Source organism: Globicephala melas, chromosome 1, assembly GCF_963455315.2.
Source record: "Globicephala melas chromosome 1, mGloMel1.2, whole genome shotgun sequence".
Classification (NCBI taxonomy): Eukaryota; Metazoa; Chordata; class Mammalia; order Artiodactyla; family Delphinidae; genus Globicephala; species Globicephala melas.
In genome coordinates, this window is record NC_083314.1 from 168,669,870 (window position 1) to 168,814,048 (window position 144,179).

At 41.5% G+C, this 144,179-nt stretch overlaps 1 protein-coding gene across 1 annotated transcript; it reads right to left on the reverse strand.

Moving 5' to 3' along the window:
- Positions 1-24,637: 24,637 nt before the first annotated feature.
- Positions 24,638-107,888, reverse strand: CLIC4 (chloride intracellular channel 4). The gene is made up of 6 exons (XM_030874250.3): positions 107,539-107,888; positions 64,915-65,024; positions 47,862-47,987; positions 40,403-40,509; positions 26,889-27,070; positions 24,638-26,190 (listed from the first exon to the last, which is right to left on the reverse strand). The coding sequence occupies exons 1-6, from the start codon at positions 107,608-107,610 to the stop codon at positions 26,026-26,028; spliced, it is 762 nt and encodes a 253-aa protein (XP_030730110.1). The 5' UTR covers positions 107,611-107,888; the 3' UTR covers positions 24,638-26,025.
- Between the last annotated feature and the right edge of the window lie 36,291 nt (positions 107,889-144,179).

Consider the following 144,179-nt stretch of genomic DNA (forward strand, 5'->3'; position numbering starts at 1 on the left):
CTCCCACCTTCTACCTTGAACTTCACAGGCCTGTGATGGGAGCTGGGCAGGCAATATCCCCATTATGCAGGTGAAAAAACTGAAGTTCCAAAAAGTAAATGACAATTGCCCCAGGTCACACAGGAGGAAGGAGTGGGGCCACATCCCAAAGCAGGAAGGCTGAACAGGTGCCTCCTGAGATGAACCACCCAGGCGGGGACAGACTGCTCAGCACATCTTCATTCACTCATTCGTTCACTCATTCATTCATTCAGCCTTTACCAAGGGCCTGTCACAAGCCAGGCCTCCCGCTGGGGTAGGGATTCCAACAGGGGCCTCGAGCAATTTCCACTCCAAATGAGGGGTGAGAAATCCATAGCCGCTCCGGAGACAGTGCAGGCGATTCAGACAAGCAGAGGCGAGGACCTTCGTGTCTGTGCCGTTTACAGTCTTAAAGACAAACACACATTTCTTTCGTTACTTGAAAAAAAAAAGCAAGCACAAAGTGGGCGGAAGTCGTGACAGAGGTTCAGCAGGTAAAGCCGGGTGAGAAATGGGTGACTGGAGGACTCCGCGAGGCGCCCCAGAGCTCCGGGCTCCCAGCAAAGCCTTAGGTGCTGAGCAGGTAAAGCCGGGAAGCGTGGAGCTGTCAGCGGGAGCTCAGGCCCCATTAAAAAGGCCCCCAGACCCGAAGGTCATTTCCTCCTGTGCAGTAGATGTATTTATTTTATGGAGCTGGCCAAACGCAGGGGAGAAACCGGGCTGCCGAGCGGAGGGGCTGAGAGAGAGTCAGGGGGGGAAAGAAAACATCGTGTTTTACAAGCGGCATTAAATCCCCTCACACGATGAAGCACGCAGCCGCTAAGAAGACGACTCCGGAAAGTCTAGGGGACGGAGTCGGGGGAGATGCAGGGAGTCGGGGGAGATGCAGGAAATCGGATCACGGTGAATACAAATGCACATGTGCCACACACACGTATCTGCTCCGAGAAAAAAGGGGTTGGGGAGACAACACACCTGCAAGGTTAGAACTCTGGAACCATCCCAGCAGAGTCCCTTTGTTAGAACCCTCCAGGGTCATGGTCACCTGCGTGGAGCACCGGGTCTTACTTTATCGTCCTCCTGCCCCTCCCATAGGGCGTAGGTGTTGGGCCTGGCTGAAGACACATCTCTCCTTCACACTTGCACACTCATTTACACACACACCACTTTCATTTCTTTTCCTCTTGGGGGAAACATCTTGACCAACCATCAAAACCATCAAAAGGTCCTCCATGGGGGTGGGAGTGGGGCAAAATCGCCAGCGCGTCCCTCCCTCCCCCTCCCCCTCCCCCTCCCCCCTCCCCCCCACCGCTGCAGGAAGAGACAGTTTTTCCCCACGTGGGGTTGGATGAGGGCCCGATGAGGCTTGGAAGAGCTTACCACAGGGCTACGTACAGTCTTGGTAAATGGGAGGTATTATTTTTCATGTCATGTTATTATCATTAGCAGGGACCTTGGGAGAGCCTGTGTCGGGGGTCGGGAGTAAGGGGGAGAGAAGCAGAGGACCAAGGAAGCTGGAGCAGGCATGGTCGGGGAGGGACTGCCGAGCAGTGTCCCGCCAGAGAACAGGCCTGTCCCGAGGGCCCGAGCTAGGGTCTGCAGTAGGGTTAGGGAGCTGGTGTGAGGCCAGAGTCACCGAAGGTCACCCAGACTGGCAGTCAGAAAGGAAAACTGGATGTGAATGAGAGCAGGGACAAAGCGGGTCCCCTGAGGATGGGGTCTGAGCATCTACCACTGAGCGTGGGCGGGGGGAGGGGGGAATATGGGCTCTGTCACCAGGAGGAGGGACAGGGGGTGTCCTGGAAAGATGCCTGGTGTCCACTCAGTTGTACATAGAAGCTTTGCCTCAAACTGTGTGACCCTGGGCTCACCCCTGACCATTCTGAGCCTCAGTTTCCTCTCTGGGAATCTCAGGATCCCGCCTCCCCACAGATTTATGGCTCAGTCTGACGCTGCCCACTGGCCCCACCAAGAGTGTTCCCTGCACCCCCTGCCTCGCCCTGAGCCTCCGTAGCTCAGGCAGCGGCCAGGAAGTTCTACTAACTGTCTCTCCCTCCAAAACAAACCAGAAGGAGTCACGATCCAAGCGCGCTTTGGGTCTGCTGCTGGTCTTCCTGAAGCCCTGCCCGATTTCCTTGAGGCCCAGTTATACAAAATGCTACTTTATCTGACGATTGAGAAAGAGAACCGGGTTCTGATGTTTGTTGCAGACAGCAGGTAATCTGGCAAGTCGTAGACTGGTGAGTGCAGAATTGAAATTATTCAAGGCCGCACCCCAGCCCTAAGCACATACCCAGACTGTGGAGGGCCCGTAGTGAATGCGTCAAAGTTAACAACGGGTTCTGCCAGGAGGGAGTGCCCGTCAGAGCCCGAAGCCCCGGGGCCAGCTTCTGGGCAGGTGGGCGGTAAATTGTCCATTGTCTGAAGGACGGCTTGGGGATGGTACCAGGGCCGGAGACCTCCGCACCAGCCCCGCCTCTATGCTCTCCTGCTCCTTTAAGTGTTGTGAGCTGGAGGCTTCAGGAAGCCCTCCCATCGGCCCCCACAGCTCCACCAGGGCTCCCCAGACCCCAGCTGTGGTCACGGCCAGGGTTAGGGAAGCCAGCAACATCACCCCGTTTCTGGGGGAGCCCAGGGCAAGTCATGTTCCCCAGTCCATTGTTATCGACCAGGGTTCTTGGCCTCCTTAATCAATAGAAATTGATCAGAAGCCAGACAAGAAATTCCTGCAAGGCTTTACTGGGGCCTCTGCAGCAGCGGCCGGGAGAGAGAACAAACAACAGTTTCCCTTGGTTGCTGGCTCCCCGATGCGGGGGCGGGGGGGGGGGGCAAGCTTGTTCCTTATATGGGGTGAGGGTAGGGGTGTGTCCAGGGGTCTGGCCGGAGGGGTGGCTTAGGGGGTTTGCCCACCTGTTTAGTGGTGGTGTGTGCAGGGGGCATGCGCAGTACCCTGCTTTTGCTCCCGACCCCCTGCTTTTGCTCCAGGCTCTTCAAAAGTTGCAGTTGGGTTTTTTGGTCTCTTTGTATGTTTTGTCCAGAATTTGCCCCAACTGCGCATGCACACAGTTATTTTTAGTCCCATGCAGTTTCTTTGTATTTTGCTGCTGGAGGAGAGGTGCGTTCAGGTGCAAGCGCTGAAGCAAAGGGTTCCAGGTTCCAGCTTGTCTCACCATCAGGGGCTGCTCAGCTGGCAGGGTCGCCAGGACAGCTGGGTGCCTTTGTGGGTCACACCCAACCTTGCCTCCTTCCTGCCAATGCTGCCCCATGTCTGATGCCCCAGGGAGGGGGAGTGACAAGACTGGGGCCCTTGGTGGCTGCAGTCACAGAATTCCCAATGCCTCCTGATGCTCTTTGCACCTCCAGGTGACGGGACTTCTGCCTTGGGAACCTACAGGTCAGCAAACAGCCATCAACAGTGGCCAAGAGAGGGCTGGGGCCCTGGATTTCCGGATGCTCTTGCCACCCAGTGGTTACTAACGGGTGTGCGGTGAGTGACACATCAGGAACCAGGATCCCCCCAGGGTGGCTGGGGGGACTCATTTGAAATTTGACTGCTCAGACCCCACTGCAGATCTACTAAACGAAACCCCTGATGCCCTGGCCCTGAATGGGGCTCCTAGGCCCCCTGACAATGCCATGTGGGGCACAGTTCTTAAGGTACAGTCCCAAGAACCAACAGACTCAGGGCAGAGCCCTGATTCAGCCCCTTATGAGCAGTGCAGCCTTGAGCAAATAACTGAACCTCTCCGAGCCTGTGTTCTCATCCCTAAAGTGAGGATGCTACTGGCACCAATCTCACCTCGTCGTGAATAAAACACAAGAGGATTCAAGACAGCACTCAGTGCAGGACTCAGCACAGAGTGATGCTCACTGAATGCCACCATTGTCATTGCTGTTGCTGGGTGACAGGGAGCCCACTGTGAACCACTACCTTGCTCGCTTTCAGGCTGGAATCTCTCTCTGCCCTGCCTTGCTGACCAAACTGCCCCTCCCAGTCAGGGCTGCCACATGTGGTTGCCTAGTCTGTGTACTGCACAAAGTGCTGTCATTGGCATTGGGGTTGAAATCCAACCTGACTCCACTAAGCCACATGCACTGGCATGTGAGCTGTGCCCACAAGGGGCACGTTTTCTAATCTGCCCAGAAGTACCACACAGGCAGTGAGGAGTTTTACAGAGCCCTGGCCACTTCCCGTCAACGGACCAGGATCAACGTTTGTCAAGGACTGTCATCCAGCCCCAGCTCACTGGAGCCTGGTTTGTAAAAACTATATATATATATGGAGGACAACTTGGGAAATTTGAAAATCCATTTATTATCAGATGATATTAGGAAATGTGTGTTAATTTTCTTAGGTGTTGAGCCTAAGAAATTATTGAATTATTTATGAGGGATATGTCATGAAGTTTACAACTTACTTTGAAATGTTCTAGCCAAAATATAGGGCTAGAGATAGAGAGATAGAGATATCATATAAATGGGTAAAACACACGTGGCCAAGTGTCAACAGCCATTACATCTAATGGTAGGTATATACCTATACGTTGGACTAGTCTTGCATCTTTTCATTGAAATTTTTTATAATAAAAATATTTAATAACAATATCTTTTAAAAGGCAATGGTGAGAAAGGGGCTTCAGGGTCATCTGAGTCCCCATTTTCCTGTCTCCAAGGTGCACTGCTATCTTCACCTCCAGGAGGGAACCTCCTGGGCAGACCCCTGCCTCCTTCGGGGCTATCTAGGGGGTCCTCCCAGGGTGACACGGTAGAGCCACTCAGAACCCTCACCATCTCTGACTCGACCCTCCCAGGGTAGCGACAATACTCCTTGCTGTATTTGCATAATCAAAAAAAATGGAAATAGCCTAACTGTCCCTCACAGAGAGTTGGAGGTATACATTTAACAGTCATATATCTGCACCTTGTGACATGAAAGTATGTCCATGATATTCTGAGTGAAAAAGCAAGTTGCAGAGCAATATGCAAGGTATCGTGCTTTTAAGAGAAAACACTCCCTATATATGCTCATCATGTACTTCCAGAGAAAGATCTGGAAGGTGGCCCACTGAACTGTTCTCAGTGGTTACTTCTGGAGTGTGAGAATAGGTGACAGAGGAGTAGCTCACTTTTCATGTCAATCACATTTGCATTTTTGGAAACTGCTTACAATTCGACATAGCGCACATCTCAGAGCACTTACTACCTTCTGGACGGTGTAATAATACCACTACCCACATAGCCCTTACCACGTGCCAAGGACGTCATGCAGCTTAACTCAGTTAATCCACATACAATTTAGTCCACACATTATCATCTTCATCTTTCCCAGTTTAGAGGTGAGTGAGGCACAGAGCTTTAAGGAAGTTGCCCAAGGTCACACAGCCAGTTAGTGGCAGAGCTGGGATTTGAACCCGTGCAGTCCCTTTTCACCGGTGGTGCCATAACAACTCGATTATATCCGCACAGAGGCCTGTACACGTGTTGTTTCATTTCCTCCTCATGAAGCTCTCAGAGGGGCTCCTTGCCCGACTCGAGACTCCCAAGGAGCATGACCCGAGATGGCCCGGGTACTACCACGATCCGAAGCTGTGGGAGGCTCATCCCATCCTAAGAAGGAGAACGTGAGGGCACCTGAGAAATAAAGAAGACGTGGGTGTATACAGGCTACACAGACATCTCTGGGGCCGCACAGTGTTAATCCTGCAAATCGAAGCCCAGATGCTCATTTGACAGATGAGGAAACTGAGGTCCAGAGACAGAAAGTGCCCAAGCCTGGATGAGTTTGGTCAGGGCCTTGCAAGGGAAAGGGGAAGAATGAAGACAGTCCTTCCCACTGCAGGGTTCCTGGTCTTGCTCTCCATAGTCAGTGAGGACAAGTCTTGAAATTCTATCTGCTTCCCACGTGCAGCAAAAGGTGCGGCCGCCTGGGGACCCCATCACAGCTGGGACCCGATGGCTCCAGCACGCACCCTATCCAAGACATCACTGGGGCCTGGACAGAGGCGTCCACTGGCCTGGAACCACACCTTAGAATTCTGAAAATAAAAAGTGGCCCAGATATAGCCTCATCCACCAGAGGGCAGACAGCAGAAGCAAGAATAACTACAATCCTGCAGTCTGTGGAACAAAAACCACATTCACAGAAAGATAGACAACATGAAAAGTCAGAGCGCTATGTACCAGATGAAGGAACAAGATAAAACCCGAGAAAAACAACTAAATGAAGTGGAGATAGGCAACCTTCCAGAAAAAGAATTCAGAATAATGATAGTGAAGATGATCCAGGACCTCGGAAAAAGAATGGAGGCAAAGATCAAGAAGATGCAAGAAATGTTTAACAAAGACCTAGAAGAATTAAAGAACAAACAAACAGAGATGAACAATACAATAACTGAAATGAAAAGTACACTAGAAGAAATAAATAGCAGAAGAACAGATAAGTGACCTGGAAGACAGAATGGTGGAATTCACTGCTATGGAACAGAATAAAGAAAAAAGAGTGAAGACAGCCTAAGAGACCTCTGGGACAATATTAAATGCAATAACATTTGCATTATAGGGGTCCCAGAAGGAGAAGAAAAAGAGAAAGGACCTGAGAAAATGTTTGAAGAGATTATAGTCAAAAACTTCCCTAACATGGGAAAGGAAATAGCCACCCAAGTCCAGGAGGCACAGCGAGTCCCATACAGGATAAACCCAAGGAGAAACACACAGAGACACATAGTAATCAAGCTGGCAAAAATTAAAGACAAAGAGAAATTATTGAAAGCAGCAATGGAAAAATGACAAGTAACATACAAAGGAACTCCCATAAGGTTAACAGCTGCTTTCTCAGCAGAAACTCTACAAGCCAGAAAGGAGTGACATGACGTATTTAAAGTGATGAAAGGGAAGAACCTACAACCGAATTTACTCTACCTGGCAAGGATCTCATTCACATTCGATGGAGAAATCAAAAGCTTTACAGACAAGCAAAAGCTAAGAGAATTCAGCACCACCAAACCAGCTCTACAACAAATGCTAAAGGAACTTCTCTAAGTGGGAAACACAAGAGAAGTAAAGGACCTACAAAAACAAACCCATAACAATTAAGAAAATGGTAATAGGAGCATACATATCAATAGTTACCTTAAACGTGAATGGATTAAATGCTCCAACCAAAAGATACAGACTCGCTGAATGGATACAAAAATAAGACCCATATATATGCTGTCTACCAGAGACCCATTTCAGACCTAGGGACACATACAGACTGAAAGTGAGGGGATGGAAAAAGATATTCCATGCAAATGGAAATCAAAAAAAAGCTGGAGTAGCAATACTCATATCAGATAAAATAGACTTTAAAATAAAGAATGTTACAGGAGACAAGGAAGGACACTACATAATTATTAAAGGATCAATCCAAGAAGAAGATATAACAATTATAAATATATATGCACCCAACATAGGAGCACCTCAATACATAAGGCAACTGCTAACAGCTATAAAAGAGGAAATTGACAGTAACACAATAATAGTGGGGGACTTTAACACCTCACTTACACCAATGGACAGATCATCCAAACAGAAAATTAATAAGGAAACACGAGCTTTAAATGACACAATAGACCAGATAGATTTAATTGATATTGTGAAAATTGTGAAATAACATTGTGAAAATAACTCTACTACCCAAAGCAATCTACATATTCAATGCAATCCCTATCAAACTACCAATGGCATTTTTTACAGAACAAGAACAAAAAATCTTAAAATTTGTATGGAGACACAAAAGACCCCGAATAGCCAAAGCAGTCTTGAGGGAAAAAAAACAGAGCTGGAGGAATCAGGTTCCCTGACTTCAGACTATACTACAAAACTACAGTAATCAAGACAATATGGTACTGGCACAAAAACAGAAGTATAGATCAGTGGAACAGGATAGAAAGCCCAGAGATAAACCCACGCACCTATGGTCAACTAATCTATGACAAAGGAGGCAAGGATATACAATGGAGAAAAGACAGTCTCTTCAATAAGTGGTGCTGGGAAAACTGGACAGCTACATGTAAAAGAATGAAATTAGAACACTCCCTAACACCATACACAAAAATAAGCTCAAAATGGATTAGAGACCTAAATGTAAAACCGGACACCATAAAACTCTTAGAGGAAAACATAGGAAGAACACTCCTTGACATAAATCACAGCAAGATCTTTTTTGATCCACCTCCTAGAGTAATGGAAATAAAACCAAAAATAAACAAATGGGACCTAATGAAACTTAAAAGCTTTTGCAAAGCAAAGGAAACTACAAACAAGACAAAAAGACAACCCTCAGAATGGGAGAAAATATTTGCAAACAAATTAACAGACAAAGGATTAATCTCCAAAATATATAAACAGCTCATGGAACTCAATATTAAAGAAACAAGCAACCCAATCAAAAAGTGGGCAGAAGACCTAAAGAGACATTTCTCCAAAGAAGACATACAGATGGCCAAGAAGCACATGAAAACCTGCTAAACATCACTAATTATTAGAGAAATGAAAATCAAAACTACAATGAGGTATCACCTCACACCAGTTAGAATGGGCATCATCAGAAAACCTACAAACAGCAAATGCTGGAGAGGGTGTGGAGAAAAGGAACGCTCTTGCACTGTTGGTGGGAATGTAAATTGATACAGCCACTATGGAGAACAGTATGGAGATTCCTTAAAAAACTAAAAATAGGATTACAATATGATCCAGCAATCCCACTACTGGGCATATACCCAGAGAAAACCATAATTCAAAAAGACACATGCACCCCAATGTTCATTGCAGCACTATTTACAACAGCCAGGTCATGGAAGCAACCTAAATGCCCATCAACAGATGAATGGATACAGAAGATGTGGTACAGATATACAATGGAATATTACTCAGCCATAAAAAGGAACGAAATTGGCTCATTTGTAGAGACATGGATGAATCTAGAGACTGTCGTACAGAGTGAAGTAAGTCAGAAAGAGAAAAACAAATATCGTATATTAACACATATATGTGGAACCTAGAAAAATGGTACAGATGAACTGGTTTGCAGGGCAGAAATTGAGACACAGATGTAGAGAACGAACTTATGGACACCAAGGTGGGAAAGCGGTGGGGTGGTGGTGGTGGTGGTGGTGTGATGAATTGGGAGATTGGGATTGACATGTATACATGAATATGTATAAAATGGATAACTAATAAGAACCTGCTGTATAAAAAAATAAATAAAATAATTGGCATCGGAAAAAATGTTATAATAAAAATGCATAATAAATTAATGCCAAAATTAACTTACTCCACCTGTAATACAGGCTAATTTAGTACTATGTATTTCCATGTTGGCACTTTTATCTTTATATATTAATTTCAAAAAGTGGCTTTATATACTTGAAATAGTCACTTTCTAGTATTATTACTATTATTTAGACAAGAATGAAGATTCTTGCCTTCCTAAAATAAGGCCAGTAGAAAAGATTTTGTGAAAATAAATAAATAAAATTAAATAATAAAAAAAAAAGTGGCCCAACACCCCTGAGGACACACCCAGATGTTAGCAGTGGCAGATGTGGGGCGTGAAATTGCAGGTAATTTTTATTTCCTTCTTTGTACTTTCCCACAGTTTCCAAATTTTTATTCGATGAACACACATCACTGTTATAATTAGAAAAGAATTACCATGTTTCTTTTTTTCCCTCCAGGAGAAACCAAGGACATATCACACGAAGTATTTCAGCCAGTGAGGGTAACACATCCTTGTTAAACCAAGAAGAGGAAATAGGAGCAGGAGAGAGGGGGCGACCAATGTCTGTTGGGTGCCTAGCATGTTGCAAGCATGGTGCTAGGAACATCTCCTCTATTATCTCTTCAATCCTCACACCGACCCTGGCAGTTTGGTGCCATGATCCCCATTTTACAGATGGGGACGCTGAGAGTGAAAGCAACTGCTCTTTCCACTCACCATGCTGCCTCTCCACGAGGTGGCAGAAAATGCAATTTCAAAACCAGTTTGATTTACAGACATTCAGAGTACCTATTATCTGGGGCTTCTTAGAAAAGAGTCACCAGTTCTTCACGATACAGCTGCCCCTCCAGGCATCACAGTATTGTATCCCAGAACAGTGACCGGTGTCTATTGTTTGCCATTTTCTTGATGACAGAGTGTCTTTTTATGTTCCATGTACAATGTTTTGTCTGGTGGTGTTAATGCCTAATGTAGATAAAGCTGCAGTGGACTCCGTCTACCATTTGGTTGCCGGTAGCACTGAAAATCGGAACAATCCTTTTGGAAGCTGTAAGTGACAGTAAAGCAAGAGTCATAAACAGGTTGAGATCTTTTGACTCAGGAATTCCATTCCCAGGGATGTATTTCTAAGAACTACTTCAGCAGAAAAAATAGAAAGCGAGTGACATGCATAAATATGTTCGTGTCGATATTAACTACAACAGCAAATAACTTATAATACAACAATGTGATGGGAGATGCTATGAAAAGTGACCTTTTACAATGGATAGTTTATCCGTGTGTAGTAGCCAGCTTCCAAGGAGCCCTTCATGATCCTCACTTCCTGGTAGTCATGCCTTGGTGAAATTTCCCTCTCAATGCTAAATAGAGCTGACTTGGTAACCTGTAGGGTCGGGTGGAAGTGATCATGTATGACTTCCAAGGAGACGGCCTAGAAGATGTTGTAGCTTCTGCCTTGGTCTCTTGATCATTCACTCTGGGGGAAGGCAGCCACCACGTCATAAAGAAGCCCAAGCCCCAGAGAGGCACTGAGGCCTCTGGCTAACAGCCATGCAAGTGCACAATCTTGGGAACAGATGTCCAGCCCTGGTCAAGGGTTCAGATGACTGCCGCCCTACCCAATGTCTCAAGGGCAACCCCATGCAAGTGCACCATCTTGGGAACAGATGTCCAGCCCTGGTCAAGGGTTCAGATGACTGCAGCCCTACCCAATGTCTCAAGGACAATTCCATGCAATTGCACCATCTTGGGAACGGATGTCCAGCCCTGGTCAAGGGTTCAGATGACTGCAGCCCTACCCAATGTCTCAAGGGCAACCTCACGACAGATCCTGAGCCTGTACTACCCAGCTAAGCTGCCCCTGATATTCTTAACCCATAGAAACTATGAGAGATAATAAATGTCATTGTTTTAAGTCACTAGGTTTTGGAGTAGTTTGTTCCAAAGCAATAGACAACCAACGCCGCCCACGATGGAATACCATGCAGCAGTGGAAGTGAAAAGTGAATGAACTACTGCTACACACACAGTATGGGTGAATTTCACAAACATGATGGTAAGCAAAAGAAGCCAGATACCAAAGAGGATATTCTCTGTGATTTTATTGGCACAGAGATCCAAAACACTCAAGGTTAATCTATGCTATCCGAATAGAGTTCTCTTTGGGAGGCGGTTGGCGATGGTGACCAGTCAGGAGGGGGCCTCCGGGTGCTGGTAATGTTCTACTCCTCGATCTGGGAGCTGTAGAGTTTAGATCAAGGGTGTGTTTTGTTTGCAAAACTTCATCAAGCTGTACGTTTATGATTTGTGCTCGAGTCTGTATGCACACTCTATTTCAATACGAAATGTCTTAAATGATCATTTTATGGGCACTGTTTGAAATCTAGACACCTATGATCAGGCTCTGGTCCACAAAAAGAGCAGAACCTCAGGAGAGCCTGTACAATGATTTGCAGCCCTGTAAAATGCACACACGCGGAAGACAGGATGGGAAAAAACCCGAAATGTTTGTGTTGGGAGGCAGGGATTCTGGGTAACTTAAACATCTTCTAAGTATTTCATTTAGGAATGGGTTATACTGTCTTGCTGAAGAGAATGAATAAAGGGCCGAGAGGTATCATACATTTTCACAGGGTGTCTAACCAGAAACCAAAACATGGTCTTCTAAGGAGTAAGCTTTCTATTCACCAAAAATTTGGCCACCCAGAATAACTCCTTCCCAGAAATTTTACAAATTGTTCAAGTGCGGTTTCTCGAGCAGAATCGGGTTATTGAAACTGCCGTTTTCATTAAGCAGAAGAGTGGAGGCCTGCTCTCGAGGTTCGTGGTCCAGCCGGGCTGGGAGGGAAGCCACGTCAAGCAGAGAGGGCATGTCAGCGACGTGCAAACAGAGCGGTAAGTATTAACTTGCTGGGAAGTAAGGAAGTGTGCGGGCCTGGAAGGGCCCTCTCAATGCTGATAGTATCAGAGCAGAAACATCACCCTCAAATCCCCAAACAGCTGCAGATTCAGAAGACAGTGGAGAAAATTCTCAAGTTTCACTGAGCTATAAACTTCGGATTTCCCATAACAGCTTTCCAGAATAGGTTCCACATTGTTCTCGGTAGAAATCACACATTCCAATATTCAGGTAGCATCTTGAAGACACAGACTCTGTTTGGCAAACTACTTCCATATGCCATCTCCCAGCTCAAAAACGGTCAGTGGATCGATCCCCCACCTGTAACCACAAGCCCAGCCTTAAAAGGTGTCCCTGATCTGGCCTCAAGTGACAAAGACAACCCATGCACCCCAGACTGTGTCACCTCTTGCCACCTGGCCAAGGGCCCGCTGTATCCATCACCTGGGAACTCCCTTCACCAACTGATCTTTACATGGGGAAGGGCTTTCTAAGCTTCAAAGCTGTGGAAGAAACCACAAAGGAAATGCTTGACAGTCCCGCACTACATTAAAACAAAAAATTCTGGTGTGATTAAAAAATTCAAGCAAAATTAAAAGACAAACAACTGGGGGGAAATGTTTGCGGCAAATACCACAGACAGATGGTTAGAACCCTTACTTTATAAAGAACCAACATAAATCAATATAAAAAAATACAAAGATGCTCACAGATAAAAGGGCAAAGGATGTAATAAAAAGCAAATATAAGTGGCCAATAAACATTTTGGGGGAAAAAAGAACGCTCAATCTCTCTAAAGGTCAAAGAAATGAAAATAGAAATAAGATAGATTAAGTTATCAAAGACACTGCTCCCTGCTAGCTGAAGCACAGAGGGATGGCATTCGTGCACAGGCGCTGGCGGCGTGTAAATTCATGAGATATTTCTGGCAAGCCACTTGGTGATTATCAAAAGCCTGGAAAATGTTCCTACTTTTGGTTCACATTTTTTTTTTACCATTTCTTTAGAAACTTTTCAGCAAATAATTTGGTGATATTTATCAATCTTCTTAAGATGTTTGTACTTTTGACTCACATTTCTGATTATTTTCTCCAAAACCTAAAAGTTGAAATTCAGCCGAAGATGTATGTACGTAAAGAGATGTTTTCTGCAATGCGAACGTGTAATAATGAAAAGCTGGAAAGAACCTAAATGCCCTACAGTCCAGGAGCTGTTGAGTCAATTACCGTGTGTCCATATGACTGAAAGCATTGGGTAAAGAGCCATGTAACAGTCAAGGGTTCCAGATGACGTAGGTAAATGCTTATGATGTAATCGGTTTGCAATGGGAAGCAAGCTCTAAACTTCCTAAAGAAACAAATTTTAGCCAATAGACTGGAAAACACACTGCCTCGGTGGTGAATTTGGGGGAAATTTGTGTACGTGCTTCTTTACCCTTTTCTGTACTTTCCAAAATTTCTACAATGTGCAGAATTACTTTGACAATCACTTAAGCAGTTAAAAACCTGTAAAAAAAAATTATTCTTGATACACTCTCAATTTTCCTAGTGAAAAGCAATTGTTCCCTTTATGAATCGGCACGAGGTAGGCTCAATAAAGTGAATGAATGAATAGTGCTTTTAAGTCTCTTGTGAATTGTTTCTCACCTTCTGCTTTTATTGCCTGGTTATTTGTGTTTATGTCTTTCTCCCTTGTGATCCTGGAAGTTCCCAGAAGGTAGAAATCACGTGTCTCCATTCATTCACATCCAGCCAGTGCCTTGCATCCAGGAGGAGCTCAAAGTGTTATTTTTTAATGAATGGAGCATCTCATAAGTTAAATGTGTTTTAACATGAGATAAAGATTCTGGATGCCAAGGACTATGTTAAACCCATGTCTTATGAAGTAAGGGGACTCCCTGAAAGCCATGGACAAGGGGATCAAGAAGGGGTTTTAGTGGCAACCCTGCCCCTATCTGGTAGCCATCATGTGTTTATGCCAAATCTGCTGTCTAGTCCTGAGAGCACTGTCCTAGGAGTCCCCATGCCGCAATTCACTACCTATGGGGTCTTGGGCAAGTCACTCATCCTTAGTTCATTCAGTGATGAACCAAAGGTGCTGGAGTATTTCTAGCACTGCTGTCACCATGATTTCTAAAATGCATCTGATAATGAAAGTTGGTTTGGAATAGCAAGGTGAAAGGTATCTTCAGAACATGGCAGAATTCTTCTTAAAAAGAAACCAATAACCCTCTGTTGATAATCAAGTCAGTAATGTGCATCTGTGAGCTGGGCTCCGCTTCACTTACATTTTGTCTTTATCTTCAATTTTTAAAATAATTCAATTAGGCAACCTTAAGGTTCTGGTAAGGTCCATGGGATTCCTGGAGCATCTGTGGAGATGAGGAACAATTCCTCTACAGTAAACGATTTCAGAGAATGAGATCACATCGCTGAAGTGCCAGTGAAGGCAGGGAATGGAGAGGGTCCTGGGCTCTTCTTCTCCAGCCCCTTCCTTGGTGGGGAAACCTCCCGTTCATCCACAGCAGGGTGACCTCTGTAAGGGTGACCTTACAGTGACCTCTGCAGACAGCAGGGAGTTGCTGCACATCTGTCTCTGAGCCAAGGAGGTGGAGAGCCCCTTCTGCTCTCCCTGGCTTCCCAGAGTCCCCCTCTCACCAAGCAGGACCCTCCTTATTACACAGAAATGGAGCGCCGGTCCCTGCACTTGGTACGTGGTATTAGAGCCCTTAGCTCTGCTTGCCTCGTCCCGACTTCCCTGTGCGCTTGGGAGGCTGGAGTGGGCATGGTGCAGCCTTCCTACTGGAAAAGTCTGCTTGGGGAGCTCCGGGCTGCTTCCACCGCTGGACCAAGAAACCAGCCTTCCTGAGTCCCCAACTTGAGCCCCTCCCAGCACAGGAGAGGTGACAGCACGGAATCCAGCGCCCTGATGGTTAAGCTCTGGAGCCAGACGGCCTCCATGCATTCCTGGCTGCGTGAGCTTGAGCAAATTACTGAACCTCTGGACGCTTAAAGTTCCTTATTTTTAAAATGGGGGTAATAATCATCCCTACCCCAAGATACAATTGACAAGATTAAAAGGCTTGAAACAGTTATATATTTTTAAAACATATTTATACCTATATGTATATAAACTCAGTACGATAACTGGCGCATAGTGTTTAAGGAAAATCATTTATTTTTACTTGATTGAGGAAATCAGAGAACGAGGGAAAAACGGAAGCATGTTCATTTCTTATAAGAAATGGGATCAGAAACGAGTCACTGGCTTTCCCTTTTTTGTCCCCCAACGACAGCTCGCCTCCCGTGAGGCCACTCCTCCCTCCAGGACCGTCTGCAGAGGGGAACCCCCTCCTAGCTGTCACGTTCAGCTCACTGCGCAGGGCCCCTCTCGGGGAGGCGTGCGGGCGGTTCTCTTCCACGCCGGTGGCGGTCAGCTGGGCGCCGCACGGGGCGCCTTCGGGAGCTCGGCCCCGCGGCCCCGCACCTGGCGCGGTGGCGGCACGCGGCCGGCTGTGGCGCGGGCGAGGCGGGGAGGAGCCCCGGGACTAACCGCGGCAGCACCTCTTCCCCCCTTGTGCCAACTGCCACCAGACCTGTTAGTTTTGCTTCGGAGGCGCTTTCTCCAGCCGCCTCGCGGGCCAGCGAGAGCCGAGCGCGTGCACAAGTGCGAAAGGGCTGCGAAAAACGGGCGCGCGCGGCCCTGGCCAGTTAGGGGGGAAGCCGGAGCCCCCGGCGATCTGACCTCAAAGCAGGGTCCCGCCCCCGAAAAAGGTGCGAGGGGGGCCGGCCCGGCCTCCGGCGGGCTGCAGTCGCCGGGGTGTAGATTAGCGGCTTCGGGGGGAGCGTCCGTTCGCCACAGGAAGGAGGGAAGAGGCCGGAGGTGCCTTCACAGCGCAGCAGCCCTGACAGATCTGATAAAGAGGAAGGAAGCCCTCGAAGTGGCTGAACCGAGCTGCCGGCTCCCCAAACGGACGAGGTCCTGCAGCTGTCACAGCCCTGCTTGCACCCGCGGGGCAGAAAGGAGGGGAGCCTGCGCCTCCTGCCGGTCGTTTTAGAACGACCATCCCGGGCAAGGAAAGCCGGCAGGGCTTGGGGACGCGGCGCGGCCACTGCCTCCTGGGCAGGAGGTGGTAACGCCCTTGGGATGGTAAGTCCCCAGGGGAAGGCGGGGCTTGTCTGGGCCTGGATCCTCTACCTTCGCAAGAAACCTGCCCCACAGAAGAAACACAAGAATAGGTTTGCTCCAGATGGGCTCCGCTTACCTGGCAACCCAAGTCCACCCTAATGAGAAAAGTATCAATAAAAGCACGTCTCAAGATTGCAGAGCACGATCTGCACAGTGCTATATTTCTTGGCCTCTAATTTTGCTGTCACTCACTAGCTTTGTGACCTTGAGCAAGTTTCTTAACCTCCCTATGCCTCAGTTTCCTCATTCATAAAGTGGGAATCATAGTCTAGATCTCACAGGATTGTTAGGAAGACTGAGTTAATATATGTAAAGTGCTTAGAATCGTTCCTGGCTTACCGAACACATGTCTGTTAAATTAAAATGTTTAAATTTCACTGTAGGGTGTAGGCTTGTTGCACATGCTGTAACTGATTCCTTATTCTGGGGATTTTCTTGCTGTCTTTCAATCATACTGATTTCTAGTTCAATTCCACTGCAGTCAGAGAACATACTTTGTATGATGTCACTCCTTTGAAATTTGTCGAGACTTGCTTTATGGGCCAGCGAATGGACTACTTTGCTAAAAGCTCCATGTGCACTTGAAAAGAATGTGCATTCTACAGTTATTGGATGTAGTGTTGCAATGTCAATTAAGTCAAATTACTTAATTGAGTTATTCCTTACTGTGTGGGGGGGTGGGGGGTGGGTCTGGTTTATTTCCTGCTCATTCTGTCAGTAAGAGAGCTATGTTAAAAATCTCCAGTTATGGGCTTCCCTGGTGGTGCAGTGGTTGAGAGTCCGCCTGCCGATGCAGGGGACACGGGTTCGTGCCCCAGTCCGGGAGGATTCCACATGCCGCAGAGCGGCTGGGCCCGTGAGCCATGGGCCCTGAGCCTGCGCCTCCGGAGCCTGTGTTCCGCAACTGGAGAGGCCACAATAGTGAGAGGCCCGCGTACAGCAAAAAAAGAAAAAGAAAAAAAAACTCCAGTTATGATGGTGTATTTGTCTATTCCTCCTTTCAGCGTCATTAACTTTTGCTGTATGTATCCAAGGCTGTGTTATCAGGTGCATATAAATTTAGGACTGTTATATCTTCCTAATGAATAAAACTTTCATCATTATAAAAGTACATTATACATGGCTGTATTATAAAATGTCCTTTGTCTCTAGTAATACTTCTTGCCTCAAAGCCTGCATTTTATGATAAAGTTACATCTGCTCTCTTGTGCTGTGTCAATGAATTAAATCCTTTAATTTCAACCTTTCTATGTCCTTATAAAGTTTGTTTCTTGTGAATGTCATATATTAGGCTTTGATTATTTTAAATAGTTTCATACTCCCTTTTAACTGGATTGTTTTGCACCCTTATGTTGAATATAATTAATGGTGTAGGGTTTATAGCTAAACTTTTGCTGTTTTTCCAAGTTGTCCTGTCCTTTGTTCCTTTAGTCCTTTTGTCCTTTCTTTCGTTTTTTAAATTTTATTTATTTATTTTTGGCTGCATTGGGTCTTCGTTGCTGCGTGCGGGCTTTCTCTAGTTGCATCAAGCGGGGGCTACTCTTCGTTTCTGTGCATGGGCTTCTCATTGCGGTGGCTTCTCTTGTTGCGGAGCACAGGCTCTAGGCATGTGGGCTTCAGTAGTTGTGGCTCGCAGGCTCTAGAGCGCAGGCTCAGTAGTTGTGGCGCACGGGCTTAGTTGCTCTGCAGCATGTGGGATCTTCCCAGACCGGGGCTCGAACCCATACCCTCTGCATTGGCAGGTGGATTCTTAACCACTGCGCCAGTAGGGAAGTCCCTGTCCTTTCTTCTGGATTCATTGTTGGTTTTGTTTTAATTCCATTTTCCCCTTGAATCTTAGATTTTTAAGTTATTCTCATAATTATCTTAATATTACCTGTTTCCCTAGAGATTACAGTATTTATCTACAATTTATTCGTTTTCTTGAATTAGTACTTTTACCGCTTGCCAAATAATGAAAGGATCATACAAGTACATACACTTAAACCTTTCTTCCACCCTTCCATGGTGTTATATACGTATAATATATAGCCACAGTTATGTATTCCACATTATATATTTTTTAACAGTATATATCTTCAAGACATTACTGCTGCTTAAGTAGTCAATACTCTTTCATATTTGCCCATATATTTACCCTTTCCATTGCTCTTCATTCTTCCTTCTGGTTCTATACTACCATCTGGGGTCATTTTCCTTTGGGCTGAAGTACTTCCTTAAGTATTTTTGTAGCACAGGTCTGCTGGTGCTTAATTCTTTCAGCTTTTGTCCGTCTGAAAATGGCTTTATTTTTCCTTCCCTTTTGAGAATATTTTCACTAAGTTGGCAGATCTTTTTCAGTGCTTTAAAGATTCTGGCTTCCAAAGTTTCTGCTGAAAAGTCAGCCATCGCTCCTTCAAAGGTTACATGATATTTCTCTCTGGCCGTCTTTAGAATTTTCTGTCTTTGGTTTCCAGCCGTTTGACTATGATATTCTTAGGTGTGTTGTGTTTTGTTTTGTTCTGTTATTCCATAATGAGTTTGCTGAGTTTTATGAATCTGTGGGTTGATGTTTGTCAACGGTTTTGGAAAATTCTCAGCCATTATTTCATCAAATATTGCTTCTGCTCCATTCCCTTTTATGTCTGGGACCTCAATTACATGTTTCTTATGCTCTTTTGTTTGTTTTGTTTGTGCATTCTTTTTACTCTCTGCTTGGATTTTTTCTATTGGCCTATCTTCAAGCACTAATCCTGTCTTCTGCTGTGTGCACTCTGCTGTTAGACCCACATGATGAATTCTTAATTTCAGATTTGAGCTTTTCTTTTTTTTCTCAAACAGCTTTACTGAGGTATAATTTACAAACTGTAGAATTCACCCATTTTAGATGAACAAAATTAAATGATTTTTAGTAAATTTATAAAGTTGAGCAGCCATTAGCACAATTTTTTTTTTCCTCTTTCCTCTTTAAGAAAATATTTTGGAAAACATTTAAATTGAACTTTAATTCAAATACAAGGGAAATCGACATCACTAACTTTGCTAATCAACCTGTGTATACACTGATTATCCAAAAGTTTTAAGCAGGCAGAATTGCCCCCGTTGTAATTTTTTTTAAATTGAGATATAATTTATATATCATAAAGTTTACCCTTTTAAAGTATACAATTCAGTGGGTTTTAGTATATTCACAAAGTTGTGCAATCATCACTATTGGCTAATTCCAGAACATTTTCATCAGTCCAAAAAGAAACCTGTACTCACTAGCAGTCACTCCCCATTCTCTCCTCCTCCAGCTCTTGGCAACCACTAATCTACTGTCTGTCGCTATAGATTTGTCTATGCTGGGCATTTCATATAAGTGGAACCATAAAATATGTAGCCTTTTGTGTCTGGCTTCACTAAGCATAATGTTTTCAAGGTTCATGTTGTAGCTTGTATCAGTACTTTTTTAATGGTCATGATATGGGTATGTTTATCCAGTCACTGGTTGATGGACATTTAGGTAGGTTATTTCCATTTGGGGCTACTATGAAGAATGATGCCATGAACATCTATGTACAATGATGTAGTTTTCAACTCTCCTGGTTATAAACCTAGGAGTGGAATTGCTGGATCATAGGGTAGCTCTATCCTTAACTTTTTGAGGAACTGCCGCACTGTTTTCCAAAGTGGCTGCACAATTTTACTTTCCCGCTAGCAATGTATGAGAGTTCTAATTTCTCCACATCACTGCACTTATCTGTCTTCTTAATTATAGCCATCCTAGAGGGTGTTTTTGATTTACACTTCCCCAATGACTAATAATGTTAAGCTTCTATGTATTTATTGGTCATCTGTATATCTTATTTGGAGGCATGTATATTTAAATCCTTCCTTATTTTTTAATTGGGTTGTCTTTCTATTATTGAGTTGTAAGAATTCTTTATATGTTCTGGATACTAGACCCTTATCTACAATCCATGTTTAAAACAGATCACTCACGTCCATTTGTGGTCAATTCCCTCTCCCACCCCTAGTGACTGGCAACCACTAAGCTGCAGCTGCTTTCGGTGTGTTTCAGGTAAGCCCTCCCTCTAATGAAATTCTGTCTCCCAAGTATTGTGTCATCGTGGGAGATTTCACTATGCCTCTTGGAGGCCCTGGGCTTAGCTTCTAGCATGGCATGTAGAGCTCCGGAATTCAGCAAATGTCCTGTGAGCAAACCAGTCACGTATTTAAGATGTCTCCGGTTTCCAGTATGCCCTATCACCAAGAGCCTTATGATTTTCTTTTACCCAGTAAAGCCCTCTCCATGGGCCAAACCCAATCCTCACTTCAGGGCCCAGAATCAGGAAATGCCCCCAAAGGAAAAAATGGCCAGACCATCAGTTCACCTCAGAAAGGCTTTCTCCTCTGAAATCCAATTCATTTAGTCCTTATTGCTTCCAGTTTTCTGATGTTTAAGAATAGTATTATAGTGTTTTAAACCAGTTTTTTCTGGTAGTTGCAGCAGGAGTGCTGTGTTTGTGTGACTTACTATATCCTACCCAGCAATTACTATAAGCTTTTAAGACTTTATATCTTGTCAAGCAAGTTTCCTTTCTTTCCCTCCCCCCTCCAGATATATGTTGGCTATTTGGGGGCCACACTTCTTCCATATGAATGTTTTAAATCCATTTATCTGTGTTCCCAAAAAGTCCTCTTGGGATTTTGTTGGGAAAATATATTGCATTTATAAATTACTTAAGACAAAATTGAAATTCTTATACTTTTACATTCTCCATCCATGAACATGGTACACCGGTCCACTGAGCAGGTTTCTATTAGGTCCTTTGATAATATTTTGTACTTTCCTCCATAAAGGAATTGCACATTCTTTATTAGACTTGATCCTAAATATATTAGATTATCTTTTAAAACACTTCCAATTTTTTAGAATAGGTAATATATTTATGGTACAAATTTCTAAAAGCTCAAAAAAGTATACATTGACAATTTCCCATTTTTCTCAGTCACCCAGTTTTCTTCCAGAAGAAACCAACGTTACTAGTTTATTTATTTTTTTAATAAATTTATTGATTTATTTATTGGCTGTGTTTGGTCTTCCTTGCTGCGCACGGGCTTTCTCTAGTTGCAGCGAGCAGGGGCTACTCTTCGTTGTGGTGCATGGGCTTCTCATTGCGGTGGCTTCTCTTGTTGCAGAGCATGGGGTCTAGCCATGCAGGCTTCAGTAGTTGTGGCTCACGGGCTCCAGAGCACAGGCTCAGTAGCTGTGGCGCACAGGCCCAGTTGCTCCGCACATGTGGGATCTCCCCGGACCAGGGCTTGAACCCGTGTCCCCTGCATTGGCAGGCAGGTTCCTAACTACTGCGCCACCAGGGAAGCCCTAGTTTATTTTTAATGTAGTTAATATTAGTATATAGAAATTACATTGATTTTTGTTCCTAAATCTTTTATCTAGTAAGCATCTGAATTTTATTATTATTTTTTTGGCTGCACTGGGTCTTCGTTGCTGCGTGCGGGCTTTCTCTAGCTGCGGCAAGCAAGGGCTACTCTTCGTTGTGGTGCGCGGGCTTCTCATTGCAGTGGCTTCTCTTGTTGCGGAGCATGGGTTCTAGGCACACGGGCCTCAGTAGTTGCAGCCCACAGGCCCTAGAGCATGCGGGCTTCAGTAGTTGTGGCACACGGGCTCAGTAGTTGTGGCTTGTGGGCTCTAGAGCACAGGCTCAGTAGTCGTGGCGCACAGGCTTAGCTGCTCTGCGGCATGTGGGATCTTCCCGGATCAGGGATCGAACCCATGTCCCCTGCATTGGCAGGCGGATTCTTAACCACTGTGCCACTAGGGAAGCCCCTGAATTTTATTATTTCTAATAGTAGGTTATTTTGAATTTTTTATATATGCATCATCTGCAAAGAAGTCATTTGGTCTATTCTTTTCCATTCCTTATTCTTTTTACTGATTTTACTGCATTGGTGTAGGATGCCTCTAATAAAGAAGCTATGGAAAATAGCTGAATAATAGCTGTGACGGAAGGCAATCCTGTTTTATTTCTGACTTTAATGAGAGGGCTTCTGTTTCATATTTATGTATGAAATTTGCTGTAGGTTCTTGGCAGATGTCTTTATTGGGTTAAAAAAAGTTAATCTCTGGTCCTATTTCGCTAAGAATGGGTAGCATGAAAGTTTTTATAAATTATTTTATGCACCTATTGAGATGAACATATGGTTTTCCTCCTTTAATCTACTAAATGTGCTGAATCGCCACTCATGAAAAAAAAGTAGTCTCAAATAAAACACTTTTACCCCAAATTGTTATTTATTTTCATGAGGGGGTAAAAAAGAACCTTTTATGATAGTGAAAATATACTTTATTTTTTAATACAATAGCTGCCAGCAATATACTGGTTCCAGAGACAGAAAAGAAAATACAAGCATTCTATAAGCTTTCATTTTCCTTTTCAACTAATTTAAAGAAAATACTCCAATTCTGTTCAACATTATGATTTGGGGGATTTGAAATTTTTTTCCATGATAAAAATATAATTTTGAGCCCCAGCCTTAGTAATTTGTAAAGGATGGAATAAAAAAAACCATATATTATAACAATAATGAATGCTTCCCTCTCTTTGAATCAAATACTGATTATAACCAGTGTAAGAAATTGGTTAATCAACAAACTTGAAATGTGTATCAAAATGTTCATGAAAAAATACATTTCTATTTCTTCTCATTTTTACCATGAAGATATTTTCTAAATGGGTATTTTAAATGCACAGAAACAAAAGCTATCTACATGCAACTCTGGAGAGATTCAAAACACCAGAAGTAAATATGCCTAAATTCAATCAACTGAGTGTAAGAATAAATGTCAGAAACCTCTTCATTGTATACAGATTGCTCAAGGGTTTAAAGACAGTTGTATTAAAAAATAATAATAATAAAGGTAGCTGTATAAACCAAAGTTACCAAGAAATAAAATCTTATATGAATTTTATCACTAAAGTCAACAATCCTAGTAAAAGAAAATAACAGAACTGTATAGAAAATCTGCATCTACATTTTTTAAAAAAGGAAGTTACATCAACTGAAACAGTAGACAGCTTTCCAAATGTTGAACACAAAAATTTCTCAGAATCCCTTGGAAATTAGTAAGATCTTCCATTCAGAGTCTAATCTTGTTTAAATGGAACAAAAGGGGTTTAAATGAAGGGGAAAATGATTCAGTAGTTGTAGAAATAATAACATAATTTCTACTGTGTCAACCCACATACCACATGAACTTCCATGAAAACTTTCGTGTCCCAAATCTCCCAAGACATGAAGCTATGATCTTTCCACAAATGTAAGATGGGGTAAAAAGCATATTCTAGGATCATCTTTCTTAGTAGCTTTCGTTCATTTGCCAATCTCAACCTCATCTAATTTCCCTGATAAAGTAATAAGATTTGTCTTTCAACAGAAAAATAATTCCGCCTTCATCAAAATTATAACAGATAGACCTTGCCTTCCTTGGACATCCAGAGAGACAGCCAAGTACAATCAGGGGATAGATTTTTAAAAAGGAGAAGAAGAAGAGAATAAATATCGAAAGTGGAAAACACTTCACAACTGAGTTTCAGAATGTGCTTTTTCATCCTTTTTGAGGACTGTAGCTCTTTCCTCATTAGCCTTCTACTCTGTACCACTTAGTCCACTGTTCACTTGAAATAGACACCCCCACTTCTCTTGAATCTTTTCCATGCTTTAAGCTATGAGGCAAGATTCAATATCACCTGATGCCAAGTTACCACTATCGTAAAAGTAAGTGAAAAGTGAAGACGGCTGTCTGTGTATTGGTGCAGAGGTGACATATTCACCCACGGAAGCTACTGCTATAGAATTTCTCAATATATAACCTGATAATGCTTCTTCCTGGAACAAGATAAATCATCATCCAACATTTTATTACAAAAAGGTGGGTACCCAAACTTTTGATCAGCAATAAGGAGTTCTAAGAAAGGTAAAGCAAAGAAATCTCCCTGAGCCAAATGGACACAATATGGAGTTTTTCTTATCTTTCTATACCAAGCTAGTCACTGATAGGTTTAAAAAATGCAGAATGCTTATTAAAAAATCAAGCTGCTTCCATAAAGCCAGTGCTTACTAAACGTTAGCATATCATAGGGAAGAAAACACTGCCATTTTAAAGCAATATACTTAAAATTTCCAAAAGCAGCCTATGAGAAATAGCATTTCTTAAACAGGTTAGGTATAAAAATTACCAAAACATTATTATAGTCACAATCACAGTCTTTGGAGTAGTACATAGAAAGTCTTTTTTTTTTTTTTTAATGAATAAATACATAGCAAACTTTTGTTTTATTTTCACCAAGTTCATCCTCCCTTGTTACAACACAATTCCTGGTTTAGGACTTCAATTTAAGAAACAAACAAACATGAAGACTGCTATTCCTCAATGTGGCTGTAGGAAAATTTAACTGAAGGAAGTGCAATGATTGAGATTAGGCAAAACTGCAGTCAATGTGTAGTCACCATCACAACTATAGTTTAGTCCAAAAGAAGTGAGCCATCCTCTCCCCAAAGTCTAACAGTAAATGGGGGTGGAGTGGTAATCTATGTGTTTTATCTTGTTTTTAATATAGGATGGATAATGCAGTCTTTAGATTATCCACATTAAATGTGCTTTAGAAACAAAATTCTACTTGATATTTTGACAAACCCACACTACATTCCTTAGGTTAGTTTTTACATTACTAACCATTGTACTGCTACAGCTAAATCAACTAAATATCAGTGTACGTAGTGTTGCTCAAACGATCTACAAACAGCAAGGCCGAGGCCTACCTAAAAAAAGGAGTATTTTTAAAATAAAGGAAGAAAGTAATAATGTTCCAAATGAATGGCACTGGGCAAAATACATATAACCAGTAACATATTTAGACAGAGAGTATCGTGTGCCCATTGGTTTCTCTTATATGCATAAAAGGCTTGAAGAAGATCTTGCAAATATTGTTCCTCCCGCTAGACTTTTAGCTTCTACGTAGTGTCAGATATTATAATTGATATGAAGGATAAATGCGTTTAGGCAAAAGTAAAAATCCACATACAAAGCAACATAGCAATATCTGTAGTGACTTTCTGGAGAAGGCTCTCTTCTCTGGTGGTAACATCCTTTAGTACATATCCAGGATAGACTAAATTGAAACAATATTTTGATACAGTAGCAATCCTTTCATATACTCTTACTAAATATTATAAAATTCCAAAAATACATAAATATTCCTTGTACCGTGCATTATGCACCAGTTTGGGCCTGATGAGGTTGTGGTTACTATTTTAACAGTTAAACAGTGCACCTCAAAAGTTCTGCCATCTGTACACAGTGAATGGAGACAGTGGTGAGGGCTCTAGAGAGATGGCAAACTGCCTTTAAAGTGAAAAGTTTTTATGGAGTGTCTCCAAATTAGGAGGATACGGGGTAGGGGAGGTAGGCAGGGTAAAAGAATTTTCAAATAATACTGCTTAGGAGTATATATTTAAAGATAGCTACTATACCTTGTCTATCCTTTATCCTAATCTGGAATAACTGCATGTTTGTGCAAAATAAAGTTTCTATTTTATAGGAAGAGGAGCAGTCTGTTAGGAAAAGCATGTTCTTAGGGGAAGATGTGAAGACATCTCTCTCGTAAGTGTTATTTTATTTGGTAAGTCTTTTGGCTACATCACTATATGCTATTTCAACCTCCTTATCACTGGGGCAGGTATTGGTGAACTCATCCCTACTATATGCGTTAGTTAAGTATCTCCAGATGCCGGTCATTCCTTTTGGAATATCAAAGTTGCGATATTTTTTGGCCACCACCTGAAATACAAAGAGATCAAAAATTAACATTTATATGCCATGTCTTATAAACCACACATATATCTGATTTCAGGGCAAATTAATTCTGTGAATCTCTGAAAACTGCTTCTGCCTGAAGTCTGTCACCTTCATTCTAACTAGACTTTTAAATAAGGACTGCACGCTACACCAGAGATTGAGAAGTGTGACGGTCATCGCAGATGCCTGCCTTGGCCATCCAGAGAAACAGCCAAGTATAATCACTGGATAAACACTTGAAACACACACACACTAGATCTCTGTTTTTCTTGATCTTGATCTTTACTGCACAACCATCCTATACAGCATAGTGTTTCACACAATAAATGCTCAATAAATATTTTCTGCCTTGAAAAGAAAAAGCCAGGTGATCAGAGAACAAAGTTTGATGCTATAAGTCAGTGTAGCCACCACTTCAAAGTTACCTGTTACATCTTTGAATTTTTATGCAGTCGCAGAAAAAAAAAATCCTATTTCTCATATGCCTTGATTTTAAGACATAATTTTCCATTTAATCAACCCTAGGGTGTTTCAACTATTGCCTGAACAACATTAAGTTACACTATTTGGGGGGTGCTAAATAGTGCGTGTCAGAAGATCAGCCAAGTTTTACACAGAGGAAGTGCTGCCTTAGTAAACAGATACTAGGTGTAATAGTGCCCCACATCCTGCAGGCCTACCTTGACAATGTGCAGTTTGGGCAGCAGGTTGCAATCAGCTAGTGTCATTTCATTGCCATCCAGAAATTTACGTGTGGAAAACTTAATGTCCTCCATACTATTCTCATCAATTTCATCGGGGAGGGGAGAATTCAGATATTCATCCAGTTTCTGCAGTGTTTTCAAGAGACCCCTCTCCAATGCTGAAAGAAAAATGGAAATACTCTAAGAAGAAAAACCACCCAAGCCCCAAGTAGAAGCATTACTCCTTCAGTCAATAACTATTTGTCAAATGTTTCTGTGACACAGGAGGACGAAACAGACAAGGTTCCTGCTCTCATGGAGCTTATTTACTTGGGGGAGAAAGATAAGACAAACAAATTTATAGATAAAATTATAGATAAATATTTTAAAAAGCATGATAATTTCAGATAGTGGTATCTATAAAAATTTGTTAATAACTAAATGCCCCATATACAAACACATCATGGCCCAATACAGTTGATATTTAAACTGGGGGAAAAAATGGGTGAGAAAAGGCAAACCTATTATTTCAAATCTAGGAAAGAAAATCTTGCCAAGACAGATTCTTGCCCTCAATTTTAAGTCCTGCTCCCGTAAAAATATTTGGATTTATATCCATGAACTGTGTTAAGAAACTCCAATCTAAGCACTCCACTCCAAGCAGAGAAGCCTGAAGTTTTTGCACTGCCTTAATATTCGTAAGAAGCCAAAAATAGCACTATCTTATAATAACATGAAAAATAGAGGTCAGATTAGAAAGTTCAATTTACAATCTGAATTGGAGGCCTCATTAGCAAAGTAGATCAAGACTACATGTTATAATTCAGAGAGAAGCAGGATGCAGCCACCCTGTATATCTAGAAAGTCAAGGTTAGTGACCCTTAGCAAAGAGGGGATGGGAACATCATTAGAAAGGAATATGAAACTAACGTTAAAAAGACAGATCCTCCCTTATCCCTTTTTGTCTTTTATCCTCTCAACCCACCTTCACCTCCCACTCCCAGAATAGATGAGTTCACACTGATGAGTACAGTACTTGGCCATAAAAGAAAGTTAAAATCATGAGGTGACACTCCATATTAGTTATAACTTTGAATAAAGTTGGATCCATCACAGAAAAAGGCAAAGTTTTACATGCTGTATATTAGATATTTCACCAGCAACATAAATGTCCTAACCTTATACCTCTTCTTCCAAACTGCTCCCACTGACTCATCCCTTGATCCCTTCAAAGTAGTCCAGACAACAGATGGTAGCCTTAGCTAGGTAGGGGCTGTAGGCATTACAAGGATTTTATAAAGTACTGAGGAGATAAAAACCTACCGAGCTTGGAAACCAAACTGAATATGGAAAAAGGAGGATAGAAGTATTCAACAAAATACAAATGGAGGCCCTACTGCATGCCAAGTTTTGTACCAAGCATCGTTAAATTCACTACTGAATAAAACATAAAAGGTTCCTACTCTCAGTTGATATTTTGGGGAATGAAAGTAGTATAGAGAAGCTCATCAACAAAAGATTCCCAGGGTGAACGCTGGTACCATTGCTGAGACATGTACCTTCCTAGAGGAGAAGCAGATTCAGGAAATGTGGAGATGAGTTCAGTATATGCTGACTTTGAGATGTCTGTAAGACACCTAAGCAGCGATGTCCACAGACAGTTGAGTTCTAGTCTGGAACAGACTAGGCTGGGGCAATATATTTGTACGTCCTGAAAGCACAAATGAACGCTGAAGCCATGGAAATGAAGGAGAAGCAGAGGGCCTAGGACAGAACCCTAAGGAACATCACTGACGGTGTTGTGTGAGGCAGATAATACATTTTTGTCATTATTTGGCATTTCATTATATGATTATAGAATAAATACGTATCCATTCTACTGTTAATGACATTTGTGTTGTTTACAGTTGGGGCTTCTTGTGCAAATCTCTTGGTGTGCATCTATTCATATTCCTATCAAAAATGGAGTTGTGGATGAGATATCTCATACCTGTTAGAATGGTCATAATCAAAAAGACAAGAAATAACAAGTGTTGGTGAGGATGTGAAGAAAAGGGAACACTTAGGCACTGTTGATGGGAGTGTAAATTGGTACAGCCACTGTGGAGAACAGTATGGAGGTTCCTCAAAAAATTAAAAACAGCACTACCATGTAATCCAGCAATATCAATTCTGGATATTTATCCAATATGGAAACAACCTAAGTGCCCACTGACAAATGAATGGATAAAGAAAATGTGGTGTGTATACACACATACACACACACACACACACACACATCACATGCATACAATGGAATATTATTAAGCTACAAAAAAGAATGAAATCTTACCATTTGCAACAACACAGATGAAACTTGAGGGCATTATGCTAAGTCAAGTCAGTCAAACAGAGAAAGACAAATACCATATGATCTCACTTATAGGTAGACTCGTAAAAGACAAACAAACAAGCTCATAGATATAGAGAACAGATTTGTGGTTGCCACAGGCAGGGGGTGGGCAAAATGGATGGAGTGACAATGATGTAATGTATAGCATGGCGACTACAGTTAATAATACTGTACTGCATATCTGAAAGTTGCTAAGAGTTGTAAATCTTAAAAGTTCTCATCACAAGAAAAAAAATTTGTATCTACATGTGGTGATTGATGTTAACTAGATTTATTGTGGTCATCATTTCACACAGTATACAAATATCAAACCATGTAGTACATCTGAAACTAATAAATGTCAATGATACCTCAGTAAAATTTTTTTTCAATTTTTTTAAAAGGAGATGTAGGTTATAGGGTATGTGTGTGTTCAGGTTTAGTAGAAACTGTGATCAGTTTTCCAAGTTCAGCACAGCAAACAGCAGTGTATGGATGTTCCAGTTACTTCACATCTTCAACAACATTTGGTATTGTTGGTTTCTTTAATTTTAACCATTCTTGGGTATGACAAATTCGGTTTAACATATTTTCATATTTATTGACTCTTTGGATATCCTCTTTTTGTAAAGTGCTGTTTGCTCATTTTTCCTTTGGACTGTCTGTTGTACTGACTTGCAGTCTTTTTATATATGCAGATGCAAATCCTTTGTGGTTATATGTATTATGCATACCTTCCCCCTTTTCACTTGCTTAATGGTGACTTTTGATGAACGTTAAGTTACTAAACCTAATGTAGTCCAATTTATTTTTTTTTCTTTTATGATCAGTACTTTGTGTTCAGCTTAAGAAACCTTACCTACTCCCAAATTATGAAGCTATTCCCCATTATCTTCTAGGAGATATATTATTTACCATTCATATCTACAATCCACTTAGAACTGATTGTGTATGGTGTGAGATAGGGATATTTTCTTGACTCTATATTCTGTTCCACTGTTCTATTTGCCTACCCTTCTGTTAATATCACACTGTTTTAACTATTGTACCTTTATAACAAGTCTTGATATCAGGTAGTGGAAGTTTTCAAACACATCTTTCTTCAAGATCATCTTGGCTATTCTTGGCTCCTTACATTTCCCTAATAAACTGTACAATTAGCATGTTAATTTACACACACACACGCACATGCTGTTGGACTTTGGAATAATCTATAGATTCAACACAACCCCAACTTGAAAACTGGCATCTTTATAATTTTGAGTCTCCCAATCTATGAATATCATTTATTTCTTCTAAATTTTTCTTTTTATTTTATGAAATTGAAAGAAATTTCAATTTCTTTTGTTTTCTATGTAGAGGCCTTGCCCATTTTTGTTACATTTATTCCTAAATATTTGACATTTTTTATTGTATAAATATTTTTATCACATTTTCTATTGTTTCTTGCTAACATGCACAAATACAATTGATTTTTATAATAGCCATATGCAACCACCCTGCTAATTCACTTTTTTTATTCTTATGGTTCATCAGTAGATTATTTTAGGTTTTCTACATGTACAATTATATTAAGAATAATGACAAACTTACCCCTTCTTTTATAAGTCTCATAGCTTTCATTATAGCTTTTTCTTTTTTCATTATAGCATTATAGCTTTTTCTTGTCTATTATACTGGCCAAGACCTCCAGTACAATGCTAAATAGAAGTGCTGACAGTAAGCATCCTTCTTCAGTTCTCAATCTCAAGAGGAAATCTTTCACTACTCCCCTATTATGGTGCTTGCTGTAACTTTTCTGTAGATTCTGTCAGATTAAGGAAATTTCTTGCTGTATCTTTTTCGCAAATTTTTAAAAAATAAACATCTTAATCATAAGCATTAAATTTTATCAAGCACTTTTTCCGCATCAATTGAAATGCGGAATTTTTCTTTTATTTAATTTTTTTTATTCTATTACTGTGATAATTCGAATAGATTTTTGAATGTCCAAACAACCTTCCATTCTTGAATTAAACTCAACTTGGTTATGTGCATTATCTTTTCTCATATTGCTGGATTTGGCATATTTTGTTTTAGACTTTTACATCTATGTTTCAGAGAGACTGGCCTGAAAGTTACTTTCTTTTGATGTTTTTGTGTGGTTTGACCTCAAAAAGCAAGTTGGAAAGTATTTCCTCTTTTCTGTTTCCTGGAAGAGTATATGCAAGACTGATGTTACATCTTTCCCAAATGCTTAGAAGAGTGAAGCCATCTTTGTGAGATGGTTTTTAATTATAGATATAAGATGATTCACATCTTGAATCCGTTCTTGCAACAATTTTCTTACACTGTACTTTCTATAAATTTATGCAACAGTGTTTTCAAATTTATAAGCATAGGGCTTCCCTGGTGGCACAGTGGTTAAGAATCCGCCTGCCAATGCAGGGGACATGTCAATTTCCATTTTTTGGAAAATTTTTCAGATTTGCTTTATGGCTCAGCTTTACAGTCAATTTTGTGTTCCATGTGCATTTGAAAAACAAGGGTATATTCTGCAGTTGTGGGGCACAATGAGATTAAAGTTATATATCAATGAGATTAATTCTTTCATTGTATTATTCAATTCTTCTGTATTCTCACTGAATTTTTCTTTTTGGCAGATTCTAAGTTACTAAGGGAGTAAGTTAAAATCTCCCACCGAGATTGTGGATTAGTTTATTTCTCTTTTAGCTCTGTCAATCTGGTTTATATATTTTGAGGGTAGTTATTTGGTTACACAAATTTAGAATTATTTTATTTTCCTGGTAGGTTCATCTTTTTAAATCAGTCTGAAACATGTTTCATTATCTCTTGCAATGATTCTTTCCTCAAAGTCTGCTTTGTGCAATGTCAGCATAGTTTTGCCAACTTTCTTTTGGTTAGTATTTACACCATTTTACATTCAACTTTCCTGGGTCGGTCAGCCTATCTGTCTGTCTATTTATCTATTGGTGTGTATTTCAAATGTAGGAGGGAGGGAGGGAGGGAGGGAGAAAGAATTCCTTCTTGTACATAAGCAACACATTTTTAATGCAGTTAGGAAACTCTGTTTTCTACTTGGAGTATTTGAATCATTTACATTTAACGTAATGACTACAAACTTTGGTTTAGAACTGCCATCATACGTTTGTTTTCTATTTGCCCTCCTGTTCTGTGTTCTCTTCTTCTTTCTTGCCTTCTTTTGGATTAAGGTTTTTTTTAATTATTATTCATTTCCCCCTCTACTTGTGTATCATACATTTTTTTCATATAATTTTTGAATTTTATTTATTTTTTTATACAGCAAGTTCTTATTAGTCATCATTTTATACACATCAGTGTATACATGTCAATTCCAATCGCCCAGTTCATCACACCACTATCCCCACACCCCTGCAGCTTTCACCCCTTGGTGTCCATACATTTGTTCTCTACATCTGTGTCTCAATTTCTGCTCTGCAAACCAGTTCATCTGTACCATTTTTCTAGGTTCCACATATATGCCTTAATATACGATATCTGTTTTCTCTTTCTGACTTATTCACTGTATGACAGTCTCTAGATCCAACCACATCTCAACAAATGACCCAATTTCGTTCCTTTTTATGGCTAAGTAATATTCCATTTTATATATGTACCACATCTTCTTTATCCATTCATCTGTCGATGGGCATTTAGGTTGCTTCCATAACCTGGCTATTGTAAATAGTGCTGCAATGAACATTGGGGTGCATGTGTCTTTTTGAATTATGGTTTTCTCTGGGTATATGCCCAGTAGTGGGATTGCTGGATCATAGTATCACACATTCTTTTGCTAGACTTTGTTTCCTTGACTTACTAAAGCTTAATTATAACTTTTACCACTTCCAGGATAATGCAAGGACCTTAGAACACTCTAACTGTATTTGATTTCCCTCCTGTCTCACATGCTACTATTGTTTTGTGTATTAATTTGACTTTTTTTTTTTTGGACTGCATTGGGTCTTCATTGCTGTGCACAGACTTTCTCTAGTTGCGGTGAGCAGGGGCTACTCTTCGTTGTGGTGCTCAGGCTTCTCATTGTGGCCGTTTCTCTTGTTGTGGAGCACGGGCTCTAGGCACGCGGGCTTCAGCAGTTGCAGCACACGGGCGCTACACGGGCTCAGTACTTGCGGCTTGTGGGCTCTAGAGTGCAGGCTCAGTAGTTGTGGCGTATGGACTTAGTTGCTCTGTGGCATGTGATATCTTCCCAGACCAGGGATTGAACCCATGTCCCCTGCACTGGCAGGTAGATTCTTAACCACTGTGCCACCAGAGAAGTCCCTGGACATATATTTTAAATCCCAGAAGACACTACTGTTCTATACAGACAGTATTCATTTATATTTTATATTTATACTACTCTTTGCTTTCCCTTCCTTCCTGCACCTCTGGGTGTTCATCTGAAATCATTTTCCTTCTGCCTGAAAAACTACTTTTAGTATTTTGTTTAGTGTGAGTCTGCTGAGATGAATGTTCAGTTTTTGTTTATTTGAAAATGTCTATTTTGCTTTTACCATTTAAAATTCATAAATAAAAAACTAATATATTAATCATTACATTCTTATAGTAATTTTCAGTTGAAAAACTTGGTGAACATATGTTAAGAGAACTGATTTTCAGAGCAGCCATGGGACATAGGATGGGTAGATATTATCCTATCTTATAGATACTGAAATAAAGAAGAGACTTTGCCTTTTCTCAAAATCAAAGAAAGGAGATCTGACATCTTGGAATTTGACTTGTTACAACTACCTGAAATTATAAATTGAACCGTGAATTTTAGAGGCTCACAGAAGAGGCAGTAAGAGAAAGCTGACTGGTCAACAAGTATACGGATCCAGGGCTGTAAATATAAATGTCACATCTTGAGGCAAAAATAAAATATTTGGATGTGTTTGCTTTCACTTTGGGAGAGAATTTCATGGCTTACAGAATTCTAATTCATTTTCTTTTAACTCTTTGAAGATCTCATAACACTGTCTTCTGGATTCACTGTTTCTGTTAAGAATCAGTGCTCAGTCTTATTGCTTTTACCTTGAAGAGCTTTCTTTCTCTCTGCCACTCTTAAGATTCTACCTCTGGTATTCAGCAATCTGACTATGATGTATACAGGTATAGTTTTATTTGTCCTGCTCGGGTTTTGTAATGCTTGACTCCATGGCTTGTTATCTCTCATCAGTTTGGAAAATTCTTGGCAATTATCTAGCTATAGCTTCAATTCCATTTTCTCCTCTTATTCTGGGATTCCAGTTATACACATGTCAAACTTTTTTTATTGTGCCCCACATGTCTTGCACTCTTTTCTGTGGTTTGTTTTTTTTTGCTGGATTTGTCTTTTTATCTCTCTGTGCTTCCATTAGCTACTTCCTTCTGACCTATCTTCATGTTCACTAATACTTTCTCATCATTGTCTACTCTGTTAAATTCATCTATTGAGTTCATAATTTCAGATATTGTATTTTTAAATTCTAGAACTTCCATTTGATTCTTTTTTATAATGTCCAGTCCTTTGCTGTAATTTTCACCTTGTTCTTTTACTTTTGAATATATATAAGTTATTTTAAAGTATCTGATAACTGAATACCTTGTAGTTTTTAAAATGGTTTCATAAAATGTATTAGTTGTATTCAGTCCTTGATATGGGTACTTTCTATTACTATTAGATTTTTAAAGCTGATAAATTTTTAAACTCAGGGCTGGTTTATATTAAAATGATAGTCTACTAAGTCATGAACTTCTTTCTTCATATTCTTGTTAAAATTAATGCATCGTTCTTGCTCCCCAACCGTACTATATGTTCTTTGAAGGTAAAGTCTGTGTCTTGTGCTTCTTCTTCTGCATATCCCCTTAAATTCATGGCACTTTACCTCAGCATATGGTGGACACTTGGTCAATGTCTGGAGCAGACTGAGAAAGGCCAATAGTTAAGTATAAGAGTTTTGAGTTTCATAAATGTATGAAGTTCAAAAGGCAATTAGGTGAAAATGTAGAATAGACACTTTTCAAGTCAGATGATTGAAGATATTTATACTTGACTTTTATATCTTCGTGGGAAGCTGAGAATAAGGTATGTACTACATATTGCTATAGAGCACGTAGCCATTTAAAAAATGTAAAAAAGAACTGGTAATATTTTTTACCTAGGTAAATATCAAACAAATTGGAATGTGTTATGTCAAGTGATAGACAACAAGATTAAGATCAAAGAACTACCTGTTTTATTAATAGAAAGTCGCTCTAGCCATAGCCAGGATCAAGCTAGTTTATTTCTTAGAGAAAATAGTTAAGAAACAGGACAACAGAACCCAGTAAAATAAAGTTGACGAGTTAGGGGAGCTTAACTGCAACTGGGGAAGTGACAGGGAATCAAGCCATTTAAAGATAAAAGATCAAAAATACAAAGGCAATAAATATAACCTTTTATTAATTACATACAAGCTGTTAATAATGCATGCAGTCAGCTGAAATGTAAAGGTTATAAATTAACAAGAAAATGCAATGTGAGAAACAGCTATGTTAGTAAGGAGTCCAGGGCATGATGGAAAATTTTCACGGTTGCACTTAAAAAGAAAAAAAGGAGACAGCAGAATCTTAGGACTGTAAAAGAACAAACTTTTAAAGATTCAATATGCTTCCTGTCAAAAGCAGTGAATACAAAATAAACACATATTAGATATAAGGACTTGTTCTTTGATCAGATTACAATGAACAGGATCATGACCTATAAGGAAGACAATACTGAATTCAAACACTGAAATAATGTCTCAAATGGCACTTGAGTGGTATAACAAGTGCAAGCAAGTTTATGATCTCTGATCTACTGTAAATTAATCCTTTTCCTGAATTAACTCTCAAAAGTATCCAATAGAGAAATAAAATATCCTAAATTTCCAAGGTTTATAACATACAACGCTTACGATCCTAGCTGTAAGGCATGGACTAAAATTCAGAAGCTAGCAGAACATTACAATTACTGCTCTATAATTTTGGACGTAGCAAAGTACCTGCAATGAAGTTGAACTGCTGTACTCGACCAGAGTGTTAGTGATTTTTCATAGTTAAGAATGTCAGGAAAAAAAAAAGAATGTCAGAGTAAAGGGTATATTAATGAAAACAAAGAAATGCTGAATTAGTCTGATACAATTTTTATCAAACTAAGGAATGGACAACAAAACAAAGAAAAACGAGGTAACAAAGTCTTAAAGAGCAACCATCACAAAGGAATGTGAAACTGGTTAAAATAAAGAAAATGTCAAGATTAACCACTAGACGGCAGTAGCAGACCATCAAAAAGTAGCTCTTTTTTTTTTTAGCTCCCTTTTTTTTTTTTTTTAACATCTTTATTGGAGTATAATTGCTTTACAATGGTGTGTTGGTTTCTGCTTTATAACAAAGTGAATCAGTTATACATATACATATGTTCCCATATCTCTTCCCTCTTGCTAGCTCCTTGTCTTTTGTAATTAAAAAGTAGCACTATTATTCTCTAATACCCCTACTGTAGTAATGCTGTATCTCTAAGGAGGTATTTCAAAAGTTCTCAAAAAAATTACTAAGTACCCCAGAGGCCATACAATCAGTTTTTAAATTAACTGTGAAAATCAAAATATTAACATATACTCTCTCTCTCATACACAGACACACACAAACACACCAGGGTCAGAAGTGTGGGGAAATGAATACTTTCACATTAGTGGGAATAAAAACTATTATAGTCTTTGGAGAACAAAACCTTTTGACCTATTTGAAATCTAGCACAAGGACACTGGCAGCACAGTTTGTCATAATAAAAAACTTGAGGCAATCTAAATGTCTATCAGTAAGGAAATAGTTAACTAAAAATCCATATTATGGAATATTAAGCAGCATTTCTAAAAAATGAGGAAGATCTACATTTTGATATTAAAGTATTTCTACCATATAGTACATGATAAAGATAACTGAAGAATGTGTGTGTGTGTGTGTATATATATATATATATATATACACACACACACATAAATACACATTTAAGTACAATGTGTGCATAGAAAAAAAGAAGGATGCATACTAGCTGCTGGGGAAGAGTTTATATGATATGACTAAGAAGGGGCACTGAAATTTTATTAATTTCTGTACTATTTTAACTTCTTCAAAAAGCATGCATTATTCTACTACTTGTATAATTTGAGTAAAAGCGCAAGGCAAAAAGCATTAAATGTAACAAGACAGTTACTGTTGTAGAAAAACAATATAATTTACAGTGAAGAAAAAAATTATGAGCACTTACATGGACAAAACTATATTTTAAAGCTACTGCTAGTTTTAATAAAAGGGTAATCTTACACAAGCAATTTTTAAATGCCAGGTAACACATCAGTGGAAAACAGGGAGAGGTAATAAGTATTTAAACATGATTAAATACCCAACGCAGTTTCATTGCTACAATGATGAACAACCATCCTCTGATTCCACACACTTTTCCGGAGAGAGACAGAAAGAGAGAGATGGATGGAGAGGGGGAGGCAAGTAGGGAGGGAGGATAAATCTTGAATAAAAAGGAACCGATCAGAATCTAAAGATTCCTTGCCTCCATTTAAAAGTGGGAATTGGGACATTATGAAATATGCCTCGGAGGCTATAATGGCAGATTTCATCACTGCTAAATTCACTGATCTCTTAAGAATATTATAAACATCAACAGACTAATAAATTATCTATCAGTTACATTTGGGAGCTTAATAAGTTATATAAATGAATGAAATCACAGAACTGAAAAAAACTTAGGAGATCTGGGACAGGTCATAATGAACCCATCCCATAAAAGGAATTACCCATTAATTTCTCTTTTAATGCTTCAAAAAAAACAAGCTGTTACTCCCAATCACCTCAGACATGTTACCGAAAGAATTATATGTTTTATCTATCTATCTATCTATGTTTCCTTTCATTTATTTTATTCTTTAAATCATACTTGCTTACTCTGTACCCCAATATAAGCATTGGCCCTTCTCTTTCACTTTCACTAGCCCAATTGCTACAGCATCTAGGCATCTAATCCCTTACTTAGATAGACTTAGCTCTTAAAAGGTCTTAAAATTGTCCAAACACATTGGATTTTGTAAAACATTTAATAGGTTTTTAAAACTAATCAAAGGCTTGCCTACTCTGATTTACCATGTAAAATGACAAATCCATCTTCATGTAAGTTGTTTATTGTTTGGGGGAATTAGGAGGTGGATGACTAAGACTTATTTAAGGCATTTAATTGCACTAAACAGACAGATAAGAGACCTGCAACAAACATACATAAGGGAGACCCGTTAAGCTCCAAAGTGATTTGGAATACTGTTTTCTAAAGTCCCAAGGCAGTGACAGGCCACTGTGGGGGGAAGTTGCTTGGTAACTGGAATTCTTATTTACCAATAGGTAATTTAATGTAAAAAGCCTTCTAAATTCTGCACTGTGTAATCCATTATGTTGTTTGTTCTTATTGGTTACAGCATTCTAAGGACAGTAAGTGTAGGTGGCTACTTAAGACAGTAACAAATTGATAGGAAAAAATAGAAGACAAAGTTATACTTAAATGAGTCACTTTCTCCCCTATTCTCTACCCCCATCCCATCCCTCAAAGCAATTGGTTTTGTTGGGTTTTTTTAAGCAAACACATTTTATTTCCCTCTCCTCCCCACCAAGTGTCAAAATAAATTCAACCACCCTCTAGTTTCCAAAAGCCACACAGAGAAATAAAAACATTATGACTTTAACTAAGAGAGTTCAAAGAATTATGCAGCAAGAGCATCTGGGTGTAAAAAGAACAGTCACCTGCAGGAAGGAGGGTAGAACAGAAAAGATACTGTCTGTGGATAGGAGGGGCTCCAGTATAACTGTTTACCTAGTATATAAAATTCTCAGACAGAAACAGTAGTCAGAATGAAAAGCCAATTACTGAGGAAAATTGCTCCCAAACTAAGGCAGCTACTGAAACACACTTAATAAGCCAGGCCTGAGCACTAAGGTTTTCCCTTTTTTCCCTTCGCTATAGAAAAAATAAAAGCCTGAATAGCTTGGAAATCTACCCACTGAAATAACATAAGGAAATCAGCAAATGTTTCAATTTTTTAAAATGTTTATTCTTGCTTAACCAGCACTGATATTTTTTCCCCTTTGGTATTCTTGCTCATTTGCTGCCATAAACTCTACCCAAAGAAATCCACCCAAGCTACCAAAGAGTCTAAAATTATGATGGATTATAATGTCTTCAGGAGTTGGCTCTTTGGTTATTATTGTTACTTATAATTAAACACTAATGCTCTCTATATATAGTTTTCCCCAGGAAGAACAATGCTTAACACCCTAAAGAGAAGAAAAGGGGAAATGACTGAATGGTGTCATTAAGACAAGGTTCATTAAATGGGACCTCTTTCTAAGAGGCTTCCCTTTACTATATGTAAGTTTGGTAAATGAAATAATAAGATAACGTCTTTTAATAAATAAAAGAAGGAAGTTGCATCTGTACTACCTAAACAATTCTCACCATGAAAATATGACTTGAAACTAAAATCTTAATTGTAGGATATGGAGAAATTTGGAAGGCTGGTGAGTCCAAATCTCTCTTAGAGCAACTCCAAAAACTGCTCTTAAGGGTAGTTAGCACACAAATCCACCCAGGCTGACTTCAGGTTGCTGGCACAGATAATAAACAAAGATTTGGAAACAGTTTAAATTGCACTGTATCCACCTATTCCAACCTCCTCAACCACCCAGGCCACTGTTCCTGAGGCCGTAGTTTTCTGTATAGCTCCCTTAGTGGTAACTTCTCAGAAGAATATGAGAACAAATTTATTCAATAAACATTTTATCACACATCTACTTTATGCTAGGCACGGTCCCACTAGCAAGAAACAGAGAAAAAAGCAATTTAAGGACTTACCCTGGTTTATCCTCAAATCTCTGATCAACTCTGAAAGCCAGTTTTTGATACTTATGGGAATGTCTGGCCTCCAAAGTAATCATTTATAATCACTGTCATAATAGGGGTTTTTGGTCTTTGTTCCTGTTTTTGTTTTGTTTTGGGGTATTTTTGCGGGGAGGGGGGAACGGTTCTACAGTGCTAATTCAATCATTTGGTTTTTTTTACCTTCATTAGCCTCTGGCCTTGAATTCTTGATATATGCAGAGAATTTGGCAAAGATGTCCATTCCAGCGGTATTTGATTCTGGGTGTTTTGGTGAAAGCTTTAAGTACCTAAATGAAAAATGTAATAACGGATTATAGATCCTCCAAAGATACATTAGCATAAATTCTCTCAATCAAACCATTGTGCTAGCAGTTACTAGACATCTTTTAACGGTTATTACTCTAAGAAATGCCATCATCTGTTTTCCATGATATTTTTAAGATGTGTTTTTTCCTTAGGAAACAAAGTTCTACACAGTGTTTTTGTTCACATATTAATATTCTTGGCAACCAAAGCTCATCCACACTCCACCTCCATTTTATAAATTAGAATGCTGGGGAAACAGTCTACTTGTTCAGACTTGTGCCAAGCCCATGGGCGTCTTAGAAAGAGAACTCTAGAGCAGCGCTGTCCAAGAGAACGTTCTGTGATGATGGAAATGTTATATATTTGAATTGTCCAAGATGGTAGCCATTAGTGACTTGTGGTTATCTGAATATGAATTTAAATTAATCATAATAAAGTTAAAATTCATTTCCTCAGTTACACTAGCCACATTTCAACTGTACAGCCTTCTCAAATAGGAATGCCAAACAGACAGATCTTGGGTATGCCACACACTGAGCCAGCCATGTAAAGCAGTACCACAGAACCCTGACAGGAGGAAGAGTCTAAGCTGCCCAAGCGCAGATTAAGGACAAAAACAGCAGGAGGCCGATCATTCACTTTCCTACACTCAGGATTTTCCAAAACCTCCCATATATTAAATATTGTAAGGGTGACAATGAGCAACAGAAAAATAAGACATCAGGAATTTTGCTAACAAGTGCTCTGTTGTGTTGTTACAAAGTCTTTCTACTTTGAGAAGAGACATTCATGACACAACAGCTTTTTTAAAAAAACACAAATGTGTATGTCATATACTTAAATTTTCAAACACACATACCCAATGTTTATTTCTTCCTCAAATTGGAAAATACATGTGAAAAAGCCCAATTCTTTACTTCGCCCTTCAGCAGAGCTTGTATCAGCTCCAGGGAGTCAGGACTAAAGTCCAGACTCTTGAGCACCACTTTAGGGAAGACTGATCAGCTTAAAAGCCCTGCAAAATGGGCTGGGGGCCGGTAAGACTACGGAAAAAATCTTACATTGAACTAGTTTAGATTTATTCATATATTTTAAGATGCTGTCTTACTACTTTTCTTTAAATTAAAAATGAAAGTGAGGTATTTTTAGAAAAAAAATTTGTTCAGTTGTAAGCTGTAGTTTCAGGTTAGTTTTTATATTCGTAACTTTTATGTTTGCAATTTTAAATTCAAGAAAAGATATATCTTCTAAATTAGACATAGTACTATATTGGTAAGGAGAATATAAAATATCTATTGAATACCAACATGCTCAAGTTATTTTCCTGTTTAATATCTATTTTTAAGCTTAAAGAGTTCTTCATAATTAGAAATGAAATTAATTACATAACAAGCTTTTCAGTGAATGATTATAGTAAATTTCACCTGTGTGTGTATGTATGTGTATATTATATATATGTGTATATGTGTATATATATGTACTTTTTTTCCCGCTAACTATAGAAAACTTTACCTTCTCTTTTTATTTTCCCTGCCTGAGCTGAAACAGTTAATTCCAGCTTCAACATTCCTGAATTTCCCGTGACTATGAAAACAACCAGCCTCTAATCTAAATGTTTCCACCGCTTATAATACAGTACATTCACTGACTCATTCAAAACAAAAAATAGTGCAAGGAACAAAATATACTGAAGTGCCTCTTCAATATATCTATGACTTTCTCTAGCCAAGTTTCCAGATTTACTCCTTTTCCCCAACCAATATTTAGCAGTACCAACTTTTTCTAATGAAGTTAACTTCATAATTCTCATAGGTTTGAATTACAGATTATTTATATATTCATTATTCATGCATATATTCATTTATTCTAATTATTAAGTATCTACCATGTGTCAGGAATTGTACTAAGTACTGGGGTTGTAATGATCAACACATAGAAGCATGCTTACTAGAGATCTGTTTTAATGAACAGGTAAAAATCAAAGACTTGCAATCAGCATATCCTTTATTCATATGGAAATAGATGCTGTTACAATTCTTAAGAAAAACAGTGTTCTCTAAAGCAGGTTAAACATGCCCTATTCTCCTCCTCCAAGACAATTAAATTTGTACTATTAATTTAATGCATACAATACTATGGTTACAAGAGACCACTCACCTCAATCTCTCATTTTGCCTAAAAGGAAATAATATTCCAGAAAGCTTACATATTTGGCCCCAAAATCACTGGACTAGTTAAAAGTATTGTCAAACTGAAACTCACATCTCCTGTCCCAGGTCCAGTGTTGTTTTGTTTTTGTTTTATTAAAGATCAAGTTCTAAAAGATAAATCAAATGCTAAACTGGTAGGTCCAAAATCAGCTGTCAACTTTTTTTTTGCATTCCCCCAAACATTGGATTTTAATAATTCATTATTAGTAGTTTTAGCAAACTGCTTGATAAAGCAATACTTTTCAATTATTATGAGCATTCACTTAAACATTTAACAAAAGGAAGGCAAATAATTAATAAAAGGCTATGTGTCAACAACAGAATAGACATGCGCATCCAGGGTAGACTTTCAGATCAGTCCTTTATCACATCCTGTATTACATCACTGACTATTATTAATGGTAGACTAGCTAAGAATACTTCCATCCTTTAAGAAAGATCTCAAACATTTTCTCCTTCCTTGTGTTAATGAAAGAATAAAGTGTGGTTACACAGTCTATTAAATTATCCCTGTAAACTCAAGTTTCGTTATATTTCTCTTTAAAAAACAAAAAAAAAGGCGGGTTTCCCTGGTGGCGCAGTGGTTGAGAGTCTGCCTGCCTGTGCGTCCGGAGCCTGTGCTCCAGAATGGGAGAGGCCACAACAGTGAGAGGCCCGTGTAGCACACACAAAAAAAAAAAGGCTTAACAATAGTTTATAGAACTCTTCTCCAAAATTATCTAGCTTCCTCTATCCTTTTATCAGTAAGTTAGCCAAGTATACAAGCCTGCTTCAGTTAAAAACCCAAATTTCAAAGTTTTTTTGAAAGCTTTTTTTGGGCAAAGTAGTTCCTTCTTTCAAGCAAGGGGAACTGAAAAAAATATCCCTAGAAGAGAAGATAGTTTCTTCTTTAAAACCTATAGTTACCTAGACCAGCAAAAGTTCCTTGATGTTATCTTTTCATTAGTCTCTAAATTCTAAACAACTCTAGAATAGACAGTTGCCTATATTTGTACTTGTCATGATTAAATCAGAAATGCTCACATAAAAACCCCTCTGTTCTCAGTATCATCAAATGCCAAAAACATGTTATTAGAAATGCTAGATTCTAGTCCACCAGCTTGTACAACTCTTCTGCCTTTTGTCCTCATCCTATCTGGAATCAAGAAGGCTTACAATCAGTGTGAGTAGGGTCAGCTAAGGACCTGAAGACCTCCTTATCCTACAGAGAAAAGGCAGACAGTCCCTGGCTGCCCTAGAACAGAAGAAAGGAAGAAGAATGTATGTGGTGGTCCCAGAAACACTTCCTCCTCTCATCCTCTAGAAGCAATTCTGCATGACAGAGAATATGCTGTTTGATCCGCATTTCACATTATGTGTTACAGAGCCCACTAAGGGCAAGGTACTCCCAATCCAAACATGCTGTTCCAATGCATATAAATAAAAACTCAACAGAAGTTAAACCTCATCTACTTTTAAAAAAGGATTCATTAAATTAAGTTTGAAAAACACCTTCAGTCCCACTTGGTCATCACAGTAGAACAAACTACCTTTGCTTTCTATATTACCCTTCCTCTAAACTTCAGCTAGCCTGCAATTTTGTACTCACTAAAGCACAATTACAATTGAAGACTCACATTTTACCTTTTATAAAAGTCAAACATAGGTTTTTGTTTTTACTTGGCTTTGAAAGTAAGTATGCCAGCTCTGCCACCATGAACTGTGAAATCTTGGACAAATTATTTGGATTACTCATCTTCAGTTTTTTCATAAAGTCTCTGAGAGAATCCACAAAATAATCCACAATGCACAGTGCATGGCACACAATTAGCACTTGAATGTTAGTTAATAATAGCAGAGGCATTAGTAACATCAAAAATACTCCCTTCTATATAAAGTAAAATTTTAAACTTTATTTAGAAAAGCTTCAGAATATAAACTTCAACATAAAAACAAGGAAAATTAACCACAGAGAGAATTTAGTGGATTATGAACCCTTTTATAACAGAAAGATCTCCAAGTTTTAAATTAAATTATTTAAACCAAAAGAAAAGATCATTCCTGGTTAGAGTATCTCTATGAATACGCCCAAATGAAATGAAGCTAAATTTTCTCTATATGAAAAGCAAAATGAGGGAATTCCCTGGCGGTCCAGTGGTTAGGACTCCACGCTCTCAATGCCAAGGGCCCGGGTTCAGTCCCTGGCTGGGAAACTAAGATCCCACAAGCCACATGGCACAGCCAAAAAAAAAAAAAAGAAAACAAAAAAAAGCAATGTGAAAATGTTTATTTTCAAGGTCCAATTCAAAAAGCTATGGTGTCTTACAGAGTACTGGATGCCAAAAAAATTGAATATTTTGATATTAGTTCTACTACTTCTGTTAATATTTATTCCCTCTGAGAAAAATAAGAAAGAATAATGAAAATTATTTTTGTTGCTGTTATTGCTGCTATTGTTGAAGCAGAAGGCTAGAAGAGAATATGAGAAAATGCCCATTTTACTGAAATGGTATATAATGTTATCAGCATACTGATTTCAAAAACGTAAATATCCTTGGAAGGATTTACACAACAAACATTTTAGACAATGCTTTAAAACAACATACAACTTCCTTCACAGAGAATGAATGTCATTCAAACTGTTTCTCTATTTTTTTTTTTTTTTTTTTTTGCGGTACGCGGGCCTCTCAATGTTGTGGCCTCTCCCGTTGCGGAGCACGGGCTCCGGACGCACAGGCTCAGCGGCCATGGCTCACGGGCCCAGCCGCTCCGCGGCATGTGGGATCTTCCCGGAGCAGGGCACGAACCCGTGTCCCCTGCATCGGCAGGCAGACTCTCAACCACTGCGCCACCAGGGAAGCCCTGTTTCTCTATTTATAATTTAATGTTGATACAATGATCATCAGTTATGAGAGGACGATCACTTCCATTAGTGTCTGAGGATAAGATGGCAAATATGGAGCTGACAGACTTTAAGAATAAAAAGGGTAAAATATATATACATACATAAAAAGAGTAAAAGAGATCCAGTAGGTTCTATGATGCAAAACAATATCTGAAAAGTTATTTCTACTAAGCTGAATGCATGTTCATAATAGTTCCTTACTTATGTGTATACAGCTTCAATTTGTATTTTTACAAGGATCCCAGTTTCAATTTATCAGTATTCTAACTATATACATGGCCTGGAGGAAAAGACAAATATGGTTTTATTAATGTTGGTCTAGAGAAACTTTACTAGGGATAGAAGGAAGGTTAGGACTCCTGGACAGTAGAGATAAAAAAGTTTTGAGGCTTACATATGGCTGAGTCACTTCACTGTACAGCAGAAACTAGCACAACATTGTGAAGCAACTACACCCAAAAAAATAAAAATTAAAAAAAAAAAGAAGTTTGAGGGTCTTAGAAAGACAGGAAGGAAGGCAGAGAATAAGCTTTAGAATACACGATTAAGAAAATGAATTTTGGGGCTTCCCTGGTGGCGCAGTGGTTGAGAATCTGCCTGCTAATGCAGGGGACACGGGTTCGAGCCCTGGTCTGGGAAGATCCCACATGCCGCAGAGCAACTAGGCCACATGCCGCGGAGCAACTAGGCTCGTGAGCCACAACTACTGAGCCTGCGCATCTGGAGCCCGTGCTCCACAACAAAAGAGGCCGCGATAGTCAGAGGCCCGCGCACCGCAATGAAGAGTGGCCCCCGCTTGCCACAACTAGAGAAAGCCCTCGCACAGAAACGAAGTCCCAACACAGCAAAAATAAATAAATTAATTAAAAACAAAAGTACCAATGCCACCGTGGATGTGAGGATTAAATTAGTCAATGCTTTAAAAAAATAAAAGAAAATGAATTTTAAGCTTAGTATAAGATTGCTAAACAGAGGGCAATTCTGTTCACAATTGAAGATGGGCTAGTTGTAGACAGAGGTGTCATTATTCATATGTCTCCTGGCAGCCTTCCTGCCTACCATCCCCAACCCTGCATGCTATGCTCCAGCCACAGCTTTAGGTCCCCCAAAGAAACACTATTTATTCAAAATTATTTTTCTGCTTGGAACGTCTGTCATCCCTTCATTCACCTGCTAAAGGCCACTTTTTTTTTTTCAGTTAAAGCTCAGTTCAAGTGTTATCTCTTTCTATAAAGCCTTTTCTGATTCTACTCACTCTCCCACGGCACCACTATCTCTTCATATGTATTTGACTGCACTTCTTGAGAGCAGGGACTATCTTATTAACTATTACATCCATAGGGCTTTGTTGCCCAGTAACTGTTTGCAGGATAAACTAATGAATGAAGGAATGAATACTGATTAACTATTATTTTAGAACTCTCTGACCCATTAATCCCAATTCAGGGAAATTTATCTGTATATATGGAGGGTGAAAAACAACTAACAAGAAAAGGTTTGGGCCAGAAGAAACATTCCAGTTTTCAGGATAATGAAACTGGAAAAGCCTAGAAGAAACCAATGATGCTTTGAATCTATGCCAAGATTACATTATGATGAATAGTTGCAATTTAGGTAACTGTCATTACAGTACATCTATTCCTCAACTACACCTCACAATATAGTAAATAGTTGAGTACTTTAAAATCATTAACCATGTGGGCTAATATGCAAGACTGCGGGATCCAGAATACCTCAAAGAAATACATAAATAAAAATGGAATCCCAGGGACACAATCTAAAAAGTTAATTCCCTGGGGTGGTAGCTTCAGAAAGTTACCTTTAAAATGGCCTGATAGGAAATCTCCAGCAACCTGTACCACACTCCTGCTTAGATATTCTGGCTGGGTTCAGTTCAGTCTTTCCCCATCTTTTCTTCTCCCTAAACTTCTCTCTCATTTTGGGACCTCAAATAACCAGTCTTTCCTGACCTATCTCATGTGTCTCAAACCTACTTTCACAAGGTATTCTATAGCTTAATCAGATTCCTACCTTTCTTAGTGTGGCTTACTGGCCTACCTGGCAGCCAATTCTGTCATTTGTGTAGCACTATAATGTATGAAGAGAAGTGCTAGTCATTCCAACTTAATGCTGTGACAACTTAACTCAAGTACAATCAGGAGAAATGTCTCTAATGGCCAGATAAGACAAACTTTAAAGAGATGGCAATATTTCCATGCATATTTTCTTCAATACTCACTTGGGGGGGCATAAGACTTCTTCAAGAAATTCTTCAATCTTATTTACATCCGTTTTGACCTCATTGTTGAAAGTTATAAATGGTGGGTGGGTCCCCGGAGCCAAGTTCTGCAGGTCTGCAGGCTTCCTGTTAGACAAAATAGTGGTCAAAATCAGGTCATTTTTTACTCTAACTGAGAAGCAACAATACTTTACATTCTCAGAGTGATTCTAAATTTTAAAATATATAAAAATGAATAAGAAATAGTATTTTTTCCACTAAGTATAACAGCCACAATAGTACTCTAGTAAGAAGCAAACATCCACAAAGCACATAATTTAGGATAAAAAAATTAAAAGTCTTTGATTTTAACCAAAGACAAAGTTCTTCATTCTCATTCCAAATGTAACTGAGGTACTTATTAGAAATGGAGGTGGAATGAGGGGAAGAAGACTTGGGCAGGTCAGTCTCTAGTCTCAACTCTGGCACCAACTCACTGTGTAAAGACGGGCAAACTATAACTTCTCTACTTCTCTAGGCCTTCCTTTTCTTTTCTTTTTTTTAATAAGGAAGAAGAGCAGCTGATTCCTACAGTCCTTTTCCATAAGATTTCAAATTCAAATGCTACTTCTCCATTTTCCTATAAGTCCAGACTTAACAATGAAAAAGATTATGAGATTTGACTATCTAATATCAAAATTACTTCAATATATAAAAAGTAGCACAAACAAAGGTAAAAAGCAACATAGAATGGAAAAAATAGTAAATAAGAAGGATTTTGTCCAAATTCATCAAAAATTCAAGTAGGTATGGGTGAAAATAAATTGATAAGCAATAGATAAGTGAACGCGTGGAAAAGTGTCCGAGAACCCAATCATCAAAGAAATTCAAAATTAAATAATGAAGAAATTTTCCTCCTATGAATTAGGAGAAACTGAAAATACACAGAACACTGATAAAAATGGTGAAACTGTATGCTACCCTATTAAAAAGCAAAATGGCTCACCTAAGCCTACCAATGAATCCTAGAGTCAGTAACATGACAGATATGGTGTGCATCCTAATGATAAAATATGAGGCATACATCACCACCTATGAAATATTCTTACCAAATAAGTCAAACCTGACTCTAAAATTAAGTCTCCTTGGGCAGCTGTCTCTAAAATTGTGATCTAGGGGACCCTTTCATCAGATGGTCCATGAGGTCAAAACCATTCGCATAATACTGACATCGTTTACCTTTTCCACTCTCATTCTCTCATGCCTGTACAGTGGAGTTTCCCATAGGCTACTTGGTGTGTGTCATCACAAGGTAACATATACAGAAGCAGATATGAGAATCTGTCTTCTGTCAAGGCAGACATTAGATAGGTACAAAAATATAAAACAATGCCACTCTTCTCACTAATTTTGTTTTGGCAAATACAGATTTTTTAATTCTTAAAAAATTTTGTGATAACAATGAGTTCATGATTGTTTTACTTAAATGAATTAGTAAATATTTTAAATTTCTCAGTTTTAATTTCTAATATAGTAAAATCAATAATAACTGAAAGCTCTTTGAGGTCCTTAATAATTTAAGTGTATAAACGGGTCCTGGGACCAAAAAGTTCATTTACAGGAAACACAAGGAGTTACAGAACAAAGTTAAATGATACCACAAGGAAGCAATCGGCCAACTCCAGAATTTGGGGCAGTCTACAGTTCAACTAATTAGATTTCTACCAGTCAATGGCATGGGGACAAAAAGCCACAAATGGGAGTTTGAAGGGACTGTTGTGGATTAAGAAAAATTTAAGAGACATAACAACCAAATATGAATAGAATTCGTTTGAATCCTAATTTGAACAAACCAGCCAAAGATAAGATATTTTGGAGACAACTGGGGAAACTGGATTGTATACTGGGAACTAGATGTTATAATGGCATTGTGGATAGTTAAGGACCTGTCATTATTGTTTGGAGATGTACACTGAAATGAGTAGAGGTGAGATGACAGGATTCCTGGGATGTGCTTTAAAATATTTCAGGGAAAAAAAGAAAAGAAAAGAAAGAACAAGAAGCAAAAAGGGACAAAGCAACTGGGAGCAAAATCTTAACAGAACTGAAGTTATGGGGAAGTTTATTCTTTCTGTGTATATGTTTGAATACTTTCATAATTAAAAAGATGAACTTAAAAAACTTAAACTTAAAAAAATATTATAATAAAATATATTGCTTCAAAGAATTTTTCCCCCTACTACAGACCTTCCTGCCTTCCATCCTACCACAAATGCATGGAATTTGAATAAATAAAGGATATTTTTAAGTGTATCATGAAGGTGAAATACTTTGTCATTAAAAAGAATTTTTAAAATAGAGTGTACCCTAAAACTCTATACTCAGCCCAGATTTTCAATTATGGTCTTATTCATATCAATTCTCTCTCTTTCTCCCTTTCTTTCCCTCCCATTGCCCTGCACACAGCCCCTTGTCTCTCTCTCAATTTAGGTTTGGAAAGTGCCTCATCTATTACTACATTCCAATCAAATATATAAAGACTTATTAATTATCCAATTAGTCCAAATGTTCTAACTCAGAGCCTCCCCCTACTCAAGTTCTAGAGCCTATCTCCTTCCCAAGCCAAAGAAAAATAAGACTATCTATCAACTGCTACAAAAACCTAAGCTCCCAAAGAGAACTTTTTAAAGTCAAAATCTGATTTGATTTTCAACTCTTGATTCTTTTACTGAGCATTCCTTCGTTGGACAAGGTAAAGTTGAGCACGAAATGATTGGAATACATGAAACTTGAGTAAGTCTTCCAGATGCACATTTATTTAAGTAGTGAGGTATGCCTATAAGGTTTCAGTAACTTTTATAAGTATTCAGCTCCAAGTCAGAACTAATCCTGTTCTGTTTTTCATTTCACTGTTTTTCTCTCCCTGCCTCTGGCCATACCATGCGGCTTGCAGGATGTTAGTTCCCTAATCGGGGACTGAACCTGGGCCCTCAGCAAGGAAAGTGCGCAGTTCTAACCACTGGACTGCCAGGGAATTCCACATTTCATTGGTTTCTTTTTGTTATTCCTTCTTACTCATCATCTTAACCACCTGTTCTTTGATCACTAAAGGGTCCAGCATGCCCAAGACCACAGTCATCTCTAATCTTCAAGTCACCCACTCATGTTCTCACTCAGACTCACATTTGTTCCCACTTATAATTTACTTCCTACTCAACTCAGGAAGACCTTGTACATAATCAGGAGTCTAGAAGTCCTAACAGTTTAGGCTTTATATATTTATTTTCTAATCCTAACACTTTAAAGTTTAAAAAGGTAGCACAAAGGTAAGCAAGAACAACAGTATCTCACCACAGCAAGTAGGGCTAATAAAACTCTATAAAGTACACAAGAGAAAGAGAACACACACATTTCCCATCAACGCCGGTGATGAATAAGAATGTTCTTTAATCTCATCATACACAAACTGTGATCACCTGGAAGACACTTTTCTCATTCCAAAGTTATAAACTATATTCACCAACATTTTTATGACTAACAGTCCATTAATGCCTAAATATAAGGTAATAATTTTTTCATGAACAGGGTGGATTTAGGTAAGGGAGAAGAAAGAAATCAATGCTTTAAAATAACCCATAAGGGAGGGCAGCAAAATAAATAGCAGCTATTACTTCTATAATAAATTATGACAGCTTTCAAGATCTCAAAACAAAAGTATTTATTAGAGGAGGGATACAGTTAGCATGGTAGAGAAGAAAGAACCAAAGACTGAATAAAAAAGGACCTGGTTAAAGTCCCAAATTGAACAGTTCTGCCATTCACCAGCTATGTGACTACGTAAATCACAACCTCTTTGGGTCTAGATTTCCTCATTTGTACTATGGATATAAGACTGGCTCTGCCTGTAAAGATCAAATCAAATAATGGGTGTGACAGTGAACTAAACTTTATGCAAGTGATGAAATTGCAGTTTTAAACTCTATTTGAGTCTGATGGTTCAAAACCGGTTATCTAGCATTAACTGGTAATAAGAAATCTGATTAATATAGAGGTATGTAAGTAAAGTGAAACCAGGCATATGTTTACCAATTTTCCTTAATATTAATGACTAGCGAATAGTTTTTCTTGTTTCTGCTAAAAGGCTATAAAGATTTTTTTTTATAGATGATAAAACTATTTTCAGGATTAACTGCTGAGATAAAGCACAATCATGTTAGGTCCTTACTCCAAGTGAAAGTAAATTTGAGAAGAAACTTTAATGCCCCTAACAGATCAGTAGACGTCAAATAAATGGACAAGTTGTACGCACTGAAGTGACTCACTTAGAAGTTGTTATCAAGTCAGCAACCAGATAGAATCTAAGATTCTTCAACTTCAATTCCTCACTGGCACTCTAAGGTCTCAGGTGTTTCATCTGACCCACAAAGGCTCATTTTTACAGATGCTTCGCAGAAACTTAACATTTCAAGAACTGCAGTGTGAGAAAAATGAAACTGAGTAAGCAATGGCTAAAATTTTCAGGGCATCTTTGGTTTTTTTCATAAAAGGTCTTCAATAAATATTCAAGAATTCATTCAAATTCATTCAAATGTTTCCCTTAAGTGATATCTAGGAAAAACAAAATGCATAGAATTCATGCCTTGAGATGAGAGCATGAATATTCTCCAATATTTTGGGGGCTTTTTATTTTCACCACTACTTACCAGTTTGTTTCTAGATGAAGAAAAGGAAATATATAAAGAGAAAAAACTAGGGGGGACCTTCAAGATGGCAGAGGAGTGAGACGTGGAGATCACCTTCCTCCCCACAAACACATCAAAAATACTTCTACAAGTGGAACAACTCCTAAAGAACACCCACTGAACGCTAGCAGAAGACCTCAGACTTCCCAAAAGCAAGAAAATACCCACGTACCTGCGTAGGGCAAAAAAAAAGAAAAAACAGAGACAAAAGACTAGGGATGGGACCTGCACCTCTGGGACGGAGCTGTGAAGGAGGAAAACTCTCCACACCCTAGGAAGCCCCTTCACTGGTGGAAACAAGGGGTAGGCGGCGGGGGCGGGGGAAGCTTTGAAGCCACGGAGGAGAGCACAGCAACAGGGGTGCAGAGGGCAAAGCAGAGAGATTCCCGCACAGAGGATCGGGGCCAACCAGCTCTCATCAGCCTGAGAGGCTTGTCTGCTCACCCGCCGGGGCGGGTGGGGGCTGGGAGCTGAGGCTCAGGCTTCGGAGGTCGGATCCCAGGAAGAGGACTGGGGTTGGCTGCGTGAACACAGCCTGAAGGGGGCTAGTGTGCCACAGCTAGCCGGGAGGGAGTTCGGGAAAAAGTCTGGACCTGCCGAAGAGGCAAGAGACCATTGTTTCGGGGTGCGGAAGGAGAAGGGATTCCTTTTCCGTGTGCCCACAGTAGGCAGAGCACCACCTAAGTGAGCTCCAGAGACAGGCGCGAGCCATGGCTATCAGCTCGGACCCCTGAGACGGGCATGAAACGCTAAGGCTGCTGCCACTGCCAACAAGAATCCTGTGTGCAAGCACAGGTCACTATCCATACCACAGCCCCCGGAGCCTGTGCAGCACGCCACTGCCAGGGTCCCGTGATCCAGGCACAACTTCCCTGGGAGAACACACGGTGCCTCAGGCTGTTGCAACATTACGCCGGCCTCTGCCGCCACAGGCTCGCCCTGCATTCCAGTTATGACTACCGTACCCCTCCCTCTCCCTGGCACGAGTGAGCCAGAGCCCCCTAATAAGCCGCTGCTTTAACCCTCTCCTGTCTGGGCAGGGAACAGATGCCTGAGGGCAACGTACATGCAGAGGCAGGGCCAAAACCAAAGCTGAACCCCAGGAGCTGGGCAAACAAAGAGGAGAAAGGGAAATTTCTCCCTGCAGCCTCAGGAGCCGGGGATTAAATCCCCACAGTCAACCTGAGGTACCCTGCATCTGTGGAATACCTGAATGGACAACACATCGTCCCAAAATTGAGGCGGTGGACTTTAGGAGCAACTGTAGACTTGGGGTTTGCTGTCTGTGACTGATTTGTTTCTGATATTTATGTTTATCTTAGTTTAGTTTTTAGCACTTGTTATCATTGGTGTATTTGTTTACTGGTTTGGTCGCTCTCTTCTTTTTTTTAAAAATTTTTTTTTATGTTAATAATTTATTTTTCTTTCTTTTTTTCTCCCTTTTCTTCTGAGTTGTGTGGCTGACAGGGTCTTGGTGCTCCAGCCTGGTATCAGGCCTGAGCCTCTGAGGTGTGAGAGCCGACTTCAGGAAACTGAAATCTCCTGGCCCCACGTAATATCAATCTGCAAGAGCTCTCCCAGAGATCTCCATCACAACGCTAAGACCCAGCTCCACCCAACGGCCAGCAAGCTCCAGTGCTGGATGCCCCATGCCAAACAACTAGTAAGACAGGAACGCAACCCCACCCATTAGCAGAGAGGCTGCCTATATTAATACTAAGTTAACAGACACTTCAACACCAGACACAGCCCTGCCCACCAGAGAGACAAGATCTAGCCCCACCCACCAGAACACAGGCACCAGTCCCCTCCACCAGGAAGCCTACACAAGCCACTGAAACAACCTCACCCACTGGGGGCAGACACCAAAAACAACGGGAACTACGAACCTGCAGCCTGCAAAAAGGAGACCCCAAACAGAGTAAGTTAAACAAAATGAGAAGACAGAGAAATATGCAGCAGATGAAGGAGCAAGGTAAACACCCACCAGACCAAACAAATGAAGAGGAAATAGGCAGTCTACCTGAAAAAGAATTCAGAGTAATGATAGTAAAGATGATGCAAAATCTTGGAAATAGAATGGAGAAAACACAAGAAAGGTTTAACAAGGACCTAGAAGAACTAAAGAGCAAACAAACGATGAACAACACAATAAATGAAATTAAAATATCTCTAGAAAGAATCAATAGCAGAATAACTGAGGCAAAAGAACAATAAGTGACGTGGAAGATAAAACAGTGGAAATAACTACCGCAGAGCAGAATAAAGAAAAAAGAATGAAAAGAATTGAGGACAGTCTCAGAGACCTCTGGGATAACATTAAACGCACGAACATTTGAATTATAGGGGTCCCAGAAGAAGAAGAGAAAAAGAAAGGGACTGAGAAAATATGTGAAGAGATTATAGTTGAAAACTTCCCTAATATGGGAAAATAAATAGTCAATCAAGTCCAGGAAGCACAGAGAGTCCCATACAGGATAAATCCAAGGAGAAACATGCGAAGACACATATTAATCAAACTATCAAAAATTAAATACAAAGAAAAAATATTGGGCTTCCCTGGTGGCGCAGTGGTTGAGAGTCTGCCTGTCGATTCAGGGGACACAGGTTCGAGCCCTGGTCTGGGAAGTTCCCACATGCCATGGAGCAACTGGGCCTGTGAGCCACAACTACTGAGCCTGCACATCTGGAGACTGTGCTCCGCAACGAGAGGCCGCAATAGTGAGAGGCCCGCGCACTGCGATGAAGAGTGGCCCCTGCTCGCCGCAACGGGAGAAAGCCCTCGCACAGAAACGAAGACCCAACACAGCCATAAATAAATAAATAAATAAATTTTAAAAAAGAAAAAAATATTAAAAGCAGCAAGGGAAAAGCAACAAATAACATACAAGGGAATCCCCATAAGGTTAACACATGATCTTTCAGCAGAAACTCTATAAGCCAGAAGGGAGTGGCAGGGCATATTTAAAGTGATGAAAGGGCAAAACCTACAACCAAGATTACTCTACCCAGCAAGGATCTCACTCAGATTTGACAGAGAAATTAAAAACTTTACAGACAAGCAAAACTTAAGAGAATTCAACATCACCAAACTAGCTTTACAACAAATGCTGAAGGAACTTCTCTAGGCAGGAAACACAAGAGGAGAAAAAGACCTCCAAAAACAAACCCAAGACAATTAAGAAAATGGTAATAGGAACATACATATTGATAATTACCTTAAATGTAAATGGATTAAATACTCCAACCAAAAGACACAGACTGGCTGAATGGATACAAAAACAAGATCTGTATATATGCTGTCTACAAGAGACCCACTTCAGACCTAGGGACACATACAGACTGAAAGTGAGGGAATGGAAAAAGATATTCCATGCAAATAGAAATCAAAAGAAAGCTGGAGTAGCAATTCTCGTATCAGACAAAATAGACTTTAAAATAAAGACTACTATAAGGGATCCATCCAAGAAGAAGATTGCAAATATTTATGCACCCAACATATAGGAGCACCTCAATACATAAGGCAAATGCTAACAGCCATAAAAGGGGAAATCAACAGCAACACAATAATAGTAGGGGACTTTAACACCCCACTTTCACCAATGGACAGATCATCCAAAATGAAAATAAGGAAACACAAGCTTTAAATGACACATTAGACAAGATGGACTTAACTGATATTTATAGGATACTGCAACCAAAAACAATAGAATATACTTTCTTCTCAAGTGCTCATGGAACATTCTCCAGAATAGATCATATCTTGGGTCACAAATCAAGCCTTGGTAAATTTAACAAAATTGAAATCGTATCAAGTATCTTTTCTGACCACAACACTACGAGACTAGATATCAGTTACAGGAAAAAAACTGTAAAAAATTCAAACACATGGAGGCTAAACAATACACTAGTAAATAACCAGGAGATAACTGAAGAAATCAAAGAGGAAATCAAAAAATACCTAGAAACAAATGACAATGAAAACATAATGACCCAAAACCTATGGGATGCAGCAAAAGCAGTTCTAAGAGGGACATTTATAGCAATACAATCCTACCTCAAAAAACAAGAAACATCTCAAATAAACAACCTAACCTTATACCGAAAGCAATTAGAGAAAGAAGGACAAAAAAAACTCCAAAGTTAGCAGAAGGAAAGAAATCATAAAGATCAAATCAGAAATAAATGAAAAAGAAATGAAGGAAATACCATCAAAGATCAATAAAACTAAAAGCTGGTTCTTTGAGAAGATAAACAAAATTGATAAACCATTAGCCAGACTCATCCAGAAAAAAAGGGAGAAGACTCAAATGAACAGAATTAGAAATGAAAAAGAAGTAACAGCTGACACTGCAGAAATACAAAGGATCATGAGACATTACTACAAGCAGCTATATGCCAATAAAATGGACAATCTGGAAGAAATGGACAAATTCTTAGAAAAGCAAAAGCTTCTGAGACTGAACCAGGAAGAAACAGAAAATATAAACAGACCAATCACAAGCAGTGAAATTGAAACTGTGATTAAAAGTCTTCCAACAAACAAAAGCCCAGGACCAGATGGCTTCACAGGCAAATTCTATCAAACATTTAGAGAAGAGCTAACACCTATCCTTCTCAAACTCTTCCAAAATATATAGCAGAGGGAGGAACACTCCCAAACTCATTCTACGAGGCTACCATCACCCTGATACCAAAACCAAAGAGGTCACAAAAAAAGAAAACTAGAGGCCAATATCGCTGATGAACATAGATGCAAAAATCCTCAACAAAATACTAGCAAACAGAATCCAACAGCACATTAAAAGGATCATACACCACGATCAAGTGGGGTTTATCCTAGGAATGCAAGGACGCTTCAATATACACAAATCAATCAATGTGATACACCATATTAACAAGTTGAAGGATAAAAACCATATGATAATCTCAGTAGATGAAGAAAAAGCTTTCAGCAAAATTCAACACCCATTTATGATAAAAACTCTGCAGAAAATAGGCATAGAGGGAAGCTACCTCAACATAATATAGGCCATATATGACAAACCCACAGCCAACATCATTCTCAATGGTGAAAAACTGAAAGCATTTCCGCTAAGATTAGGAACAAGACAAGATTGCCTACTCTCACCACTATTATTCAACATAGTTTTGGAAGTTTTAGCTACAGCAGTCAGAGAAGAAAAAGAAATAAAAGGAAACCAAATCAGAAAAGAAGAATTAAAACTGTCACTGTTTGCAGATGACATGATACTATACACAAAGAATCCTAAAGATGCTACCAGAAAACTACTAGAGCTAATCAATGAATCTGGTAAAGTAGCAAGATACAAAATTAATGCACAGAAATCTCTTGCATTCCTATACACTAACAACAAAAAATCTGAAAGAGAAATTAAAGAAACACTCCCATTTACCATTGCAACAAAAAGAATAAAATACCTAGGGATAAACCTACCTAAGGAGACAAAAGACCTGTATGCAGAAAACTATAAGACAATGATGAAAGAAATTAAACATGATACAAACAGATGGAGAGATATACCATGTTCTTGGATTGGAAGAATCAACATTGTGAAAATGACTATACTACAGAAAGCAATCTACAGATTCAATGCAATCCCTATCAAACTACCGCTGGCATTTTTCACAGAACTAGAACAAAAAATTTCACAATTTGTATGGAAACACAAAAGACCCCGAATAGCCAAAGCAATCTTGAGAAAGAAAAACAGAGCTGGAGGCATCAGGCTCCCTGACTTCAGACTATACTACAGAGCTACAGTAATCAAGACAATATGGTGCTGACACAAAAACAGAAATACAGATCAATGGAATGGGATAGAAAACCCAGACATAAACCCACACACGTATGGTCACCTTACTTTTGATAAAGGAGGCAAGACTATACAGTGGAGAAAAGACAGCCTCTTCAATAAGTGGTGTTGAGAAAACTGGACAGCTACATGTGAAAGAATGAAATCAGAACACTCCCTAACACCATACACAAAAATAAACTCAAACTGGATTAAAGACCTAAATGTAAGGCCAGACACTATCAAACTCTTAGAGGAAAACATAGGCAGAACACTCTATGACATAAATCACAGCAAGATCCTTTTTGACCCACCTCCTAGAGAAATGGAAATAAAAACAAAAATAAACAAATGGGACCTAATGAAACTTAAAAGCTTTTACACAGCAAAGGAAACCAGAAACAAGACGAAAATAGGAGAAAATATTTGCAAACAAAGCAACTGACAAAGGATTAATCTCCAAAATACATAAGCAGCTCATGCAGCACAATTTCAAAGAAACAAACAACCCAATCCAAAAATGGGCAGAAGACCTAAACAGACATTTCTCTGTCAAAGATATACAGATTGCCAACAAACACATGAAAGGATGTTCAACATCACTAATCATTAAAGAAATGCAAATCAAAACTACAATGAGGTATCACCTCACACTGGTCAGAATGGCCATCATCAAAAAATCTACAAACAATAAACGCTGGAGAGGGTGTGGAGGAAAGAGAACCCTCTTGCACTGTTGGTGGGAATGTAAATTGACACAGCCCCCATGGAGAACAGTATGGAGGTTCCTTAAAAAACTAAAAATAGAACTACCATATGACCCAGCAATCCCACTACTGGGCATATACCCTGAGAAAACCATAATTCAAAAAGAGTCATGTACCACAATGTTCATTGCAGCACTATTTACAATAGCCAAGACATGGAAGCAACCTAAATGTCTATCAAGAGATGAATGGATAAAGAAGATGTGGCACATATATACAATGGATTATTACTCAGCCATAAAAAGAAACAAAATTGAGTTATCTGTAGTGAGGTGGATGGACCTAGACACTGTCATACAGAGTGAAGTTAGTCAGAAAGAGAAAAACAAATACCGTATGCTAACACATATATAGGGAATCTAAAAAAAAAAAAAAAAAAATGGTTCTGATGAACCTAGGGGCAGGGCAGGAAAGGAATAAAGACACAGATGTAGAGAATGGACTTGAGGACATGGGAAGAGGCAAGGGTAAGCTGGGATGAAGTGAGAGCGTAGCACTGACATATATACACTACTAAATGTAAAACAGATAGCTAGTGGGAAGCAGCTGCATAGTACAGGGAGATCAGCTCAGTGCTTTGTGACCACCTAGAGGGGTGGGATAGGGAGGGTGGGAGGGAGACGCAAGAGGGAGGGGATATGGGGATATATGTATACATATAGATGATTCACTTTGTTATACAGCAGAAACTACACAACATTGTAAAGCAACTATACTCCAATGAAGATGTTTAAAATTTTTTTTTAATTTAAAAAAAATTTAAAAACTGGATGGTGAATACTCATCAAAAAAAAAGAAAAAACTAAAATAAGATACAGAAAGAAAGGGAAAGACAGGAATGAAAAGGAGACACCTTATAGGAGCTAATACTTTAAGCAACTTAAGTGGCTTAATTGCAATTAAAATTTAATTCAGCACAAACAATTGGAGGCCCTCGGGCTGGTGGCTCGGTTCCAGCTGCTTGGTATAAAATGAGTACAGCACAGCCACAGGACTCTGGAGCTGGTCCTTAAAAATGACCTACTGTAACTAGTTGACTCACTAAATGGAGAGAAAAAAATACGAAGTATGTAGACTTACACGTTAATTGAGTTCCCTTTTAAAACTTTAAAGGTGTTGATTTTCAAGGCATAGAATTATTTCATACAAATCAAGAGAATGCTGGACACCAGATGGCAAATAAGCAAAAAAAGGTAACAACACAAATCTTTGGTTTCAGATCACTTTACTCCTTAATTATCCTTCACTAGATTTGCTATATTCTGACTAATACTAAAGTCACTAACTGAATGACTGAACTGTGAACATCAAGCCACACACACCAAGGTCCCAGTTACTAAGTATTTTGTCTGTGTGTCCTGTTCAACCAGTTAAAGGATTTTATTTATTGTGATTAAATGTGGTATACTGCTGATCTCTGTCTACTTTAATGTCAACTTGTGGAGCAATCATTTTAGAACAAAATAGCACCCATGGAAAGGTATCAAATTCAGCTTTTACAATACTCAACAGATTTTATTTATAGTTTATAAGCAGAGTTTATACTGACAACAGGTTTAGAAACTCTTTCACTAACAATCCATTTTTCTATTTCAGCTCTTAGTGGCCCCAACAGGATTTTTCATCTTTGAAATTATCTTGAAAAAGAACATAAAGACATGTGGCAGTGGCAGTGAAATTCTGTCCGTCTCTGTCTCTATCTCTCTCTGTCTCTATCTCTCTCTGTCTCTCTCTCACACACACACACACAGGGTATGTATACATGTGATTCAAAATGCATTCATGAGACCCATATCTTGAATTGTAGGACCATTCTAACAAGGTCTTCACATAGCCCAAGTCAACTTTACAAAGGGGAAGAACAGAGTCTGTACTTTCCTGACTGACCAGTAGCAGGAAATGATTTCTCTAAAAGGCTGGCCTGTTCCACTCCACTTAGTCTCTCTGTATGTGTTATTCATGCTGCTGTGTACTGAAGATGTACCTGGAACTCAAAACTGATCTCTCAACTTGCTGAAGACTATTTTCAGAAGGGTAGAACCACAGAGACATGATAATGAAAGCAAATCACCTGAAGAATCTATTTGGAAATCAGATTTTGTTCTGAGTTTATAACTCCTTTTAAGATATACAGAACTATCAGTTTTATAGTTCTGCTGTAACATTTTAAACTATAACAAAATTGTTAAAGTTTAAACTATTATAATAATAATGCAAAACCTTATGCCATGATCATGGCAATTTACTTGTGGGTCTGACTCATACAATGTTACAAATGGTATGCTGACTTCTGAAGCAGAAAGAACTGGTGACACCACAAAGGATGAGACAGTTTCAATGTTTAAGGTGGGAATGGGAAAAATGAAAACAAATATTTCCCAGACTTTTAAAGTGGTCTTCTCCAATTTATCTATTTTCTCAGAGAATATCATGGAGGAAGAATTTTATTCACTGGTAATATAGCAGATATCACTGCTTTTACAATAAAAAGCTTATTTCTTAAAGTTATCATTTCCACTCTCATTTCCCAAAACCAGAAGAGTTTACCGTAACAACTATATGGCCACACTCAGCTATATCCAAGTCAATGTCTCAGTGTGTATATGTATGTGTGTCTGTCACTCTCTCTTATTACTGTTCTCACGCTTCCTTCTTTCTCTTCCCCCAGCCTACCTCTCAGGCTTATCTGTGCTCTAATGATGCTGATCTCTGATTTAAGAACTTCTGAGCATAATGAAGATAATGGAAGTCTTCAAATAAAGTTCTTGATCACTGCCATGAACCTGTCAGCCACAAAGGCCCTGTAACACCAGTGTGATAAAAATAATAAATTCTATTCAATAATAGGTCTGAAAATGGTCTGATAACAGTAGTAAAAAGTACCCTGAACAGTGTTTAGCACGTAATAGACAATGAAGAAATGTTAGTTTATTTTTCCCTTCTTTCTTACTGAGATTAAAAATGAGGTAACTGACCTCCAAGAAGATGAGACAGCTTGCCCAGCGAAATCAGAGACAGGGCTCTCTCCACACAGAACCAGGTCTCTACCCTTAACACTTTCTGCTATGCCATGGTTGCTCCCCTTTTGATGACACATGATAACATCCTGAAATGTGTCCCATATTTTAATATTTTCACTTATATTTACCTGAAGCTTTTGTTCAAATGGCAGTTGATATAAACCTGAATTCCTAAAGCCTAGGAACTATTTTTTTTTTAATCTGAAAGTTCTGTAATACGACTGCAGCATAAACAAAAAATTAGGTTTAGAAATTACTCCCACAAAAGTATGAAGGCAGCACTCGCAGGAAGCAATGGGAGGTTGTTCCAAGCCTCACAGGGGCATATGCATACCACCAGCATAGTCACTAACACCGACTGAGCTTCAAAGAGAACGTGTTACACACTGCCGGAACTAGAAACTGGCTTGTTCTTATGGATGAAATGTCATTTAACAATAATTTTTTCAGAGCAGAGAGTGGGCTTCTAAAAAGCTCTCAGTAGAGTTCTATTGCTCTCCGCCAGTTTGTTCTGGGATCAGTACATTTCACTAAGAAATTAGGCAATTATCAGGAAAAGCAGGAAAATAAGCACTATAGGCACCAAATCTTTCTCCCCCACAGCTTTCTAAAAACAATCATATTTAAAGTTTTAAAGTTAAGAATATATTATGAAAGGTACTTTTTACTACAGCATGTTTTAGTCCTCTGTGACAACTTTATTTTATTTATACTGGTTTTTTTTTGAGCCAACGTTCACTCTCTTGGGGTACCTTCTCTTTGAAATCTTACTTAAGACTATATATATAAGCATGTAAACTCATAGAAAAGGTCTGGAAGGATGGTAAAGAGCAAACCTAAATGCAGTTATCTCTGTGAAGGGGAACCTGATGACCAAGGTTAGGGATGAAGGGGACTCATTATCATGTACTACTTGTACACTTTTAATTGACCTTAAGAAGGATTTTTTTATATGTACTGTAGACCTAAGACTTTTAAAGAAAGCTAAAGAATATAGGCTCCAGTATTAAGTGTTCTCTGTAGATTTTACACAAAGCTCTAGGAAATAAACACACGTCTTCTTTGAGTAGCAAATTTTCTAATTAGGAGGCCCTGAATCTTTCATCCTACTTCCCATGTGTCACCTTTTACATGTAGGGCACATTACTCCTAAACATATACAAATCCCCAAATATCAATCAACTTCCAAGAATAACGCCATCAAAACTTTGTAAACGAAAAGTGAAACAGATGACTTAGAAACAGCCTTTATGAGTTCACTTCCTTTTCTGAACCAGATTCCCATTCCCATTCCCATGGTTCTATTACTGGTGTGCACCACAATCAAGCACTGTATTGAGCTGTTCAAAGAAGGCTTTTTCAAAGCATGTTAGTCAACTCACTTGCTCCAAGCCAAAAATGGAATAGGAGAAATCCAAGTATTTTAAGACACACTAAGGGTGTGTTCTTGGCGGCACGGTCTATTTTTAGGAGTTATATTGGGAAACTCCCTTTGTGAATGCATGTAGGAAAAAAACAGTAATAGAAGGGTAACTATATAAATTATTTCATTCTTACAATAGCTGTGTCCAATATGAGCTAGGTATGTCTTCAAATGAGCCTGTAGTTCTTACAATTCCCAAAGGCTTATTTCTACATTCATATATATAACCAAAGGGGTTCCTGGAAGACTTTATGGCTTATTTTCAATAAATAGATTTTAAGTCTGCAAAATCTCAATTAAGTGAAGTAAAAAATAAATTTTAAGGAACTGACAGGGGTCCCAGAGAATGCTAACCTAGAACAGGGAATGGGATTACAGCTGTCAGGTAATTCTCACATTGTGATGCCCAGAAGGAGAATGTTCATGAATTCTGCTCCCCATCCAGTGATAGCCTGTCATTATTTTTTCTTGGACACTGCACATGTCTAATAAGCTTAAAAAATAAGTAGCAAAGCATTTTTTGCTTTGTGGCATTTGTGTCAAGAGGAATACATTTCCACTGCCAAATCCCAGATTCTCTATTGGTAAAAATGTTCTCAACCCTTGGGTTAAATCTTTTTTTTTTTTAAGTATGAATGTTCTTTGCCTCAGACCTGTTTGCTAAGGGAGAATAGAAGTTACTGAGTAAAAAAAGCTTACTGCTCTCAGGGCTCTTCTCAGCCCTCTCCACTTTGGTCTGTAGAGAGAAAGTCAGAAACAACCCTTCACCTAGCAAGAACAATCACAGGGCCATAGATAACTGCTCTTATTCTATAATTGTATTTAACCAAATATGGTTAAAATCATATTACAGAAAACTCCCATTATGTTTTGAAAAGTAGATGAAATGAAAAAGACCACAGCAGTAATCAGCCTCCAAAAATCCCACTCTTGGTTTTAAAGATCCAGATTGTATAGGCCATGTGTCTACGAGCACATTTGAGGAGTCGTCTGCTTAGAAAGTTCTGCATAGTTACATGTTTATCTGTAAAGTCAAAGATTTCACTGCTTCTACCCTAAAACAGCTCCTGGTGCTGCTCTTGATATTATAAGGTAAACATACAATAAGCTCCTAAAAAGACTGAGAGGCCACAAGCAATATATTTACATTGTGAATTATCCATAATACTTATACAAGTTAAACGTGCCCATAAATCAGCTGAACTTTAATACATTTCTTTATAGAACATATGCAAGCAAAGTGAGGGATGAGGAGAGGATCAAACTGAGAGCATCAAGTTGATCCCCAACTACAACCAAATCTTACCTTTTCAGGTCAACAGTTGTGACACTAAACACAACTCCTTTGAGCCAAAGAATCATGAAGAGCCTCTGGGAAAAGGGGCAGTTTCCTATGCTTTCACCATCACTGCCAGCCTGGAAACAGAAATAAACATTAAAAAACAAGGCCAAAGTGATGATACACAAAACAATAGACCTTTTCCTGAATTTTAGTCAAGGGTACTAGGAGACAGGAAAAGTTGCATTGTGGAAGGAAGAAATTCAGGTCTTTCATTTGCCTCTTTCTCTTTTTTTTGTTTTGGCCACACTGCACGGCTTGCAGGATCTTAATTCCCTGACCAGGGATTGAACCCAGGCCCTCGGAAGTGAAAGCACAGAGTCCTAACCACTGGACCACCAGGGAATTCCCGCCTCTTTTTCTTAAAAATGGCCAGTCTAATATAGCGCTGTCCAAGAGAGCTATCTGCAATGATAGAAATGATCTGAATTATCACTGTCCAATACAGTAGTTATTTGTGATATATGGCTAATGAGTACTTAAAATGTGGCTAGTTCAAATGAACTGAATTTTATTTACTTTTAATTAATTTATATTTAAACAGCCACACGTGGCTAATGGCAACCTTATTGGACAGCACAGGTCCAATCAATCCCTAGGGGGTACATATATCCTTTCGTCAGGGCAAAGACTATCATAGGTTTTATGAAACGTAAGTCATTTCTTGTTCTATGAAACAGTATTCTTTACAGGGCAACATGAAAAGGGAAACGTGTGCCTCTCTCCAAAGGGTAAAATAACTGCCAACCTCCCCCACATTAAGCGAAATTATTCATGGGACTTCCCTGGTGGTCCAGTGGTTAAGACTCCACACTCCCAAGGCAGGGGGCCTGGCTTCTATCCCTGGTCAGGGAACTAGATCCCGTACGCTGCACTAAGAGCCCACATGCCGCAACTAAAAGATCCCATATGTCACAACTAAGACACAGTGCAGCCAAACAAATAAATAAATATTTTTTAAAAAAGTATTCATTATAAAAATCCCATACCTTGTTTACACATTCCTTCAGGGAACAAGAAAATAACAAAAGATATCTTTATAATAAGTTATTTGTAATCCTACTTAATAAATGAAGCAGTTGACTTCCCTGAGCTCTACGATAACACAATTTTCCTAAAAATTAGAGTGGGACAAATCTTGAATTCCATCAAGTATGCCCCCCAAGTTTAAAAAGGAGGGAAGGGGGAGGAGGAAATGAAAAGAGCGAGCAAGCAGGCTGGAAGAGAACATTCTGACACTCACTAGCAGCCAACACAGCCCTCTTCACCATAAAGTCTATGAATAGAGCCAGAAACTAACTTTCAACAAGTCACTCAAAGATGCTGGTAGAAGTACTGTTTATTATCCTGAAGTAAGTCTCAAAAACTTCAGAAGGCATTTCAGTAAAATGCTACATTAGTAAAGTCATTAATTCCTAAACTACTGGGGAAATGGAGGGGAGTTAAAAAAAATAAAAGCAGTTACCTGATTAAATATAATACAGGGGACTCCCCTGGTGGCGCAGAGGTTGGGAATCCGCCTGCCAATGCAGGGGACACAGGTTCGAGCCCTGGTCCAGGAAGATCCCATACGCCGCGGAGCAACTAAGCCCATGCACCACAACTGCTGAGCCCGTGTGCCACAACTACTGAAGCCCACGTACCCTAGAGCCCCTGCTCCACAACGAGAAGCCACCAAAATGAGAAGGCTGCACACTGCACCAAAGAGTAACCCCTGCTCGCCACAACTAGAGAAAGCCCATGTGCAGCAACAAAGACCCAACGCAGCCATAAATAAATAAATAAATAAATAAATAAATAAATAAATAAATAAATAACTTAGCATGTGCACTCTTCAGGATAAATCTGGAAAACGCCTTTGTATTAACTGCTCTCCTAAAACTCATGACAATTCAAATAAGAAGTACTGCCATGATTAAGTTTTTCCAAAGTCATAACAGCACCAGAAAATTGGCAGCTACTAGCCAGATGATGTTTTCATAAAGTAGAGTGAAACTGTGGAAAAACTCGGATGTCCAGTAGTCATAAATCAAAAACTCCCTCCTTTAATCCAAGTTGTACTAATAAAATTCCATTTCAACAAAGTTAAAGAATCAAAATTACTCTCTCCAGTATGAATTACAATAAATACAACCTATTGGTACAACTGACTGAGGAAGTGAGGAGGATATTATGGTATAATGGAAAGCATACTACACTGGGAATCAGGGTATCTTATTCTGCATCCAGTTTTTATTAATGTTAAAAATGAACACATAGCATCTAAAAAAAGTATGCTTTTTTTTTACTGCTTCTAACAGTAACATATACACTCATTTTAAATTTTTTTTATTAAATGAAATTCTTTAAATTCTATACTGCTTTAAAATTTTCAAAAATTTCACACACATGATTTCATATAATCCCAAAATAACCCTTTTTTACTCCTACCACTCTATTGCCCCTTCCCCCCCACTAGTAACCACTAGTTCATGCTCTATATCTATGAGTCTGCTTCTTCTGTTTTATTCACTAGTTTGTTGCACTTTTTAGATTCCACATATAAGTGATATCATACAGTATTTGTCTTTCTCTGTCTGACTTGTTTCACTGAGCATAATGCCCTCCGAGTCCATGCATGTTGCTGCAAATGGCAAAATTTCATTCTTTTTTATGGCTCAGTAGTATTCCATTGTATACATACACCACATCTTCTTTATCCATTCATCTGTTGATGGGCACTTAGGTTATTTCCATACCATCACAATTGTAAATAATGCTGCTATGAACATTAAGGTGCATGTATCTTTTTGAATTAGTGTTTTTGTGCTTTTTCAGATATACATCCAGGAATGGGACTCCTGGGTCATATAGCAGTCCAATTTTTAGTTTTTGGGGAAACTTCCATACTGCTTTCCACAGTGACTGCACCAATTTACATTCCCACCAATAGTGTCCAAGGGTTCCCTTTTCTCCACATCCTTGCCAACATCTGCAATTTGCGTTCTTTTTGATGATCGCCATTCTGACCGGTGTAAGGTGATATCTCATTGTGGTTTTCATTTGCATTTCCCTGATTATTAGTGATGTTGAGCATCTTTTCATGTGCCTATTGGCCATCTGCATTTCCTCTTTGGAAAAATGTCTATTCAGTTCTTCAGCCCATTTTTTAATCTGATTGTTTTTTAATGTTGAGTTGTATGAGCTGGTTATATATTTTGTATATTAATGGATATTAACCCCTTATCGGTCATATCATTTGCAAATGTCTTCTTCCATTCAATAGGTTGTGTTTTCATTTTGTCATTGGTTTCCTTCACTGTGCAAAAGCTTTAAGTTTCATTAGGTCCCGTTTGTTTATTTTGCTTTTGATTCCTTTGCTTTAGTAGACGGATCCAAACAAATATTGCTGCAATTTATGTCAAAGAGTGTTCTATGTGACTTTTAAGTTAATCTATATCAAAGGAAGCCATTTTATAAATTTAGACAGCTAATTTAGATAGAATCCATGCTAAAGGTAAAACTTTAAAACCTCACTTATCTATGTTTTCCTCTAGGAGTTTTATAGTATCTGGTCTTACATTTAGGTTTTTAATCAATTTGAGTTTATTTTTGTGTATGGTATTAGAGAATATTCTAATTTCATTCTTTTACATGTGGCTCCAGTTTTCCCAACACTATTTATTGAAGAGACTGTCTTTTCTCCATCGTATATTCTTGTCTCCTTTGTCGTAGATTAATTGACCATAGGTGAGTGAGTTTATTTCTGGGATTTCTATCCTGTTCCATTGAACTATAAGTTTGTCTTTGTGCCAATACCATATGGTTTTGATTATTATAGCTTTGTAGTATAGTCTGAGGTCAGGGAGCATGATTTCTCCCCCTCTGTTCTTCTCTCCAAGATTGTTTTGGCTACTTGGGGTCTTTTGTGTTTTCATACAATTTTTTTAATTATTTGTTCTAGTTCTGTGGAAAATGCCATTGGTATTTTGATAGGGATTGCACTGATCTGTAGATTGCCTTGGGTGTTATGGTCATTTTAACAATATTAATTCTTCCAGTCCAACATGGTATATCTTTCCGTCTGTTTCTGTTGTCTTCAATGTCTTTCATCAGTGTTTTATAGTTTTCTGAGTATAAGTCTTTTACCTCTATTCTTTTTAAAATAAAAACTGAAACACTACAGAAAGTCAGAGTTCCCCTACCCTTGAACCATTCACTAGTTATTCTTCTAGATTTTTATTTTCTGTGTACACACTACTTTTTTCTTTTAAACGTGTGATCACACTATATAGCTTTTTAAAATATTTTATTCCCAAACTAATATAACCAACCCTCTGGAGGCTGTAATGCCCCCACCAGGATGGTATCAGAGAAGGCCAAAGAGGGAGCCAGGCTTTAAACCCTGCCAGCCAGTAATGAGAAATCCCCCTTTTTCTTGGTTGGAAGAGAGGGAAGCAGAGGGGTGTCAGAGGAGGAGGCCTAGTAGAGTAGTTAGGACTTTCAACATCAACCAGCTGTAATGAGGCCACCTCGACTGGGGTGTCAGTGGAGACCACATGGGGAGCTGGAACCCTCACCCTTGCCCAACAATAATGAGGAGACTTCCCACCTTGGGTATCAATGGAGGCCGAGTGGGGCACCTGGACTTCTATCTCCACTTGGATGTCTATGTCCATTTGGCTTCTCCTTCCCACTGCCGTTCTTCTCTCCCACCCCCCTCCAGAGCAATGTCAGAGAAGTCTTATTTGAGTGTCAGAGAAGTTTAAACAGAAGGTTTAAACAAGATCCAGAGTTTCACAACATAATAAGAAAATGTTCAGGTTTCAACTGAAAATCCCTTGTCATACCAAGAACCATATCAAACTGAATGAAAAAATGCAATCAAAAGACGTCAACATCTGAAATCAAGAAAACACTCCCATTTACCATTGCAACAAAAAGAATAAAATATCTAGGAATAAACCTACCTAAGGAGACAAAAGACCTGTATGCAGAAAATTATAAGACACTGATGAAAGAAATTAAAGATGATATAAATAGATGGAGAGATATACCATGTTCTTGGATTGGAAGAATCAACATTGTGAAAATGACTCTACTACCCAAAGCAATCTATAGATTCAATGCAATCCCTATCAAACTACCACTGGCATTTTTCACAGAACTAGAACAAAAAATTTCACAATTTGTATGGAAACACAAAAGACCCCGAATAGCCAAAGCAATCTTGAGAACGAAAAAAGAAACTGGAGGAATCAGGCTCCCTGACTTCAGACTATACTACAAAGCTACAGTTATCAAGACGGTATGGTACTGGCACAAAAACAGAAAGATAGATCAATGGAACAGGATAGAAAGCCCAGAGATAAACCCATGCACATATGGACACCTTATCTTTGATAATGGTGGCAGGAATGTACACTGGAGAAAGGACAGCCTCTTCAATAAGTGGTGCTGGGAAAACTGGACAGGTACATGTAAAAGTATGAGATTAGATCACTCCCTAACACCATACACAAAAATAAGCTCAAAATGGATTAAAGACCTAAATATAAGGCCAGAAACTATCAAACTCTTAGAGGAAAACATAGGCAGAACACTCTATGACATAAATCACAGCAAGATCCTTTCTGACCCACCTCCTAGAGTAATGGAAATTAAAACAAAAATAAACAAATAGGACCTAATGAAACTTCAAAGCTTTTGCACAGCAAAGGAAACCATAAACAAGACCAAAAGACAACCCTCAGAATGGGAGAAAATATTTGCAAATGAAGCAACCGACAAAGGATTAATCTCTAAAATTTACAAGCAGCTCATGCAGCTCAATAACAAGAAAACAAACAACCCAATCCAAAAATGGGCAGAAGACCTAAATAGACATTTCTCCAAAGAAGATATACAGACTGCCAACAAACACATGAAAGAATGCTCAACATCATTAATCATTAGAGAAATGCAAATCAAAACTACAATGAGATATCATCTCACACCAGTCAGAATGGCCATCATCAAAAAATCTAGAAACAATAAATGCTGGAGAGGGTGGGGAGAAAAGGGAACACTCTTGCACTGCTGGTGGGAATGTGAATTGGTTCAGCCACTATGGAGAACAGTATGGAGGTTCCTTAAAAAGCTACAAATAGAACTACCGTATGACCCAGCAATCCCACTACTGGGCATATACCCTGAGAAAACCGAAATTCAAAAAGAGTCATGTACCAAAATGTTCATTGCAGCTCTATTTACAATAGCCCGGAGATGGAAACAACCTAAATGCCCACCATCGGATGAATGGATAAAGAAGATGTGGCACATATATACAATGGAATATTACTCAGCCATAAAAAGAAACGAAATTGAGCTATTTGTAATGAGGTGGATAGACCTAGAGTCTGTCATACAGAGTGAAATAAGTCAGAAAGAAAAAGACAAATACCGTATGCTAACACATATATATGGAATTTAAGAAAAAAAAAATGTCATGAAGAACCTAGGGGTAAGGCAGGAATAAAGACGCAGACCTCCTAGAGAACGGACTTGAGGTTATGGGGAGGGGGAAGGGTGAGCTGTGACAGGGCGAGAGAGAGTCATGGACATATACACACTAACAAACGTGGTAAGGTAGATAGCTAGTTGGAAGCAGCCGCATGGCACAGGGAGATTGGCTTGGTGCTTTGTGACAGCCTGGAGGGGTGGGATAAGGAGGGTGGGAGGGAGGGAGACGCAAGAGGGAAGAGATATGGGAACATATGTATATGTATAACTGATTCACTTTGTTATAAAGCAGAAACTAACACACCCTTGTAAAGCAATTATACCCCAATAAAGATGTTTAAAAAAAAAAGACGTCAACATCAAGATGACATAAATGTTAGAATTAGCTGACAAAGATCTTAAAGCAGCCGTGATAAAAATGCTTCAATGAGCAATTATGAACAGCTTAAAATAAACATAAAAATAGCCTCAGCAAGGAAATTCAAGATGCAAAGAAGAACCAGAAATTTAAGAACTGAAAAATACAATAACTGAAATAAAAAGCTCAGAGGGTGGGCTCAACAGCCAATGGAGAGGACAGAGGAAAGAATTGGTGAACTGAAAAACAGAATAATAAAAATTACCCAATCTGAACAACAGAAAGAAGATAGAAAATTTAATACTTCTTATATATTTCCATATTTTAATGTCATCTAATGGTCATTTTTGAAGGCTTCACTGTATGCTATTGACCCAACAATTTCATGTCTAGAAATTTATTCTATAGAAACACTTATACAGATGTCCAAGGATACAAGAGGAAGGAAAAATAAAGTGCTGTTTATAATAGCAAAACACTGGGGATCTCCCAATGCCCATCAGTAAAGGATTTGTTAATTGACATCACACCACCAGAGGGTGGAGTCAGGGCTAACCCATTCGGCCTTCGCTGGCATGGGTGGAAAACAGGACCATAGATTTTTCCTGTGGTGTTTGGAATAGAGCAGCTATTGTCTGAAAGTTTTCTGTCCTGCTTAGGCTGCCCCTTTTCCTGGTTTTTTGGCTAGAGAGAGCAGCCTTTTGTCAGAGTTTTTGTTGTTGTTGTTTCTGTCTACAATTGTTGGGAGTTTCTGGGTTGCTGGGTTCTATAGTGCCAAGTCTGGGATGTATGAAGCAAAAACCCAGGAAACTCACCACCACCATCTAATCCATCTTCCCAGGTGGAGGTTTCTCAGATATATTAAATTTGAAAAGCAAAATTAATACAATGGATTATTACTAAACCATAAAAAAGAATGAAATAATGCCATTTGCAGCAACATGGATAGACCTGGAGATTATCATGATAAGCAAAATAAGTCAGAAAGAGAAAGACAAATACCATATGATATCGCTTATATGTAAAACCTGAAACACAACACAAATGAACATATCTATGAAACAGAAACAGGCTCACATAGAGAACAGACTTCCGGTTGCCAAGGCAGGGTGGGGGGGAGGGAAGGAGTGGGAATTAGCAGATGCAAACTGTTATATATAGGATGGATAAACAACAAGGTCCTACTATACAGCACAGGGAACAATATTCAATATCCTGTGATAAACCATAATGGAAAAGAACATGAAAAAGAATATATATATGTATAACAATAATTTTGCTGTACAGCAGAAATTAACATAACATTGCAAATCAACTATATTTCTATAAAATTTACAAAAATTAAAAAACAAAATTAAAAATATATGAAAGGTGATATATATACATAAAATGGAATATTATTTGATAAAAAGCAATACATTACTGACATATGTTATAACTTGTATGAACTTTGAAAAATTATGCTAAATAAAAGGAACCAGTCACAAAAGGTCATATATTATATGATTCCATTTATATGAAATGTCCAAAATAGGCAAATCCACAGAGACATAAAGTTGATTAGCAGTTGCCTAGGGCTGGTAGAGGGGAGGAAAGAAAGGGGAGTTGGGAATGATTGCTAATGGGTAAAAGGTTTCTTTTTGGAGTGATAAAAATGTTCTAAAATTAGACTGTGGTGATGGTTGCATAACTTTGTGAATATACCAGAAAAACACTGAATTGTACACTTTAAATGGCTGAACTGAATAATATCTGAATTATATCTCAGTAAAGCTGTTTTTAAAATACATAGACTCAGGACTTCCCTGGTGGCACAGAATCTGCCCACCAACGCAGGGGACACGGGTTCAAGCCCTGGTCCGGAAAGATCCCACAGGCCGCGCAGCAACTAAGCCCGTGCGCCGCGACTACTGAGCCTGTGCTCTAGAGACCATGAGCCACAACTACTGAGCCCGCGTGCCACAACTACTGAAGTCCGTGCATCAGCCTGTGCTCCGCAACAAGAGAAGCCACCGCAACGAGAAGCCCGCGCACTGCAATGAAGAGTAGCCCCCGCTCGCCACAACTAGAGAAAGCCCGCGCAGCAAAGAAGACCCAACTCAGCCAAAAATAAATAAATATATATATATAATTTTTTTTAATCTTATAAAAAAATAAATAAAATACATAGACACAGATTACAAGTATAAATATCACATACTGGACAAAATTTTAATTTGCAATACATAGTTTTTAAACTATAACTTCGTATTACAGAAAACATACTTGTCTATATTTCTTAAAAATTAGAAAATCCAAATAATCAAAGCAAAAACATGAACAATACCACTGACAGAAATAACCACCAATTCCAGACAAATAATGAATCTTGGCATTCATTTAGGTTTTGTTCTTACAAAAGGGGTAGTTTTGTTTAATTTGCTATCTAGGGTTCTTCTCATACACTCACTGTTCCGCACCCTTCCCCTGCCCCACCTCTGTTGTAATTCTTGACTTGCCTAATACCACTATTTATTCAGAAACTACTTGATTAACTCCTACATTGAAGAACAGGGGTCAGTGGTAGGTGCCATAAATATTTTAATGTTTTACTAATTCAAGGTTAAGGAACTGCTCACTTAGAAAACCCAGTTTAATCAGTTTTCAGAATAGTCAGATTTTAAAACACCCTAGAGGGGCTTTCCTGGTGGCGCAGCGGTTAAGAATCCGCCTGCCAATGCAGGGAACATGGGTTCGAGCCCTGGTCCCAGAAGACCCCACATGCCATGGAGCAACTAAGCCTGTGCACCATAACTACTGAGCCTGCGCTCTAGGGCCCGCGAGCCACAACTACTGAAGCCCACGCACCTAGAGCCTGCGCTCCGCAACAAGAGAAGCCACCGCAATGAGAAGCCCATGCACCGCAACCAGAGAAGGCCCAAGTGCAGCAACAAAGACCCAACGCAGCCAAAAATAAATAACTAAATTAAAAAAAAAAAAAAAGCACCCTAGAAAGAGAGCTTTAACTTGGTCCTCTTTATTTCTTTGTGTTTAAGGGACTGGGGGTGAGGGATGACTATGACTAGGGGAAGAGAAAGAGAAGCTGGGACCTGAAGGTAAGAATGGGCTCCTGACCATTAACTTATCAATATTTTCCTTGACATATTTTCAAGGGAAGGTATGAGAATAGTGTGTAGCTGAAAGAATGAACTTTAAAACTTTAAGAGCTCACTTACCTTTAACGTGGTTTCTATCTAAATTAGCTGTCTAAATTCACAAAATGGCTTCCTTTGATTTAGATTAACTTAAAAAGTCACAAAACAACACAATAAATGGGCGAAGTCACCTGGCTTCTATTATCTATTTCTTCAGAGTTTTTGCTAAACATGCTGGAACCAAGGTTTAGAGTCCACACGTTTAATAAGCTGTTATCCTTCTACAGGGTCTGCAGAGTATGGAGGAAATAACAATGTTTAGATTAAGACATCTGGATTTGAATCCTGACTTCACTAAGTATTAGCTGTGTGACCTTTGGTAAAATACTTAACATTGTGAAACTTAGGTGATATCATGAGGATCAAATCAGTTAAGGTACACACAGTTCCTGGCACATGGTAAGAGTTCAGTAAATGTTACCTGACGTTAAAGATACTTCATGCACAGAACTCAAGGCCTAACAACAGGTTCTTCAGTTCTAGCACTGTCATTAGAATCCCTAGGTTCTATCATTTAGAAAATAAGAGAAGGGAATGAATCTAAGTATTTTCTACGTTAAGTTCTTCCAAATGACATATATTATGCCCTAATGCTTTAAGAAATATGGTCTATATAAAGTTTAAATACTCCACTAAATGGAGTTCAGCAAAGATATCCTCTATTTGAGAAGGTGTCAAAAATCTCTGGCCATGTAAAGAATGTATCACTGTTTCCTGGCCATAACCATATCATAGAAATAATTCTATAAATAAAGCAAAGGATATGTAATGGAAGAATTACCGTATCCCAAGCTCTGCCTGGGATGTATTTTATGTAAATAAAAGACAGACAGCCAATGACAGGACACTGAAAGGACCTCAGTTGCTACCATTTTCTTGTTCAGTATCACCAATTCATGAAGTCTACTCTCCAGAAGAGAGCCTGTGCAATTTAGAGAACTGATTAGTTCGAAATTACACAAGGATTAGATACCAGGCTTAGATGAAACTCCAGGATAGGCTGTTACAGTTCATATGAAACATTTACCATGTTGAAGATGAACTCTATACTCTCCCAAAACAAGCTCTTCACATGTGTTAATCTAGTTAATCCTTACATCCTCTCACTCAGCAGAGGATGGTGGTTAAGAGTTAAGAGCCAGACTCCCAGACAATTCCAGCACTTCCTAGCTGTGTGACTTTGAAAAAGTGATTTAACCTCTCTGGGCCTGTTTTTGTCTTCTATAAAATGGGAACAGTGACATGACCTACCTCACTGGATTGTTTGGAAGAACTGAATGAATTACTATATTAAAGGGCTTAGAACAGCACAATGCTCTACAACAGGGGAACGGGGAGGGAACTGTGCATTGTATACACTTTCATACTTTTCGATATTTGTACCATGCACGTGAATCTTTCATTAAACAACAAAAAAGCAAGCAATCAAAAACCTTCCCACCCTAAACATATGAAAATTAGGTAAAACACAAGTTATAGAATGAATGTGGAAAAGCCCTGAAAACGAAAGACACCTACATAGGAGCAGGATTCTAGAACTCTTAGGATACATAAAAATCCATAAGGAAATGGGTTTAAAACACAGATTACTAGGTCTCACCTCCAGACACTAATTCAGTATGTCTGTGGTAGGGTTCAGGAATCTGCAATTTTTAACAAGCTCTCCAAACAATTCTAATTCTGATGCGTTTGGTAGGCAGACCATATTTTGGTAAACACTGACATGGAGGAAAAACATGCCAAAAAATAAAAAAAAAAAAAGACTGGAAAGATGTTTACTCCATGGTTAAACTCTGAATTCCTCATGATGCCTTCTGGACTCTGCTCTTTGTAAGCCAGCAACCTAGTCACCATTTGTTAGGGTCAGTTTTGATAAATAACAGCCTCCTCTCATACTCTTAAGTAATGCCACACTATGCTACCTTGCCTCACACTTGGCAAAAGCCAAGTTACTTAAACCAAACTAGCCTAGAGCCCCTTAAAACCTAGACACTCAAATTCAAGAACACTCTCATTCCACAAAAACTAAGGAGCAGAGGCAAGTACCTTTTAGTGCAAAACAATATAACATTAATGTTTCTTTATTTTTTTATTATTCTTTCTTTTTTATTTTTTACTTATTTATTTTTTTTGCAGTACGTGGGCCTCTCATTGTTGTGGCCTCTCCCGTTGCGGAGCACAGGCTCCGGACGTGCAGGCTCAGAGGCCATGGCTCACGGGCCCAGCCGCTCTGCGGCATGTGGGATCTTCCCAGACCGGGGCACGAACCCGTGTCCCCTGCATCGGCAGGCGGACTCTCAACCACTGCACCACCAGAGATGCCCCAGCTTATCTTAAGACCAAATACAATGTCAAGGACAATTATGATGACCCAGAGTCCTTTATAGATCAAGTCCTTTATGCTTGCTGCAGGATGGCTATATCTGGTTTTAGAAGAACAATTATAAATTTTAATTAGTTTATTATACTGTTAAGTGATTTGACTTGTCAAGAGAAAAAAGAAAAGATACTGCTGTGATTTAGGGATGAGAACCAATACTTGACTTGCAAAATAGGCTGCATTTTCCACTGAGAAACTATATAACCATGGGTAAATCACTTAATCTCTTTGGGTCTTAGTTTCCTATTCTGGAAAGGGGAGGTTGGGGGGTATGGTGGAGACTGATTTACAGAGTTAATAACTGTTATGCTGTAATACAAGATATATCCCTACTCTTAGGGAATGCACACTGAAGTATTTAGGGGTAAAGGGCTACAATGTACACAACTTACAAGAGAAAGAGTAAATAACAAAGCAAATGGGGTAAAATGTTAACAATAGGTAAACCTGGGTAAAAGGTGTCTTTGTACTGTTCCTATTCTTATAACTTGTCTGTAAGTTTGAAATTATTTCCAAATAAAGTTTTTTTCAATTATTAATCTAGTTTCCACTTCCATTCGAAATAGTTTCTAACTATATTAAAACCCACTTTTATTATGTCATTTATGTATTATCTCCAAGGGCAGATAAGTCTTTTTTAATTAAAATTTTTATTTTTTAATCATTCATCAACCAAGTGAGGACCTACACTAAACAATGAAAATCCAGTGATAAACAAGAAAAGACATGGTTCCTGCTTTTGTATTACCTGTGGTCTACAAAGTTTAATCTGAATAATTTAAAATTTTGAGAATACACAAAGTAAAAATGTCACTATAGGATACAGTGAAACTCAAAATATACCCCCCAACTTTATCACAACTGTAATAATACTTGTTTAGCATTTTCTCATAAACATCCCCCAATAAATCATGATTTTGTGAGTTTTAGTCTTAAGGGCTTGCCATGTCTCCTCCTCTGAGTTGGTGATTCAACTTATAACAGGAGACTTGATGTTCTCTTGCTTTAGTCTAAATCACTGTGAATTGAGAAATCATTTAAAACTATACAAATATGTCTCTTCACTTTATACTTAAATTTTAAACAAGGAGGGAACAATTAAAGGACAGCCAAAATTTATCATGCTTACCTATCTGAAATAACCCACTAAAATCTATAGTTATTACTAAAGTCATCAAGATGCAAAGTTACTTGAATGCTGTTAGAAGAAATAGTTAAGATACACAATTTAGCCAATTGTTTTAGCTAAATGTCAAGGTTTAGTGAAAAAGCTCTCCCACAACTATCCACAGTTAAACCTGTCAAATGGGAGTGACAATTCAATTCCAGAAGTTTCAAAGGTTGCTTGTTTCTGTTTCCTTCAGTAAGTGATCAAATTATGATTCAACTAATATACCTAATAATTTAATTTTTTTAACTTGTAAACATGTACAATAGCCTTTAAAAATGAGGTCTTGAAAAAGGTCTCTCTCCTCCTTTCCTATTGCCTTCCCCACCAATATCCTTGAGTGTCCATACTACTATTCCATTATCCCCTCCCATTCATCCTGTACAATAGTCAGCATAAATCTGGACACTTTTGTGACTAAAATCACATTATCCTCCATCTGAAATGCCCCTGCTGCACCTGCCCTTCTGGTCAAGCTCAAGCCTCTCCCCCAAGAGAACTTTCTAAATCACTCTAGCCCAAACCAATTACCTGTCCAATTACCCGCCCAGCTTTTCAAACCCTGATGTCAACATAAATCAGCAGAGGATCTTGTTAAAATGCAAATTCTTATTCAGTAGATCCAGGGTGAGGCCCAAGATTCTGCATCTCTTACAAACGCCCAGGGAACAGCAACTCTATGTTATTTTTTAAAAATTAATCATGGGGGCTTCCCTGGTGGCACAGTGGTTGAGAGTCTGCCTGCCAATGCAGGGGACACGGGTTCGTGCCCCAGTCCGGAAAGATCCCACATGCCGCGGAGCGGCTGGGCCCGTGAGCCATGGCCGCTGAGCCTGCACGTCCGGAGCCTGTGCTCTGCAACGGGAGAGGCCGCAACGGTGAGAGGCCCGCGTACCGCAAAAAAAAATAATAAAATAAAAAAAATTTAAAAATCATGACTTGCCTTGTGATCTCTTAAATCACTACTGTGAATTATTACTTTAATATTCATATCTCTGCACTGTATCTCCTGAACTAGACTACAAACTTATCGACACCCCGTACTTTTTTTTTCTTTCTATAGGACTTCATCTACTGCAGATGCCTTACTATTTATTAGCTTTCTGTTGATTACTAACAGTGAAAGCCTCTGAATTACAAAAAAAGGTTATCAGCATAGAAAAAACTTATTAAGTTAAATCTTTCTGATTTAATAAGTTTTCTCAAAAAATTTAATTAGGTCTCCAAATCACCTTGGGATAGAGCTAACCAACCACAGAAGCCACACAGCAAAATCTGATAGTTGCCTGCCCGAGAGCCATTCTCCCCTTTCTTTTGCTGGTAGAACTTGCAACTTTTTTTTATCAGGAATCCATTCCTCCCTCCCCCAAGTGATACAGGAGATGATAACCCAATCCCCAATTCTAGGGGTAAATCCTGACTGATTCTAAGCCAGTCATGATAGTTCCAGTCCTCTTGCCAGTGACAGACCTACTGTAATCATGTGACTCAGTTCTAATCGACAAAACAGTCCCCTGAGAAAAGTGTCTCACTCTTAAGATAAAGACAGCAGAAGAAGAAACCCTTCGATGAGAAAACTGTGGCTGATGTAGCCAACTTGATACTGCCTGAGGCTGCAACCAATACCAAAAGAGGACAGATCCAAAAGAATCACAAGGGAGCCAGTCTTCCTATTAGACTTCTTTCTTAGATACGCTGCCTTAGTGGTTCAAGACAATTTGGGGCAAAGTTTTCTGTTACTTACAATCATAAGTATCCAAACCAATATCTCTATTTGTCTCCAATTAAGACTAGCAGGAAGAATGAAAATATGTAAGTGTGGTAAGGAATGAAAAAGGAAAACTCTCAATATAAGTGAAAGGAGGTATAATAACCAGGGCTCTGGTTTGTCTACAATTAATTCTATTTTCATAGGCTGCCATTTAGACTTCACTCTAGGATTTCAGTAGTCTGTGTAGTACTTGCCACTGAAGTTCAAGCTATGGGCTGTATTTCCTCATTCACAGAACACCTTTTATACACCTCCTTGCCTAGGACCCAGGTATATTTATTCAACATTCAATACATATTTACTGAGGACCTACTATCCTCCCAAGCACTGGGAGCTGGCACTGGAGAAACAGCTGTGAATGAGACAGATAAGACCTGACTTCATGAAACCTTCATTTTTATGGAAGAAACAGATAATAAATATATCAAGTTAAAAACTTTAAACTGCAGTAAGTGCCTAAAGGGAAACAAAGTACTAAGAGAGATGACAAGCAGCACCTACTTTAGATAAGATGGTCATAAAAGATCTCTTAGACCTAAAGAATGAGACGAAGCCAGCCCCGCAAAGAGCCGGTATGACTAGATTGCTATAAGTACTAGAGAAAGTGGTATTGGGAGGGGCCAGATCATGAAAGACTTTCTAGACCAAATTAAGGAGTTCAAACTTACATTCACAGAGGGAATAATTTTTCATTCGTTTAACAAATGTTTACCAAGTACCTACTATGTAGAAAGAAATCATCCAACACAATGGTTAACAGCAAGGATTCTGAAGGCTGAAAGCCTGGGCTGATATATGGGTTCATCTTAACCACCTGTATGATATTGGGCACTTAACCTCTCTGGAACTCAGTTTCCTCATATGTAATATGGGAATAATACCTACTTCACAGAATTATTATGAGATTAAATGTTAATATATCAAAATCTCTTATAATATTGCTCAGCACGTGGTAAGTGCTTGGTAACAAAGTATGTGCCAAGTAGAGAATATATTCCTTACTTCACGGAGCACGCACATGCGTGCGTGCGTGTGTGTGTGTGTGTGTGTGTGTGTGCGTGTGCTGGGAGGGGAGAATATGCCACAGAATGGGATAATGGGATACCCCTGAAGGGTTTTGGTGGGCGGAGGTATATGAAGGTAAAATCGGATTTCAATTCTAAGACAATAATAACACTTGCTACCATATGGAAAACAGGTTGGGGGCATGGAGCTGATGAATAATGGAAGCTGGGATGCCTACTGTAATAGTCCCAGTGGAATGTGGCTTGGATTAGGTAGAGGCAATGAGGATGGAAAGAAATGCATAGATTAAATTGAACTGGGAAGGGTATAATCCTAAAGAGTTGTGGATGGTTTGGATGTGGTAACTGAGGGAAAGAAAGAAATCAAGTACCTCCTAGATTTCTGGTTTGAGCAACTAGGTAGAGAAAAGCCTCAAGATGGAGGTGAGGGTTTGTCTGCCTATATTTTGCTGAAGGAGAGAAAGAGAAATCCCTTCAAGAGGTAACTACAGAGCTATAATCTTGGCTTGAAAATATTTCTCAGGTGTGGGAGGCTACAAACCAAAATTAACATTGCTTATATCTCAGGACAGACTTGGGGAAAGGTAGAAACAGGGGTATTAACTTTATAGACCTCTGTACTGTTTTGTTTTTTTTTAGATTTAAGAAAGTTTTTAAAGAAAATGTTTATACATGATAATCTTATTCCTGCTCCAATCACTGTCAAAATATTAAGCTGTTTAAATACGACAGCATTTTTTTCAAGCACTATGAAGAATTCAAAAGAAATTCTGAATACAAAGCTGTTACTCAAAAACTACTAATGGAAATAACATAGGGAATTAATGACAGTTGAAAAAGATTCTACTAAGTACTACTTTTGTTCTCTGTTACATATTTGAACTGTATGCTGAAAATGAAAACAAAGGCTCTAATCCATACTAAAATCAAATCTGAAATGTTTCAGCCAGAATCGTTTGTTAAAACTAAGTGCCAGATATACAATGACCGGACTTTCCATCTAAGCACAACAGAACCATAATGGAAAAAACAAGCTCTGCTGGAATGTTTACATTCACTCATCAAAAGCCTAAAATAGGAGGAACAAAGTCTATTACCTCTTCAGAACAAATTATAACCCATATAACTAAAAATACTGCACGATAAGAAAGAAAAAAAAGATAGCAAAGGTATAACCCTTTTTATTGTCCAGATCGACCTTGACTCTACTCCCTATAAGAATCAACTACAATAAATGAAAATGCTGCCAAAATTGCCTGCAAACAAGTTAATAGCCAGTGTTTAATTTAGCAGCTGATTTCTCACTCAACATGCACTATTTGAAAGGGCTTTATATAGATACATTAATCCTCACAATACCCACATGAAGTTAGGTATTGTTTTCCTCATATTTCAAACAAGGAAACTGAGATTTAGAGAAACTGAGTAACCTGCCATAGGTCACACAACTGAGGAGTGGTAAAACTGAAGTCTGAACTCTAAGTCCATGCTGTTAACCGCTTTTACGGTTTCTAACGCCAAGATAAGAAGGAAATGCTGGAATTGTACCTGTTAGTCTCATGATTTGTGTGGTACAACCACCAACTCACACAGATGGACACGACTATTATCAAGTAAGATAAGTTACCTGAACCACAACCATTACAATGTGATCCAGAATTGTTATTTAAATTTTCTAGCAGCCATATTTTAAAAAGAAAAAAAAAGTGAAATTAATTTAAATATTTTATTCAATATATCTAAAATATTATCATTTGAACATATAATCAACATAAAGTTATTACATTCTTTTCTTTGTACTAAATCTTTGAAATCTGGTATATGTTTTATACTTAGAGTACATCTCAATTCAAACAAGCACTTAATAGCCACATATGGCTAGCCACATATCATAGTAGACAGCACATGGCTAGAGGAAAAGCCTCTGAACAACAAACACTAACGTATGTCACCAAGACCATGTACTAAAGGTCATGTACCTGACTCATCAACTCAACATTCAAACTCTCAGAAATTATTTACTCTTATTTCAAACAAACTTTAACAAGTCTGTTTATCTGGCTTACCCAAAGCACAAAAGATTACAATAGAAAATTAAAGGAAATGGGCTGCATCAATAGAGACCAGTTGACAAAGGAAGACAGAAAACACACAGAAACACACACGTACCCATGCATGCATACACACAGGAGATTCAAAAAGCACAACCGCTGAGGCCATTTAGCAGAAAGGCAAAAATAGTCTTACATACCTCAATAGTTCCTTAGGCCATCATTGCATTACTGAATTTGTATTCAGAATGCTGACACTGACAGTTAAATTCAGCATTTTAAGAAGTCAAGGAAATATTAGTATATTTTAGAAATATTTTCATTTAAAATCAATTCGAGAACTCTACACTATTTTTGCAAATATTCTATAAATCTAAAACTATTCCAAAATTATAAAGTTAATTTTAGAAATCAATTTGAAGCTTTTAGTATGGCCAAGTAGTTCCCATAAGATCAACCCTTTGCCCCCATAAAAATGATAACATCTAGACAAAAAAAAAACCACTTGGGGTGAACTACACTGGAGAATGAACATAAGCAAGCAGATGTTGGATGGAGTTGATAACTGCAAGGGAAATACACTGGACAAGTTTCCCCAATTTTTATCTTTTAACCTTGTGCCATGCAGGGCAGCTAAAGTTCCAATGAACGATTCACAGTCCTGCTGGCTTGAAGAACCAAAGGACAGAGTTTAGAGAAACCATCACCACCAGAAAATAATGTCGAACACCACAAAAAAGAGAACCAGAGAGGGGGAGCCCTAAAATCTACACAAAACTCTCTCCAGATATCTGGCTGATCCCTGGCGTACATATGCACAGGGCAGATTCCAAGTAGGCCAACTAAAAGAACTGAACTGAAATTTGAGCTGCCACCCACCAGAGAAGAGAGAGTTTTTCAGTTTGAGTTCAGGAGAGGGAGAGGGAGAGAGAGAGAGAGAAAGAGAGAAAGAGAGAAGAAAGAAAGAAAGAAAGAAAGGAAGGAAGGAAGGAAGGAAGGAAGGGGAAGAAAGAAAGGAAGGAAGGAAGGAAGAACGAAAGAAAGAAAGAAAGGGAAAGAGAAGGAAGGAAGGGAGGGAGGGAGGGAAGAAAAAGAAAAGGGAGACAGAAAGAGAGAGAAAGAAAGATAGATAGATCAATACTCTTCAGAAGAACATAACAAAATCCAAAGTTTCTACTGATACAACTTATCATTCACAATATCAGAATACAATCCAAATGATTCCCCATAAAAACAGGAAAACATGACCCATTCTCAAGAGAAAAAATAATCAAGGAGATACACGCTAAACAGACCTAGATGCTGCATTTTGCAGACAAGGATTTTTAAAGCAGTTATTATAACTATGTTCAAGGACACAAAGGAAAATAAGCTCATGATAAAGAAAGATAGGAAATCTCAGTAGAGAGAAACCACAAAAAAAATAAAATGTAAAATTCTAGAATTAAAAAATGCAATATCTGAAAAGTTTTAAAAACCACAAGATGAGCTTAACAGTAGAATAGAGTCTATGAATGTGAAGACAGATGCAAGAAACTACTCAATCTGAAGAAGAGATAAAAACAAACAAGTGAAAAAATCAACAGAGCCTCAAACACCTACGAAAAGATCAAAAGGTCTATATATATATATATTTTTTTGGCGGTACGCAGGCCTCTCAGTGTTGTGGCCTCTCCTGTTGTGGAGCACAGGCTCCGGACGCGCAGGCTCAGTGGCCATGGCTCACGAGCCCAGCCGCTCCACGGCATGTGGGATCTTCCCGGACCGGGGCACGAACCCGTGTCCCCTGCATCGGCAGGCGGACTCTCAACCACTGCGCCACCAGGGAAGCCCTCAAAAGGTCTATATATTTAAATAGAGTCTCAGAAGGAGAGGAGAGAATGAGGCAAAAAATTTTCAAGAAATAACAGCTGAACTTTTCCCAAATTAAGACAAATTTACAGATTCAAGAAGTTTCATTAACATCAAGTAGGAATAATATAAAGTAAGTCACACCTAGGTATATCATAATTAAAATGCTTAAAAAGCAAAAAGAGACAATCCTAAATGTAACTAGAAAAAAAAACTACACTGCATACAAAGGAATAATGATTCAAATGACAGCTGAATTCTCATCAGAAACAATGGAGGCCAGAAAACATGGAACTACATTTTTAAAATACTGAAATAAAAACAACAACAAAAATCACCCCAAAATCTTACATCCCACAAAAATATCTTTAAAGAATGGAAGTGAAATCAAGACATTTTCAGATAAAACTATGTAGAATTTGAATGTGTGACATTTAAATGAGTTAATTTCAGGAACACAGAAAACTAATTAATGTTTATTATATTAAGGCATGATTATATTATTTAAAAAAAGAAACAGGTGCCCTGTACAATTACATATTCTCACTTTGGTCACATACAAAAAAATGTATCTCAAACTTTTTCAATGGCTAAGCCTCATTCTTTTAACATCTTCTAACCAAAAATAAACTCACTAACTGCCAGTGTTCCCCTGCTTATCAGCTGAAGACAAATATGTTAGAGCGGGTCGGTGAGTGAAATTCTTATGCAAGGCAAAATCCAGCAGCCCACCTCCCCTAAGGGCAAGTTAAAAATATACATGCTGTAGTATAAACTAAATTCAGAAAGAGTCCTGGGAGAGAAAGAAAACAATTAAGTGTTCAAAAAATACTCCTCCTCCCCAATCTGTGCTTACAGCAACTACCTAACTTTAGCGCGGAGCTATTTCTCTTTATCAACAAGTTCCCAGACCAAGCAATTTTAACTAGAAATTCCATCAAGAGGTCAGCAGTAGAGTCAAAAATTTCTCCCTCTGTAAAGAATCTAAATTCTCCAGAAAGTTTTTAAAGAGATTACACTTCAGGTAAATAAAAGGAAAATGAAGAATTCAGAGGATAAATGAGATTTGTGAGGGACTTTAAAAACAATTACATGGGGACTTCTCTGGTGGTCCAGTGGTGGAGCCTGTCTTCCAATGCAGGGAACGTGGGTTCGATCCCTGGTCGGGGAACTAAGATCCCACATGCCGCAGGGCAAGTAAGCAAGCGTGCCTCAACTAGAGAGCCCACATGCTGCAAACTACAGAGCCCATGCACCCTAGAGCCCGCGCGCCACAACTAGAGAGAGAAAACCCGCACGCCACAACTAGAGAGAAGCCTGCACACCACAACTAAAGATCCCGCATGCCTCAACAAAGATCCTGCGTGCCTCAACGAAGATCCCGCATGCCTCAACAAAGACCTGATGCAGCCAAAAAAGAACAATTACATGACGTGGTTATGCACAGAAAAATGGCTATAAAGATACGCATTACAGCACTGGTGGTTTTTTTCTTAAGCTATTTATTTATTTTTGCTTTTTTTTTTTTTTTGTAATTGAAGTACAGCTAATTTACAATATTGTGTTAGTTTCAGGTGTTCAGCAAAGTGATTCAGTTATATATATATATATCAATATTTCAGATTATTTTCCATTATAGAATATTACAAGATATTGAATATAGTTCCCTATGCTATACAGTAAATCCTTGTTGCTTATATACTTTATATATAGTAGTGTACATATGTTAATCCCATACTCCACCCCTCCCTTTCCCCTTTGGTAACTATAGATTTGTTTTCTATGTCTATGAGTCTGTTTCTGTTTTGTAATATATAGATTCATTTGTACTATTTTTTAGATTTCACATAAAGTGATAGCATATAATATTTGTCTTTCTCTGTCTGACTTACTTCACTTAGTATGATAATCTCTAGGTCCATCCATGTTGCTGCAAATGGCAGTATTTCATTCTTTTTATGGCTGAGTAATATTCCACTGTGTGTGTGTATGTGTGTGTGTGTGTGTGTGTGTGTGTGTGTGTACCACATCTTTGTAAACCAATCATCTGTTGATGGGCACTTGGGTTGTTTCCATGTCTTGGCTGCTGTAAATAGTGCTGCTATGAACACTGGGATGCACATATCTTTCCAAATTAGAGTTTTCACCTTTTTCAGTTATATGCCCAAGAGTGGGATTGCTGGATCACATGGTAGCTCTATTCTTAGTTTTTTAAGGAACCTCATACTGTTTTCCATAGTGGCTGCACCAATTTACATTCCCACCAACAGTGTGGGAGGGTTCCTTTTTCTCCACACTCTCTCCAGCATTTATTATTTGTAGACTTTTTGATGATAGTCATTCTTACTGGTTTGAGGTGATACCTCATTGTAGTTTTGACTTGCATTTCTCTAATTAGCAATGTTGAGCATCTTTCCATGTGCTCATTACACTACAGTATTGTGTTTTTTAATTTAATTTTTATTTTATATTGGAGTATAGTTGATTTACAGTGTTGTGTTAGTTTCAGAGGTAAGCAAAGTGATTCAGTTACACATATACATATATCCATTCTTTTTCAGATTCTTTTCTCATATAGATTATTACAGAATATTGAATAGAGTTCCCTGTGCTAAACAGTAGGTCCTTATTGATTATTTTATATACAGTAGTGTGTATCTGTTAATCCCAATCTCCTAATTTATCCCTCCCCACTACCTCTCCCTTTTGGTAATCATAAGTTTGTTTTCAAAGCCAGTGAGTCTGTTTCTGTTTTGTAAATAAGTTCATTTGTATCATCTTTTTAGATTCCACATATAAGTGATGTCATACGATATTTGTCTTTCTCTGACTTACTTCATTTAGTATGATAATCTCTAGGCCCATCCATCCATAATGCAAAGGACATTATTTCATTCCTTTATATGGCTGATTAATATTCCATTGTATATATGTACCACATCTTCTTTATCCATTCCTCTGTTGATAGACATTTAGTTTGCTTCCATGTCTTGGCTATTGCAAATAGTGCTGCAATGAACACTGGGGTGCATGTATCTTCTCGAATGATGGTTTTCTCCAGATATATGCCCAGGAGTGGGATTGCTGGATCATATGGTAACTCTATTTTTAGTTTTTTAAGGAACCTTCATACTGTTCTCCATAGTGATTGTACCAATTTACATTCCTACCCTATAGTGTAGGAGGGTTCCCTTTTCCCCACATCCTCTCCAGTATTTATTATTTGTAGACTTTCTATTTTTTATTTTTTTTTGGCCACACCGCGCGGCATTCAGGATCTTAGTTCCCCGACCAGAGATCGAACGCATGCCCCCTGCAGTGGAAGCGCGGAGTTTTAACCACTGGACTCCGCCAGGGAAGTCCCTATTTGTAGACTTTTTGATGATAGCCATTCTAACCAGGTTGAAGTGATACCTCATTGTAGTTTTGATTTGCATTTCTCTAATAATTAGCGATGTTGAGCATCTTTTCATGTGCTCATTACACTATAGTATTATTTTAAATTTTGGACCTCTAAATGACTAAGAACAAAGGATTAATAACAACAATAAGCAATGCAAAACTGAAGTCATAAAAATGCTATAGACTATTTTAATATAAAATACCCAAACACAATAAACATATGAATGAATGACTCTGGTATTTTATTTTGGATTATCTATGTTTAAATTTTTCATTAAAACATATTACAAAATAAGTTTCTTTTAAAACTGTATATGCAACAACATACCGCAGCTGTGAAAAGTTACTTACCATTTCAATGCACAGGTGCCTTAAATATGATAAAGGCAAATTTTAACTTAAAACAATGCTTTATCTGTTTTATTTTAGACACAACAAAATATTTATCTTTCAGGTAGTTCATTTGGAAATACAATATCTTTCTAGTCAAATAATTTACTCTTGAAATATTTTTCATTTCTCTGGCAAACTGTCCCCATTATCACTGATAATTTTTTTTTTTTTTTTTTTTGCGGTACATGGGCCTCTCACTGTTGTGGCCTGTCCTGTTGTGGAGCACAGGCTCCGGACGCGCAGGCCCAGCGGCCATGGCTCACGGGCCCAGCCACTCCGCGGCATGTGGGATCTTCCCGGACCAGGGCACGAACCCGTGTCCCCTGCATCGGCAGGCAGACTCTCAACCACTACGCCACCAGGGAAACCCCACTGATAAATTTTACTGGCTCCATTTATATTTGTTTTCTAATAAACTGCTTCCAATTATGAAAATTTAATTATCTGGACCTGACTTTGAAATCTCAAGTCTCAACTTTCTGTGTGGGTCTAAACACCCAAGACTCAGGCTACTTTGGGTACATAAAATAAATCCAGACTAGAATGTTCATCACTTCTAAGAAACACACCCACTTTACAGATGAGAACAACAACTTAAACCTGATCTTTCAGTTATATAATTTGAAGATTCTTGACCTCTAAACCAATCTGTTATTAAGTTTAGATCAATGGCTATCTATCTAGTGAGCAGCTTAGTCATAAAACCTAAATTACAAGTCTCAAATTCAATAACTGAACACTATTTTTATTTCTGGTATTTTACTATGAGTTAATATAGAACACAGTACCAGAAACAGACTTAATACTCTCTTACTTGCTTCTGTTCCCAGACTACAGATACCAATTTGTCCCAAAACGTTAATAGATACTTACTGAATTGATGAGTTATCTCCTATATGACAAGATTTGTGTTAGGTGAGAAATAAAAGATGAAGAAAATAATCCCTGACCCCTCATCTCCTGGAATTCACATTCTAACCGGAACAATGATATGAAGGAAAATGATTCAGATGAGTGACAGAACATGCAACTGCACGGTGCTCCAGACAGATGGTAGGAAGGGTTAGCTCTGCTGAGGAAGCACAAAGATCAGAGAAGGATTCAGAAGATACCTGAACTAAACCTTGGAGAGCATTTGGTTTCATGAACTAAAACCCTTGAAATATGTTAAGATAAACTTTTTACAGAGTTAGTTGTATTTTAAAATATTTCTAATAAAGATATGCTATAAAGGTAGATCATTCTTCTCTTCAGCAGCATAGTACATTGCTAAGTGCCTGAATGTTTTGGCATGCTTACAAAGGGCTCTGTGGAGGAGCACAAGAACTGAAAACATTTATTGTGGGTAAGAATGCTTTGGGGGGACTTTTAAAAGTCCTTATTGAGGGGCTTCCCTGGTGGCGCAGTGGTTGAGAGTCCCCCTGCCGATGCAGGGGACGCGGGTTCCTGCCCCGGTCTGGGAAGATCCCACATGCCGCGGAGCGGCTGGGCCCGTGAGCCATGGCCGCTAAGCCTGCGCGTCCGGAGCCTGTGCTCTGCAGCGGGAGAGGCCACAACAGTGAGAGGCCCGCGTACCGCAAAAAAAAAAAAAAAAAAAAAAAAAAAAGTCCTTATTGAGAACGACCTGTGCTTTCGGCCAGAAATGGGAGATTTCTTCATTCTTTTCTACTACAATACCTGTTCTAACCAACCAATCAGAAGAATCCTATTACTACCTGGCCACACTGAGATCTGACTTAATGATTAAACACCAAATAAACCAAGAAGATACTAAGTAAAACAGATGACAACAAGACAATAAGAGTCTAGCCTCACAGTAAAAATATGTGTGAAAAAGACTTAAGGGTAAAACTAACTAAACAAACAAACAAACAAAAAATAGAGATAGGAAAATAACAAGAGGGTCAAGAAACTAAAATATTTATTACACCCCCTCAAAAAGAGGCTTAAGCGCGAGTTCCCTGGTGGCCTAGTGGTTAGGATTCCAGGCTTTCACTACCATGGCCGGGATTCAATCCCTGGTCAAGGAACAGAGATCCGCAAGACCCGCAGCGCAGCCTAAAAAACAAAAAAAAGAGGCATAAGTAACTATTCCTTATACACAAAGCAGAATAGTTTAAAGTTATGTTTGCTTAAAAGAAGATTCCTTATTAAAAAAATTCTTAAGGAACATGGAAGGCTGACCATAGGACTAATCAGTTTGGTAACCTTTTAGTGAGCCAAAAATTAAAGGAAAAAACCCAGATCCAAAAGCACTGGCTGATCTCATTAGCTCTGCTTAAGAAACTTTATAGATGTGACTTCACTCCTGGAATACACATCTATATTTAGTTTATACCTAATATGGATAAAGTCCTGAACTAACAGCCATTTCCTCTCTCCACAAAAAGAAACTTCCTTGCTTTTTTTCTGTCAACAATGCAAAGATTAGTGTAGGCTCCTCTGAAGGGAGAGGTTAAGAAAGAAAAAAAAAAAACAGTAAAACTAACAATTTAATACATGATTTTTGTTAAACTTGGAACTGTTTGACACTTCTAAATTGGAAAAAACAATCCTAAAATCAAATATGTGATATTCAAGTCAAGTCCCTCAACAAGTTTATAAATAAACCCTTAAAGTACTTTTAAAAATACTAATTAACCAGGCCCCCAAAATGCAAAGAGATGAGGTAATGGAAAGTTTACAGTTTCCTTTCAAATTTAACCAAGAGAACTGGAAGCACCAAACTCATTTAACAACTATCTAGGCTCACCGGTTGTTAGTGTTCTCGAAATATTCTTAAACATTCTCTGAATTCTTTCTTTTTTATTTTTCAGGGTGACTGAAAACAGCAAATAGTGAAAACAAAACTCTGTTAGGTAAAAATTCAAGTTTCAAACAGAGAAAAAGAATATAAACAAATAAAAAAGCTCTCAGCGGTTAAGAGTCAGTCTCTCTGAATCACAAAGACCTTGGTACAAATCCCAGTACTGCTACTTACCAGCCCTGTGAGCACATACAAGAAATGACCTAAACCTCATGTGTAAAACAGTACTGATAGTTCCTATTTCTGAGTTTATATGAGGATTAAATTACCTAACATATGTAAAGGGCTTGGCACACTGTGCCTGAACCACAGTAAGCACTCAATGCTACCTATTATCTTACGACTATTGCTCTGACTTTAATAGGAAAACAAAAACCTACTGCTCATTTTTATATACCAGTGTACTCTATCTTATATAGGAATAAATTAAGTAGTTTCAAAATGCTTATAACATTATAAAATGAAGGATTTTTAAGTCACTTTATGATCCTTACATCATCTATCAATTACAGCCATGCCAAAGTTTACCAAAAAAATCAAAGAACAGTGAAATGTAGTAGCACAGGGAGCTAAGTGAAACCTATATATATGCCAAGATCCATAAGTCAAAAGTACTTCTGCAGAACCACTAGATCCTATATGTTTTAGATTATCCCTCTTTATTTCTTTTATGCTCTCACAGAAAAGAATAAGAAGAAAAAGAAGACAAAACAAAGAAATAAAAAACAAGAAAAACACTCTTGATAATAATGGACTCTCAGCTTTAGCTACAAGTCCAGAAAGAGCTGCTGAGGCAGATGTTCTAAGATGGCAGAGTCCAATCTGACTGTCCTTTAGTTACCTAACAAGTGTCAACAGGATCATGGTTCACTGAAGTTAATTCAGGAATAAGTTCAGGTCTAATCTTGGACTTTTTTTTGTACTAAACCTGCTCTTCTGATAAACAATGGAAAGTTCCCCACCTATTTGTAATGGCAGACTGGCAGATGCTTCTCACAGTAACATCCTGGAGGTTGAAAGCATATATGTTAAACATACAAACTATCCATGGGCAGTCTTAACTCAGCATTCCCAAAGGTCCATGGGATGACAAGCAAACAATGCTTACTGTGTCAGACACTAAGTGCTTTTCTTATATTAACTCTTTTAATTTTCACAAAAACCCAAGAAGTAAATACTATTACCCCAGTGGAGACACTAAGGCACAAAGGGAGAACTAGGGTTGAAACATTGCTCCAGAACCTATGCTCTTAACAACTACCCTACAACAACAATGTAACACAAAGATCCAGTCTTCCAAATGACACCTCAATTGCCTACTTGAAGTATTAATTCTAATTATCTTCAATTCTGAAATAGACTATTTCAGTACCTACATAGGGAATACAAATGATACTTCAAGTCCACAATCATCCCCGGGGTCTGACTTTGGGATCTCGAATCTCAAATATTACACAGGACAGAAAGAACCTTTACGAACAACACTGAGGCAACACCATAATCTAGCACACGGGTTCCTGCTGAGTCATCAGGAGAATGACAGCAACTCTTGGGGCTTGTGGGCTGTCAAACCACAAACTTAGGGTCAGAACACAGCTGTGGACTCTCCCTTCAATCTTTTTTACTTTGCAAGGAAAAAAAGGTAACTGTTCATTTCAATCTAAAGTAACAATGATTTTGAGGCTCTAAATCAAACTGCAAATATGAACTGAGCCCAGTGATTTGCATTCTACTCCCAGCTTATTTCTCTGGCTTCTCTATATGAAGGTTTCTGTGAATTTAATAGGCATCTGCTTTTCCCCAATAATGTGATCTTTTATTTCTTCTTTTCCCCCCAGTCTCCTCTGGAATCAACTCTGTTCATGGGAAGAGGGAAAAAAAAAAAGCTTCTGTATACTCCTTCAGCAAATACTTTCTTGAAGAACAATCAAATGAGTTAATACATGTAATGCAGTAAACAGTGCCTGGCACATAAAAAGCACCTCGTAAATATTTATATTAGTTCAAGTAAGTATGAAATACTCTTCTATATTTCTATCTCATGCATTTGGAAAATGCAACAGAAAAAGTCAGTGAGATTAAGCATCTATTCTAAATATACACAAACCAGATGTTCCTTGCAGTAAAAAGTTCTCCCAGTCAGTGAATTATGATGATTCTCATGGGAAATCTTTTCCCCTTTAAGATGATGGTGTAAGTGTTCCTTCCTACATTATAGCTCTTACAGCTGATACTTTTTTTTTCTTAAAAGCCTTCCCTTGACATGTATCCCCTTCTACCTACCAACCTGTCTCTTCTACACAGCCAAGTTTCTTGTTAGAATTTGGCTTTACTCATTGACCCCACTCTCTTACCTCCTCTTCACTCTTCCACCCACTCTATCATGGCTTCCCCACCACCACTCCACCAAAGCTGTTACTACTAAGGTTACCGATGACTTCCAGGCTGATAAAGCAAACACACTCATCTGACTTGACACAACTGGTCGCTTCCTCCTTACAAACTTCTCCTAGTTTCCTTGGTGCCTGGCTCTCATAGTTTTCCTCTTCCCACTACCGCTTGATTGCAAGTCCTCCTAGTTCTCCTTTTCCAGATTCTCAATTCTACAACGCCTTAGTGTTGTGAGTTCCTCAGAACTTGGTCCTGGGCATTCTCCCTATTCTTCACTCCTCCACAGAATGATCTCACACACTTTAAATACCACATAAACAAACAAACAACTAAAGTATGTGTACACACACACTCACACACACACACACACACACACACTCAAGTCCCAAATCTCCCTACTCTGCCTAGACTTCTTTCTGAGCATCAGGTCTGTACATCCAACTTTCTACTAGACATCTCGGTCATCTCAAACTCATTAAGTCAAAAACTGAACACTGTCTGCTCCTCCTCCATCTCAATAAAAGGTACCTCCATCAACCAGTGATTCTACTAAAATACCCAAGTCATTTTTCACACTTCTCTCTTTCTCAGAACTCCTTTTTCAGTATCTTCCTATGTACTCCACTTCCAAAATTTATCTCAAATCCATTCTCTTCTCTCCATCACCATCCTAATCCAAACCACCACCATCATCTTTCTCCATCACAACAGCCTGCAAGTAGTGTTCCTTGTTTCCACTCTTGCCTCTCTTCATTTTCCACAGAACGGCTGGACTACTCATCCTAAAATGCAAATCAAATCATGACACTCCGTTTGAGAACTTCCTTTTTACTAAGGATAAAACTCACATGACGGGACTTCTCTGGTGACGCAGTGGTTAAGAATCCACCCGCCAATGCAAGGCACATGGGTTCGATCCCTGGTCCAGGAAGATCCCACATGCCGCGGAGCAACTAAGCCCGTGCGCCACAACTACTGAGCCTGTGCTCTAGAGCCTGCGAGCCACAACTACTGAGCCCATGCACCACAACTACTGAAGCCCGCGTGCCTAGAGCCTGTGCTCTGCAACAAGAGAAGCCACTGCAATGAGAAGCCCGCATACCGCAACGTAGAGTAGCCTCCACTCGCTGCAACTAGAGAAAGCCCGTGCGCAGCAATGAAGACCCAACGCAGCCAAAAATAAATAAATAAAATAAATTTATATTAAACTCACATGACACACAAGAACCTCCATGATGTAGCCTGTCTACCTCATTCTACACCTCAGTCTTGTTCTCTCTATTCCAGCCACACTCTCAATTTGTTGAATACTTCCAGCCTTTACATATGCCAATTCCTCCAGTCTGGAATGCTCTTCCTCTCATTCTTCCCCTAATTACTATTCATCCTACAAGTCATTTTCTCAAAGAAGTCCTCATTAAGCTTCCATCTAAATTGAATTTCCTGTCATTCTTTCTCAAGACACCCTGTTCTTGTCCTTAATGTAATTATATACTATATTTGTGTATTTTTTTAACATATGCCTCTCTCACTAGACAACAGGTTCCATGATGTCTTAAAATATTCAAATTTAACACATCGCAAACTAAACTCCTGATCTCTCCACCAGAACTAGCCCTTCCCAAAGGCTTCCCCATCTCAGTTAATGGCAACTCCATCATTCTAGTTGTTCAGAACAAAAATCTCAGAATCATCTTTGACTTCTCCTTCTTTCACGTTCCACATCCAATCCATCAGGAAATCCTGTGATCTCCATCTTAGAAATATATCCAGAATTAGACTACTTCTCACCTCAGTCCAAGCCACCATCATTTCTTACCTGAATTACTAAACAGCCTCCTATTGAGTCTCCCTGATTCTGCCCTCGCCTCCCTATGCTACTTTCTGCAAGGCTACATACTCAACAGAATGTTCTGTTAAATCGAAAAGAGCACACCCCCCATCATTCTCTATACTCCTTACCCTATTTCATTTTTCTTCATAGCACTTTTCACTAGTAGACATACATTTATTTTTTGCCTCCCCCAACTGAATATGAATGCCATAATGTTCTTTGATGTATCCAAGTCCCTAGAACAGTGCTTCAATATTTGTTAAACGATTGAATGAAAAAAGAACAAATACTATTCTGGCAGGCAGAAATTGAAGGTAGGAGGAGAGGCTGGCAAAGCCGAAGATATTTCAACCGAAAGAAACAAGAGCAAAAATCTTCCATGAAGGCAGAGTAGTACAGGGCATGTTGAGGACCAATCTGCCTAGAACATGAGGTATATTTGCAGCTGCAGTGGGGGAAAAGACTGAAAACACAAGTCAGGATCATGATCTGAAAGACTATGAATGCTAGATCATGGAGTTTGTATCTAATCCAATAAACAACTAGAGAAAGTAGGATCCATTTAAGATTTATGGCAAGAAGTATCACAGTTTTATTTTAGACAAAATTACAGAATATAACACAACTAATTATTGAGGGAAAGGATAAAAGTTTCTCCAAACTGATAATATATAGTACTTGGTAGATTCAGTAATACTAACTACCCTTCATCTGTTAGAATACAACATAAACATTTCACTCATCTCTAAGTCAATTATGTCATGTAGGTTGCCACATAAATCATTTCTAAAGGTCTTAATTCAACTGGACTTTAAAAAGCATATGAGACAAAAAGTCACTGTATTACATGGGAAAAAGCCATCATCAACCATGGCTCATTTACTCATCCTCTGTCCATTAAGCTGTTCTGTAAGCTCCTTGAAGACAAGGGAACCTGTTCTTATTTCTTTCCCTCTCCAGCACTTAGTGCATGGAAAGTATTCAATATTTGCTTCTATAAAGATCCCTATACTGTACTCGACTGTTCCTAGACAAAGATTGCATCTTATATCCTCCAACTATAAAATGGGCATACCTCACCTACTAGACAGTTATTGAAGGGGAAAATTAATACTAAAAAATAATTTGACTTTTCAAAACAGGTTTCTCCTAAAGAGCACAAAGGAGGGCCTACCTTCAAACCATTTAATCAATTTCTATACTATGAGCAATTCTAGGTGTTGGCAGATTTCACAACATAAAAGCTTCCCTTCTTCAAGCAAAGATCAATCAGGATAAATGTTCTTTTAGTGCCATTAGGAAGGTAAATCCAATCTGAGTTTCTCTGATAAAACCTAAATAAATTAATTTTCTTTAAACCAACTCACATAACTCAATACATGTTACATATTAGATTGGGCTTCACTATGCATTCTTCCAAGAATTCTGCTGTCATGAAGAACATTAAAACATTATACATAAAATGTCATCAATAATTCACGCAAGTTTATGAATAAGATTAGGACACATAACAAAATAGCAATAGCAGTCATTTCAAGAAAAAGGGGATATAAATAATTTTTATTTTATGGTGATTTTCTGTGTTCTAAGTTGTCTACAGTAAACAAGAGTTTTTTTGTTTTTTTTTTTTTTTTTTTGCAGTACGCGGGCCTCTCACTGCTGTGGCCTCTCCCGTTGCGGAGCACAGGCTCTGGACGCGCAGGCCCAGCGGCCACAGCTCACGGGCCCAGCCGCTCCGCGGCATGTGGGATTTTCCCAGACCGGGGCATGAACCCGTGTCCCCTGCATCGGCAGGCGGACTCTCAACCACTGCGCCACCAGGGAAGCCCAAGAGTTGCTTTTATTAACTGGAAAAAAAACATTTTTTTAAAGCACAATACATACAAATGAATATACTAGGAAGCAGAAGGAAAATGACATTACTTTTCAAATTGAGGGCCAATATTTAAACTAAAACAGACTACGGTTAGATACTATTTATTCTGAGTCACTTTTTTTAGGTACATTTGCAATCAAGGGTCCTGCTGACAATTACAAAATGTAAATCAAATCTATGTTATTGATGGCTAGCAACAGTTTTTACTTGATATAATGAAGAATCAAAAAGCCCTCAACATTTTTAAATCAAAAATGTAGATTCCTGAGTTAACTAAAATATTCTGTAACTCAGAAGATCAAATAATACAAAACTTCATACTCTTCATAAGTTTATGTCTCTGCAAATTTTTCAGTTAAGTCTTGTGCATATGTATATTCAAAGCCAAAATTTCATTTAAGTCTAACCATCTTCTTTTTCTCTTGATTAGTCTATGTAGTCTGGTCTCACCACTCTTCCATTTCCCTACGTAGCACAACGGCCTGATTCGGTTGTCTTTAGCTTTTAATGAACTTTCACTCTAGCAATCTACCACCCCGTGTCCACCTCCATAATAAAGCAACTGGTTGTTAGCTGAGGAAAACATGCATAGAACTCACATATTGTTAAAAAAGTTCTTAATTACTTCAGCTTTCATCTAACTGTTTGTTTTTGTATTCTCCAATGTTTGTTCAGATTCTCCTTTTCCCTTCTCTCACACATACAAATAAATAGCTATGCTGCATGATGGTAAAATTCAATACTTAAATTATTACAGACGATTGACATTTTTACTATTCTAATGAAAACTTAATTCTTTTCACAAAAATGAATTATTTCACCTGTAAAGTTGGAAGTATAATTTTATTACCAAAAAAGTGTAAAAAACCTGTTACACCTCTTGCTTAGAGTTACACTGTATTTCAGCTCTAAGCAAAGCAAAAAAAAAAAAAAAAAATCTACAGAACAAAATCTATGCTCTGAGGGTCAATACATGGCCCTGGTTCTAATATTGTTACTTCTTCAAAATAGATTTTTTTTAATTTATTTGTTTATTTATTTTTGGCTGCATTGGATCTTCGTTGCGGTACACGGGCTTCTCATTGCAGTGGCTTCTCTTGTTGCAGAGCACGGGCTGTAGGCGCACGGGCTTCAGTAGTTGTGGCTCGTGGGCTCTGGAGCATAGGCTCAGTAGTTGTGGCGCACGGGCTTAGTTGCTCCGCGGCATGTGGGATCTTCCCGGACCAGGGCTCGAACCCGTGTCCCCTACACTGGCAGGCGGATTCTTAACCACTGCGCCACCAGGGAAGCCCTCTTCAAAATATTGATATTAAAATATAAAAGACTCCTAGGCCATCTTTGGCACAACTTTCAAATATAGTCTCATTTATCTACATAAGTTATTTTCATAAATTTAGACTAATACAGTCTCCTGGTTTTATATTTTAAATAAAGGAAAATAACAGAAACCAAACAAGGTTAACTGATATTCCTTACACCATTTCTTGGTACTGAGCACTGATAGATAAAAGTCAGGTCTCCAAAAAGACAAAAGGATTAAAACTTCCAAGAGAATTCACAAACTTATGCCCTGAATTAAGTTTAGATTTCTGTTAAATCATACTTGAACAGTTTGTAATCACGACCTTAATGCTATTTTCCTTCAGAAACTCCCTTTCCATTTTCTACAGGAACCTATACAATGGGCAAACCTATCCTAACTTACTCCACTACTTGATCAAAATCTTAATTCATGCCTTAATCACACTTCCCATCCTGACTAACAAATTTCCCTTTTATAGACTCACTAATTCCCTATTCAGGAGACATTAGAACACTGAGGCTCCATAGTGCCAATGAAACAGGAAGTGGGAAAGTCTTGCTCACCATCCTTTTACCAGCTTCCAGGCATCTCTGTAAGCATCCTTCCAAACCAACTCAGATTTTTAGTGATAGCCAGGTCCTCCGCATTGCCTCTTTCCTATTATTATTCATACCATTAGGCTTTTTTTTTTAATTGATGTACAGTTGATTTACAATGCCATGTTAGTTTCAGGTGTACAGCACAGTAATTCAGTTTTATACACACACACATTCTTTTTCAGATTCTCTTCCTTTATAGGTTATTATGAAATATTGAGTATAGTTCCCTGTACTATACAGCAGGTCCTTGTTGGTTATCTCCTCTATATATAGTAGTGTGTATATGTTAATCCCAACCTCCTAATTTATCCCTCCCACCCACCCGCCCCTTACCGTTAGACCTTTCATGTGTTCAGCCACCTTGTCTCAGAATCCTCCCATCTCTTACCCATTTTGGACCCCTTTCTCTCAGAATTTTACATTTAACCAAAATTATCACCTTGGCCTTTGCTCAGAGAGGCACTGTTAGGTCTTCAAGAACAGCTCAGACAAAACATAATAAGAATAGAGTTCCCATTAACTTCACATTTTTACATTCATTTCTATCTCCTGAATTTTCCCCTATGGAAACCTCAAATGAATGTCAAACCAATTCATCCAATGTAACACTGTCTTGAAGTTGAGTTAGTTTTTGTTCAATTATTAAAACAAAGTTCTCAGCATCATTGCCTTTAGAAAATTTATTTCATCTGTCTGTGTTTTAAAAAAAAGCCTGCGCTCAAAACAAAATATAAAGAACTCCTGGGCTTCCCTGGTGGCGCAGTAGTTAAGAATCCGCCTGCAAGTGCAGGGCACATGGGTTCGAGCCCTGGTCCGGGAAGATCCCACATGCCACGGAGCAACTATGCCCGTGCACCACAGCTACCGAGCCTTCGCTCTAGAGCCCACAAGCCACAACTACTGAGCCCATGCACCACAACTACTGAAGTCCACGCCCCTAAAGCCTGTGCTCCGCAACAAGAGACACCACGGCAATGAGAAGCCCACGCACCTCAACAAGAGTAGCCCCCGCTCGCTGCAACTAGAGAAAGCCCGTGTGCAGCAATGAAGACCCAACGCAGCCAAAAATAAATAAATAAAATTAATTTTTAAAAAAAGAACTCCCATTTTATACTGTAAAAAAACAGCTGAGAGTTTGTCCATCTGTACAATCCATTTGCACCTTCCCAAATGCTGCTGGGAAGTTGTTGAATAGACAGCAATCCAAAAAGTAGGGAAGTGTTGGGAGGACAAACAAGACTAAAAGTTAGGTTTTTTTTTTTTCTTAATTTTATTTAATTTTATTTTTTTTGGTACGTGGGCCTCTCACTGTTGTGGCCTCTCCCGTTGCAGAGCACGGGCTCCGGACGCGCAGGCTCAGCAGCCATGGCCCACGGGCCCAGCCGCTCCGCGGCATGTGGGATCCTCCCGGACCGGGGCACGAACCCGTGTCCCCTGCATCGGCAGGCGGACTCTCAACCACTGCGCCACCAGGGAAGCCCTAAAAGTTAGGTTTTAAAAGTCTCATTCTCAACTTTTAAATAACTTCTCTCCCTGGCACTATGGGTTTGAATCATTGCTGGGTCCTTCTTCTTCAAAAGTATCATCCGTCTACTGTTTCCTGCATAACGAGTTTACAAATGATGTCAAAACTAATATTCCCATTCTTGGCTATTCCCAATTCACTTATTCCAGCCACTTTTTCAAGGTCAAGTTAAAGCTTACTTCCATCTTTCCCCATATGTCCTGGCCCAACTTAATGTGAACCACACTTGGCTCGTTAAGCACGTACCATCCTGTATTGTTTTCTTTCCAATAAAATTTATAAACCTAAAGGTGGAAAATGTTTCATAATTTCTTATATCTCCCATAATTTCTTATATCTCCACTAGTACCTAACTCAGTATTAGGCACTTCCTTCATGACAACAAATGCTTTAAATCACAGATAATAAAATGGAAGTGACTTTAACGATCATGTAGCCCAAACCTTTCTTCTATACCTTGCCTGTATGAATTATGTTCGACACTCAGAATGCCACCATTTAGAACAATGGTTCCTAACCCCCCCAAAAATAATGGTTCCTAATCCCCCCAAAAGAAGACTAATATAGAATTTTAAATGTAATTTCAAGGATTTACAGAATCCCCTGAATTCTATTAATGAAGCCCACATTTAAGAATAATATTCTATTGGAGGGGGCTTCCCTGGTGGCGCAGTGGTTGAGAATCTGCCCGCCGATGCAGAAGACACAGGTTTGAGCCCTGGTCTGGGAAGATCCCACATGCCGCGGAGCTACTAGGCCCGTGAGCCACAACTACTGAGCCTGCGCGTCTGGAGCCTGTGCTCCTCAACAAGAGAGGCCGCGATAGTGAGAGGCGCGCGCACTGCGATGAAGAGAGGCCCCCCTTGCCGCAACTAGAGAAAGCCCTCACACAGAAACAAAGACCCAACACAGCCAAAAATAATAAATTAATTTTTTTAAAAAAGCCTATTTAAAGAAAAGATATCTATACAGATAGATATAGATAGATAGATATAGATAGATAGATACTATTGGAGGGGGGACTTCCCTAGTGGTCCAGTGGTTAAGAATCCGCCTTCCAATGCAGGGGATGTGGGTTTGATCTCTGGTCAGGGAACTAGGATCCCACATGCCGCGGGGCAACTAAGCCCGCACGCAACAACTATTGAGCCCTCGGGCCACAACTAGAAAGCCCGCATGCCGCAACTGCAGAGCCCATGCGCTCTGGAGCCCGTGCACCACAACTAGAGAGAAGCCCACACGCCACAAGGAAGAGCCCACGTGCTGCAATGAAAGATTCCCTGTGCTGCAATTAAGACCCAACACAGCCAAATAAATAAACATATATATATATATATATATATTTTTTTTTTTTTTAAAAAAAGAATAGGGCTTCCCTGGTGGCGCAGTGGTTAAGAGTCCACCTGCCGATACAGGGGACACGGGTTCGTGCCCCGGTCTGGGAAGATCCTACATGCCGCGGAGCGGCTGGGCCCGTGAGCCATGGCCGCTGAGCCCGCGCATCCGGAGCCTGTGCTCCGCAACGGGAGAGGCCACAACAGTGAGAGGCCCGCGTACAGCAAAAAAAAAAAAAAAAAGAATAATATACTTTTGGGAATTCCCTGGAAGCCCAGTTAGGACTCTGCATTTTCACTGCCAAGGGCCTGGGTTCAATCCCTGGTCGGAGAACTAAGATCCTGCAAAGCCACACTGTATGGCCAAAAAAAAAGCAAAAGAAAAAAAGAATATACTATCTATCATCAACAACAAAAATAGGTGTCTACTGTGTGCCAAGCACTATTCCTAATACTTTACATAGCGTGATATATGGTTAGATCATATTTCCCAGCACTCCTTGCAGTTAGACGAAACCATGTGATTAAAGTTCTCCCCATTGGAGTATGAAAGGAAGTGACAGGTAGAAGTTCTGGGCTGCGGGTCTTGAGATGAGCCTCCTCCATACTCTTCACCTTCCACTGCTGCAACCAGGACTTCTCAGCAACCAGCTCTGTCAACTGTGAGGATGACAATGCTATGGGGGTTGGTGGAAAAAGAAGCTGGAAAGACTTTGGTCCCTAATGACTCTACGGAGAAAAGCCACTAACATCTAGAACACCCTCCCTGGGCTGCTAAGTGAGAAAGGAAATAAGCTTCCATTTTGTCTGAACCACTGTTTGAGGCAGATTACAGTATTTCTTACAGAAGCTTAGACTACCCTAATTAATAGACGTAGATCACCAGTTAATCCCCTCGGCAACCCTATAAAATTGTGTTATTATTATTATCCTGATATTAGAGGTCAAGAAACTGAGGTACTGAGAACTGAAGAAACTTCCCTGACACACTACTAGAAGCCAGATTCAAGCCAAGCAGTCTGGCTCCAGGGTCCACACACATTAAAAATCCTGCCAAATATCTGAAAAGAAGCATTCTTATGTGTTAAGCCACTCTGCACCAGATTAACTTTTTACACCACCCCAATTCTAACAGTTTAGGGATGACTGCCAACAGTGAGTGTCCCAATGCAAAATGGCATGCCAACAACTTTAAATTCCAACCAATAAAACTAAACTCTGCAAAGGGACTCCTCCTAAACCAAAATCAGAAATACCATCACATCATACCAAAGATTCTAGTGGGGGCTGGGGGGAAGGCAGCAGCGTCAATAGGAGTTAGGCATATGCAAGGAAAGGAAAAATCCAAAAATTCAGTCTCTTCTCAACTTCTCTCATTTTGTTGTTCAACACAATATTTACTTTTACCCAATACAGAAATCTTGGCTTCCAAATTCTGAACGTAACCAAGAAGAAATATTGGTGGAAAATGTATGGCAGATACATGAAAAGCTCAGAAGTACCCAAAAAATGGAGGGGAAAAAAGATAGATAAAACTACACAGAGTTTCGGAGGCTGGAGGCTAGGCAAAGTTGAACAAATGAAGGACCAAGGTTTGAGAGTCAGATTACCAGGTTCTAATAAGTAAGTAGCTCTCAATTCCGAAGCATGCCAGATGCATATATTGACACCAAAATGCTCAGAAAGAAGGAAACAATCTCATTTCAACTATTTGGTACCCAGTTTGGTACCGACTCAGAACAATATACAGACCTTACCCTCAAGGAACTTACCGCCTATCTAGCAGGGGAGATGAGCATACAAATAAGTATATACAAAATGACACACAACTAGCATTTATTTACTTACTGTATACTAGACACTATTCTAAGCTTATTATCACCACATATATTAACTAATTTAATCCCATGAGGTTGGTCTATTAATATCCCACCTATGCAGATGAGGCAGAGAGGTTTATGCGTCCTGGGACACACAATTAGTAAGTGGACAAATTGGATTAGAAACCCGACAGCAGATAAGAGACCTTATGACCTTGCTAAAGGGTTTGAACTTCACCCTATTAATCAGTGGTCCCCAACTGGGGCTGGTGTATCAAAATATATACATCTACTAGGCCCCGCAGGGTAGGGAAAGAGGGCATTCTAACTCTTGAGGATGACTGCCTTTGTAAGCCTCTTTTACTATTGGGAGGGTACCCTATCCTATAGGTGTTGCGGTAAACAAACAAAAATGGAGCACTGCTGTTATACAAGTGATGAGGATTCACTGGGCTCATGGACAGACATCTCCAAAGACAATACACACAAGTAAAGAAATGTAGCTGTGAGTCCAGTCACACTAGTTGGGAAGGTCCTAGCCTATTTCTGTTCAATGTAATGCTACCTAAACAGGTGGCACTTTTAAACTCATTTCTTTTAAGTGTAGATAATAGGTTTCTGATACAAACTCAGATATCTCTTGGCAGAATAATTAACACTGCTTAACACACCACACTGGACAACCACAGCCTCTGCCCTTTCACTGCTTTCAAAATAATTGTATTTACAAGGGGATTTTCCCCCACTTGCATTTCCCACACATAGATTTTAGAAACTATAAGAACACTCTTTACTACAATTTACCTGGCCCCTTTTTCCCCTTTGAAACAGCTATCCTGATTTACATCAGTATAAAGTTTTGCCTATGCCGAACCACAGGACAGCAGAAAACATTTCATTTCTTACTCCACAAAGGAGGAAAACAAGTCTCAGAGAGGGAAAACAACTTGCCCAGGTTAAACCAGCCAGTGAGTGCAAAACTGTGACTTGAACCTGGTTCTCTGCCAACAAGCCCAGTGACAGAGGCTTACAACTAGTGATAAGCAGGATGCTTTTAGGTGGCTCACGAACATTTTTTCTTTTAATAGTTATGCACGCACACACACACAAAAAAAATAGTTACGTACATAAGAAATATAGTCACCACACCTAATCCACATTTTCACAGGTATTGCTTAGGGCAATGTGTTTATGTTTTTTAAAAAACGGGCTGAATTTAGTAAATAATAATACCAATTCAACACATATATGGAAAACTAAGAAGGGGTATGCAAGTGACTAAAGTTTGGGAAACACCTCTCTCCTTCTAACAAAAGTTAAATTAATAGTAAGTAGGGCATTAAGCATTGATCTACTCATCTCTAATTCATATACTTTATTTCTTTTTCTTGTCTTATTATATTGGCTAGACCTCCAGTACAATGCTGAAAAGAAGCCATTACTGATAGTACCCTTATCTGACACTAAACTTAATGATACTTCTAAAGTAACATGTTTAAGTAACATGTTTTTTAGGTGTTTAGTAGATACACTGTTTTTGAATTTATGGAAATTCATTCCTATTCCTGGCTCAGTTAAAACTTTTTAACATTTATCTCTGACCCACTCTTCTCCCTTCTCCATGCTGTCTCCCACTCCTCTTCCTTTTTCTTATTTCAGGTTTCTTCCTACATTCCCTGCATCTCAAAGTACTATATCTGCCACTCGAAGCAACTGAGACTCTTTGAAGATATTCTGGGGGTTCTATACCTGTCTGTTGTTTCAGTTCCCTGAATCAAATGTTTCTATAACTGATAACTGAAAGAAAATCCTAAAACAAACACTGTTTCCATCACTTGCAGATCATTTCTTCGTTCCATGTCTTAAACACACCCTTCAGTGTCTCCCGTTCTTTAAAATAAAAACTCAGGAAAAAAAGAATAAAATTGTTCTGGATTTCTGTTAAACTCTCCAATTCACCTGGTTCTGAAAGAGCCTGCTTAAGTAAGTGACTAAGAAAGAAAATCTCGAGGATTTTAAAGAAGTTTTGAGGGAGGCAGTTGAATCCAGATGTTCATAACTTCTATCTTTCATCTTTGCTAAAACGAAAAATATTAAAGAAAAAAGGAAAGGGCTAGAGGTAGTACTTGTCTACAAATATGGTAGTTTCAGGATATATAAACTGAAAAGACCAGAAGGGAAAAATCAACCCTTTAAAGCCAAAGCAAGTGAGGAGTTCTTTCCCTCAACAGTTTTTCTTTCAAAACAAAAGGGCACACACAATCTTTCCCGAGGCAGCAACACCGAGGGGAGCAGCCAAAATGTTGCATCATACAAAACACTCGCGCTTGAGAAACAAGAAAATCAGATGGTGGTAAAATAACTAAGACAGAAAAACCCAAGTTGGGAATCTCGGCCTTTTCCTGAGGCCCAGGAATGTCTGCTCGTTTTAAAAAATTGTTTCAGATGGAATCGAAAATTAAAGTTACAGTTTCCTACCAGCCGAGAGCGAAACGCTCAGAAAGCACTCAAAGAAGTTCAGCTCATCAGCTCACGACGGGTTCGAGGCTTCGCCTCCCGGGCTGGGGGTGAACTTGGGAGAGCCGAGGGCTGGGGTGGGGTGAGGTGAGGTCGGGCGTCCGGGCGGTGGCGGGGGAGAGGGGGTGACAGGACACAGCCGTGCACGGGTCCCACGGGTTGGCGGCTTCCGGGGCACCCGGCGGGAGGGGGGCAGCTCGTCCCACCCGCACGCGGGACGACGGTGCGGCGTCCGCCGAGGCCAGCGCGGCGGGAGGCGGTGCCCCCCCCGTCCAGCAGTGCTGTCTTTCTGGGGTCCCGGTCCCAACCCGGCTCCCTCGACGGGCCTCGGTGGTTGGAAGGCGCGGGCGGCCGAAGACAATGGCCCGGGGGCGCGGGAGCGGCGCTCCCCCTCGGCCCGGGCGCGGGGCGCCGCGCGGGGGCGCTGCGGCTAAGGAGCGCCCAGGGACGCCGCCCCCCGCGGCCGGGCGAGCGCCGGGGGCTCGGAGGGGTGGGACGGAGGCGAGCGCTCACCTTGACGAAGAGCTCGATGATGGGTTCTTTGTCCTCCTCCTTCAACCCGTTCAGCGGCATCGACAACGCCATGGCCGGTTCGGCTGGACTCCGCGGTCGGCGGCAGCTGCTTCTGCTCCGGGGCTGCTCTAGCTACGGACTCCTGTCGCGCAGCGCCTCCCTGGACACTCCCGGCGTCTAACTCGCCTCAGCCTCGGCGCCTCAGGATCTATTCTTCAGCACCGCCCCACGCCCAGCGCGCGACTCTTAAGTGAGCCGCAGCCCCAGCCTTTTCAAGTCGCTGGGCGGAGTAGCGGGGGCGGGGCCCCGTTGGGGGCGGGGCCAAAGCTCGGCGTCTCGGGACTCCGTGAGGAAAGAGGACAGCCCGGGATCGGGGGCGTGGTCTCGGGTGAGGGAGGTGGACGGACCGCTCTGGCTCCTCGAGGCAGCTATAGCGGCTTGACCTAGGCTCGGGGGAGTGGCCTTGGTGGGGACCGAACGAAGCCAAGGCTTGGGCGGGCGGTGGGCGGAACTCTAAGCCTCGCCTCCAGAGGAGACGGAAGGGAAAGTCCCCCGGGGACCAGCGCCTGACACCGCCTCCCGCCGAAGCGCGGGCGCGTCCTCGCAGCTGCTGCTGGCGCTGTGCCAGGTGACCTCAGCTTTCCGTCGCCTGGAGAGGCAAGAAGGCGCCTCCCGTCTTCTACCCCGCTGCAGCCCCCAGGACTCATCGCCCTTTCCCGCATTAGTCGCCTCCGCAACGCCCTGTGTTAGACGGAGCTCCCTTTTCCCTTTTGGGAAAGTTTTCATCCCCTTAGAAACACCGTTTTTTCCCTCCTCTGACTTCTTCATTTTCCCGTTTGACTCTCCCGTCACTTCTGCCTTGGGAGCCAGCGTATTCACAAATATTTATGAGGCCCTACAGTGTTCCGAGACCCCGGTGATAAACAGCACGGACGCGATCCCTCTCCTCTGAGAGCCTACAGTCTTGAACGGCGACCCCAGTGCCTGAAGGCTACAACGAACTCCCCAAGCCGTTGTCGATACGGTTCCCCTTTCCTGGCGTGATTTCTTTCCCCATTCACCTGGCAAACCTGAGTGTGGTTTGCCAGACCTGCTTTACCCAATTCTCTGATTCTCCTCCGGTGGGGAAGGAAGAAATTCACATTTTAACAAGCACCTGGACTTCTTTTTTTTTTCACTGTTACTTGGTACTGTTGCTCTAAATCTACCTACACTTTCAATCTTAGTCAATGAATACGTTTGGCTGATTAACAACAGAGTCTACTGTTTGCTAAAGATAGCACCAGGACGTTTTTGATGTAGGTGGTCCTCAAACTGGAAAAACTGTACTGGGGTTTGAAGCCGCTGAGGACAGGGGCTGTGATACTTTGAGCCAGGAACCGGGTCTGGGTTTGCTACTGTTGAATGCCTGGGGCAAATGTCACCCCCTCTGGAAACAGTTACTTGTCCCCTCTTCTGACTTTCGGTAATACATGACTCAGCCTCTCCTCACCTTTCAGTTTAAGTTGAAGGCTGAGTCCTGAGAGGGCCAGCCCTAGGTTTGTCTTTCCACATCCTCAGTGCATAGCACATGTCAGAATGTTTGAACAAACTGAAGGTATGCGTGAAAATACAGTGAAACCTGCAGTTTCTCCCTCTCCCAGTCTGTAGCAAGTTGCTCAAATATTCTTGCAGGGACTCTGTTAAAGAAGCATCCTACCTGTTAAAGAAGCATCCTGATCTGGAGTCAGACTAAGTCCTGAAACTGCAAGATCCTGAAATCCCTAAGCCTCAGTTTCATTCTCTAGATGGGGGGTGGGACTGTTACTGGTCCATGCCTTACCACACATCCTGCTCAGTCAGTGGTAGCTGTTATCACTGCACTGGGCCTTGTACTGTCCCTGTCCACCCCTGTAGGCTAGGATGGCATCATATTCAAGTGCCTCCAAGACCAGCTTGTTTGTTGGAAAGAAGTAAATGCCAGGAGGCTGTCAGGGAAGCCCTAAAGTGAATATCTTAATAAAGCAAGTCACACAGATTTTTTGGTTTCCCTGTGCATATAAAAGTTATGTTTGCTCTATACTGTAGTGTATTAAGTGTGCAATAGCATTATGCCTGAAAAAATAATGTACATACCTTAATTTAAAAATAATGCTTTTGGGGCTTCCCTGGTGGCGCAGTGTTTAAGAATCTGCCTGCCAATGCAAGGGACACGGACACAGGTTCTATCCCTTGGCTGGGAAGATCCCACATGCCACAGAGCAACTGAGTCCGTGCGCCACAACTACTGAGCCTGTGCTCTAGAGCCCGCGAGTCACAACTACTGAGCCCACGTGCCACAACTATTGAAGCCCGCACGCCTAGAGCCCGTGCTCTGCAACAAGAAAAGCCACCGCAATGATAAGCCCATGCACCGCAACAAAGAATAGCCCCCACTGCCTCAACTAGAGAAAGCCCGCACGCAGCAATGAAGACCCAACACAACATAAAATAAATTTATGTTTAGAAAAAGCTCTTTAAATAAATAAATAATGCTGTTAAGGAATTCCCAGCGGTCCAGTGGTTAGGACTCTGTGCTTTCACTGCCGAGGGTGCAGGTTTGATCCCTGGTTGGGGAACTAAGATCCTGCAAGCCGCGCGGCACAGCCAAAAAAAGTTAAAATATTTGCAAATGACCCGCCAACAAGGGATTAGTCTCCAAAATCTACAAACAGTTCATGAGACTTAATATCATCAAAACAACCCAATCAAAAAATGAGCAGAAGGGGCTTCCCTGGTGGCGCAGTGGTTGAGAGTCCGCCTGCCGATGCAGGGGACACGGGTTCGTGCCCCAGTCCGGGAAGATCCCACATGCCGCGGAGCGGCTGGGCCCGTGAGCCATGGCCGCTGAGCCTGCGCGTCCGGAGCCTGTGCTCCGCAACAGGAGAGGCCACAACAGTGAGAGGCCCGCGTACCGGAAAAAAAAAAAAAAAAATGGGCAGAAGACCTAAATAGACATTTCTCCAAAGAAGACATACAGATGGCCAAGAGGCACATGAAAAGATGTCCAACATCACTAATTATTAGAGAAATGCAAATCAAAACTACAATGAGATATCATCTTACACCAGTCAAAATGGCTATCATCAAAAAATCCACAAACAATAAATGCGGGAGAGGGTGTGGAGAGAAGGGAACCCTCCTACACTGTTGGTGGGAATGTAAATTGGTGCAGCCACTATGGAGAACAGTATGAGTTCCTCAAAAAACTAAAAATAGAGCTACCATATGACCCTGCAATCCCACTCCTGGGCATATATCCAGAGAAAAGCATGGTCCAAAAGGATACATGCACCCCAGTGTTCAATGCAGCACTGTTTACAATAGCCAAGACATGAAAGCAACCTAAATGTCCATCAACAGAGAAGTAGATAAAGAAGATGTGGTACATATATACAACGGAATATTACTCAGCCATTAAAAAGAATGAAATAATGCCATTTGCAGCAACATGGATGGACCTAGAGATTGTCATACTGAGTGAAGTAAGTCAGACAGAGAAAGAGAAATATTGTATGACACCCCTTATATGTGGAATCTAAAAGGAAATGATACAAATGAACTTATTTACAAAACAGAAACAGGATCACAGACTTAGAGAACAAACTTATGGTTATGGTTATGGGGGTGGGGGGGAAGGGTGGGGGAAAGGGATAGGGAGTTTGGGATGTACACACTGCTATATTTAAAATGGATAACCAACAAGGACCTACTGGTTCCTTACAGGGAACTCTGCTCAATATTATCTGGCAGCCCGGGTGGGAGGGGAGTTTGGGGGAGAATGGATACATGTATATGTATGGCTGAGTGCACTTTGCTGTGCACCTGAAACTATCACAACATTGTTAATCTCCTATACTCCAATATAAAATAAAAAGTTAAAACAAATTTTTAATTAAAAATTAAATTTTTAATTTTTAAAATTAATTACTTAAAAATAAAAAATAATGCTGTTGGTACACTAGACCTGGGTCTCAAATACTTTTTCTTTGCTAGCTAAGTGACAATGGGAAAAATAGCAAATTAATCTCTAAGCCTCAGTTTCTTTATTTATGAGATAGGGATGATAATAATACTAATTTCACAGGGTAATTGTAAGGATTAAGTGAGATAATACATGTAAAGGATCTAACAGAGTACTTGGCACATTATAGGTGTGAGATACATTTTAAAAATACATAAATTAAATAAATTAAAATAATGGTGTTGGGAAATGGTGCCAATAGACTTGCTCTATGCAGGGTTGCCAAAACCCTTCAGTTTGTAACAAATGCAATATCTGCAAAGCACAATAAAGTATGATAAGATCATGTATGCCTATAGTCATTATTTATGCTCTCCTATGCCTAACTCAGTGCCTGGGGCATAATAAAATAATAATCTTGATAAGATTGAGTGAAAGAATAAATAAAATTTAAACATTGCCTTTTAACTTCCCATGTCCTAAGTTTCACATCATTGTTTCTCTCACTGCGCCTATAATAGGTGCTTAATTAATCTCTAGTGATGTCAGTCAACCCAGCTATGGAAAATTCCAATGCAGCTTTGAACTTCAAATGTGTCCCAATGATATGAATTAGGTCCTATAAAATCCTGCTAATTGTGACTTAGCCATCATTTTGGCTAAAGTTTAACCTGAATGCTGTGTCCACAGAAGCACCAACTTTCCAGCCTCCCTGTAGATATGGACTCCCCTGGAGGAAGCAAAGTCACTCAACAAACATAGGAGCTGGAGACACATTTCAGTTCAGCTTTTCTAGGTTCTAGAAATGGAGCTCCAGTGTGTGGGTCCAAGGACTGAGGTGTTCTTCCCGGCCACAGGCTCTACTACACAGACCTTTATTGAAAGGAGGACCATTCAGGTACCATTTGTAACAAGGATACAGCAGAGAGGCTGAGGCTCAGAGACTCAAGCAGTGTACCTAGGGTCACACAGCTGGAAAAGCAGCAGAGCCAATAATCAAACCCAGATCTCTTTGTCCTTGTGCCCAGGCCCTGGCCAGCCATCTGCTCATAATACTGGCCTCCAAGAGTTCTTAGGAGCATTCAGAAAGATGGTACGTAAAGTTTTTGGCACAGGGTAGGCATTCAAAATATGTCACCTTCTGCTGCTTCTGCACAAACCCCTCTCTAACCCCTTCTCTCTTTTGTTTCACCATCCTAAGATGGAAAATTTTACATAACAGACCTCAGTTCAAATTCCAACCCTGCCACTCACCAGCTAAGGCAAATCATTTCACCTTGCCAGACCTCAGTTTCTTCTGTCAAGTGTGGGAATAATGTCTATAACAGAGGCTTATGTTGAGTCAGGGAGAGAAGGGAAAGTTTACACAGATGTGAGAGGTCACCATTCACATCAAAAAGAGTTTATTAACGAAGCATCCATGGGTGCAGGATCTACTGGGCTGACTGTCTTCAATGTTAGTTCCAAAGAAAAACAACTGGAAATCTATTACCAACAATAAACAACCTCATGAATGTGATAAGGTATCAAGTTAATATTTTTTTAGAAAGCAGTGCCTTCCTATACTCAAAGCCCCACTAGTTAGAAATTTGGAAGAAAATGTCCCAATTATTAAAGCAACCAAAAACATAAAACTATCTGGGAAATAGGAAATCATCTCAATAATATGTGAAGTTCTATTCGAAAAAATGTTAATGCTTTTGAGAAACATATATATGTGAGACGATATATATATTCACCAAAAAACCCTTGAAAATGCTTGGATAAATGGAGAAGCATAATCTATTCTTGGATAGGAAGACTCAAAATCATTGTGACAGTAGGTCTTTCTATCGATATATTAGTCAAAAATTTAATGTGATCCTCATATATCATCTTTGCATGCCTGTATATCATATTCTCATACCATACTCATCTTTTCATAACTATATATCACATGTGCATTTCTCTCTGGAAGGATACGCAAGGAATTGGGCACAAGTGTTTATCGCCAGAAAGGAAAACTAGGTCACTGAGGACAGAGGTGTAGATTTGTTTAGTATATACTGTTTTTTACATAAATTTAAAATTTTGTCGTTTGGGTATGTATTACGTCTCCCAAAAATTAGCTTAAAAAAGGAAAAAAAAGGGCTTCCCTGGTGGTGCAGTGGTTGAGAGTCCGCCTGCCGATGCAGGGGACACAGGTTCATGCCCCGGTCCAGAAGATCCCACATACCGCGGAGCAGCTGGGCCCGTGAGCCATGGCCACTGAGCCTGCGCGTCCGGAGCCTGTGCTCTGCAACGGGAGAGGCCACAACAGTGAGAGGCCCGCATACCACAAAAGAAAAAAAAAAGGAAAAAAAAACAACAGTTGAAAGACCATTCTGAGTGAGTGCAAATAAGCCTAAACTTGTGGACAGTCACCTTTCCAGCTCTGCAGTAGGGAGGTATGTGACTCGGGGCAGGGCTCACCCTCCGTACCTTCTTGGTTTCCTGCCCTGTCACACAGCTGGGTGGGAGCAGAACTGAGAACGCACGTCCCCTTGCTTTGCCTCCGATGCCTTTGCACTGCATCCAGCTGTTTTCCTGTGAGCACTGGTTTTGAGGATGGTGACAAGCTTTTGTGCCCGGCACACACACACACATACAATATTAGAACCATGTGGGTGCAATGCAGAGCTATTCCCCTGGGAGCAGAAACCCTACCCTGAGCCCCTTTCTGCCCTGCTCGCCTGGAGACTGTCTTGTCTTGGGAAAGTTACAGGTTTCATTTTGTCACTTGGAAGCTGCTGCAGCCAGGAAGGGAACCCGAGTTGACTTGGAGCCAGGGCCTTAATTGGATTGGATCCCCATGAAGGCCATTAGCCTCTCACTCCAGCTTGGCAGGGAGGAAATACTGCCTCCCCAACCCCAGTCCCCACTCACATACACACCAGCCAAGATCTTCAGTGGCCTACCACCCAAATAAGGTACTGTATTAAGTTTCCAATTATTTTTATTCTCCCTTCCATTTGAACAGCTCTTTACTGTTTCCAGACACTAGCATACGCTGTAAGCATTGTAGTAGTCACATTTGATCTCTTTATTTACTCATGGTACAAATTTTTATTGAGGGCCTCCTATATGCCAGGCATTGTTCCAGGCCCAGGACAGACAACATCTTGGCTTTCACAAACATTACATTCTATTTAGGAAGACAGATAACAAACCAACAGCCAGGCCGATATGCCTATGTCAGGAGGTAATAAGAGTTGTGAAGAAGAATAAATCAGAGGAAGAGGATGGAGAGAGGTGCTGTGCGTCAGGGGTAGGAACGGCTTCTCTGATAAGATGACATTTAAGTAAATAGCTGAAGGAAGGGAAGGCAATATCTAGGCAAACAGTGCTTTAGGCAGAGAGAACAGCAAGTGCAAAAGCACTGAGGCAGAATTTCCTTGGTGTGTTGGAGGAACACTAAATAGGCAGATGAGAAATAAAAGGTCTGACTTGTTTGCTGAGACCTCCTACCAATTCAGTGGCTCTTGTCCATTTCTTTGTCTAGTGAACACTGAAGAGTAACAGAGGGTTTAGAAAAACTTCTTTAGGGAATTCCCTGGCAGTCCAGTGGTTAGGACTCTGTGCTTTCACTGCTGGGGCCTGGGTTCAATCCCTGGTTGGGGAACTAAGATCTCATAAGCCACAGGGTGCAGCCAAAAACAAGAAAAACTTCTTTAGCTGGATAAAGAAATTATTCCATGATGATAAATAACCCCTCCCCAAAAGAAAAAGTTGATATTTTTGGAGGCTATCCATGGCTATATTACCCATAAGGGCAAAAAAAAATTTATATATTAATAATTATGTTTCTATTGTTGTATATATAACATAGATATGTATATATATTATATATATAAAATATAGATGTTATATACATACATATATAGATATGCATATATAAATATTTATATGTATGCGTATCTATATCTATATAAAACCACTAATGATTAAAAGAGAGAACTAATGTTTGTAGGTGGAACACTGTGCTTATAACACTCTACACTGAGCCTCCATATAGGAGGAAGCTATGGCTCAGGGAAGACACGAGACTTGTTTACGATCACACAGCCAGGGTTTAAATTCAGGTGCACTTGTATGCTTGTCACCCCCTCTAGACCCTAAGCTTGTGAGGACAGATCCATATCTATCTGCTTTACCCTTGTATGACCAGCACATACACAGGGCCTGGCCCAAAGCTGATGCTCAAAAAATGTTGACTAAACAGTTGAAAATCTCTATCTTCAAAGCCTGTTCAGATTCTAATACGCCACTTTGCTTCCCTGTCAAAATACGATCCAACACATCATTGGAATATTCAGCAACTGTTAAAAATTACTAAAATAAAACATAGTTAAAAAAAAAACTACAGGGCTTCCCTGGTGGCACAGTGTTGAGAGTTCGCCTGCCGATGCAGGGGACACGGGTTCGTGCCCCGGTCCGGGAAGATCCCACATGCCGCGGAGCGGCTGGGCCAGTGAGCCGTGGCCGCTGAGCCTGCACGTCCGGAGCCTGTGCTCCGCAACGGGAGAGGCCACAGCAGTGAGAGGCCCCCGTACAGCAAAAACAAAAACAAAACAAAAAAAACTATAGTTCATCTATATAATGGAATAATACACAGTCACTTAAAATGATGTTTAAGGTTGCTGAGAATGGAGCTGCTGATGGTGGTAGGAACTAGTGGAGCTGGCCACCAGGATGATGGCATTCTGTGGCTGGTGGCCTCAGTTCAGTGCCACTCACTGCTCCCTCAGCCCACATCCCCACTCCTACCTCCACCCCAGCTCCAACCTCCTAGCCAAGCCTAACATAGCCTGGAGGCTCAGAAATAATAATAATGACCACCAGCATCGCCACTATTATTATTATTAGAGTTTACACTTAATATGTACCTGCATATACAATCTCATTTAATACCTACAACCCAAGTCCAGTATTATTATTGAACCCCATTTTCCAGGGGAGGAAACTGAGGCTTAGAGAAATTCAATCACTCGCCCAAGTCAAATAGCTGGTAAGTAAGAGGCAGAGCTGGGATTTGAATCCAAGTCTATTCTGACTCCAGACAGCGCACTTTATTACACTGCCGCCTCCCATCGCCCACAGACACCCTGTGGGCAGTGCCCTGCGTTAAGCAGTCTTCCCCCAGGTGCCTGCTCTGCCCTTTGCCCCTTGACCTAAGACCACGGACACGACCTTCAACATAGAGAAATAGCTCTCACCGCTAGATATGGTGACCTTGACTCAGATAAGGTGCCCATTTCCTACTGCCTAAAGGTACAGGGACAGCCAGCTGTCGCCCCAGGAGAATGTCAGGGGTGGGTCTCCACCACCCAGCTGCTTCCCTGCAACATCAGACCAAAAATTGACAATCCTTTCCAGCCATAAAATTGGATTTGAATAAGGACATTTCTTCTCCATCCTTGGGTAGCCACAGCTCATTTATTAGGGTGGTACTTCGGTACTTTGAGGCCTGAACAGTCGGTTCTTCAGATTACAGCTAGGTAGCAGAGGGGGGCGTTAAACTATTTGAAATTCAAGCAGGCGAGTGTATTTTTTCAAAGCTGAGAAGTGTCCTTCACGCTTCAAAAGAATAAACACATCCCCAGCTCTGGAGCTGTGCTGAATCTCAGCAGCCAGAGGAGACCCGCAAGCAGGGGAACAGGAAATGCAGCGGGTCTGTGTTTTCCCAGCTGCATCCCATGCCCTGTGGTGCAGTTCCCTCACTTGTTGGTGATCCTTGGAGGTACAGCCTTGGTTGGTTGATTTGTTTGTTTCCCATATAAAACAGCTGCTAATCTCTTCAAATAGTGCTGCGCTTCCTATCGCAGTGTCCGTATTTGGACCAGGACCGCCAGTGTTTGTGTACACACAGGGGACAGTCCCTAACAGAAGGACAACAGCCTTTCCTGAGCTGATCATAGACATGGCCAGCGTCCTGAAGGTTGAGCCCAACACTTATTTTCTTTCCCATTAAGTTCGCCTCTTCGTTTTCGAGTGAGGCTCTAAAGGGAGTCCTTTCTTCCCCGGAACATGCCCATACCCTTCAGCTGGATCTACCGGGTCAAGGCAGAGACCAGAGTCCCTGGATTCAACCAACAGGGCTCCCAAGTGGGGTAAACATGTCCAAGCCCCACATAATGCTGATATAGTATGCTAGGAGAGGCCACATCCCAGTTCCACAGTGAGGAAGATGACTGGGACAAGAAGGTGAAAGGGGACTAGGCACCTCTTCCTGCAGAGCAGAAATAAACACTACAAGAAACAGCAGGAACAGGATATTTACATGACCTTAAAGTATCCCCTTGCTTTTTCCTGGCAAGGGGGGAAATTGTAAATTATAAGGTGGAGAAACCAGACCACCTCTTAATGGGGTGATCAAAATGAGTACCCTCTCCAGGCAGACAGACATTGGGGGCTTCGGGGAAGTGATATCCTGACAAACACACAGTATCACTTTGGTAATATACCAGCTGAGAATGCATAACCCGAATCTAATCGTGAGTAGACATCAGATACACCCAAATCGAGCAACAGTCTATAAAATAACTGCTCTGTATTCTTCAAGATTTCAATGTCACGAGGGCAAAGAAAGGCAGGGTGCTGTTCCAGATTAGAGGAGAGTAAAAAGATGTGACAGCCAAATGCAGCACACAACCTGGCCTGGAGCTCGTAGTAGAGTGAAAAGAATACCATAAAGAGCAGTACTGTGTCAATTGACAGGATTGCAACATGGATGGTAATTAAAGTATCACATCAGTGTTAAATTTCCTGAATTTCATTGTCGTACTGTGGCTATGTCAGAGAACATCCTTGTTTTTTGGAAATACGTACTGAAGTGTTAATGGGTACAGGGATGTGATGTCTGCAATCTACTCTCAAATGGTTCAGAAACCAGAGTATGTATCCTAGAATTATATGTGTCTATCTATCTATCTATCTACCTACCTACCTACCTATATCTAATATCTATCATCTATCTATCTCTACCTCTCTGTCTATGTATATAGAGAAAAATAAACATGGCACAATGCAAAAAATTTATGATTCCAGGTGAAAGATATTTAATAGCTTTTGTATTATTCTTGCAACTTTTCTGTTAGTTTGAAATTATTTTAAATTGAAATAAACATCATAGTAGTCCAGAGGGAGGAAAAGCTGGATCCCTAACTGAAATCCAGGGAATTTTTTCCCCTCATCTTGGAGTGACTGAACTGGCAGAACTCATTCTATGACTTCTCTCTTCCGAAAGACTTTTTTGTGGGTTGGTTGGTTTCCCTTTTGTTAATAGCCAGGAAGACACTCCAGCCTCTTAGATCATCACCACTGGGGCCACCCCGACTCTGGCTGTAGGGGCTGGGCGGTCGGCTCACCCACTGGCCTTTCCAGGAATTTGGAGCCTCTGGGACCCGAGCTGTAGAGTGAGGGGGAAGAAGCCCTGTTATGCCCTTTCCAAAAAGCCCCTCATGACTCCTCTCTCCGCAGAGACTGGTCCAGCACCCCACCCCCTATTGTCTTGAGTGGGCCAGGAATCAGCAGAACCGGAACTGGGAACCACCTTTTTGTTTCCTGCTAGTCAGACATTCAAAAGACATTTGTCAAGTGCTCCCCACTCAGTTTGTGGCATAAATGACTGTTGTCTTTTCTGAAGAGGCAGTTTGTGGTTAAGGAGCCCAGTGCTAAATTCGGAGTGCCTGAGCCAGGCACTGCTAGCATGTGACTCACTAGTCACTTCACCTGCAGTAAGTCTCTTCACCTCTGGGAGCCTCAGTTTTCCTCCTCTGTAAAATGAGGACAACGTGCTACCCCATAGGCTCCTTGAAACTACTGAATGGGATAGATACCTCATGGAAAGCGCTGGCCCATGCTAAATACTCAACAAATGTTCGTTGTTACTGTTATTATTAACCACAGGTCCTGCCCTCCCAGAGTCTGCAGCTGGCCAAGAAAACCACAAATTTAAGAAGAAGTATCAGTAAAGCCTGATAACTGCTGGGTTAGGGGAAGTACACATAATTTCCAGGTGTTAGGAAAGCACAGAGTGGGGGCATCTATCTTAGTCTGGGGTGGAGGACAGTCAAGAAAGCTTTTTCAAGAGGGAAGAGTGTTTAACACAGACATAAACTGAGCATCTCCTCTGCGCCAGACACTGCTAGGGCCCTGTGAACACCGCAAAATAGAACACAAAATAGAGTCTCTGATCTCACAGAACTGTCATTCTAGGGGGAAGGCAGGCTCCTCACATGATGAATAAACACGTAATATGTCAGGAGGTGATGTGCTATGATAAAAAAATGAAACAGGTTAAGGGGACAGAATGTTTACCCATCTATGAAATGGGAACACTGCAAGTACCTAACTTAAACCCCTGTGACAATGATCAAATGAAATATTGCATAGAAGGTACTTAGTAGCCCAGCGTCTGATAAGGAGTATTAGGTACTGTACATGATTTGCAAGTGCTCAAGAAGTGTTTATTAATCCGAATGGATTATTTCATTTATTTAACAAGAATTTTTCAAGAATGTTTTAATATGTACCAGACCCTGAGTGAACATTAGGACATGACCCAGCCACAGTCGTGAAGCTCATAATAGCCTAGTGGAGGTGACAAATAAACAAGCCATTCCAAATATCGTGTGATAAGAACTAAGAGTTATTCAGAGTTTACTACGGACCAGGCACTATTCTGAACATTTTATCTGTATTAAGCCGTATAATCTTTACAACAACTCTGAGCTAAGTGCTATTTTACAAATGAGGAAACTGAGGCCCAGAGAGGTTAGGTCATTAGCCCTGAGTTACACAGTCAGTGTAAAAGTGGTACAGCTAGAATTCTGCACTAGGGAATCCCAGTGTGGAAGAGGGCCCGCCCCTGACAGGATGGATCAAGGAGGGCTTCCTGGAGGAGGTCCCATCTAAGATGAGGTTTGCAAGATTGGTAGCTATTGGCTGTGCAGATGGGGGAGAAGGACTGTTCAGGTGGAGGGAACAGCCTGTGCATGGGCCTGAAGTGAGAGAAGGTGCCCTTTTGGCACCAGCCATCAGTCTGAGATCAGGGAGTGGAGAGGATGAAGCTGGACAGAGTGTAGGGTCATTCAGGGAGGGCCTTGTACTGCCCTAAAAAATGTGCCCTTTCTCCATGGTGTGGCGGTTTCAGTGAGGAGCTCCAGGTTTGAGAGGGGGAAGAAACCTCATGAATTCAAACACTTTGAGGGGGAAGGAGTGCAAAGTGGGGCAGGCAGGGGGGTGGGGCATCTTTGCAGTTCTGCTCCCCGAGCTGTCTGGCACCCACTTCAGAGGAATCAGCCACTTGGCTGGGAGACAAGGCAAGTCAGCCTTCCAGTCTGACCCAGGGTCTCTCCCAAAGGGATGTCTCTTAAAGAACCAGAACAGAGAAGTGGAGGGGGGAGCCCAGAGATGGATCCCAAGTATGGCAACCATGGGACCCAGTGGGAGTTTGGGGCTTGGGTCTGGTTATTCTTCTTGACTGAAAAAAAAAAATCACAAAACTTTTTTGAGAGGTTATGCAAGCATATGGTAAGATAAATAAATAATAATTCAAGCAGCCCAGGGAGCCTACAGCCCAAGGGCAGCCCCTCCCCCACAGTCTCTCATTTCCCCTTCCTCAGGCTGCACACAATCATTTTCCTGGGTTTCCTTCCAAAGATATTCTATGCACATGTGCATAGGTTTATGTAGATACAGCCAATAGAGGAATTTTGAAAATGAATTTTAATGTTCTTCTTTGTTGGGGGAGAATCCATTAAAATGTAAAATATATTCATTGTAGAGAAGGTTGGAAAAAACCAAAACTAAACTAAAAGAAAAGAAAAGCAGAACAAAGAACTAAGCTGCAAAGGCAATCACTGCTAAAATTGCCAACCCAGGATCTCTGCTTTAATAAGAAAAACTAACCTTTGAATGGCATGGTAAAAAGCAGCTTTGTATTCTTTTTTTTTTTTTTTTTTTTTTTGCGGTACACGGGCCTCTCACTGTTGTGGCCTCTCCCGATGCGGAGCACAGGCTCCAGATGCACAGGCTCAGTGGCCATGGCTCACCGGCCCAGCCGCCATGGCTCACCGGCCCAGCCGCTCCACGGCATATGGGATCTTCCCGGACCGGGGCACGAACCCATGTCCCCCGCATCGGCAGGCGGACTCTCAACCACTGCGCCACCAGGGAAGCCCAAACTTTGTATTCTTTACCAAGTTCCACCTGCCTCCTCCTGATGGCATGATATTTGAAACAATGAGAATTATTATTATTTCAAAAGAGAGAACGGAGACCTGGAGAACTCAAGTCCTAGGAAAGAAGGTCTCCTGGCTCTAGAGCCTCTTTCACATCAGTTCCCCCACCGTCTCCCTGTCTCCCAGGCCTCAGGAGGGGGGCCAGCTCCCTGCCCACTGGAGACAAAACCTTCTTGAACCTTTGTCTGCCAGATGCAGGTCCCCCTGCTGTAGCCACCACCAGCTGCAGTGACTCACAGAATGACGCATTAGCCTGTTGGAACTTCTCTCTCTCCACTGCTGCTCTCCTCCTGCTGGGATGGTGACCAGCGAGGAAGGTACAGGGCATGTTGAAAGCACAGGGTTTGGGGGTCAGACTGCTTGGATTTGAAGCCCAGGTCTGCCGTGGCCAGCTGTGTGATCTTAGGCAAATTACTTATCTCTCTGTGTCTTATTTTCCCCATCTGTAAAATGGGATAATAATAGTACTTCCTCCTAGAGCTGTCATGAGGATTAAATGCCCAGAAAGAACGCACACACAGCAAGTGCTCAGTAATGTTAGCTGTTATTCTGGTCCTCTCAGCCTATAGGTGAGGTGGGGAAGAGTGAGTTCTGTGCCCTGAGGGCCCTGTCTCACATTCCACTTCCCTGCCCCAGGCTACTCTGCCTACAAGCCCCAGCTTCCCCAAGCCCACAGATCTTTGCTCATGCTGTACCCTCTGACCCTCTTCCCAGGCTTTCCAGGCTGAGGAAATCTTTCTCACATTTCAGGATTCTGAGGCGAAGCCTCCAGGGATCCTCCCAGAAACACACCTCCACCCTCAGTCCAAATAAACCTCTTCCTCCTCTGGATCCAGCACCACCGGACACTGGATGGGCACACTGTATTGAAATTATTTGTGTAACCCAGGGGTCCCCCAGGTCCTCAGCTAACTAGGGTCACTAGTTATTTAAAGTTGCATCCACATCCCCCTTATACCTTCCCAACAGAGTCCTCTTCCTGCCAGCCCCCCTATTCTGGGAAAGCTTGCCCCAATTTCAGCTCCATGGGTGGAGCCAGAGGCGGCTAATCCAATCAGCTCCTGACATTGTCCTGGTGCTGTAATTGGACCAGGGATGACCACATGACACAGCTTGCCCAATCAGACTGAAGGGAAGGCCTTTACTGTCTGGTTTAGGGACACAGCCTCTTTCTCTTGCTCAGGAAGAGTGAGGATGCAGGATGCTCCAGGTGTTGCTGGCAGCCACCTTGCCACCAAGAGGGTAGCTACCCTTGGATTGAAGCCAATGTGCAGAGCAGGAGGCAGAAAGCTTCTAGGTCCTTATGCCATCATTGAACCACTGAGGTTCAACTCCTGAGGCCAGGAATGCCCAGGGACTTCCTGTTGGTGAAATAACAAATTCCCTTAATGTTTATGCCAACTGAGTCAGGTGTTCACATCTTCACTGATCCCAGCACAAGAGCTCACATCTAATTTATTGAGCACTTACTATGTGCCAGGCACTGTTCCGAGAGATTTACATGCATAAATCCATTAAACACAGCTACCTTAATAGGTAGATGTGATCTGTGTCATAGTTAATAGTACATTTTCTGGAGTGAGACCTCCTGGGTTTTCACATCTCTGCTACTTATTATATAAACTTAACCTTCCTATGCCTCACTTTCCTCATCCGAAAATAGAACCTGTTTCATAGGGTTGCAGTAAGAATTAAAATAGGGTAATCCACATAAGGTATACTAATATCAGTGCCTAGCACATAGTAGGGGCTGAAAAATATTAGTCTTTGTGTTATTATTCCCATTTTACAGATGAAACCAAGGCTCAGGGAGTGTATGACAGGACCTAAGTTTACACACGTAGTAAGTGTATCAAACCTGCATAACTTAGCTTTAAAGTTTGCAGTCTTAACCACATGGCTCAAACCCCCAGGGCCTGCCTGGTAAGAAGCCCAGGAGATGTGCAGGTTATAGGCAGCCTGTCTCACCAGCCTCCCAGGGCTGCATTTACTGAGTTCTCAGTCTCCAGATGACTCTAGCGTCCTGTGTGTGCTGTACACACCCCCAGTCCCACTCCTGGAACACGGCTCCATCCTTCCCACCCTCACAATTTACCCCATGAGGCTGGGGTATGGCAGATGGTCTGGAAGGTTGGTGGTGACCATGGGGAGAGCCACCAGTAAAAGATAAAATTTGAATATTAAATATCCTTCTTCTTAAAAGTCCAGCAAACATTTCCATCCTAGGAACTTTCAGCCTCTAGACAGGTTGCTTCTTTCTTCCAGCTGCCTTTCTCTGCTCTCATCCCTTCCTCCTGCTTTCCGGCCTCAAGTCTCCCCTTATGTTCTTGCCCAAGGCCTCCCCCCACCCTCCAGGCCTCCAGCTGTGGTCAGCGAGAGGGCAGCGCCCAAGGTGGCCATTACTGTGTCTGGCCCTGCAGAGGCCCCCATCTCCCTGGAGGGGTGCCAGGCCCAGGTTTTAATCGAACACGTTTCCTCCGCCCGTGGTCTGGGAGCATCTTGCAGCTCTGGGTTGGGGGGATTCGGGCCTCTGGCTCCAGGGCACAGCCTTATTCCAGTGAGTGTCCGAGAAAGGAAGGATGAATTTAATGCACTCCTCGCCCTTTCCTACTGGCTGCTTGCCCCACCTCCTGGTGAGTCAGCACCGAAGCCAGGCCTCTCAGCCTTTCCTGTCCTCTCCTTGGGCTCCGGAAGAACAGCAGGATATGAGCTACTCCCAGGCTGCTTTTTGACTTGACAGAGTGGCAGGTGTTGGCAGGCTGTCGCCCAGAGCCTGGACCCATTTCTCAGTTCTCCACATCTCACGGCCAATCCCCGCCTCTCACCCCAAGGATGGGAGAATCTGTGCACTTCAGCTCCTGAACAGAGGGGACAGGATCAGAGAAGGTCGGAAACTGAATCTGGAGCCAGAGGGTGTGAATCCCGAGTACACTAACTCCCGGCCTCAGTTGCCTCATTTGTGAAAAAATGGGATAATAAGAGTCCTTCCCTCCAAGATTGCAAAGAGTGAATGCATTTATATCTGTAAAGCCCTCAGAAGAGTGCCTGGAACATAAAAAGCACTAAGTCAGTGTTTGTTTCATAGAAAAACATAAATTCAGGAAACATTTAGTGAGGGTCCACCATGTGCCAGGTCCAGGCCAGGCTCTGGGGACACAGTAGTGAGCAAAGCAAGAACAAGAAGGACACATCAGCTCCCTTGAAGAAAGGAAATCTGGCCTCTCTCCCAGAGTGAGTGATTCAGTAGGGTAGGCTGGAACCCGTAATCTCTTAGGAAATGGCCCTGATAGCCAAGTGTAAGCCTTGGGGAGGGACAGGTTGTTGTCCAAAGTCTTATACCTGGAGAATGATAAAAACAAGCGCATCCTTAATGTGCCAGACGTATAGTTGTTTTATTATTGTCTTGTCATTGTCCCCGATTCACAAGAGAGGAACTGAGCACAGAGAGGTTGAGTCACTTGCTCAAGGTCACACTGCTAGGAAATGGTAGAGCCAGGACTGAGCCCCAGACAGCCTGGCTGAGCAAACAGCAAAATGAGACTAATAATCAACTGTCTTTCACTGAGTACCCACAACACACACTGCAAAACACATCATCTTCTTTTACCCTCACACCACCGGATCAAGTAGGTACCATTACTGTCCCCATTTCACAGATGAAGAAATTGAGGCCCAAGGTTATTATGTGGTCAAGTTCTCACATCCAGGCAGTGCCAGAGCTGGGGTTTCTAGAAACTAGACCATCTGGCCACCCCAGAACTATTAATTCCCAGCAGCTTTTCCTAGCCTGGCTGGAGCCCGTGTTGTCCCCCTCCATCCTTTCTGGGCCCAAGGGAGCGCGTGCAGAGAATACAGAAGCCGTTGAACCACAATCTGGACAAATGAGCATTATGAGTCGAGTCCTTCTGCCAAGCACAGAAAGCCCTAAAATGTAGCCAGAGCCAAGTGGACGATGTCCTGGACCAGCCACAGCCCCACTCCCTCCAGCCTGACCCTGAGGTCCAGGGTTCTCTGGGAAGACTGGACTCTATCAGGCTCAGAACACACTAGTGGGAACAGCAGTGCTCAGCTCTGCTGGATCCTCCACACACATGATATGAAGGTTGAACTTCACAACCTTATGAAGAAGATTCTAGTTTTGTCCCCATTTTGCAAGGGGCAGGACAGTTCTGGAGACAGGCTGTGAGAGTTCCAAATTCCGTCTCCTAGTCACGGCCTCAGGCAACACTTAACCTCTCTGGGCTTCAGTTGCCTCATCTATTATGAGGATAATATTAGTGGGCTTCCCTGGTGGCTCAGTGGTTAAGAATCCGCCTGCCAGTACAGGGGACACGGGTTCGAGCCCTGGTCCAGGAAGATCCCACATGCCGCGGAGCAACTAAGCCCACGTGCCACAACTACTGAGCCCGCGTGCCACAACTACTGAGCCTGCGTGCCACAACTACTGAAGCTCGTGTGCCTAGAACCCGTGCTCTGCAACAAGAGGAGCCACCGCAATGAGAAGCCCACACACCACAACAAAGAGTAGCCCCCGCTCACCTCAACTAGAGAAAGACCTGCACACAGCAATGGAAACCCAACGCAGCCAAAAATAAAATAAAATAAAAGTAAATTAAAAAAAAAATACTAGTGCCTACACTCAGAGGGTGGACAAAAAATTAGAGGTGCCAGGACATGTGAAGCACTTAGAACAATGCCCAGCACGCAATAAGCACTATGCGTTTGCCATTTTAAGGAAACTGAGGCTCAAAGAAGTTCTATGACTTGCCCCATATTACACGAGTGCCACATGGAAGAGCCAGGACTTGGACTCAAGTCTGTTCAATTTCAAAGCAGCCCTCACATCACATTAAGGGCATCAAGCTCCTTGATGGATGAGCAGGATTTTAGATGGACGGGAGACAGACATTTTAAGTTGAGGAAAGAGCATTCGCACAGAGGGGGGAATGGGCCATAGAGCTGCCTGGTAGTAGTGCCAGAGTCAGGGTCCCATCCCCACCGTACCAACACCCAGCCGGGGCCTGCCCAGTCTGATGGCAATTCAGATCATTTCACACGTATTTCCTGAGCCCCTGCTATGTGCCAGGCCGGGGCAGAAGGCATGGCGACCAGGGGGAGATGAAAAAGATGCCTGGCTGGGATGCCCCAGCTGTTACTGGAAGGGCTGTTTCAGGGACCAAGACCACGTCACCCTTTTGCTATGGGCCTGCAGATGCCAGTGAGAGTGTGGGCTGAGGGCCCAGCCTCCCTTCCTCCCCCTAGAACCCCATGACTAACTCTTTCCCTCCATCTGCTCCCACACTTACTCGTCCCCCCACCCCCAGGCCCCAGGGAATCCAATCTCTGTGGGCCTGGTTATGGGGCGGTCACCTTAGCATCAGGCGGTAGTGGTGGCAGGGGCTAAGCACCTTCCCTTCTCCCGCCTTAGCCACCCCTTCCTGAGTTTCTGACCTCCTCCTCCATGCCCCTGGGGCCTGGGACATCACCCCTTGGGCTCCAGAGGGGCCACCTCCTCCCCCTGGTGAAAGGAGCCATTGTGAGATCAGCCTGGGAGCTGGCAGGCACTGGGCTGGCACACGTGGCTCTCCCAGAGGCCCTGAGTCCAGCCGTTCCTGCCTCTGGCTGCTTGGGCCTGCCCGGACGGGAGGGAGGAGGTGTGAGGAGGCTTGGGCTGCTGTAGAGGCTACTGGGCCTCCTGCAGGGGGGCCCTGAAGATATGTTCTGATTTAAACCTGCCTCAGGGCTGAAGGAGGAGGCTGGAGGGCAGAGCACTCTGCTGGTACCTTTAGAACCTTGGAGCAGGAAGCACTTGTCATCTGGTCCTGGCATAGTTGGGGCCTTCACCAAACTGAAAGCCACGGTGTGCTAGACAAGGCCAGAACCTTGCTCCCCAGAAAGGCCAGCCAAGCCTGCAGAGCTCTGGAGGGAGAGGCAGGGCACCAGGGCCATCTAGGAAAGGTTATGTGGTTTGGGGGTGGACGGTGGAGAAGGGAGGAACCTAGGACTTGCAGTTTCACCACTGACTGCCAGAGACCTTCCAGACAGAGCCTGTGATGACGATGTCATAATATTTAGCTACTATTTATTGAGCACAGTGCTGAAGACTTTATCTCATTTAGTCCTTAGAACAACCATATAAGGCGGGCGTTATCTATCTGTAGGGCTGTTGTGTACAGTAGTGCAGGTTGTTCACTGAACAAGGGGACCCAGCCAATGCAGGTGTGCGAAGACTCCAATCCACCCAGTGCTCTAATCACCAATGGTATTCCCGGAGGTCTGTGTCTTTAAAATGTTCTTTTCTCTTTACGTTACAGCTGAGGGAAGGTAGGTTCTGAGGAAATTAAATGACTTGTTTAAGGCTCCTTAACTAGTAAGTGACAGATCTGGTATTTAAACTCAGAACTGCCGGACTCCCGGGCCTTCCCTGGTGGTCTAGTGGGTAAGACTCTGCGTTCCCAGTGCAGGGGGCCCAGGTTCTATCCCTGGTCGGGGAACTAGATCTCACATGCTGCAACTAAGACCCTTTGCAGCCTAAATAAGTAAATAAAAAAATTTTTTAAAAAAAGAGCTATCTGACTCCTAAACCTCTCCAGTAACCACGGTGCTGGGTTCAGGCCTGTTCACTTGCACTCCTCTCTACCATCTTCTTTCCTCTGGCCCCGGCTGCGCAGAGCCGCCATTGTGGTGGGGAGGAAAAGCCTGTGCAGGGCGGCAGGACAACTCACCTGGGTTGCAGTCCCCGTTCTACCGTTTATTATTCACGTTTCCTCTCCACACCTCATTCTTCTCATCTGTAATGTGGGTATGTCAGTTAGAGTTCTTGAGAAGCCAGCAACAGAAAGCAGCTTTGGCTTTTCCTTAAATGACAACAAACAAAAGGAATGCCTTGGAAGGATCTGGGGCTGCCCGGAGAATGGAAGGAGGAGCTGAACTAGGGCCACTGGCATCCAGCAGCAGGGACCAATGAACAGCACCTTTAGCCTAGTTCCCTAAATAATAAACCAGGTCCTGTTATCGGAAGAAGAGGGCATGGTTGCGGCAGCCCAAAGCAACTCGTGTGCACATCTGGGAGGAGGATGGGCTGCTTGTAGGGATGGCCTGAATCAGGCGAGCTCTGGTGGGGCAGCTTTTGCAGGCTGTGAACGAGCAGGAGACGCACAGGAGCATCACGTGTCCCGCCTCTGGGCCCCTGGCTTGGCCACTGACTGGTTATGTGCCCTTGGGCAGTTCACTTTTCCTTCTGGACCAGAGTTTCTTCATCTGTAGGAGGAAGGTGATCATCTTCAAGGCCAGCTTTTAGCTCACTAAGGTGTTAGTAACTCATTCCAGGGGGGTTTTGTTATTACAAGATGTTCCTGGGAGCCATTGCTCAACTTGAAAGAATGAATCATGGAGGGTAGAATTTCAGGCATCCATGAAGACGATATTGGGTGGGGTTTAGTGTGGTCCCACCAAGTGGAAAAACACCCAGTTTGCCTAGGAGACCAAGCAAGCAGAGGGGCAGCGTGAGCACAGGGCCCTGACCTCATGCCTCCAGAACCTCTGCCTCAAGAGGGCTGCAGAGATCCCTGCTTGGGGGCAAGAGGTTAGTCATGGTTGAGATTTCGTTTGCTGGAGGGCTTCTGGGCAGAGGAGGCAGAGCTAGCTGACAGGAGACAGGGGGCTGCTCAAGTCAGAGTGCCTTTGTTAAAGGGACACATCGATTTGTGCCAGCAGACTGAGGCGCCGGGCAAAGAGGACATCAATGCTCCTCTCTGGGCCACAGTTTCTACCTCTATCAAATGGGGAGAAGGTCACTGTCATGCCAACTTCAGGGGGCCTTTCTGAGGATCAAATGGAACAGTACACATGAAAGAAAACCTGAGGAAGCATAGGGCCCAGGTGTTGGATAAGGACAAGAAGGTAAACCTCATGGGGCAGTGCCTGTTCACTGCTGGGGTCCAGCACAAAAATTACTTGTTGGGGCTTCCCTGGTGGCTCAGTGGTTAAGAATCCGGCTGCCGGTGCAGGGGACATGGGTTCGAGCCCTACTCCGGGAAGATCCCACATGCCGCAGAGCAACTAAGCCCGTGCACCACGACTACTGAGTCCGAGTGCCACGACTACTGAAGCCCGCGTGCCTAGAGCCCGTGCTCTGCAACAAGAGAAGCCACCCAATGAGAAGTCCACGCACCGCAACGAAGAGTAGCCCCCACTCGCTGCAACTACAGAAAAGCCCACGCGCGGCAACAAAAGACCCGATGCGGCCAAAAAAATAAAAATAAATAAAAAATTTAAAAATTACTTGTTGAATATTAATAGCTAACATGTAACATGTACTTATGTTCCAAGCACAGTTCTAAAGTTTTCCAAGTATGTATCTTTTAATCTTTATAATAATACAAGCACTGTTATTATCATTCCCATTTAGAGATAAGGAAGCTGAGGTACGGAGAGATTATGTCACCTGCCCAAGGCCATGCAGGTAGTAAGATGTAGAGCTGGGCTTTGAACCCAGGCAGTCTGGCTCTAGGGCCTGGGCTCTTAAGCATGCCTGTCTGACTGAGTTACTAAATGAGTGACTGAATGAATGAGTGAATGAATGAATGAATTAGCGTGGGCATTTATGAATGAGGTTTGGGGTTCAGGGTCCGCAAATCTTTGCTTTGGGAACATGAGCTGAAGCGTCCAGCAAGAATTCCTCTTTTTTCTCAGTCTATCAGCAAGTTCTGGTGTTTATAGAAGACACTTTGCAAATGCAAGATTGTGTTCAAAACAGGTCTCATCATCTTCCTCCAAACCTGCTCGTCCTCTTCCTCTCCTCTTTCCCAATCTCAGCTCCTGCTACCACTGAGGACAGTTGCTCAAGATAGAAACTTCCAAGTCATTGTTGACACTTTTCTCTCTCTCACCTGGCAAGTCTCTGGCCAACTCCTCAAGATCACAGCAGAAACTTTATCTCACAGCAATTTCCTCCAGATGTCACCCGTCTCATCCTCCAAATATAACAGCTTGCTAGGGGCCCCCTGTGTTTCAGGATTTCATGAAAAATGGGCTTTCATATCTTATCTCACTGTGATGGGACTCATGGCTGGTCTCCTGTTCCAGTTAAACTATTGCTGGAAAATGAATTAACCAAAAAACTTAGTGGCTTAAAGCAATAGCATTTTGTTACTATGTCTCACGGATCTATGGGCTGACTGCACTCAGCTAGGCTGGGTTCTTTCTCAGGGTTCTTCGTGTGGCTGTGATCAGACGGTGGATGGAGTTGGAGTGACGTAGAGGCTTCCTCCGCTCACACATCTGGCAGTTGACCCTGGTTGTCAGCTGGGATGTCAACTGCGGCTGTTGGCCAGAACACTTACACGTGGCCTCTTAATGTGCCCTGGGCGCAGCATGGCAGCTGGATTCCAAGAATCAGTACTCCTAGAAATAGGAAGTAAACCTTCCAGTCTCTTAAGATTTGGGTCACTTCTCGTATTCTATTGGTCAAGCAGTCACAAAATCCATGTTCAAGGGGAGGACATACACAACCCCACATTTTGATGGGAGGAGTATAAAGCATGTGGGGACCACGTTTTAGAACCACCACACCTCCTAATCTCTCTGAGGACTCTTAGGAAGGGGTCCATTTCTCTTAGTCAACCTCTTCACTTCCTCCTTCCATATAACCTGCTTCTGCTGAATTCTTTATCTCCTTTAGTTCTCAACTCCCTTGAAGGCTCTTTCCACACCACTGGCAGCCCAAAGGTTGAATATAGCCTTCCCTTTGTAAAAACTTTCCCCAAGTTTACGTGTCAAGATGTGGTAGACATTCACTGATTCATGGGTGGTGGGCGAGGGGAGTTGCCTGGCAATGCAGCTGTGTACAGATTATTATTATTTCCCTGAACAATTAGGTTCTCTGCCCCCTCTCCTTCCCAGGGCATCCCAGCTGCATACAGGGGGTTCTCTTCCCACAATTACAATGTCTTTTTAGCCAAGAGAACTGCTGGAAACAGGCAGTTCCCTCCCCTAAGAGGAAATCAAGGGCCAGAACATTTCCCCTCCTCCACTCTTGGAGTTGGAGGGGCCCTGAGACATCCTCTAGCTCAACATCTTCCAGACCATGTTCCTGGGAGCAGTTTTATTTCTTACGCTGCTCATAGATGTTCTGTAGAGGCAGTGTGATCAAACGTGTGTGGGAAACGCTGGGTTCACGTGAAGCAGGCCTCCTCTGACTTCACTACCATCAGACGCCATCCTGCTATCAAGGGAAGCCTCTGATCATTTCTGTGCAATACGGTGCCACTGGCCACATGTGTCTATTGAGCGCTGGAAATGTGGCTGGTGAGGAACTGAATTTTAAATTCTAGTTCATTTAGGGCCTCCCTGGTGGCTCAGTGGTTAAGAATCTGCCTGCCAATGCAGGGGACATGGGTTCGAGCCCTGGTCCGGGAAGATCCCACATGCCACGAAGCAACTAAGCCTGTGCGCCACAACTACTGAGCCTGCGCTCTAGAGCCCGCGAGCCACAACTACTGAGCCTGTGTGCCACAACTACTGAAGCCCGCATGCCTAGAGCCTGTGCTTCACAACAAGAGAAGCCACCGCAGTGAGAAGCCTGCGCACCGCAAGTAAGAGTAGCTCCCACTTGCCGCAACCAGAGAAAAGCCCATGTGCAGCAACGAAGACCCAACGCAGCCAAAAAAAATTCTAGTTCACTTAAATTAATTTAATTTAAATAATCACATTTGGCTAGTGGGCACCATATTGGAGAACACAGCCCCAGAGCCTTTTATATTCTAATAGGTGTTAAACGGCTTTTCCCAACATGCTTGATCAAAGATTCAATCTCTTTCTCTTTTCGTGTATGGTGTGCTATTAACCCCTATTTTGTAGTTTGGGAAATCCTTCTCTGGTCCAATCCTCATTTAACAGATGGGAAAACTGATCCCAGAGAGGGGAAGCGACTTTCCCAAGGTCACACAGCAAGTTAGATGCCCAGCTGAGGCTTGAATGCAAACCTCTCTCCTGGTCCAGCTCTACCTCTCATGTTTTTTGACTGCTTTAACTAAGGGTTGACGCCAAAAGGAAGAACCGACACTGAGTTTGTTTAGGGTCCAGTTCTGTGACAGGAGCTCGCCAATACATGGACTCCTTTCATCCTCTCAATTACCCTGTGAGTTGGGAATTAGTAGCCCCAATATATACATAGGAAAACAGAGGCTCAAAGAGGGGAAGAGACTTGCCCAAAGCAATACATGTGGCCATTGCTTGAAATGATCAGAGCTGTGTCCAAAATGTGCAATCGGCAGGGAAAAGGTGGGGAAACACCAGGAAGGAGAAGAATAAGCCTCCGTAACCAATGAACAAAGAATTGGGGTGGGGGTAGGAGCACAGGAAGCTGGCCCAGGCCCACAGGAAAATCAGGATAAGAGGAGAAAACACTTGAAAAAGACAAAGCTAAAAAATGACCCCAAACGTCAGTGTCCAGGGATGAGTGGGCCTCTGGTCCTTGGACAGCCATTCTATAGGTTGGATGGCAACCAATGGGAGAGTTGGTGTGAATGCTCTTCCCCTTTCACAGGGGAAGCCGTGACAAACTGGCGAGTGAGAGAACCAGTCAGATCCTGTCTTATATGAGGTTTGGCTCTAGAAGGTGTAAGCATGGTTTATAACAGCCAAAGAAGCAGAATGAGGGAACAGGTGGTTGCCTTGACTTAAAATTGTGTAAATAGTGCAGCCACAGACGTGAGCAAATGAGCAATGGCTAGTTCAGAAGAAGGGATGACTTAAGAGCCCTCAACCAATAATGAGTAATAAGGGACAATGGATGGCATTGTGCTGTATGGGTAGTTAGAGCACCATCACAGGAGATATTCAAGACTTCTTGTCTGCAGAATGGGGGCTGGGAAGGGATTAGATGCTGGGAAGGCATCACTTCCTTCACCCTCCACGTGTCTTTTAGAGAAGGCAACCATACCCCCATTCTCAGGATCTGCTCCCACAACACTAGGTCATGGGCGGTGGCCCCTCAGCTGGCCAATCAGGTTCACTCTCCTAGAATTTGAAATTGAAACCTAAACACGGGCCTCTGTCGGGTGTTTGAACTGAGAGGACCTGCAGAGCTGGGGCTGAGGCAGCCAGGAGTCCTGAGAAAGCTAGTGATGGGAGAAGGTGAGAAAAAAGTAGGCGTGCAGCCCAGATGGGCAGCGGTGGGGGTGGGTGATGTCATTTTTGTTCTGGTTTTGTTTCTGGCTCCTTGGAGCTAGGGATGCTCTTCCAGCCCTTGCTCTTACACAAGGATCCTGCCAGTAACCCGCTCCACCTACCGCCCCCCCCACTTATGCTTAAGTAGGCTGAGGGGGTTCTGTCCTTGTAACTAAAGTGAGGCGTGTATGTGTGTGTGTGTGCGTGTGTGTGTTTGTGTTTGGGTGTTGGGGGAAATGTATTCAATATTGTGTCTGAGAGCCTGTGTGCCTTGTGAGGGTATATCCTTTTCTCTGACCTCAGGTGGTCTTCCCATGTGTGACGTCAGGGGTTGAAGAAGAGGCTCTGTTCTGACAGCCAGCTTTCTGTTGCAATGCTAAATGCCTCGGAAAAACCACATTCATTCAACAAGTCAATCATTCATTCTACAAATGTTTATTGAATGCCTACTATGTGCCAAGCACTGTTCTAGGCAAAAGGGACGAGGCAGTGAATAAAACAGATAAAGACAAACCAACTAAACTTTCATGCAAGAACGGCCTCAGTTTTTCCATCTGGAAAGTGGAGCAGGGGCCCCGGGCAAGAGACCTGGAACCCAAGAGGCAGGAGAGGTGCGTGGGTGGTGACGCCTCCTGGGCTCGTGTTGCAGGCTGGGCTGGGCTGGACCTGCCAGCGGGCCTGGCCCCAGCCCCATTCCTGGCTATTGGGCTCCCCAAGCAGCTGGCCTTCACCTGTCACTGCTTAGCAATCCCTATTTGGCCTGGGGGCTGCCCCACCCGCCCTCTGACTCACCCCCTGGGCCTTCCCCAAGCCTCTCCTTTGACCTTTGTGTGTGGTGGGATCCTGGAATACCAGGCGGGGTTCAAATACCAGGACCACCACTTTCTGTCTATGTGACCTCAGGCAAGCTTCTTATTCTCTGTGCCTCCGTGTCTCCCTCTGTAAAGTGGGTATAATAATAGCATCTTATGGGCTTCCCCAATGGCGCAGTGGTTGAGAGTCCACCTGCCGATGCAGGGGACACGGGTTTGTGCCCCGGTCCGGGAGGATCCCACATGCCGCGGAGCGGCTGGGCTCGTGAGCCATGGACGCTGGGCCTGTGCGTCCGGAGCCTGTGCTCCGCAACGGGAGAGGCCACAGCAGTGAGAGGCCCGCGTACCGCAAAAAACTTTGGCGGGGGTGTCAATTAAATGTATTTATGGTTTAAGCCACTTTCAGTTGGCTTTTCTGTTACTTGAAGCCGACAGAATCCTGACTGATAGACTCTCCTGAGCCTCAGTTTTCTCATCTGTAAGATGGAGATGATCATTCCGAGCTCACAGAACTGTGAACGTTATAGGAGAGAACATGTGTGGGAAGTCCAGCGGCCTCTACAGAACAAGGGGCTCCCTCCTGTCTTCCTCTGCCCGGCCCAGGACCCGGTGCCCGTCACAAACGCGGCTGCCTCACTTCCTGCTGCTGCGCTGGCCGCAGGTCCCCGACGTGCCTCCCAGGCTTGACGGGGTGTCCCCTGCGGGCCCAGCACAATGGGAACCAACGTCAACCCCAGTCCCGCGGTGAGTCAACGAAAGAGGGAACCAGGGCTGGTTCCCTTCCCAGGCGAGTGGCAGCTGGGAGAGGCAGCTAGACCTTGGGGCTGAGTCAGGCTCTGCCACAGCCTCGGTGTGTCGCCAGCCAGTCCGCCACAGCCGTGCCTCTACGCCTCAGCTATTTTATCTGTAAACTGGGAATAACAATGGCGCCTGCTTCCCAGACGTGCTCTGATTAATTGAGCAGGTGTGGTCAGGTGCTTGGCGGCCACAGGAGCTCGAAAGTGGCAGCTCCCTTAGTCTTTGACTCCCCATGACAGCTTTCTGGTCCTTAAAAGCCTGCGACTCTGGGGATCACGTTATCTAGCTTTTTTTTCTTTCTTTTTTTTCCTTTTATTTATTTTTGGCTGCACTGGGTCTTCATTGCTGCTCGCGGGCTTCTCATTGTGGTGGCTTCTCTTGTTGTGGAGCACGGGCCAGCTTTTTTTTAAATAGTGCAACTTCTTCACATAAAATCTTGTGCACAGGAACACTCATAGCAGGAACGTTCATTTGCGATAGCTAGAAACAACCCAAATGCCTGTGGACAGGTCCCTGGGTAAACAATGGTGGTGCATCCATCCATACAGCAGAACACCAGGCAGCGCTGGAAAGGGATGGACTATCGATACATGTAGCAACATAGATGGATCTCAAAGTAATTATGCTGAGTGAAAGAAGCCAGACAAAAAAGAGTACATACTGTATGAGTCCATTTACATTAAAAAAATCTAGAAAATGCCAAATGGCGTGTGGTGACAGAAAGCAGATCGGTGGCTCCTGGGTAACGGGGGAACTGAAAAGGGGCACGAGGAAACTTTTGAGGGTGGTGGATAAGTTCGCTCTCTTGATCGTAGATGGTTTCCCGAGTGTACATATATGTGAAAACTTATCAAAGTGTACACTTTAAGTGCGGCAGTTTATTGTGCATCAGTTCTGCCTCAGTAAAGCCTTAAAAACAAAACAAAAGTCTCACGTGAAAGCCCAATGCATAAAAGTTGAAAGTGAAGGACAGGGACTTCCCTGGTGGCACAGTGGTTAAGACTCCGTGCTCCCAATGCAGGGGGCCTGGGTTCGATCCCCGGCTAGGGAACTAGATCCCACATGCACGCCTCAACTAAGAGTTCATACATGTCACATCTAAGGAGCCCACCTGCTGCAACTAAGGAGCCAGTGAGCTGCAACTAAGGATCCCATGAGGCACAACTAAAGAAGCCTGCCTGCTGCAACTAAGACCCGGTGCAATCAAATAAATAAATAAAATTTTTTTAAAAGTGAAGGACAGAGCAGCTCTGGGGGTGGGGTGAGGGCTGGAGTACCAGCTCATGCCCTTGGCCTCTCCCCACCACCCAGGAACACCTTCGGCTCGCTCAACCTGGAGCTGCAGGGTCCACTGGGTCTCCACTAAGCACATTTCAAAGAAACACGGACACTTCTGGGAGAGGGGAAGGGCCCTGTATAAAGTCACACAGTCTGAATGGAGTAGAACCAGGGGCAGAAGGCTGGATTCCCCCCTGGGTGGCCAAACTCTTTCCAACAGGCACTGGGAGTGGACTGAGTGTCCATCCATGGCCCCCAGGATGGCCCAGCAGCACAATCAGTAAACGGGTCCGAGATTCACCCCGTGTTCAACCGTATACTAGGCTCCAAGGGGAGCACAGAAGTAAGCAGACCCCAGCTTCTCATCCTTAAGGACCTCTCAGCCTAATTGGGAGCAAGAAAGACCTAGAATTCAGGGAGAATCAGAGACACAAAATTATAAAGATGGCTTGAGTGTGGAATCCCTGGGCTGGAGGACTGTGACCACCAACCAAGAGGGCAGCACGTGCGCGTCCCTCTGGCGGCCGGGGAAGAAGGGTGAGCGGTACTTTGTGACAGGCACAGCACAGGGCTCTTGCCTCGCCCCAGGGTGAGACTGCAGTATGCCGGTGCCCTTCGCTGATGTTCCTATTTCACAGGCGAGACACTGAGGCCCAGAGAGGGGATAGAACTAAACCAGAACCAGAGCCTGGGCGTCCCGACTCCAAATTCCAGTCTCCTTCCAAAGCTGCCCCTCGATAGGGTTGGGCGGGTGGTCATCACTGCTGGGGTCTGGAGTCTGCTGTTCCTCCTGGTAGGGTGGGCACTGGGGGCTGGGCCTTGGGTAGGACAGTGAGATCAGGGCAGGGTGAGGAGAGGATTACAGCCAGCCCATCGCAGCCTATCCCTGGCTGCTGCTGGGTCAGGCGATGACAGCCTTCCTCCCCACTGAGCCCTCTGGAATGCTTGGAACTCGGTGGTGACGGGTCCGCAGTTTCTCTTGCCCTGGAGGGGCAGGGAAGTTCTATATAAGAACTCAGAGCTTTGGCCTTTCCTCCTGCCCTGCCTCTTCCTTTCCAGGGGACTTTGTGTACACCAAGCATGGAAACAGCCACTCTGGGACACTTGGCCTACCCTGGTCAGCCTGCCTACTTCCTTTCCCAGCTCCGCATCCAGAATTAAGAAAAACAACGATCTGTAACATTTAGACAGCTCTGCAGTACAAAAGGCATGCTCTCATATACACGCCTTCGCTACAAATGTTTTTCCGCCCCCCGAGTTCTTATAATTCAGGTGAGAATCATTATTCCCATTGTAAGGGTAAGGAAACTGAAGCTCAGGGTGTTGGGAGATTTGCCCTGGCCGCAGAACTGGTAAGTGTTCAGAGTTTATTCGAGATCCCAAGTCTCTGGGTTCCTAGCTTTGCCCCACCCTACTCCCACCCTTGTGCTCCCGTTAATACCAAGAGGGAGTGTCGTGTGATGGAAAACACAGGCAGCCTCTGAGACATTCAAGTTTGAATCCCAGCTCCACTGCTTCCTTTTGCTTGCTTTTCCTTGGACAGTTACTTCACCCCGCTGGTTTTCATGGTCCTTTATCTGTAAAAGGGGGTAATAATAGTAACCACCCGGCAGGGTTGACGTGCGAATGAAACGAAATGCTCACACATGAAGTTCTTGGCACACGGTGAGCAGAAAGCACTCACTAAATGACAGGGGCTATTTTATCCCAGGCCCTGGAGGCGAGACCATGTCTGTCCTGAAGGTCTACCTGGCCCTGTCTCCTCGCTGGCTTCTGGGAGGATCAAATGAGATGGCAGATGGCAAAGGGCATAAAGTGTGTGCCTTTATCTCTGCTAAGACACGAATGACCACACAAGACCCAGATTGTCTGAGTGAGGCTACTTTTCAAATTTCATGTCTCCTCTGGACAGAAGGGAACTAAGAAAATCCTAAGGCATGTTCAGGCAAGTTAGTGTAAACTTCTTTCATAAAGGAGGGCACTGAGGCCCCCAGAGGAGCAGGGACCTGCTCACAGCCACACAGCAAGGCAGGGTGGAGGTGGACCCACAACCCTTCCCACTTGACCATGGGGTTGATTCCTCTGTCCTGCTCCTCCCAAAGGGGCCCGACCTGGAGAGACTTGGAGATTGTTGCCCAACGTTTAAGGGCAGGTCCAGGATGGAAAAGTCATGTCTTAGCAGGAGCCACCAGTGGAAAAATGAATGTGATGGGTCATGAATCAACAGAGCAGTGAGGTTTTCCCACATCTATCTTCACTTGTAGTCATGGAACCCTGGCATGTACCTTGTTTTAGGAAAAGGACTTCTCCTGAAGCCTGGGCCCAGCTCTCACCGCTGTACTTAAGAGGGTCACCGTCAGACAAGGCAGGTCTGGAGAATGAGATGAGGCACTTCCCGTGAGGCACCGGGGGTACTAACCTGGGCTCTTAGATTTGCATGAACCAGAAAACCCAGCTCAAACTGGCTTCAACAATAAGGGGAATAGGACTTCCTTGGTGGTGCAGTGGTTAAGAATCCGCCTGCCAATGCAGGGGACACGGGTTCGATCCCTGGGCCGGGAAGATCCCACATGCCGCAGAGCAACTAAGCCCGTGAGCCACAACTACTGAGCCTGTGCTCTAGAGCCTGTGAGCCACAACTACTGAGCCCACGCACCCACAGCACGTACTCTGCAGCAAGAGAAACCACCACAGTGAGAAGCCCGCACACCGCAACAAAGAGTAGCCTCCGCTCGCCGCAACTAGAGAAAGCCCGCACGCAACAACGAGGACCCAATGCAGCTAAAAATAAATTAATTAATTAATAATAATTTTAAAAAAAACAATAAGGGGAATGAACTAACTCATGCATCTAAATTTTCAGAGATGGATCCTCAGGTGTGAGCTTGGTCCAGCAGCTCAAGTGATATCACTATAGTGGTGGGTTAAAACCAGTCCATAATGAAAGGGAACCTTCCTACACTGTTGGCGGAATGTAAATCGGTGCAGCCACTAGGGAAAACAGTATTAAGTTTCCTTACAAACTAAAAATGGAGTTGCCATATGATCCAGCAATCCCACTCCTGGGCACATATCCAGACAAAACTCTAATTTGAAAAGATACATGCACCCCAATGTTCATAGCAGCCCTATTTACAATAGCCAAGACATGGAAGAAACTTAAATGTCCATCAACAGAGGAATGGATAAAGAAGATGTGGTGCATGTATACAGTGGAATACTACTCAGCCATAAAAAAGAATGAAATAAAGCCATTTGCAGCAGCGTGGATGGACCTAGAGATGATCATACTAAGTGAAGTAAGTCAGACAAAGACAAATACCATATGATATCACTTATACTTGGAATCTAAAATATGGCATATATGAACTTATTTATGAAACAGAAACAGACTCAGACATACAAAACAAACTTAGGGTTACCAAAGGGGAAAGGGGGTGGAGGAGGGATAAAGTAGGAGTTTGGGATTAGCAGATACAAACTACTGTATATAAAATAGGTAAACAAGGTCCTACTGTATAGCACAGAAAACTAGATTCAATGTCCTGTAATAAACCATAATGGAAAAGAATATGGAAAAGAATATGAAAAAGAATATGTATATATAAGTATAACTGAGTCACTTTACTGTATACCAGAAACAAATACGGCATTGTAAATCAACTATACTTCAATTTTTTAAAAAAGTATCCATTAAAAAATAAAAAAACAATCCACAAATACTTCAACACTCCCTTCAAACGAAGCCTAATTGTTCTCCCTTCGAGTGTGGGCTGGACTCAATGACTTGCTTCTGGAGGATAGAAAAAAGTGGAAATGAGAGCATGCAACTTCAGAGACTAGGTTCTAGAAGGCACTGTTTTTCCCACCCCCAACTCTCCGGGGGAAGCCATCTGCCATGGAGAGGCCCACTTGGTGACAAACCGAGGCCTCCTCCCAACAATTATGTACATGAGCCATCTTGGAAGTGGGTCTTCCAGCCCCAGTCAAGCCTTCAGATGAATGCAGCCCCAGCCAACATCTTCCTATAAACTCAGGAGACCCTGAGCCAGAACCACCCATCTAGGCTCTCCAGATTCCCAACCACAAACCGTGTGGAATAAATGTTTCCTGGTGGTTTTTTTGTTTGTTTGTTTGTTTTTTGCAGTACGCAGGCCTCTCACTGTTGTGGCCTCTCCCGTTGCGGAGCACAGGCTCCGGACACGCCAGACCGGGGCACAAACCCGTGTCCCCTGCATCGGCAGGCGGACTCCCAACCACTGCGCCACCAGGGAAGCCCTTTTTTAAAAATATATTTATTTATTTTTGGCTGCGTTGGGTCTTCGTTGCTGCTCACAGGCTTTCTCTAATTGTGGCAAGCAGGGGCTACTCTTCATTGCAGTGCACAGCCTTCTCATTGTGGTGGCTTCTTTTTGTTGTAGAGCACAGGCTCTAGGGGCATGGGCTTCAGTAGTTGCAGCACGTGGGCTCAGTAGTTGTGGCTTGAGGGCTCTAGAGTGCAGGCTCAGTAGTTGTGGCACACAGGCTTAGTTGCTCTGCTGCATGTGGGATCTTCCCAGACCAGGGATTGAACCCGTGTCCCCTATATTGGCAGGCAGATTCTAAACTGCTGTGCCACCAGGGAAGTCTCATGTTTGCTGTTTTAAGCTCTTAAATTTAGGGTGCTCTGTACACAACAACAGTAACATAAAAGCACAGACCAGGTTCTATTTCTCCATGAAGTCTCTTGGCCCTGCTTTCCTCCATATATTGGCTTCATCCTCAAAAGGGATCCTCTTTTGGCATAAGAGCGGCTGCACCTCCAGCTCTCACATTCCCTCAACAGACTCTCCAGGGAACAGTATCCCTCCCAGTAGTTCTGCAGAAGCGAAAAGCAGCTCCTCCCCTCTAAAAGCCATGCCGACTTCTGACAAATCACCGGCTCTGGCTGAGGTAGCGTCCGTCTTTGTGACCGAGGATAAGGGAATGATGCATTCCTTGGTCTAAGCCATCAGAGCCCACCCTGGAGCTGCAGGTGCCACCGCAACCCCCAGCCAATCACATGGGATTCCAATAGAGCCAAATATGGCTCTGATGGTGGAAGAGATGGGGAACAGCTGCTGGAAAGCCACATAATAGCCATGACGTCATGGTAGTGGTGGTGGAATACTCAGGAACAGGAAATCTCCCACGGGCCTGAGCATCCTCCAGAGTGCAGTGATAACAGGGCTTAGAGGTTAAGGTGAGGCCTCTGCAATCAGGCAGCATCCGAATCCTGGATCTATACTCACCAGCTTATGTGACCTATCTGGGCCTTGGTTCCTTCATCCATAACATGGAGTTAGAATGCCCAGGAATGCAGGTGGAAGAATGAAATGAGGTGCAGTAAAGGCTCAATAAATAAGTCTACTGTTCATTCAAATTCTTCACTGAGCACCCACTGTTGCTTGGCTGTCTCTTTCCCTGGCTAGACAAAGAGGCACCCAAAGGAAGAGACCGTGGTCATGTCTTTGCCTTGGTAACCCCAGTGCTTGGCACACAGTAGGCACACACATCTGCAGACCTGAATCATTTGGAAAAGGGAGCAAATGTTCTTTTTGGCTCCAAGGGACAGGGCTAAGACCAACGCCTGTGTGTGGAAGTCCTAGGGATCAGGATTCAATTTGCTCTAAAGGAGAACTTTCAGATAAAAGGAATAGAGATATCCATAGTTATAAAAGAAAATGAAAGGAATATTTATGGAAGACTTACTATGTGCCAGAAACGAGCCTAAGCCTGTTTCTGGTCCTGTTGTGTTTAATCCTCACAAGTCTATGAGGTATATACTATCATTAACCCATTTCACAGGTGAAGAAACCGATGCAGAAGATGATTGAGTTTGTTCATTTACTCACTCGTTTACCAAATGAGTGCCTTTCCTGTGTCAGGCCCTGGGGATTCACCCATCAACAAAGCCGACAAGTGTTTGAATCACCCGCTGAGCAAAGAGCAAAGCTGAGACATTAGAACCCAGCTGTGTCTGTCTTCAGAGCTCGAGTGCATGACTATTACATGGATTCCTTCCAGAACAGGATCCTCATAAAGTGGTGAGTTTCCTGTCACTGAAGGTGTGCAAGTGAGAACTGGAGACAGCTAGGGGCCAGCTGTAAGGAATTCCAACTTGGGATGGACTGGGTGAGCTGCAAGGGCCCCGTGGCCGTTCTTCAAGCTCTGGAGCCGTCCAGAGAGCCTCAGAGCACTGAATCGGGCCTCTCGCTGACGGGAAGAAAGATAAGGATGGAGGGAAAAGGAAAGAGGAAGAAAAAGGGGAAGCGGGAGGAGCGGACTAATTTCTAGGGCGTGAGCTCGCGCTGCGGGCACCCAGGGCCCGGGCGCCACCTAATGGAAGAATTTGAGAAGCTGCTGGAACAGGAGAGAGAGACAAAATGAAGGAGCTGGCGGTAGGGACGTGGACAGAGAAATTGAGAGTGTGACAGATGAACGTGTTCCTGCTTCAGCGTTCCAGACCCTCCTGTGCATAACATTGTATATAATGTAAGATATATGTACATTATAAAATACAATGTAAGCATTTTTTCCTCCACATTTTGACCTCTCTGGAATCACCATGCGTCTTCACAATGAACGGCGTGATATTTAATAGATGGTGGTGCATCCTCCTATTGCCAGCATCCAAGCTTTGATAAAACTTGGCCATAACTCTCACTGATGAAGCCTTCATGATGCTCCAGGCATGAGCTAAGCCCTTGACATACATTATCTTATTGAATCTATGCCCATTTTACGCGAGAAGGAACTGAGGCTGGAGGTGAATCAAGGTGGTAGAGTCAGAGGACGTGAAGCTCACCTCCCCACACGACCGCAGCAAACATACTGTACCTGTGGAACAATTCTCACAGAAAACCAACTGGAAACAGGCTGAGGGAGGCGAAGTCACTTGCTTAGCCTCACAGTGTGTCTGTGGCTGAGATGCTGCTGCAGAACATTGTTCCTGACCATTGTGGCGCTGCACTGCTCCCCTCTTTTATGTCCCTGAGCATATGGTTTTATCACTATTTGATTGTCCCTCTGCTCCTACCCCCCCATTCCCGGCCATGTGCCATGAACTCCACTGGATCAGGGTCTGCCTTCCATTCATCTCAATTTAATTATCCTCAGAACCCTGTGAGGTGGGTGCCATTATTACCATTTTATCTGTAGGGTATGAGTTTAAATAAATAGAAGCATCTAACATTTTTAAAATTATTTATTTTTGGCTGAGTTGGGTCTTCGTTGCTGCACGCGGGCTTTCTCTAGTTGCAGCGAGCAGGGGCTACTCTTCATTGTGGTGTGCGGGCTTCTCCTTGCGGTGGCTCTTCT

Bases quoted from the DNA above. Each gene is read 5' to 3' on its own strand.
- CLIC4 (XM_030874250.3), bottom strand. From the start codon at position 107,610: ATGGCGTTGTCGATGCCGCTGAACGGGTTGAAGGAGGAGGACAAAGAA. The intron at 40,510-47,861 runs GTGAGTATTGAA...TTTTTCATTTAG, and splicing joins GAAGTCTTATGCCCCCCCAA to GTACTTAAAGCTTTCACCAA. The intron at 27,071-40,402 runs GTAAAAAAAACC...TTTTTCTTTCAG, and splicing joins AAGGCCAGAGGCTAATGAAG to CATTGGAGAGGGGTCTCTTG.